At 40.8% G+C, this 117,331-nt stretch overlaps 3 protein-coding genes and 1 long non-coding RNA gene across 14 annotated transcripts; 1 reads left to right on the forward strand and 3 right to left on the reverse strand.

Annotated features, from left to right (window-relative positions):
* Positions 1 to 2,691: 2,691 nt before the first annotated feature.
* Positions 2,692 to 70,806, forward strand: LOC104605090 (protein FAR1-RELATED SEQUENCE 5-like). 9 transcript variants are annotated; one of them, XR_016085266.1, is made up of 5 exons: positions 2,692 to 3,018; positions 4,537 to 6,753; positions 22,837 to 23,001; positions 57,804 to 57,962; positions 58,275 to 70,806. XR_016085266.1 is itself a non-coding variant. In XM_010269705.3 (2 exons), exon 2 carries the CDS (start codon positions 4,540 to 4,542, stop codon positions 6,625 to 6,627), a length of 2,088 nt encoding a protein of 695 aa, XP_010268007.1. In that variant the 5' UTR covers positions 2,692 to 3,018; positions 4,537 to 4,539; the 3' UTR covers positions 6,628 to 7,870. The 9 variants fall into 9 exon arrangements, 1 of the variants encoding a protein (XP_010268007.1); XR_016085267.1 differs by lacking the exon at positions 58,275 to 70,806 and adding an exon at positions 13,652 to 13,745 and having other exon boundaries at positions 57,804 to 58,158; XR_002023108.2 differs by lacking the exon at positions 58,275 to 70,806 and adding an exon at positions 13,652 to 13,733 and having other exon boundaries at positions 57,804 to 58,158.
* A 540-nt stretch (positions 70,807 to 71,346) lies between these two features.
* On the reverse strand, positions 71,347 to 90,502 carry LOC104605091 (DNA-directed RNA polymerases II, IV and V subunit 9A). Its single transcript, XM_010269706.3, has 4 exons — positions 90,093 to 90,502; positions 89,881 to 89,956; positions 80,935 to 81,093; positions 71,347 to 71,707 (listed from the first exon to the last, which is right to left on the reverse strand). Exons 1-4 carry the CDS (start codon positions 90,119 to 90,121, stop codon positions 71,627 to 71,629), a joined length of 345 nt encoding a protein of 114 aa, XP_010268008.1. The 5' UTR covers positions 90,122 to 90,502; the 3' UTR covers positions 71,347 to 71,626.
* Positions 90,503 to 93,191: 2,689 nt separating this feature from the next.
* LOC104605092 (uncharacterized) lies at positions 93,192 to 95,267 on the reverse strand. Of its 3 annotated transcripts, none has more exons than XM_010269708.3 (2): positions 94,784 to 95,267; positions 93,192 to 94,327 (listed from the first exon to the last, which is right to left on the reverse strand). In XM_010269708.3, the coding sequence occupies exon 2, from the start codon at positions 94,245 to 94,247 to the stop codon at positions 93,459 to 93,461; it is 789 nt and encodes a 262-aa protein (XP_010268010.1). In that variant the 5' UTR covers positions 94,248 to 94,327; positions 94,784 to 95,267; the 3' UTR covers positions 93,192 to 93,458. The 3 variants fall into 3 exon arrangements, with proteins under 3 accessions (XP_010268010.1, XP_010268009.1, XP_019054581.1); XM_010269707.3 differs by having other exon boundaries at positions 95,079 to 95,266; XM_019199036.2 differs by lacking the exon at positions 94,784 to 95,267 and adding an exon at positions 94,432 to 94,696.
* Positions 95,268 to 101,926: 6,659 nt separating this feature from the next.
* LOC104605093 (uncharacterized) lies at positions 101,927 to 102,737 on the reverse strand. Its single transcript, XR_736543.2, has 2 exons — positions 102,521 to 102,737; positions 101,927 to 102,360 (listed from the first exon to the last, which is right to left on the reverse strand). It is a non-coding gene; the product is annotated as an uncharacterized LOC104605093 (long non-coding RNA).
* Between the last annotated feature and the right edge of the window lie 14,594 nt (positions 102,738 to 117,331).

Below are 117,331 nucleotides of genomic sequence, written 5' to 3' on the forward strand. Positions count from 1 at the left end.
AAACCCAATTGCGTTGTTTTATGAGACCATTTTGTCCTTTTTTTTTTTTACTCAGATTTTATATTACGCCAATTCTTACATATTTTCTAAGTGCAACTTGGAAGTTGGAATGTTCAAACTTAAAACCAGTGGTGGCAATTTCTACCCTACCCATGGGTATCCTTCTCGATTGGTGGGATTTTACATTTGAAGTATGGGTTTTGGGATTTTACAACCCGTACCGCTCCAAAACCCATAGCAAGTTGAATTTTGATATTCCAAACCCTTTTCATAAAGGAAACTACGGTATTAGGCTAAATCCAACTTATATATTGTTGGAAACCATATAAACTTTATGTATTAAATGTTAAATTTAATAATATTTTGAATTTTATGTGAAGAGTAATTGATAATTTATGTGTTTTCTACATATCTTAATCAAATAATTGAATTTTTGTTGTTTATTTGTGTTATTTTACTTATCTATTGCTTATATGTGACAAAAAATAAGAGGAAATAATATCAGATTCTAAACCCAACCCAACCCAACCCTACCCTTGAATGCGAGGAGGGTAGGTTGGGAAGGATTTTGCATTTTCATGTATGGGAATGGTTTGGATTCTCAAAATCCAACCCGTTATAGGTTTTGGGACAGATATGGGTTGGAAGGTTTAGGAAAATAAGTAGGGTCTATAATTTACAAAACCCTCCCTGTTACCATCCCTACTTAGAAGCAAGCCACATACAAAAGTTTGGATTGGTTGGAGACAAAATCATGCAACCATGTTGGGGAACCTATCTCCTATGAACACACTAGTGTTGTGTGTACATGAGGTGTGGGTCCCATATGAGCCCCGTGTGTAGCCCAGTGTGTATGATTTTATCCAGCACATCCAATTCACTTACACTATGAGAGCCATGCCCCCCCCCCCCCCCCCTATGGCATAGAAATCCCCACTTACACTATGTTCCTCCACACACACACACACACATATATATATATATTCTCCCCCCTCCAATTCACTTTAGTTTTTGGCACCCCTCATAAAAAATTCCTAATTCCACCCCTGTTGTCATCCATTCATGGAAAGAACCATGTTTAGGTTAGGTCAAACAATATAGACGCCATGGCCACTATAAGAATACCGAACTTTGTCACCACAACTAGGTTTAAGAGTATGTGAAACAAAACAACAATAAAAAAGCAAAACATCATCCACCCGCTACCAGAAAAAAATAGAATAGTATATCATCATCTTTGTCACTAACCTCAAATTCACTATGGCTACAACAAAGTGTTTGTTATTAGGTCTATATGATAGTGAAGACAACTAATGGTTGCACCATTGCCATGCTTTCTATATCTTGTAATGGTGGAACTCATTTGAAACATCATTAGTAGTTGTGTAAGTGGGAGGTGGCATCAGGCTAACATTAGGCTTGGCTGCACGTCGGCGTTGTTTTAAATGATTTAAACCTTTAGGCATGCATACATATTGAGGTGAGGTGCATTGATTTTGCCTTATGCTTCACATCTTTGTTAGAATGAGGTGTAAGCCTGAAGCCTCAATGTCTGAAGCACAAAAAAGGCACACACCTCAAGTATCAATGACTATTTAATGTTTCGATGCAAAAAAATATATTTCTTATGTATTTTTATAGTTCAGAATATATGAAAGAAACACTTCAATAACTATGAGAAAAAAAAACAGTAAAAACTAGAAAACTGAGGGCAAATCAAGTTCTATTAAATTTTTAGTGTTTAGGAGAGTTCAATGTAAAAAATAAAAGGCCAATAAAGTTCTTAGCTTCTCTTGGATAAATTAGGTGGATTTTTTATTATTCTAAATCCAACATCCCAATTTTGCTATTTTTCTCATTGCTTTTCTTAATTGATTTATTTTTCTTTTTATTGACTTTTTTTACAAAGGTCAAATCAACTAACTTGCTTCCTTTCTTCTAAACTATTGGATGACCATAAATCTAATATCAATTATATAGATGATTCTTTATATGTTTTATTTTCTTTTTCTTCTAAACTGGTCATTTCAGAATAATTTGAAAACTTTATACTTTGAAAAATAAAATGTAAAAATATTTATGATTGTTAATTAATTAGACATTTCCTTATTTAATGCTTAAAACCTAAAACTTATTGCCTATAAATTTATATTTTATGGATATTTGTACCTTTTATTATTTAAACTGGATATATTTTATGCTATATTTATCATTTATAAACTTTAAATAATTTTCTTAATTTCTGAGCCTTACACCTCACATTTTTGAGCCATTGCGCCTCAATTACACCTTTGACCTCTTGCATGGATTAGAACAATGAAATGAAGTGAGGCAAAAAAAAAAAGTACCTTATAATATTGTTGTTGTAAATGGGGGTGTTCTCGTTGTGACGTTTTGTTTGTGTTTGTTCTTGTCTAATTAATAGAAGATCTAATGAGGTTAGCAGGGTACCCTACATTCAGAAGCAAGGTGGAGAGGAAGAGGGCAATGTAGAATTTTACTTTCACCGTTAACTCTGTAAATGGGTAGGGGATAATGTGTTAGAATCATAAAGTAGGAGGTCTTTGTCGCAAATCAAAGTTCGGGGGAACAAAGTATCAGTATGGCTTAAATATAAGGTGGTAGACTGCAATTTACCCAAATTATTCAAGATGCAAAATGTAATTACAGAATCAACTCGTAGCCGTAACTCGTAACTCCTAACCTAAATCATATTCGCACCGCACTCGGTTTCTCTCTCACCTCACAACACAACTCTCACCGCACCACCGCCGGATTTGAAACGGGGAATCAGTCGCCGCCGCTCCCTCTCATTTTTCATCTCATTCACGTTCATCTATTATTGGAGCCCTAATAGAATCCGCCGGTTCTTTGAGCTCTCCCGTCCATTAGCGATGAGTAGAGAAGGAATCGCCGTTTTTTCTTAAAGGTATCTCGTTCATCACCGAACAGAAAAGGAGTTGCTGGTTTCTTCCTTTCTCTCTCATCACCGCAGGTTCACTACTCGCGGCTCTCAAGGTTAGTCTATTGAAACCCTAGTTTGATTGAATAGCTCCATTTCATTGTAAAAATTTCTTAGTCTGGACAGAAAAATTTATTGAAATTTTCTTATTTGGTGTAAATGTAGTGTTTTACCTAGTATGCAATTGTGGATTAAATAATTCAATTAATCATATCGACCTCCTCTTGCTAAGCTGGTTCTCCCATAGATTCACGTTTCGTGCAGTGGCGACGTTTGACTAAAATAATCAAACCCTAGTTGAAGTGTTTATTCCGTCCTACATTGACCATGATAATCAAACCAAGTTTGACTACAGTGGATCTCATTACTAGACCGATGCTTAAAGCCGGACAAGAAATCTCGTTACTAGACTGGAAATCTCATTATCATGGGAACAACAGTTTTTAAGAGCAACGGTGTTTAAGAAATTCTCATTACCATAGGAACAGTTTCAGAAGCTCCACTCTGTTTACTCCCATTCATTCAGTGGACTTAAAGATACTTGAGAGCTGAATGGTTCCCTTTATAACATTCTTGGTAGATCAAATTGTTAATTCCAATTTAAATTGAGGTGATCAGATCCTTGATAAGTTCTTAATTCTTTTTTTTTTTCCTTTTCTATATAAATTACTCCACTCAGGTGTTAGTAAAGAAATTGATTATCCAACAGTACCATCTCTGATTATATGTAGGTTTAGCTATAAAATATTTTATCCTACATTTCCTTTGCATCCTGAAATCCCCATCATTTGATTCTTTTGAAGGATTTCTTTAATCCTCCAAATATCCTGGGCCAAAGTCACTTTATTTATGGTCCAATGTGATTTTTTTTTTCAATATACCCAGATGACTCCTTTACAAAAAGAAAAAAATACCATCCTAATTTAGCCACTTAATTTATCAGAGGTTAGTGATTTACAGGTCACCAAATGATTTGAATGAAAACATACCCAACTAGCCTAAATGTACTCTGCTGTCATTAAGGCTCTCTTTTTTTTGGGTTCTACTGTGGTGCTGACACCAGACTATTCATCCTATTTGTAATTTGGATGATGTCCTTGTCCACAACATCCCCTCCCTTAGCTTATTTTTTTGAATTTTTTAGTAAATAAGGATGAAAATAATGAATTCTTTGACACGTGGTAGGCATTTGGTGGATTCCTTTGTTATCATTAAAATCAAAGTGGTATGTGTCCAACTATCCATTCTTTTATCAAAACGTCATTTTCACCCAGTTGCCATGTTGAAACTTGGAACTCCATCACAAAACCTTACTGGTTTGTTTACTGAAGATCTGAAATCTGATTTCCTATTTATTTTGATTTTAAGAGTATTAGGTACCATTCGATAACAGCTGAAGTGAATGAACTGAATGGCTTATTGCTTTGTCTTTTTGATTAAGTTATTAAAGAGGTTGTGGGCTCCTTAATGGCTGAAATTGAAGTTGGGTCGACTACTATAAAGTTCTGTAGTGAAGAGTGTAATTGTTGAACATGTGGTAGTTATTGTGTTTAATTATTTGTTTTTTTTTTCAGGAAATGGAGGAACTTCCTAATCAAGCAAGTAGTGAAGATTGTACCATGTGGAATAGAGAAATTAATGAGATTACAGAGGAACGTAGGGTCGATTTTAATAAGGAAGGGATTTGTGGCAGCCCCACTAATGCTAGTTTTTCACAGCAAAATATGGACTCAGAAGTAAGCGAAAAACAGGGGGTACCTGAAGTTGGAATGGTGTTTCAAACATTGGAAGATGCATATTCTTTCTATAATGGATATGCTAAAAATGCAGGTTTCAGTGTTAGAATATTTAAGGGATACAAAACGAAATCTGGTGTTTGGAAATCTAGGGCATTTGTTTGTTCTTATGAAGGTTTTCGTGGTATTGATAAAAGGCGAATTCATGCAAAATTTCGTCGTGACATTAGAAGAACTGGTTGTGCAGCAAGAATCAGGCTTATGTTGCAAGAAAATGGAAAATATCGCGTGACTGAATTTGAAGGAACTCATAATCATCAACTTCTTAATCCAAGAAGTTCATACATGCTAAGGTCACATAAGAATATAACAATAGCTCATGATGCTCAAGCAGATCTTATAACTGATTCTTGTACACATCCAAAGGCTACATTGGAATTTATGGATAGACCAGTTGATAGAATTGAAAGCATTGGTTTTACTAGTTTTGACTATAGCAATCATTCACATGCAGAGAATAAGAAGGACATGGAAAATGGAGGTGCAAGAGCTATTATGAAGTACTTTGATAAATTGCAAGAAGAGAACATATCATCCTTCCATTCAATAAAGTTTGATGAAGAGAATCAAATAACAAACATCTTTTGGGCTGATGTGAAGATGTTGGTTGATTATAGTTATTTTGGAGATGTTATTTGTTTTGATACTACCTTCAAAACTAATGAGGAGAGGCAACCATTTGCACCTTTTGTTGGAGTTAACCATCATAAGCAAACCATCTTTTTTGGAGCTGCATTGATGTATGATCAAAGTGTTGAGTCTTTTAAGTGGGTGTTTCACTCTTTTTTAAAAGCAATGTCTGGGAAACAACCAAAAACGATTCTTACAGACCACGACCCAAGAATTGCAAATGCAATAAAGCAAGTATTTCCAGACACATGCCATCGCCTATGTATATGGCATATATATCAGAATGCAACCAAACATTTTAGTAGTATATTTGCTGCTTCTTCATCCTTTGAGAAAGACTTTAGTAGCCTTATATATGACCATGAGGATGAAGACGAATTTCTTAAAGCATGGCATGAGATGCTTGAAAAATATGAGTTAAAAGAAAATACGTGGCTTCAAGAATTATTTGAAGTAAAGGAGAAGTGGTCTTTGGTATATGGGCGAAATCAATTTTGTGCCGACATGAAAAGTACACAAAGGAGTAAGAGCGTAAATAGTATATTGAGAGGGTACTTGAAATCATCTCCTGATTTAGCTCAATTTTTTAATCATTTTGAAAAGGTTGTAGCAGATTGTCGTCAAAGAGAAATGGAGATGGAAGTAAAGATGAGCCAGGGCACACCTTATTTGTCTTTTCCGATAAGGATTTTGAAGTGGGCCGCATCTATATATACCCCTACAGTATTTAGGGAGTTTGAAAAAGAATATTCAAGGGCCCTTGATTGTGATATTGTAAGTAAAGCTGAAGTTGGAACAACGATGGAGTATAGAATAAAAGATTGTAGTAGACCTAATGTGCATGTTGTTACATTTGACCCCTTAAATGTAGCGGTTGTATGCAGTTGCAAGAAGTTTGAGTCTGTTGGATTGTTGTGTGCCCATGCACTTTGTGTTCTTTTTGAAAGGCAATTGAAACAAGTCCCACAACAATACCTCTTAAAAAGATGGACAAGAGATGCAAAGGATGGAGCCACAATTGATCATCGTGGACATGCAATTAAACTTGATCCTAATGCGGGGTTCTCTACAATGTTCACAGAGTTACAAAGAGTAGCTAGAGAGACATCAGCACGTGCTGCAGAAGACAGAAGGGCGTTCGCATATTTATTAGATGTATATAACAATGCACGCAAAGGGGTAGAAGAAATTTTGAAGAAAAAGGGTTCTTTGGATTTTTCATCTCCTGGTTTGATCTAGTAGATTTCTTGGATAGAATTGGGACAGGTAGAATTGTACAAGCTACTTATACACAGCTCAGCCTTTTTGAATAGATAGCATCCTACATGGAGTGTACAAAAGGCTGCTTGATTGCACAGTAATGGGGTACTCTTGTTTCTTTACTTGTATTTCTGTTGCTGTACCTCTTGTTACTAATTTTCAATGAAATATCAACTCAGTTTATTACCAAGCCATAAAAAATAAAAAAAAAACTGTTGGAAACAACTAAATCTATGATACTTTTTTAATTGTCACCCATGAAACCTTTTTTTTTGGTAATTTCACAGGCAGGATGTAAGTTAATGAAAACAAAAATATGGGAAAATCAGAGATTTCACAATCAGAAAACAAAATAGGAGAGTTCCTATAAAGCTCCTTTGTTTGGCTATAGGAGAAAGAGTGAATGTCGAGCCGCAGTTCCAACTTCCAACTAAATAAGCTTACATTTCTCTACTCAGCTGTGATCAAAGAGAAAGTTGCAATTTCCTTCTTCTTTGTTGTCCGGTGATAGAAGGGAGAGTTGTTCTGTTAGGGCTTGAGTGAGAGATGAATGTAAGAGAGGTGAGAGATGAGAGACAATGGTGGCAACCGGTTTCTGTTTCGCAACCAATAGTGGTGAGAGAGGTGAGAAAGATATTGAGTGAGAATATGATTTTAGTTAGGAACTGGTTCTGCCATTCTGTTAGGGTTTGTAAAATAATTACTTCTAAAGATTAAAATTGCCAATTTGATCTCTGCTCTTTCTCCTTTCTTATTAGTAGGGGAAGGGCAGAGTATTTGTGTCACTTGCAAATCTGGTGTGATCAGAGGTTCACCATACTGGACAGGAAAAAAATTCATTGCCTAACAAAGAGAGAAGTGACTAATGAATGGATGTATTTTGATACCTAAGATCATACCATAGTTTTCAAGGCCAAGGTGAGGCTAGGGGACCACAGGGCGCCCAGGCACCTAGGTGTAGGAATTTTAAAATGTTAATTTTCTTGAGTTTTTTACTTTATTTATGCTTTTCTAAGCTATTTTATTGGTTTTGTGTGCTAACTAGCAAGCATGTACACTAACTATTAACTCTATAAATCATTAAAATGAGTATAAATTTCATATAACTAGCAAGCATGTACACTAACTATACACTAACTAGCAAGCATGTACACTAACTATTAACTGAAAAAAAAAAGTGCAGGAACTAGGAAGGGATGAGAGGAGTATAGGGGCGGAAGAAGAAGAGGAAGAAGAAGTATAGGGGATTAGGGACAGGGAGGAGTATAGGCCCCTGCTTTTTCAAAAAAAAAAAGGGACTGAGACTATCGACTGAGAACAGTCAGGGGCGGAGCCCCTGTTTTTTTTTTAAAAAAAGGGACTGAGACTAGGACTAGCGATTGAGAACAATCAGGGGCAGAAGAAGAAGAAGAAGAAGAGTGAGTGGAGCTGTGGAGGAAGGGAGGAGTATAGGGGCGGAGCCCCTGTTTTTTCGAAAAAAAAGAAAAAAAAATGACTGAAGCTGGTCTGGAAGAAGCAGAAGCAGAAAAACTTACCTGCTGAAGCTGAGGTGTGATGGAGTTGGGCTGGGGCATGAAGTCTTCGGTTTTCCTCCCTCTCCAATCAAACCGAAAAAGCCCTTATGTTATGCATAAATAAAAGAAAAAGGCTTTGTATTGTTGTCTTAATAATAAAATGATAGCATGTAACCAGTTTTATTTTAAAAGAGTAAAATATATAATAAAATATCAAAATAATAAATTAAAAAATATTTTATTAGATGTATGTAGGCACCCACCTTGTATGTAGGCGCCCGCTTAAGTCTCTGGGCGGGCGCCTAGTATACAAAATCCAGGGCATTTGGGTGAGGCGACCATTGAAAACCACCTAGTCGCTTAGGTGCCTAGACAACTATGGATCATACTTTAGATTTATTTTGATTCAGAAAGTTTCTTTGAAGTTTTATCTCTCTCTACTGGTTTCAATTGAAACATAACCCTGTACCACAAAAGAGGAACTTGATCGAAACTTTGTTTTCTATGATCTGAACTCAAATCATTGGAGATCCATCTTGCCAATCGGCTTGACTGTGACACTAATGGTGTAATTGTCACAACTAAGTCAAATAATAACAGGAAAGCTTGTGAAGGCATTTGGTGATGCATTATGCATTGGAGCCACTAACAAGTCTATGCTGCATCAGATGTTGGTCAGAAACTATCAGGTGGTTCTGTGGTAGACATGGTAAAACCCATTTGAGGTTTTTATTAGTAAATGGGGAATGGAATTCAAAGAGCCAAGTTGCCAACCGACTTTGGTACTTGTGAAGAAGAATTCCAACTTGTTAAGAGTTGTAAGTTAAAGAAACCGTGACAAGGACAAGATCTTGTTAAGGGCATATAGTGAAAGCACCAGAATAGACCATGTTTTTCACTTGAAGCATTTCTCATTAGATAACCTTTTACTGGTCTTCCAATCAAAATCAAGGCACATCTGACTTCATGGATAAACTAGGCATTTAAACCAGTCTGACTTGGAAATAGAAAAATATCAATTCTATTTTGATTCTACCAATAGTTTTCAAGGCACCAAAGTGAAGCTAGGAAACAGGGGAGTGCAATGCCATTGTCACCTAGGCAATGGGTTTTTTTTAGATAGAAGTCCTAATTCCTAGGGTAATTCCCTAGGTTATATAGCAACTAGCAATTATCTTTCACTAATAATTACAAATAACCTTCATCAAATAAATGTAAACTTCATATTGGAAATATACATTTCATCAAATAATTATCATTACTTGATGTAGTGGTAAAATCTCAGGCTGACAAGATGAGAATGTGGGTTCAATTCTGACTGTCTGAGAACAGCCACTTTGTGCCCCCAAAAAAGTCTGTATCCAGTCCACCCCTTCCAAGACCCCAAATGGTTGGGAACAACGTTGGGTAATGGCCTTTGATAAAGTTCAGATCTGTAAACTTGTAGCCTTCAGATTAATCAAGGAAGAAAAAGAAAAAGAAGGAATAAGAGAAAAGAGAGGAAAGAAAGAGGAAGAATGAGGGGAGAAAACCTGGTTTGAACTGAAGAGAAAAAAACTGTTCTCCTCATTCGGCCAGGGTGTATTAGCCTTTCTAATTTACATACAAATGACCCATTCTACCCTTACTTAGTCGACACTAACACTCCCCCTCAAGCTGGAGAGTATATATCATATAGTCACAGCTTGTTATATATGTAATCCACTCTTGCCCGATTCAACCCTTTGGTGAATAGATCTGCCCATTGGCTTCCTGTGTTAACATAAGTTGTACTTATTACTCCACCAAGAACTTTCTTTCTCACAAAGTGACAATTAACTTCTATATGTTTTGTTCTCTTATGAAAGACTGGATTGGAGGAAATGTGGACAGTAGCTTGGTTGTCACAATAAAGCTTCATCGGTATACCAATTGAGTACTCCATCTCCTGTAGAAGGTTCTTCAACCACACCAGTTCACAGGTTGTATGTGCAATGGCTCTATATTCAGCTTCTGCACTGCTTCTTGCCACCACTGTTTGTTTCTTACTCTTCCATGTCACCAAGTTACCCCCAAGAAAGGTACAATAACTTGTAGTTGACTTCCTGTCAGATACAGAACCAGCCCAATCAGCATCGATGTACCCTTCTATCTCAAGTTTTCCTATACTCTTGTATAACAAACCACGACTCGGAGCACCTTTCAAGTACCTTACAATCATTAGAATTGCATCCCAATGAGGGATCCGAGGATTCTTCATAAACCGACTCACCACACCAACTGCAAATGAAATATTTGGTCGAGTGATAGTTAGGTAGTTTAGCTTACCCACTAACCTTCTGTACCTTCCTGGATCTTACTCCTCACCCGTATCACTACTCAACTTAACATTCAATTCCATATGTGTTTCAGCTGGTTTGGCACCCAACAACCCTGTCTTCTCCAGTAGATCAAGGACATACTTTCTTTGGCACAAATTAATACCATATTTGGACCTTGCAACCTCTATCCCTAAGAAATATTTTAGTTTGCCAAGATCCTTTTCCTGAAAGTGATCATGCAAAAAGATCTTCAACCTATCAATCCCGAACCTGTCACTGCCGGTAATAACAATATCATCCACATATACCACCAACAAAATCTTCCCAGTATCAGAATCATTTATTTTTTTGATCAGAAACGGTAACTTTCATTAGACATTTTAAGAGAATACATTGTCACCACCCAGTCAAGGGTGTTTACCCCAAGAAAAAGTATTTTCTGATTACAGAACAGTCCAAAACAAGTTTTCTTTGAAAGTTCCTTGCTTTGCAAGGGTGTCGGCTAGTCCATTCGCTGGAGAATCTATCTTTGTGGGAGACATCCCCAAACCATACATCTTCCCAGAATCGAACTTTATTCCCTGCACAAGCATCAAGTCTGATAAACGGAAGAAATGAGGGTAAAACACCATGGATAGCTTTCCAAGGAGATGACCGGGATGCCCTAGGGTCAAGACCAGTATCCCACCTGTTTTCTGCTACCCCGTGTATACTCACTATCACTTTGTGCCACAAGTTGTCCTGTTCCAGAGGTAGTCTCCATAGCCACTTTTCCAACAAGGCTATATTCCTTAGCTTTATGTTTCCTATACCCAACCCTCCACTATCTCTACTTCTAGAGACCACCTCCCACTTCACCAAGTGATCTTTCTTTGTATCCCCTGGTTCCCATAAGAAATCCCTCATTAATTTCTCTAGTTTAAAAGCCACACTAGTAGGGATCTTGAATGTAGAAAGGAAGTAAATTGGTAGGTTTGCCAAAGTTGATTTTATTAGGGTAATTCTTCCTCCCAGAGATATGTAATTTCTCTTCCATCCTGCTAGCCTCTTTGAGAATCTTTCCAAAACTGGGTACCAGAAGCTTTCTGACTTTGGATTCCCTCCTAAAGGTAATCCTAGATACTCTAACAGCCAATCACCAGCTTCACATCCCAACACTCTAGCAAGAATTCCTACATCTTCTTCCGATTTATTAACCACTACCACACAGCTCTTTCCCCAATTAATTTTGAGATTAGAGGCCTTTTCAAACTGATTTACCAACCTCTTTAAATTGATTAACTACTCTTGCTCCCCTCCACAAAAAACAATAATATCGTCTGCAAATTGAAGATGAGTAACCACCACTGCGTCCCTCTCAATTCTCCAACCTCTGATCAAATTATTAGAATCAGCCCTAGCAATTAGAACACTTAAGACATCATCTACTAGGGTGAAAAGGAAGGGGGAAAGGGGATCCCCTTGTCTAATACCCCTCTTAGCTGGGAAAAAGTCCCTAGCTACCCCATTAACCAAGATGGAATAATGACAAGAGGAGATACATCCCTTTATCCATTTACACCACCTCACCCCAAAGCCTCTACGCTCAAAACTTATAGAAGAAATTCCCAATCCACCAAATCATAGGCTTTCTCAAGATCAAGCTTACAGACCATGCCTTTCTCCTTTTTCTGGCCCTTATACTCCACACATTCATTTGCAATGAGGATTTGATCTATTATTTGTCTTCCAAAAACTGAAGGCACCTTGGTTTGGAGAGATCAAGCAAGGGAGGACTTTCTTAATCCTTTCGGCCAAAACCTTGGAGATGATTTTATACAAGCTTCCCACCAAGCTTATAGGTCGATAGTCTTTCGGGTGGGACACTTCTGGCTTCTTGGGGATTAAAGCAACAAAGGTTGCATTGGCTCCAGAGTTGAACTTACCTCTCTCAAAAAATTCAGCAAACACTTCCAAAAGATCAACACTAATAATCTCCCAACAATCTTGACAGAAGGCCATTGTGAAATCGTTTGGACCGGGTGCTTTAGACCTTTACATCGAGAAAATTGCTATTTTTATTTCCTGGGTCTCTAAAGGTTTTTCTAGATCCACCAAAATGAGGGGAGAAAACCTGGTTCGAACTGAAGAGAAAAAAACTGTTCTCCTCATTCGGCCAGGGTGTATTAGCCTTTCTAATTTACATACAAATGACCATTCTACCCTTATTTAGTTGACACTAACAACCTTCTTATATATATATATATATATATATATATATATATATAATCAAATATTCATGAGCAAGAAAGTAAAGAATCTTGTGTGTTGATCAGATAAAAAATCTTCAAGTTCTCCCTTGTTTATTGGTTCATGTTTTGAAGTCTTCGAGAGTTCAAGACAGTGTCAACTAACTTGTATGCCAATCAAACCCACATGAACAAGAAAATAATAAAAAGAAATTAGTGTATGAATTATTAAAATATTGTGAACCCACAAAATGACTAATTTAATCCAATTATGTCTATTGTAATATTATAATATCATAAAATAAAAAGATAAAATTATTATATTGTACCTTGTAGAAAATAGTTAGGTGCTTGGACAAGGCAATCCTCCATGGCTGCCTTGTTGGGATTCGGATGAGGTAGGCACGAAGTTGTAAGCATGTTCAATGAGCACTTGAAAATTTTTTTGACACCTGTCCCTTAAAATGCCCTCATCCCACCTTTGGAAAATATTAATACCCACTTTTGACAGTTGTCAAAATATTTATCAAGTGCTCATTTAATGTGCTTACTTTGATGTGCCTACTAAATCCAGTCCCGCCTTGTTGCCTAGGCGTCGCCTTGACAACTATAATTCTAGCCACTAGATAAATTTGTCCATGTCCATACCAGTAGTTTACTGGTCTTGGAAGTAAAACTTGCTGCTAAATATTATGAATTCAAGATTGTTCAAGTGAAATATAATTTTCAAGATATTAACTATCTTCCATCCAATTAGTAATAAACTGATCCTATGAGCCACAACTGATTCAAAGTTCGAAGATCTTTGATGCTTCTGGTGGGGGTTTTCTGTTTTTACACTACTGTTGGAAAACCCTTTGCATATGGCAGGTGAGAGTCATGTTACAAAACAAGAAGTTTTGAAATTTGGCTCTTGATTGTACCTTCATTATAGCTTGACCTTGTTTTTGTTGTTCTCCAGGGGGGGAAATGTTCAAATGGTTATGCAATGAAGGCTATAGTTGCTGATTGGGAAAAAACGAAGGCCAGGTTCAAGGAAGCTGGTAGGTTGGTGGGTAGGTCTTTCTCATGGAAGTTGTTACTTTCAACCAGGTGGCTTGCACTTGCAGTCTTCATTTCTTAATTAGGCAACCTCTTAGGTTTGCTGATAGTAGTACTTTGACACTTCTATCTAATAAATTAAAGCATCTTATTCATAGTAAATATCTCCTTTTGCATTTATAATCAAAGGAACCAGGTTTTCTCAAGTAATGGAATATGACTTGTAAGGTGTTCTCTATATTACTAATTTTGTTCAATTTTCAATTCCTGCAGTTGTTTGAACTACTCAGTAAAACACATCTGAAAAGTATCTCAAATGAGTATATAGTTGAAGATCAGGATGCACAACGAAGTTAGGTTAAGGGAAAACTCCTGAATTCCAAAATATCAAAAAATATCAGAAGTATTGAACCAGACAAGCAGTTCCACCTAAGTCTCCATGAGATATATTTGGAAGATACTATAATGGTGGTTTTGGAAGGGGTAAAGAGAGCCCAACAACTGAATATCAGAAAACTGATGGTGGGAGGTGATTCTAGGCTGGCTATTAGTTGGCTGCAGAAGGAAGATATCAGATTTTGGAAGTTCTTAAATGAGAAAAAGAAATTTAAACAGATATCCCAGAACATGGAAATTAAATTTTAGTGGATTAAGAGGAATACCAATTCCTTTTCTATCTTATTCTCTTATTATTAATAAGAGTCTCTATTAATTATCAAAAAAATGGCAGATACTATCCAGATAGATACAGAAGTCTTGCAAGATTGTTAAGGAAGAATATCTTTCTCTCTCTCTCTCAAAGACATCAAGAACTTGATGACAAACTACTGGCCCAAAAATTAGGAAGGCAGTGGCTAGTTCCGATTGCCACAAACCCAATATAAGCCCTGCTTGGTCTCCTCCAATGGTTGACTACATCAAGTTGACCTTTGATGGGAGTAGTGTAGGGAATCCAGGCCCATCTGGTATTGGAGGAGTGTTTAGGGACAGTGAAGGCAAGACCATTGGTCTATATTCAGGCCCAATTGGAATAGGTAACTCCCTAAGGGCTGATGTTATGGCTGGAAGGATTGCAAAAGGCAAAAGATCTGAATGTGAGAAAGCTGATTGTAGAAGGTGATTTAAAACTTGTATTGGAGTGGTTGCAAAAAGGAAGAAAAAGGTTTCTGGACTTTTAATAATGAAAAAAAGAGATTCAAGTGGATGACTCAAGATATGGAAGTGCAGTTCAGTTGGGTTAAAAGGGCAGAAAATGGTCTTGCTGATGTCTTAGCAAAACAAGGGGTGGGAAGGAACCAGTTGTTTTGGGCTCAATTGTAATAGCTTTTTGTCTGTGGAGAGTTAAGAAAGTTTACCTCTCCCTGTCTTGTAATTTTTAAATATTTCTAATGAATTTATTTTATTGTTCAAAAAAAAAGGAAATCAATTGCATATAACTTGTTCAAGAAATTAATGATAGGAGTTTGTTAACAGATAAACAGGATGATTTGTTGCAAACTCTGAATGGTGGGAGTATATATGTAATGTAAATTGTGAATCAACAGTCAATGATCAACGGTAAAAATCTGAACAATAAAAAAAGTAACAGTAAAATCTGTTATCTTCTGATTATAGGCTTTCTATGAATCCATGGATGCAGGATATTTTGGAGCCTCAAGCACATTCTTTTTGGGAAAATGCAATTGGGGCTTCTTCACTAAACCCAATTTCCATTTTGGATCCATAACTTTTAAGGTCATTGTGCCTCTTTCACTAAACCACATGCACAATCCACTCTTGTACGTCCAAGTTGAGCTAGAAAGAGAATGCTTCAATAAGATGCTAGAACATCTTTTATGCTTTCTTTATGTAGCAAGTTAGGTTTTAGGTTTCTTTCTTGCAAAGTTAAGAATGAATTAATTGATTAAGTTTTTTGTTTGTCTGCAACTCTTGATTTTGTTTGTGGAAATGTGTTTCTCTCCTGTTGAAATATCATTAGCTCTTGGATTTGCAATTTTTCTTCCTTTGTTTTCCTTATCATCTTTTTTCTATTGCTTTTGTAATCTGAAGAGCTATACTCGAAGTAGCAAGGAGGAGAAGAGAACCACAGAACTGAAGAGAATGTCGAACTGTACTAGGCAGTTGACCAGTCTTTTATTTATAGATGAATATAGTACAAGGTACAAGAAATTACTGGGATGCCCCTGATTAGTGATGGGACACCCAGATGACTTAAATCACTAAACAGGATTAGGCCCATTAACACAGACCCAGTTACAAGATAAGTTAAACATAAGACTGGGCTAATAAGAACTCTTATCAGCCGAACATCACTCTAACATTCTAACACTCCCCCTCAAGCTAAGCATGGATATCAATCATGTTTAGCTTGCCAAGTATGTCCCTGAACTTTGTTGATGCCAGCCCTTTTGTTAATACATCTGCAATCTGCATCTCTGATGGAGTATAAGGTACATAGAGTTCTCCTGAAATAATTCTCTCTCTGACAAAGTGTCGATCAATTTCAATATGTTTTGTCCTGTCGTGCTGTACGGGATTGTTGGCAATGTTGATAGCAACTTCATTAAGGAGAGTTCTGAGCCATAAGAGTTCAGCAACCCCGTGTGCCATAGCCCGGTATTCTGCTTCTGCACTTGATCTAGCTACAACATTTTGCTTCTTACTGCGCCATGTGACTAGGTTTCCTCCCAAGAATGTATAGTAACCTGAGGTTGATTTTTTGTCTCCAACAGACCCAGCCCAATCAGCATCAGTGTAGGCTTCAATTTCAAGTCTGCTGTTTTTTTTGAATAGAATTCCTTTCCCTGGGCAAGTCTTCAAGTATCTGAGGATTCTTTCCACTGCTCTCATATGAGGGGCCTTTGGTGAGTGCATGAATTGATTGACAACATGCATTGCATAGGAAATGTCTGGCCGAGTAAGGGATAAGTATATCAGTTTTCCTACCAATTTTTTGTACCTTTCCTTATCACAGTATTCCTCACCCATTGATTCTTGTAATCCATGGCTTGGTTCTATTGGAGTGTCTGCTGGCCTGCACCCCATCATGCCTGTTTCCTCTAGGAGATCTAGCACATACTTTCTTTGACATATGTAGATTCCTTCTCTTGATCTAGCAACTTCAATCCCAAGAAAGTATCTCAGATTTCCCAGGTCTTTGATCTCAAATTCTGAAGCTAAGAACTCCTTCAGCCTCTTCATCTCTTTGATCACAAAGGAGTGATACATACAGAGGAAAGAGCAGACACAAAGGAGTAATAGGCAGGGGATAAGTGTGAGTAAGAAACATAATCAGCTATGGGATGCCGAGTGGTACAAGAGCGAACAGGCTTATGGAGAGCAATAGGAAGATCCAAATCTGAATTGAGTGAGTCGGAATTACCTTGGATTGCAGAGACAGATTGATCTGAGTTCAACTGGTTGCAATCATGAGGTTGAGGGGCCTTATTCCTTCTACTGTATGTAAGTATCTCTTTCTCTTGTTCATTGGAACCTCAGAAGCATCAGCCAAATCTGGAGAAGTAACTGTCACAGTGGGAGTCTCACTAGGTTGACCCAGAATGTTACAACTAGTAGTAGTGGAAGGTGATGAAATGGGAACAAAAAAGAAGGGAGAATGAGAATCCTCTTCCATCCCACTACTCTCCCTCTGAAGAGGATTCTGAGAAGACTGGAAATAGGGTTGAGACTCAAAAAAGACTACATCTCTGGTGACATATTTTTTCTTGGAGATAGAATCATAACACTTATACCCCTTTTGTATAGGAGAGTACCCCAAAAATATTCCCTTTGTAGCCTTAGGATCCAGTTTGGTTTTCTTTGGATCCTTCACATGTATGAAGCATGTACAGCCAAAAACCCGTGGGGGAAGAGGAAATTCTGGAAGAGTGGGACACAAAACAGAGAAAGGGGTTTTCATACCCAGTACCTTAGATGGCATCCGATTTATCAGGTATGATGCAGTGAGAACAGCTTGAGACCAATATTGCTTGGGCACATTGTGCTGGAAAAGAAAGGCTCGAGCTGTCTCCAATAGGTGCCTGTTCTTGCGCTCAGCAACCCCATTTTGCTGAGGGGTGTAAGCACATGATGATTGATGTAACATGCCTGCATCTTCCATGAATGAGTTCAGGGATCTTTCAAAGTATTCAACTGCATTGTCTGAACGGAATTGCTTGATCTTTTTATCAAATTGTGTTTCAACCATCTTGCAGAACATCATAGTTATCCGGGGAACTTCATCACATCCTTTCAACAGATAAATCCAAGTGCACCAAGAATTATGGTCAATAAAACTGATAAAGTAACGGAAACCATCAATGGAAACAATGGGAGAAGGACCCCAAACATCAGAATGAACCAAATCAAAGGGGCTTGAATTTCATTTCTAGAAATTGGATACATTGATCTGCATTGTTTTGACATTTGACACACATCACAAATTAATGCCCTTACATAATTCGGGAAACAACATTGCTAAAGAAGAAAAAGACAAATGACCTAGCCTAGCATGCCACAAGTGCAGCCTAGCTATTGACTCCACACATTCCGGACTAGTAGTAGAAGCTTGCAAGGCTGAGCTGACATCTTCATCAAAATAGTAGAGGCCCCCATATTCATGACCACTCCCAATCGTTCTCCTCGTCAATCTGTCCTGGAAGACACAATGAGAAGGAAAGAAAGTTATACTGTAGTTCAAATTTTTTGTAATCTTTGAAACAGACAACAAATTTGAGGTAAGACTAGGAACATGTAGGACTGATTTAAGAGAGAGATCCTTGCTTAGGTCAACCACCCCCTTTCTAGAGATGGTGGAGAGGGACCCATCAGCTACTCTCATCTTATCCTGGCCAAACAACAAATGATATGTAGAGAATAAGGAGGACATATGTGTCATATGGTCAGTGGCTCCGGAATCAATCACCCAAGAGGTAGAATTAATGGAACTAGTTGCACTAAATGCAGAGGCTGTACCTGATTTGGCAAGAGAGGTGGAAGCTAAAGAATTGTTCTTCAGACGGGCTAATGCCCGGCTGAGAACCTCTACCTCACTAGTTGTGAAGCCCGAAGTACTTGGTCCAGAGGAGTCAGCAACCTGCCTTGCGGTGGAAGAGGACACTGTCTGAGTACTCTGTGAGTTGTCACTACTGTTGTTGGTGGCAAGATTCCCACTTGTTGTGTGGCCCTTATGTTGCCTTTTGTCCTTTCTCAGAGCAGCTGGCTTCAGATGAGGGTACAAGACCCAACATTTCTCCTTTGTGTGTTTCTCACCACCACAATGGGTACACTTGAGGGACTTCTTGTCTGAAAATCTTTTCCCCTTAGTGGAGACTAAGGCTGAATGTTCTCCAGGTAGTTCTGTTGAATGTGTCTGGGAGTCAACTTGCATCTCCTTTCTCCTTACTTCTTCATTCCTCACCAAGTAGTAGACATGGTGAAGCTTAGGTAATTCATCTCTCCCTAGAATCTGTGACCTTATACTTTCATATACAGGGTCAAGACCCGCCAGAAACTTGAAGGCTCTGCCCTCCTCAATCTGCTTGTCATGCCTCCCCTTATCATTGGCATTTTCCCAATCCAAAATCAAGTGGTGGTCAAGCCCTTCTTAGAGGCCTTCTAGTGTTGCAAAGTAGGTTGCCACAGACATGTCTCCTTGCCTTAGGGCTGCAATGTCTTGGTTCAGCCTGTAGATTCTAGCATTGTTCTTTTTCTGGCCATATGTCTTAGATACTTTCTCCCAAATTTTAGCAGCTGTAGGGAAGTGATGAACAGTTCTGGCCACCCTAGGAGTCATAGAGGCCAGCAACCAAGACATGACTGTGGCATTTTCCTTGCGCCACACGGTGTATTCAGGACTGCCAATTTCTGGTTGTTTCTTATCTCCATCCAAATAGCCAGTGAGTTCATGAGAGGTAATGAAAAACATTGCAGAGACGGACCACTCTCTGAAGTTGTACTCATCCAGTAGCACACTTGTAATCTGCAAGCTGTGCAGATTAGGGTTTTCCAGGTTTGAGGACCTTGTGACAGGTCTGTTATCTCTAGAGGAAACTTCACCGGATAGTGAGGACATCCTGACTTCAGTCTAAGAGTTGTTCACAGTACTATAGGTGATTCTGTTAAGGACTGGCCAAATTGGTCACTGTGTTCACAGTACTGGTAGAAGTGTTCACAGTTCGGGTACAGTAGCAAGTAGAGGTCTGTAACTGAACCAGTTCACGGTGCTGGTAAAAGTTTAAGGCTGCAACTGTGTGGTGCAAAAGTTGCCGCAGTTCTGGTAAAAAGTAAAGGTCTGTAACTGAACCAGTTCAGTCCAAGAGTAGGGCTGATAACCGACCTGAAGAAAATCTGTAACTGAAGTTGCCGCAGTTCTGTAAGAGTCTTGCTAATGCACTGAGACTGCAACTGTAGAAGCTGATGCACCGAAACTGCAACTGTAGAAGAAGCTAAGTCTTTACCACTTGTTCTGCACAAGTCTTGCTGAAGCACGAAGCTGCAACTGTAGAGGAAGTTCTCCCCCTCTCGGCTAGTGCTAGGACTGCTGAATCAGCCCTCAACCAGGTCTGTCCTATACAGACCTCTCTTAGTAGCCCAATAGCTACTACTTGCTGGAAATAATCTAGTAGGACATCTACTTCTGGGTCTTACTTCCCTTGAGTCCTACAACCAAGAGAAACCCTAGGTTCGAACTTGCTTTACTCTCTTACACTCCTAGGTCTTTACTGCAGCAACCCAGAAAAAAAAGAGAGAAGATGAAAGGACAGCAAGAGAAGAGAGTGCACCTGCTGAAACCAGGAAGGAGCTAATGCTCTGATACCATGTAATCTGAAGAGCTATACCCGAAGTAGCAAGGAGGAGAAGAGAACCACAGAACTGAAGAGAATGTCGAACTGTACTAGGCAGTCGACCAGTTTTTTATTTATAGATGAATATAGTACAAGGTACAAGAAATTACTGGGATGCCCCTGATTAGTGATGGGACACTCAGATGACTTAAATCACTAAACAGGATTAGACCCAGTTACAAGATAAGTTAAACATAAGACTGGGCTAATAAGAACTCTTATCAGCCGAACATCACTCTAACATTCTAACAGCTTTCTCCTTATTGTTGTGTCCTTAAGTTTCTTTGTAAAATTCATTAAATGTAGTTGTCCAACTGGACAATGTTTATCCAGGAAAAAAAAGAAATTCACCAAATTAATTAGTTACTTCAGAACATCCATAGGAATTATTTCATGGAGTTTTTTCTCTCTTTTTTTCTGACCAGAAAAAAAAAATATTAATGGGAGGTAGAAGTTATCACACGAGAGGGATTTCCATTTTCAAAGTAAAAAAAGGACCCCCCTCTTCCCATTATTATTGTTTTTTTTATCAATAATAAAACCTTTTTATTAAAAAAGAAACAAGAGTTTAAAAGGAAGCAGAGGGGAGAGATAAAATCTCTTAACCCTCCCTAAGAAAAACAGAAAAACAATTACAACACTGCCCAAAACAATTGTTCCCTTCCCACCCCTTGTTTAGCCAGAGTATCTGCAAAGGAATTAGCAGTTCTCTTCACCCAATGAAGCTGAATTTCTATTCCCCGAGTTACCCATTCAAACTCTCATTTTTCATTAGCAAATTGCCAAAGGTTACTATTCTCCTTTTCAGCCATCCTATCATCAGTTTCAAGTCACCTTCTACAATTAGCTTCTGAATGTTCATTTCCTTTGCCTTCTTTACCCCTTCCAACACCGCCATGACCTCGGCTCTAAGAGAATCAGCAACCCCAATAGGACCAGAGTACATCACAATTACTTTCCCCTCTTCTCACCCTATCTTTTCAGTTTTCACAGGGGTACCCAAGGTTCAAAATATCACAACGTATCGGACCGTATTGGTCGATAAGCATCGCTCCGACAAGAACCTGATACGTGGAACTTGTAGAAATTATTTGTGCCGTCTCTTTTTGTATGTATCGTGCAGATACGGGCCCGTATTGGGTTGTTTCGGGTCTGTATCAGCCGGTATGGGCCTGAAACAGTCTGATACAGCCCGATACACTTGATTGTTTCCGGCCCCCTTCTCAATCTATATTTAATACTGAATTCTCCCTCATTATTTTTGTTAATTACTCCTATATTTAAGTCTAATTTCTCTGTCATTAATTAGTTAATTACTTCTATGACAAATTTAAATTTTAAATTTGAATTTTAGCGCCTAAGTCAAATTCTCTCATTAATTCCGTTAATTAATGATCCTCTCTCATTAATTTAGTTTTTCTTTTTTACTTCATTAATTTCATTTTGTTATTATAAAAACTACAAACTTTAGACAATGGCAAGACTTGAACCTTGGTTACTAGACTTTAACGACCATAAGTTCGCCACCGGGCCACACCCACTTGTTTGTTATGGGTATATGCATTTTTATTTTTAAGTAAATATTCTCTTTTCTTAGTGGGTCTTTATTAATAAATGCTAGGATTAATTATTAAGTTTTATATACTAATGAATATTAAGATAAATAATATTGGTTATTATAAAAATTGGTGTATATACATTCATATTTTTGTTTTTTTTTTGTTTTTTTATTCACATTTTAGTTATTCCATAATTTTTCAATGGCTACTAATTGGGTCCTGATATCTCACTTTATATAAATTATTAAATTATGGTTTTTTACATTTAAATTACTTATTTAGAATCATATAAAACTTGTAATTATTGTTATATATATTTCTAGAGTTTATTTGAATTTCCTAATATATTTATGTGTATCTTGATTTTTCGTCCATATCCATTCGTATCCAAAGCGTATCCCGATGTCTCTTAAAATTTTCTTTCCGATACACCTTGCGTTTCCAATACTTTAAACCTTGGGTTTATGGGTACCTCCATTTCGTTTGGAGGACCTACTATGGATTTGCTTCTTTTGCAATGGTGATCGACCTTTATTTTATTTTATTTTTTCATTTTTAACATTATGCATTGTTTGACAATGTTTGTACTCTTTTTCTTTGTCTAAATTGCAACTATTTACTAACATTGTGCTTTGTTTTCCCCTTGTTGCAAATATTGTTTGCAGGTGTCTTCTAACATTTTGCTTTGTTTCCCTTCGCAGTGGTATTTCATAACAAGTGAATTGTCCCCAAAATGTCTCTCACAACACCACAAGGATGGGCCCACCAGTGACCATGGGTGGCTCCAATCCGTAGGGTTGTAGCATTTGGCCTCTTCTATGGCTTCAACAAGCATCAATCAATGCCTCCCAAACATCCTCATGTAGGTAAAAAATGCTGCCCCCTATCATTTCCTTGCAAGTTTTTATTTCATTTTAGAATAGGTCAGGATTGGAGCAATAAGCATCTGCATTTCTGTTCTCTATGAAAATAGTATGCCAAGATTGGATTAAAACAAGAAGATTATAACTTAGGTTGGCTTCTAATCTTACTATGAGTTGTTAGTATGCTAATTATTATTGGGATGTGTTGAGTTGTGAGCCGATTTTATTTGTTTTTATTTATATAACTTAGGTAGTTGTTGGGCCTTAGGCCCATTTGTTTATGTTTAAGTTAAGTGTGACATTTCATCTTCCTACAAGTAGCCGACTTACTAAGGGCATACTTCTACTTGTATGCTCTTTATTTATGAGTATATAATCTAATGAAAGGGGCGGCCAGATTAGATTTTTGGCTTCTCCTCCATTCTCTTCTATCTCTCTTCTCTTTCGTTCTAGCAGAAACCTTTTCTTCTCTTCTTTCTCTTCTTTCTTTTACAGATTTTATATCAAAACAGGTTATCAAAACTTTTCTACTTGATGTCAGAGCAAGGTTAAAGGTTTCTTGAGCTGCTCCATCATGCAACCCTAGATCGGCCGACTACATGATGAGGTAAAGGGCTGATCAAAAACTTCAGGTAAGCCCAGTTCTTGGATTTTTAGGTGGATTTGCAATCCCTTGTAGCTAGTTTAGGGTTTAACACCAAAACTAGGAAGAACTGGAGAAAGGGGGAGAGTCTTGATTTAGTAGAACTCTTTAGTTTTGACCTAGGAAGTGGCACTCTAGTTTTCTAGGGTTCCTTGAATTTTTCTGAAGGGGCCAGTTCAAGTCCTAGCTTTTTTGGAGGCCTTTGGAGGGAGCGACAACCTCTTCTCTCACTCCCACGGAAAAGGGAATCTTTGGAGGGAGGGGCTTCTAGGGTACCAGAAAGGTGTTTGAGGTTTTCGAAGGAGATAATTACCTCTCTTTTCATCTCAAATTGATTTTCTAATCCTTTTTGGGAGTTATGGAGGGTTGTGGAGTTGAAAACAAACTTGGAAGTGAAATGAGACAAGGGGGAGGAGGTGCTGGAGACCTCTTCAGGGTTGGGACCATCACTACAGTCAAGTTAGATGGTATAAACTACTTAGAGTGGTCCCAATCTGCAAAGATGGCCATTGGTGCTCATGGGAAATTGGGGTATGTCACCGGTGAGGAAAAGAAACCTGAAACTAACTACTCCCGATGGGTATAGGAGAACTACATGGTGATGACTTGGCTGTACAATTCCATGCTGCCCCATATAAGTAAAAACTTTATAGTCTAACATAGCTAAGGAGATTTGGGATGGAGTTGTAGAAAATTATTCACAGAATGAGAATGTTGCTAGAGCCTACTAGTTGAGAAACCAGGTGATTGCTACCAGGCAGGGAGATAAATTTGTTGCTATTTACTTTTCAGCCCTCAAAACCTTACGGTTGGATATAGATCATTTGGAGATTGTGGTTTAGGAAAGTAGCAAGGATGCAACAACTTATAAGAAGCTGGTAGAGAAGAATAGGGTTTTTGAGTTTCTTATCGGAAGTGTTAGGATCTATCATATGGATGGTTGAACCGTGCTAGATGGCTGGGTGAAATTTTAAAAATTTCCTAATCTTTTTGGAAATCGAATTCCCTATGTTTTGAAAAACTACAATTTTCAGGATCGGTCTTGCATTGAACTGGACTAGATATGAAACCAAACAAAGAGGGAGATGTATACCTGATACAGATACCACAAACACAGATCCCAAGGTGGAAGTTCATGACCAAATCAGTCCTAAAACCAGCCTCCACTAAAGATGTCATAGTGTATAGGTAAAGCTGATTCAATAACATAGTTTTTTAGCAAAACTGAGATCCAACTACTTGAATTGAATTGAGGATGATGAGCCTGATATTCCCTAAATTTTTCTTGCAAAAATCAGAGGAAAACTAATCTAAATCAGTCCCAGATAGCTAACGTTGAACTGAGAAAAAACTAGGAAACAAAAGGGTGCAAAGAGAACTAGAAACTGCAAAAAAATATGAAGCTGTCTTGGACTGGTCCGCCCCCTCCTCTTTTATAATCTCTTATGGAGTTATCTCCTAATCTAATTAGGAGATAATCCATATCTAAATCAGATCTGGACTCTAATTAGAAATATACTTTATCTTCTTATAAGATTAGGTGCTCCATACCTAGATCCAAACCCAAATTTGCCCCATGGCACATGACAAGTTGTCATGTGACAGCTTAATTAATTTATTAATTATAGGCCTTAGGCCCATCGACTATAAGGCTCACGATTCCAGAGTGTTGCCTTTCCCACTTAGGCCTGATTTGTATGGCGCGGGACCCCACAATGACTTCACATAAGTCCATATGGGTTTAGTCTAGCCTTTGTGAAAAGGCTTGGCTGAATTCACTATTAAATGCAGTGAACCCCTGAGCACATCACTATGGACTCAATATGGACCCAACATTTACACTTAAATGATCATTGAATTCAGCCATCCTATGAAGACCCAAGGATAATGGACTTAAGTAAGATAAAGCCCATCAGGTAATAAGCCCTTAATAGTCTTTTACACTTAACCTTTCAGCCCATAATGATCAAACACTGCCCAATAGGGAATGACCTCTCCCTTTGCTGCAAGGTGTAGTATCACACTCTCTACTCGGATGGATCCCGAGAATTAAAACCTTTTGCAAACATTTTTCATAAAACATTAATATATATATATATATATATATCATATAAGTATATTTTGCAAAACCAAATCTCAATCATAGTTGAAATACACTATCGACAGTTTAGGTTTCCATCAGAGAGAGTGAAAATCTATCATTTACTTTGTCAGACAATGGGACCAATCCTATCACTATGATCACCCACTTAAGTGAATTCTCAGACTGTCCCAAAATACCCAGGTTATGACCCTTGATGGATCTCACTGATTGGCATATCAAAAACAATTCAATCCAACACCTAGTGCAATACCATAATCAAGTCTAGGGGTTGTGTGTAACTTTCCAGTTTTGCTTATCAATCTGCAAGGTCCAGGGCATAACTAGAAAATGGTCTGGGTTTAGTGTTTCATCCAAACACACACTACATGTGCTTCGGGTCTAACCCTAGTAGTTGAGACAAGTTGCCCCAACTTCTTTGGTAGCACATCAGTGTTAGCCTTGTCAAGATAAACTCTTCAAGTCTATCCAACGACTGAGAACATTATAAACTAACATGAGCCTCATATGTGTCTAGTTTAAGGGGTAATTACACAAAAACATACCAATATCAACATGAAACAATAATGTACTTTTATTCATTTACAATAAATGTATATGTATATCAATCTGATTGGAGCTAAGGGCATACACTATCTAACATTTCTAATTGGACTTAACCCTGAGTATGACATTGCATGACAACATATTCTTTATAGAGACAGTGTAACTCTCTCTCAGGCATATGCCTTTATGTCTGGAGAGGAGAGTAGGAGGAATGTGATGATGAGGAACCAGGCCTTGAGCAATCAGCTATGGTTAGTACAGTGAAGCCTAAGCCGAGTGGAGACAATGGTGGAAATGAACCTGGGAAGGAGGATGAGAAGGATTTGATCTGTGACTACTATAAGAAGTCTAAACATACCAGAGATACCTGCTGGAAGCTTTACCCACACCTTGTACCTAGTTGATTCAGAAACAAGAAGGGAAATGTGAATATGGCAGTAATTGGTGATTTATCAGGACCCCCTACTACAGTTTCTCCAGAGTTTGTTACAACAACTTTAGTAAGGGCCGAATTGGAGAGATATGGACAATTTTTTAACCTGAGGGATACAGTCAGTTCCAACCCATTATCAGGCGAACAACAGGGTACAGGTGGATTAGGAGGTGGCCATTCTATTTCTTTTGCACATATAGGTAGTTCACATGCCACTGCAAACTATGTTTCCACTATAGGTAAGGAGGGACCTCCTTGGATCGGGAGCCTCAAAACATATAACCAACATTTCCACTATTTTCTCCACATACCACCTCTGTTCTGGCAGAGATAAAGTCTCCACAGCTGATGGATCACATGTTCCCATTGCTGGGAAAGGGTTTGTCAAGATAACCGATACCATTGCCTTACCCTCTGTCCTTTATGTCCCTAGACTGAGTACTAACCTTTATCTGTTAGTAGTTTGACAAAGAATTTGAATTGTTTAGTGATTTTTTCTCTTGGTCATTGTGTTTTGCAAGATTTGGAATCAAAGAGGATGATTGGGAGTGGTCGTGAGGTGAATGGAATCTATCTTCTTGATGCGCTTCCTAGTCATCAGATTCATCATGTCAGCAGGGGTATTGAGTCAGAGTCAGTGGGTCAAATTATGCTTTGGCATAATCAGTTAGGGCATTTGTCTTTTGCTTCTTTGCGTTTCTTGTTTTCGAAGATGTTTGAGTTTGTCAGTTTGTCTAGTTTAGAGTGTGAAGGTTGTCAGCTTGGAAAGCATTGTAGACATTCCTTTAAAGCAAGCAATAAAATATGTTCTTCTGTTTTTTATATTGTTCATACTACCTCCAACAAGAGTGCAAACTCCTGATGTAGATTTCCTGTCATCTAGACATCCTACCCAATCAGCATCTGTGTAAGCCTCTAACTTCAACTGTCCATGGTCAGCAAACAATATGCCTCTTCCTGGGTGTCCCTTCAAATAGGCAAGTATCCTGTCAATAGCCTTCCAATGCTGAACTCGTGGTGCATGCATGTATTGACTCACCACACTCACTACATAAGAGATGTCTGATTGTGTCATACATAGGTATAGCAACCACCCCACTAATCTCTAATACCTCCCAACATCCTTCACTAGTTCACCTTCTGAGGCATTTATCCGTGGTTCTGATCAATAGGTGTATCAACTGCCTTTGCCCTAAGTTTCCCCGTCTCTTGTAGTAGATCCAGAACATACTTTCTCTGTGAGATGAAGATCCCATGCTTGGACCTTGCCACCTCAATGCCCAAAAAGTACTTCAACACCCCAAGATCCTTAATTTCAAACTCTTTGTGCAGATTCTTCTTCAAGGTATCAATCTCACTTAGATCATTTCCTGTAACTACAATGTCATCCACATACACTCAAAACTGACACCAATGACCCCCTCCTCTTCACAAATAGTGTGTTATCAGATTGAGTTTGAGTATAACCAAATACAACCAATGCACTTCTAAACCTGTCAAGCCAAGCTATGGGTGATTGCTTCAAACCATATAGAGACTTCTTCAACCTGCATACCTTTCATTTTTCCACATATTGTAGAAACCAACTAGAAGAGAGATCAGCTTCTATCAGGGCAAATCTGTGCCCACATCATTCTAACAACCTTTTGTAACCTTGCATTGGGAATATCTCCCCATGAAATAAAGCACAAACATACGAAGATATTCTCAATGCAAGGCAGTAAAAGCTACCCGAATGGGCTTTGCCCTGACTGAAGCCGAACTCGCTAGAAGATCCATATACACCTCCACTTGCAAATCGCCATTGAGAAAATAACTTTTTACATCAAGTTGGAAGACTGGCCAGGAGTATGTAGCTACTAGTGATAGAATGATCCGTATTGAGCTCATCTTTGCCACTGGTGCAAAAGTTTCCAAGTAATCTATGCCATAAGTCCGAGTGTACCCTTTTGCAACCAGCCCCGCCTTATACCTTTCTATACTCCCATCAGCCTTGTATTTCACTATATAAATCCATCTGCATCCAATTGTCTCCTTGCCTTCTGGTAGATCTACAATCCCCCATGTCCGGTTCTTAATCAAAGCTTTCATTTCTTCTTGCTTTGCAGCCTTTCACTTGGGTTTGGAGAGAGCCTCACTAACACCCTTGGGTATAGACATGGAGTCGAGGGAGGAAAGGCTCGATAGGAAGGAGATAATCCACTGTAGGAAAGTGTGAGATGCAATGAGCAGTACCTTTCTCTTCCCTTTTCTGAGTGCAATAGGAAAATCAAGGTCATTTGCAATGGGGTTAGGAGCAAGGGTAGTAGTATCAATAGGACCTAAACCATCAAAGGAAATAAGGGGCATACATGGGTCAGTGTCAGTTGAACCTAGAATCTCCGATGAGATGATAGGGAGTGACGTGGGTTCCTCTGCTATGGAATCAACCTCCCTGTGCAGTCGTAGGCGTTGTCATGTAAAACATCGAGAAACAGAACGCAAGGGAGGTGGTAAAGTGGGTGAAATAGGTGGGTTAGACACTAGAGTGGACAAAAGGGCTGGAACCGGAAGTGGTATAGATTGCTCACTTCCTTCCCCAAAACACTCTCCATGAGAAGAACCCTTTGCGAAAAAAGATGTGGACTTCGAAAAGGTGACATCCATGGTAACATACCCACTTTTGGAGACTGGGTCATAGCAACAATACCCCTTCTGATTTCCTACATACCCAAGGAAGACACTTTTTTGCCTTAGGGTCCAGTTTTGAGCGATGAGGACTAAGAACATGGACAAAGCATACACATCCAAACACCCTTAGAGGAATATGGAGCATCTCCCCCTCAGGAAAAAGAAGGCTAAATGGAGTGCTATATCCAAGAACACGATAAGGCACCCAATGAATCAAGAAAACTATTGTAAGAATTGCATCACCCCAAAAACGAACTGGAACGGTAGAGCTCAACATCATACTTCTTGCCACCAAGGTTCAAAATATCAATACGCCCGATACGCCGGCGTATCAGGCAAATCAATACATATTTTCAAGCCCTTTTTTTATTTTTTTTTCTCGCAACCGTTTCAGGGGGGCCGATTTAGGTCTCCTCTACCCCCTAAACCGGTCAGATCTTCGATACACCCACTATAGGGGCGTATCGGAGGGGTCCTGGAACGATACGTATCAATACTTTGAACCTTGCTTGCAACTTGTACAATATGTCTATTCTTCCTTTCTGCTACACCATTCTATTTTGGAGTGTATAAACAACTGCTTTGATGGATTACTCCATGCTCCAATAGGTATAATGCCAGTTTTTTTCACAATATTCCTTGGCATTGTCTGATCTACACACTTTTACTCGTACCCCAAACTGCATCAACACCATCTGATGAAACTATCGAACCAAAGATGGTACTTCATCACGGGATCTCATCAAATATAGCCAAGAATATCGAAAATAATCATCCACAAACAGAAGAAAATACCGATTGCTGACCCAATCTATCATGCCAAAGATAGACGGTAGCACTAGACTCCTTGCATTCCCCAATGTGACGTGTTGAAGCTTGATGAGCTGAACTGATATCTTCATTGAGGTAGTAGAGACCACCAGCCTCATGATCACTCCCAAATGTTTGCCTTGTCAGTCGATCTTGGAAAACACAATGTGTGGAGAAAAAGGTCACAATACAATCCAAGTCTTGGGTGATTTTAGAAACTAGAAGCAAATTTGCAGTAAAGTTTGGAACATGCAAAACAGATTTAAGAGGAAGATCCTTTCCAAGTTGGATATCCCCTTTTCCATGAATAAGGGAAAGAGAACCATCAACAACTCTTACTTTATCTTGCCTAGAACCAAGATGATAAGATGAGAAATAGGAGGAATTGTTTGTCATATGTTCAGAGGCACCCGAGTCAATCACCCAAGGGTCATTCGGATGAGGCTGAATAGCACTAAGGGCAGAAAACATACCTGTCTTGGCAAAGGATGAGGAAGGAATAGTGGATTGTTTCAATCGAGCGATAACCCAATTTAGAATGTCTACCTTTGCTGCTGTAAATTCAGGGAAGCTACTTGGGGAAGTAGTGGTCTGTCCCACACAAGAAGAAGCACTTGAGGTGATAGGCTTTTGCACTCCATCCACCAGATTTGAATTTGCCACATGTCCATAATGTCAGCTCGAGAAAGAGTGAGAGAGCAATGAGAAAGACAAAAGTCCAGATCTATTAGTGTTGATCAATCTAATTGAACCAACCCAGAAAAGATGTATATAAAAAAGGAGTTGTACACTAAAGTACACGCCTATTATAGTACAAGAAAGAAAAAATAAAGTACAGTACAGTAGAATTACAAAACTATCCTTCAGTAGTTCTTCTACACTCCCCCTCAAACTGATGTTGGGGTAGAAGCATCGGTTTGTCAACAAGGAAATTATGTCGGGCTTTGGTCATGGCTTTGGTGAAGAGATCTGCAAGCTGTAGACCCGATGAAACATGTGGGAGAGAGATGTGACTCGCATGGAGAAGGTTACGAATGAAGTGACACCTCAATATGTTTAGTCCGCTCATGAAATACAGGACTGGTTGCAATCTTGATTGCACTCATGTTGTCCGCAAACAGAGGAATAGCAGATGAGTGATCAATATTCAAGTCATGAAGTGCCTTAAGCCAGATTATTTCACTGCATACTGAAGACATGGCCCTGTACTCGACTTCAGTAGATGACTTGGAAACCGTTTGTTGTTTCTTGCATTACCAAGAAACCAGAGAATCACCAAGGAATATACACCAACCAGTAGTAGAGCGACGAGTGTCAGGACAATTGGCCCAGTCAGCATCTGCATAAGCTCGGAGTTGTGTGGCTAAAGAGGATGAGAAAAATAAGCCATATGATAGTGTACTCCATACATAACGAATAATTCGGAGAACTGCAGAATAGTGAGGCTGACGTGGAGCTAAAAAAACTGACTCACAATCTAAACCGCATAGGAGATGTCAGGTCTAGTCATGGTTAGGTAGATAAGACTACCTACAAGTTGTCTATATAGGGTAGCATTAGGAAGAAGATCACCCTCATCTTTACTCAACTTACAATTAAGCTCTAGAGGTGTATCAACATGTTTAGAGTCAGTCAAGCAAGCAAGAGACACCAAATCTGAAGCATATTTCTGTTGGTTGACAAAGTAACCCCGATGACATCTTTTTCGAGTCCAAGAAAGTATGTTACTGGCCCAAGATCTTTCATTTTGAAGGAGTTACTAAGCAAAAGTTTGAGATTGGTAATACCATCCACATCATCTCCAGTAATAAGGATGTCATCAACATAGACCAAAAGAAGAGTCAACCCCTGAGCATGCTTGAGAGTGAAGAGAGAGTAGTTCGAAGCACTCTGCTGAAAACCAGCTTCCAACACTACTGTACGGAAGCGATCAAACCAAGCTCGTGGAGCTTGTTTAAGGCCTATAAAGATTTCTTTAGTTTACACACCAACTGAGGATTGTCACAGTAGCCGGGAGGTGGTTTCATATAAATTGTCTCCTGTAACTCTCCATGGAGGAAGGCATTCTTGACGTCCATCTGATGAACTATCCACTGTTTGAGAGCAGTAATGGCTAGTAGCAAACGGACTGTTGTCATTTTGGCCACAGGTGCAAAAGTTTTACCATAGTCAATTCCATACTCTTGCTTGTAGCCTTGAGCAACTAGACGAGCCTTATATCTGTCCAGAGTACCATCGAATTTGAGTTTTACAGTGTAAACCCACCGGCTACCAATTATGGAGGCATCTGGAGGAGGAGAGACAAGATCCCATGTGTCATTTTCCAATAAAGCCTGAACCTCTGAATCCATAGCTTCTTTCCAATGCTCAACTGCTACGGCTTGGGTGTAAGACTTAGGAATATCTGTGGATGACAAAACAGCTAAGAAGGAGCTATGTCATTTTCCAATAAAGCCTGAACCTCTGAATCCATAGCTTCTTTCCAATGCTCAACTGCTACGGCCTGGATGTAAGACTTAGGAATATCTGTGGATGACAAAATAGCTGAGAAGGAGCTATGACTCTAAAAGAAGCCATAGCGATCAAGTGGACGAGAAATACGAGATGACCGACACAAAGGAATAGATGAAGGTAAATCCTCAGGAGGAGAATCTGCACTTACAGTAATGGTGGATGGAGAGGAATGACTAGACACTGTTGCTTGAGATGGAGGAGGCATAGGCAATGGGCGAACTGGATGCTTCCTGAAGTACGTCTGAAGAGGCTGAAGAGAAGGAGAATCACTTGTAGATCCAAAGTCATGCAGAACATTAATGGATGGTGTAGGTAATTTACAAATATGTTCAAAGAATGAGAGATTCTGAAGAAATATGACATTGCGAGAAATGCGCAACCAAAGGACTTTGGGATCATAACAGAGAAACCCCTTGTGTTCCGTACTATATCCCATGAAAGCACACATAGTTGATTGAGCTATTAGTTTTGTGCATTCATGGAGAGGGAGATGGACAAAGCAAACACATCCGAAGACACGAAGAATGGATAGGTTTGGTGGACGATGAAATAAGGACTGATGAGGAGAAGAATTTTCAAGAATAGGTATAGGAAGACTATTGATGAGATGAACGGCAGTGCGGGTCGCCTCCACCCAGAAGGTAAGGGGAGCATGTGAATCTTGTATCAAGGACCTCACCATACTAGCAATATGATGGTTCTTGCACTCCGATACTCCATTCTGTTGAGGAGTACCAGGACAAGATCTCTGGGACTGATTGCCATGTTGTTTAAGATAGGTTTGAAACTCACCATCCTCACCATCCTCACCATCATAATACTCTCCCCCTGAGTCTGACATCAAAATATTTATGGTGCTTTTAAACTAGGTAATTACCATAGCATGAAAGTTCTTTAACATGCAAAAGACTTCTGATTTCTTTCGAAGAAAGTAAACCCATGTGTAACGAGTATAATCATCAATGAATAATACAAAGTACTTATAGCCCAAGCGTGAAATGACTGGAGATGACTACACATCACTATGAATGAGATAAAAAGGTGTAGATGCATGTTCAGTAGAAAATGGAAAAGGTAAAACATGACTTTTACTATAGCAGCAAGTTAAACAAGATTTATCAATATTCTTGACTGAAGAAGTATTCAAAGGCAAACAACCAGAGGAAAACAAATAATCCAAATTCTTAGCATGAGTGTGACCCAAACGTCTATACCATAAATGCCACGCATTATTACATGAAGAAATAGAAGAACTAGGAGAAACAGATAGCAAACAAGAGTCCGACGAAGATCTCTTAGTCTTGAATTCCAAAGCAAATAGCCTCCCAAGCCTATGCCCCTTCCCCTTCAGCTCCCTAGTGTGCTGGTCTTGAATGAAACAACCATCACGAGTAAATAAGACATTATTACCATCATCAACAAGTTGTCTAATAGATATTAAACTACTAGTCAATTTAGGGACAAAGAAAGTCTTGGAAAGATGTAAGGGTTTGGTCTTAGTGGTGGATAAGAACAAATCATTACAACCATATACAGGTAAAGAATCACCATTGGTAGTAATAATATGGTTGTCGAAGGATCTAGGTTTAGGAGACTGACCAAAGGAGGCCCCAGTCAGGTGATTTGAGGCCCCTGAATCAATAATCCACATGTGACATGGAGATGAACACAAAAAAACAGACTTACCAGCCAGTCCAAAAGTAGAAAAAGCAGAAGAAATAGCTGAAGACATGAGCTCACGGATCTTTTCTTCAGTCAGATTTCCCTGGGCATCTGATTTGTGGGCTGATGATGAGGTGGCAGCATCAGTAGAAACAGATTCGGTTGAGGCCTGATAAGCCTTATGCTGTCCTTTCTTAGGAGGCCTAGTCGGACATTCCACAATGATGTCTCCTTGCTGCTTGTAGCAAGTACAAAAGTTTTTTTTTCTTGCAGTGGGATGCCATGTAACCAAATTCTTTGCATTCATAACACTGCAACTTTGAAAGTCTTTCTTACCCTTCTGTTTGGTGGCTAAGAACACAGTATCAATTCCATGTTCCTTCTTCTGATCAAGTGCAGATAAAGTAAGAAGACGTGTTTCCTCCCTTAACAACTCTCTCTCCAAGGATTGCATCTAGTTCAGGGACTGGTTCTCTTCTGAGAATGCTGGAGCATAGAGTTTCATAGTCAGGCCTGAGATGCATCAAGAAATGCATGGTCTTTTTCTTAGTGAGATGCTTCTCCATAGTCTTCACACAACAATCTGTAGAAAGATCCCCAAAGTGAGCCAGTTCATATTCAGTCCAAAGATTTATAAATCCTGCATAGTATTCCTGAATCCGCTTTTCCCCTTGAACATAGGAAAAGATATCGATTTCAATCTGATATTGCCTAGACATATTCGATTGCTGATATACCTTTTCTAGGTATTCGAACATGTCATGGGCAGATTTGAGACCTTTCATCGGGATACTGACATCCATTGAGATAGACCCAAGTATCCATGATGTAACTTGAGCATTTCCGGTTCTCCACTGTTTCAGCCCTTTGACATCACTTGCGTCAGGCATGGGAGTGGAATCGTCAATGTAACTCCACATGCCTTTCCCTTCAACAAAGTACTAAAAATGAAATTTCCAGAGAGCATAGTTGCTCCCATCAAGCTTGACGGAAATAAATTCACTCTTTTCCAAAGCCATAATGAACAGGAAATAAGTAAAGACTGATCTAGTCGAGCAGTAAGGAAGTAATAAAGCTGTGAGAATCAAGGAAACTGATAATAGAAGCCTCTTACAGTCACTAGAAATCGTCCAAGTTTCAGCAGAAGAAGAAAACTTGAAACACAGTCTAGAAAAGGAAAGTCTGGGTGCAGCCGCCCAGAAGAGATGTATAGATCTCTCTCAAATCTTCTCAGATCTCGATGAAAGTTTCAGAATATGATGAGAAGGCCTAGGCGACACTTCCTTTCAAATCTCACTGCAAACTGAAGTCGTATGAGAGAGATCTAATAAAATCTTTCTTCTTGGATGCGCAAAACATAGAGAACAGATCTCTGGATAGATCAAAACAATCCAGATTCAATCGGCAGTGACAACAGATGTCACACTGATCAAAAAGAGAAGAAAAGGATCAGAGAGCAGCTTGCTCTAATACCATGTCAGTTCGAGAAAGAGTGAGAGAGCAATGAGAAAGACAAAATTCCATAACTGTTAGGGTTGATCAATCTGATCGAACCAACCCAGAAAAGATGTATTTATATTAATCTTATGTGAATGGACAAGATTGTCCTTACAAAGAGAATAAAAAAGGAGCTGTACACTAAAGTACATGCCTATTATAGTACAAGAAAGAAAAAATAAAGTACAGTACAGTAGAATTACAAAACTACCCTTCAGTAGTTCTTCTACACATAAGGTTCTGGGCCTTTATTCACCTTTTTCTCGTTCCTAAGAGCTGCTGGTTTAAGGTGAGGATGCAAGATCCAACATGTATCCTTTGGTATGTCTCTCTCCCCCACAGCGAGAGCACTTCAGATTTCTTTTATCTCCATTCTCCCCCTTTCCCTCCTTTTTGTGTGGCTGAAACAAGTGTTGAATGTTCACCCAGCTGTGGAGGGGCTTCTACCTTCATTTCTTTTCTCCGGATCTCCTCATTTCTAATTAAGTAGTAAACATGCTGCAAAGAGGGAACTTCATCCCTCCCCAAGATCTGAGAACTGATGCTCTCATAAGAAGAGTTGCGTCCAACAAGAAATTTGAATACTCTCATTTCCTCAGTTTGCTTTTGGTGCATTTCTTGGTCCTCAGAATTCTTCCAATCAAGAACAAGATGATGATCAAGCTCTTCCCAAAGCCCCTCAAGAGTAGCAAAGTAAGTTGCAACTGATAAACTTCCTTGAGTCAAGGCTGCAATGTCTTGTGTCAGTCTAAAAATTCTTGCATTATTTTTCCTTTGTCCATAGGTGGTAAATAATTTCTCCCAAATCATATGAGCTGTAGGATAGTGTTGGACTGTCCTAGCAGTCTTTGGTGTCATGGAAGATAACAACCATGTCATAACAAGTGCATTTTTTTTCTGTCCAAGTTCCATATGTAGGTTCTTCCTTCTTAGGTTCTTTGACTTGTCCATCTATGTACCCTAGTAAACCACGACTTGTGATGTGAAGTTTTGCAGAAATGGACCACTCCTTGAAGTTGTATGCATCTAGTTTCACATTAGTGATCTGAAGATTTGGGAAGCTAGTGTTCTCCATGTTGAATAAGCTTTCACTTGGCTGACTTTCATTGGAGGTTACCTCACTAGAGTTTGAGGACATAATGAACTGTTTCTGATGTGAAATTTCACCCAAAAAACAGAAGAGAATAATCAGTACTAGCAGCCTGTAGATTGGAGAATACTCCAACACAAAACAGCAGGACAAAAATAGAACTTGGGCTGCAACACAAAACAAACACCTGGTCTGCAACCAGACACTATTCAACTTCTAAAAACTTGAAGTAGAGGGCAAATGGAAGCCTCTAACCGAACATAAAAAGTCTTCCACAATGATATCTGAAAACCTTCTTGGACTGCACCACCTGCAGTTCAAAATCTTAACTTGCTTACTGCAGGTTACTACTCTAGTAGTCCAAAGACTACTCAGAGCTTGTCTTGCCCTATTGGAGCATTACCAAACCTCTTCTAGGTTCCCTTGGATCTTCTCCCAAGGGAAAACCCAAGAATGCAACTAGGTTTAGAGCACCACGAGCAGAACTAGGGTTTTTTTAACACCCTAAGTAAAGAAAACGAAAAAGAATAGAGGAACAGTATATAAGATTTTGAATCAGTGAAGAGGATAGTATCAATGCTCTGATACCATGTCTGTGTTTGTCTATATTCAGTTCTATAGAAGAAGAAGAAGAGAATAGAAGAAAAAAAGGTTTAGAAGAAATGGGCGGCCCTTCTCTCCAGCCCTCCAAAACAACTTTTATACTAGGGGAATAAGAAAGAGATATAATGACAAATCTGCCCCTGATTAGTAGGCAATAAGAAAACACAAAAACAAAGTAGGCCCAGGCCCATTTAGCCCAAGAAGGAAGTTACACAAGTAAATTTTATGACATAACATAAATAGGCCCAAGCCCACAATGCTAGGCTACACAACAACTATCTACTACTAGTTTTTCTCCTACATCTTGTAATAATTTGTGGCACTTATGGCATCTTCTGGTTGTTTGCCTATGACTGTTACTTCTTTTAAGAATGTTAATAAATCTTGTTTAACTTGCTGCTATAGTAAAAGCCATGTTTTGCCTTTTCCATCTTCTACTAAACATGCTTCTACACCTTTTTATCTTATTCACAATGATGTGTTGTCGTCTCCAGTTATTTCATGTTTGGGTTATAAATAATTTGTATTGTTTATTAATGACTGTACTCGATATGCGTGGGTTTTGTTTCTTCGAAAGAAATCAGAGGTCTTTCCCATTTTTAAGAACTTCCATGCTATGATTATGACCCAATTTAAAAGCACTATAAACATTTTAAGGTCAGATTCAAGGAGGTACTTTGATGGAGAGAATGGTAAGTTTAAAACCTACCTCAAACAACATGGCATTCAGTCACAAAGATCTTGCCCAGGTACACCTCAATAAAATGGGGTATCTGAAAGAAAGAACCATCACATTGCTAGTATGGTGAGATCTTTATTACAAGACTCCATGTTCCTATTACCTTCTGAGTGGAGGCAGCCTGCACTATTGTTCATCTCATCAACATTCTTCCTATTGCTATCATTAAAAATTCTTCCCCCCATCAATCATTGTTTCATTGTCCCCTTAATCTATCCATGGTTCGTGTCTTTGGTTGTATCTGTTTTGTGCATCTTCCTCATGAACGCACTAAACTAATAGCTCAATCAGTTATGTGCACATTCATGGGATATAGTATGGAACACAAGGAATTTCTTTGTTATGATCCTGAAGTTTGAAGACTGCGCATTTCTTGTAATGTCATTTTTCTTGAGAACCTTTCATTCTTTGCACATATTAGTAAATTTCTTGCACCATCTTTTTCTGTTCTACAACATTTTGGCTCTGCAGGTGATCCTCCTCCTACATCTCTACCACTTTAGGTTTATTTTAGGAAGCATCCAGCTCGCCCACTGCCTATGCCTCCTCCACCTCCAGCACCATTGACTGGTGATTCCTCTCCACCCATCATTGTTGTAAGTTCCTCTTCCCATATTGTTGATTTGCCTTCATCCGTTCCTTTGTGTAGATCATCTCATGTTTCTCATCCACCTGGACGCTATAGCTTCTTTTCTAGCCATAGCTCCTTCTTAGTTGTTCTGTCATCTACTGATATTCCTAAGTCTTACAACCAGGTTGTAGCAGTTAAGCATTGGAAAGATGCTATGGACTCTGAGGTTCAAGCTTTATTGGAGAGTGATACCTAGGAGCTGGTCACTCCTCCTCCAAATGCCTCCATCATTGGTTGCCGATGGATTTACATAGTGAAACTTAAATCAAATGGTACTCTAGACAAATATAAAGCTCGGTTGTTGCTCAAGGCTACAAGCAAGAATATGGAATTAACTATGATGAGACCTTTGCTCAAGCGGCCAAAATGACAATAGTCCATTTACTCTTGGCCATGACTGCTATTAGACAATGGACAATTCATCAAATGGATGTCAATAATGCCTTTCTCCATGGGAATTTACAAGAAATAATTTACATAAAACCACCTCCCAGCTACTGTGATGATCCTCATATGGTGTGTAAACTGAAGAAATCTTTATATGGTCATAAACAAGCTCCACGAGCTTGGTTTGATCGCTTCCATACAGTGGTGTTGGAGGTTGGCTTTTAGCAAAGTGCTTTGGATTACTCTCTTTTCACTCTCAAGCGAGCATAGGGGTTGACTCTTCTCTTGGTATATGTTGATGATATACTTATCATCGGAGATGATGTGAACGACATTAACAATTTGAAGCTCCTTCTCAGCAACTCCTTCAAAATGAAGGATCTTGGACCTGTCATCTATTTTCTTGGGCTTGAAATTCAGCGATGTTCACAAGGTTATTTTGTTAACCAACAAAAATATGCCTCTGATTTGGTGACACTTGCTTGCTTGACTGATTCTAAACAAGTGAATACACTTTGGAGCTTAAGCGTAAGTTAAGCAAGGATGAAGGTGAGCTTCTCCCTAATGCTACTCTATATCAGCAGCTTGTAGGTAGTCTTATCCTAACAATGACTAGATCAAACATTTCCTATGCAGTCCAGCTTGTCAGTTAGTTTGTATATGCTCCACGTCAGCCCCACTTCTCTACTGTTCTCCAAATCATCCATTATGTCAAGGGCACCCTATCTCATGGCTTGTTTTTCTCATCTTCATCCTCCACCTAGCTTTAAGCTTATGTAGATGTGGATTGGGCAGGTTGTCCTGACACTCGTCGTTCCACTATTGGCTGGTGTATACTTCTTGGTGACTCTGATTTCTGGGAAATGCAAGAAACAGCAAACCGTTTTCAAGTCATCTACAAAAGTAGAGTATAGAGCAATGTCCTCAGTATGTAGTGAAATAGTCTGGCTCAAAGCTCTACTTCATGACTTGGACATTGATCACTCATTTGCCATCCCCCTGTTTGCTGATAACATGAGTGCGATCAATATTGCATCCAACCCAGTATTTCATGAGCGCACTAAACATATTGAGGTTGATTGCCGTTTCATTTGTGATATTCTCCTTGCAGGTCATATCTCTCTCCCACATCTCCTCGAGCTTACAACTTGCAGACCTCTTCACCAAAGCCATGACCAAATCTCAACATAATTTTCATATAGACAAACTGATGCATATCCCCCAACATCAGTTTGAGGGGAAGTGTAGAGAAGATGGAGGGTAGTTATGTAATTTTATCTTTCTTTCTTGTTAACACTATTTAGCCCCTCTACTTTAAGTAGCATGAAAAAAAGAGGTAGGATTTTGTGGAGATATACAAGGGCAATGGTTTGTTGGATAGTGTGGGACGAAAGAAACGCAAGAATCTTCAAGGAAAAGGAGAGAAACTTGGAGGTGCTAATTGATTGTATTACTCTTAAAGTTGCTTATTGGGTAAGAACCTTGAAACTTTTTTCAATCTTTGGAGTGGAGGATACTTTTAGAATTGGGGGGCAGTTGTGAGCTCATCCTCTAGGAAACAAAAACCTCTAGAGGTATAGTCTCCCCCAATGGTTGGTTGGAAGAAGCTGAACTTTGATGGTAGTAGTATGGGTAACCTAGGTCTCTCAGGTATTGATGGGTTATTAGGGATGAGGGAAGCAACATGCATGCCTTATTTTCAAGCCCAATTGAGCAAGGTAATTCAGTGAAAGCAGAACTCTTGACAGCATTTTATGGGGTAGAGAAGGCTAAAGAACTGGGAATTGATAGATTGATTAACGAAGGGGATTCGGAGGTTGTTGAAAGAGAGAAGAGGAAGGGATGGTTTGAATGGTCTCGCTTAGAGAAAATCTCTCAGCCGACCATAATATATATTATACTATTATAAAAAGTACGAATGGGGGTGTGGAACTTTTCTTGACTAAAATGGCCATAGTGTATTTAGTCCATTTTTGATTATGAGGATTGAAAATGTAATTTCAATTAATGATTTTCATCTCATTTAATCCCCTCTCATTAAGTCTTATGTTTAAGGTATTAACTCCCATTCTCTCTTATTAAATCCTATATTTAAGTTATTTTTTTCACTAATAAATGCTACTAATTAGATCTATGCCCAATAATTTTAACAATATAAACCTATATATTTTAAAACTTATTCAAAAACAAAACCATTCTTTATCCAAGTAAGCAATTCAACCATTAGTATCAAATTGATCAAGCTATGAAGTCATAGTCAAATAATAAAATTTTTAAATAGAAATAAATATAGAAAATTACAAAAATGTATAAAAAATTAGACACATTTATGATATTTTTATTAATCAAATTGAAAAAAGTGTAATAAACAATAATTATTTTTAATGATGATGAAAATGAAATACATAATCAAAACTAACCAAAACGAAATTATTTTCTGGTTTGGCAAAGATCAATAGTTCAACTTATGGGTCAAATGTGTCAACCTTTATGTCATAATTAAATAATAAAAATTAATAAAATATAAAAACATAAAATTGAAAAAAAAACATAAATTTTACAGAAAAAACATTGGGAACATGTATAATAACATATATTTATCATATTAAACAAAAAATAAGTGTACATAACAGAATTATTTTTACACACATAGAAACAAAAAGAATTATAGAAAAATTGAACACATCTATAATTTATATTTACACTACTATTAAGAATACAAATAAGATTGTAAAACTTTCTTTTGACTAAAATACCCATTTTTTTTTAATTTAATTCTTATTTAGTTGTGAGGTTTAAAATGTAATTTGAATTATTACTTTTCACCTCATTGAATTCTCTCTCTTTAAATCTTTCATTTTTTTTGATAAATGAACATGTTTGCTAGAGAACAACAGCCGAAGAAGAAGAAGAAGAAGAAGAAGAAGAAGAAGAAGAAGAAGAAGAAAAAAGGAGATCTGAGAATGGCGGCTTAGTCACTTCAGTCGGCCCTAGAATCTTATATAAGTATTCACAATGTAATGTTACAAGAAAGGACTAGAATGCCCCTGATTAGTGATGGGACACTTAGACATAAAAGGAATAAAAACAAGTTTAGGCCCAATAACTAAGGCCCATAATAAGCTCAAGAAAATAAGACTAACATAAACACCAAACCAATTGAACCAACACTCCCCCTCAAGCTAAGCATGGATGTCAGTCATGTTTAGCTTGCCAAGTAAGTCTAAGAATTTCATTGAAGCTAGTCCTTTTGTTAGCACATCTGCAATCTACATCTCAGAAGGAGTATAAGGAATGCAGAGTTCCCCTGAGACTATCCTTTCTCTAACGAAGTGTCGGTCAATCTCAATATGCTTCGTCCTATCATGTTGCACTGGGTTATTTGCAATGTTGATGGCAGCCTTATTGTTACAATACAACCTAAGAGGACACTCGACCCTTATCCCGAGCTCACCAAGAAGGGTCCTAAGCCACAACAATTCAGCAACACCATGAGCCATAGCTCGATATTCAGCCTTTGCACTTGATCGAGCAACCACATTCTGGTTTTTACTTCGCCATGTAACCAAATTCCCTCCAATGAACGTGCAATACCCAGAAGTAGACTTCCTGTCTCCAACAGAACCAGCCCAATCTGCATCAGTATACGCTTCAATTTCAATCTTTAGAGAGTGCATGAACTGGCTGACAACATGTACGACATAAGCAATATCTGGTCGAGTGAGACAGATATATCAATTTCCCTACCAGTTTTTGGTATCCCTCTTTATCAGGGTAGTCCTCTCCAACTAATTCCTGTAGACAATGATTCTGTTCTATTGGAGTATTTGCTGGTCTACTCCCCATAATACCTGTCTCCTCTAGAAGATCAAGGATGTACTTCCGTTGACATATATAAATGCCCTCTTGTGACCTAGCAACTTAAATTCCAAGGAAGTATCTCAGATGGCCCAAGTCTTTGATCTCAAACTCAGATGCCAAGAACTCCTTCAATCGTTGTATCTCTTCTAGATCATTCCCTGTAATCACCATATCATCCACATAGACGATGAGTGTCGTAAGTCTGCTATCTTGTTTCCTTATGAACAAAGTATGATCTGCACCACTTTGAGTGTATCCCACTTTCTTCATGACCCTACAGAGCTTCTCAAACCAAGTTCAAGGGGACTGCTTAAGACCATATAATGCTTTCCTCAGCCTACACACTTTCCCATCAAAACTATAACCTGGTGGAGGATTCATGAATACCTCTTCATGTAGATCGCCATTTAGGAAAGCGTTCTTCACATCCAACTAATATAGCTCCCATGAGAAGTTTGCAGCTAATGACAATAGAACCCGGATTGTGTTGAGCTTTGCAACTGGAGCAAAAGTCTCTTTGTAGTCAATCCCTTCCTTTTGAGTAAACCCCTTCGGCATTAGTCTGGCCTTGTATCTTTCAATGGACCCGTCCTCCCTATGCTTCACAGTGAACACCCACTTGCATCCCACAATGCTCTTCCCTTCTAGTAGATCCACTAATTCCCAAGTCCTGACTTTCATTTCTTCATTCATAGCCTCTCTCCATCTTGGGTCAGACACTGCCTCTGAGTACCTAGTAGGGACATGCATGAAAGAGAGAGCAGACACAAAGGAATAATAATGAGGAGATAAACGTGAATAAGAAACATATTCAGCAATGGGGTGTCGGATAGTACAAGAACGGGTAGGCTTACGAAGAGCAATAGGGAGATCCAAATCAGAAGTATGAGTGATAAGATTACTTGGAGTTGTTGAGACAGATTGATCCGAGTCCAATTGGTTGCTTCCATGAGTTGGAGGGTCTTTTTTCCTTCTGTTGTAGGTGATTCTCATATCTTTTTGTTGCTTATTAGTATCCTCAGTTACATCCGCGGCATCAAGAGTGGTAACAGGTTCAATGGGAGCCTCACTAGATTCACCTGGGGTGCTACAACTAGGAGGATCAGGAGGAGGAGATGGAAGGCCTGAGGCTGAAAGAGGCACAAAAAAGAGGGAGAAGAATCCTCTTCCATCCCACTAGTCTCCCCCTGAAGAGGATTTTGGGAAGAATGAAAATAGGATTGAGACTCAAAAAATACCACATCCTTTGTGACATATTTCTTCTTGGTAATTGGATCATAACACTTGTAACCCTTTTGTGTAGGAGAGTACCCTAGAAAGATTCCTTTCATTGCCCTAGGATCCAACTTGGTCTTCTTTGGATCCTTTACATGAATAAAACATACACAGCCAAAAACTCTAGGTGGAAGAGGAAAGTCTAGAAGATTAGGGCAAAGGACAGAGAAAGGAGTTTTCATACCCAACACCTTAGATGGCATCCGATTTATCAGATATGATGCGGTAAGGACTGCTTGAGACCAATAGTGCTTGGGAACCTTGTGCTGAAATAGTAAAGCTCGAGCTGTCTCCAATAAGTGTCTATTTTTGCGCTCAGCAACCCCATTCTGTTGAGGGGTACTAGCATAAGATGACTAGTGTAGCATTCCTGCATCCTCCATGAACAGGTTCAAGGAACTTTCAAAATATTCAACAGCATTGTCTAAACAGAATTGCTTAATCTTCTTGTCGAATTGAGTTTCAATCATTTTACAAAATGCCATGGTTATCCGTGGTGTAGCCTGAATGTTCAACAGGCTATATTTGAGTGTCAACTTGCATCTCTTTCCTCCTAACCTCTTCATTCCTTACTAGATAGTAGACATGGTGTAAATCTGGCATTTCATCCCTTCCCAAAATTGAGACCTTTTGCTCTCATACATTGGGTTTAAGCCAACCAAGAACTTAAAGGCTCGACCTTCTTCAATTTGTTTATCATGCCTCTCCTTGTCTCTTATATTCTCCCAACCAAGAATAAGATGATGATCAAGTTCTTCCCATAGTCCTTCTAGGGTTGCAAAATAAGTTACAACTGTCATATCTCCTTGTCTCAATGCAGCAATGTCTTGGTTTAGCCTGTAGATTCTTGCATTGTCCTTTCTCTGTCCATAAGTTTTAGACACTTTCTCCCAAATCTTAGCAGCAGTGGGAAAGTGTTGAATAGTTCTGGCCACTCTTAGAGTCATCGAAGCAAGCAGCCAGGACATAACAATAGCATTTTCCTTACGCCATATTGCGTACTCCACACCACCCTCTTTAGGTTCCTGCTTCTGTCCATCTAAATAACCCGTAAGTTCCCGGGAAGTAATGAAAAGCATGGCTGAAACAGACCATTCTCTGAGGTTATATTCGTCCAACAATACACTGGTGATCTGCAAGCTGTGCAGATTTGGGTTTTCCAGATTAGAAGACTTCCCACCAGTTCTATTATCCTTAGAAGACACTTCTCTTGATATTGAAGACATTTCCTTCCTCTTATAGTGATCACAATTGAAATCTCAGTACAAAGAACACGATTCCAGACTTACCGAAGTTGTTACAAGTCTGAGAACCCCCCATAACAGGTCTGAAGCACCTCTGTAACAGTTCTGAAACCAAGAACAATCCACCCCTGTACTGTACTGAACACTTCTGGGCTGGGCTTTGACTTCTGTTGTCGTAGCTGTAGCCGAGGGCAATACCTCTTTGGCACCTCTAGTGGTCGAACCTAGATTGTGACCACCCTTACGATCTGTACTAGGACTGTCTAACTCAGTCCTTCCACCTAGATCTGTTCCACACAAATCTCTCTTAGCAGCCGAATGGCTACTACCTGCTGCAGGATTTCTAGTAGGGCATCAGCTTCTGGAACAAACTCCCCTTGGGCCCTACAACCAAGAGAAACCCTAGATACAAACCTTGTTGTGTTCTACAGTCAGCCCTAGGGTTTCTTCACAGTGGCCGAGATAGGAGAGAGAAAAAAGGAAGGAATAGAGAAGTGGAGAAAAGAGGCGGCTGTAACCAGTCAGACCGATTAGTGCTTTGATACCATGTTTGCTGGAGAACAATAGCCGAAGAAGAAGAAGAAGAAGAAGAAGAAGAAGAAGAAGAAGAAGAAGAAGAAGAAGAAGAAGAAAGGAGATCTGAGAATGGCGGCTTAGTCACTTCAACCGGCCCTAGAATCTTATATAAGTATTCACAATGTAATGTTACAAGAAAGGACTAGAATGCCCTTGATTAGTGATGGGACACCTAGACATAAAAGGAATAATAATAAGTTTAGGCCCAATAACTAAGGCCCATAATAAGCTCAAGAACTTAAAACATAAATAAGACTAACATAAACACTAAACCAATTGAACCAACAGAACAAAAAAAGATACACTAAGAAGATAAAATATTACAAAAAGAAGAGTCCAACCAAGTAGGTAGGCCTATCAATGATACAAAAAGAAGAGAACCAAGTAGGTATTTATGTGATCGGATTCGGACTTTGCAATTTGCATTCGATTAGTAATAAAAACAAAAAATATAAAAAAAATATGAATTTTATGGAAAATTTTAGATACATTATTACTATCTTTATCATCATCTATAACTGCCACATGCAAAGCATGTGCATACTTACTAGTATATACATATATATATTCGTAACATTAAGTTCAATGACCTTTGTGCCCCTCTTTATGTATGGGGCACTCTACTTAACTTCAGATATAGTAGACAAAAGACCTTTAAGTAAAGCACTATGAAATGACTCAAATACCCCTGGACTATCGACTACACTTCCCCTCAAGCAGGTGAGTATATGTCATATAATCCTAGCTTGTTACATATATAATCCACTTTTCCCTGACTCAATCCTTTTGTAAACAAATCAGCCCATTGACTCCTTGTGTTCACATGTACTGTATTTATCACTCCACCGAGCACTTTTTCTCGTATAAAGTGATGGTCAATTTCTATGTGTTTTGTTCTCTCGTGGAAGACTAGATTAGATGCGATGTGAATTGTAGCTTGGTTGTCGTAGTACAACTTCATAGGATTGTTGAGTGTATACCCAATCTCCAGGAGGAGGTTCTTTAACCACACTAACTCACAAGCCGTGTGTACCATAGCTCTATATTTAGCTTCAACATCGCTTCTCACTACCATTGTTTGTTTCTTGCTCTTTCATGTTACCAAATTTCCTCCAAGAAAAGTATAGTACCCTATAGTGGACATTCTATTGGACAATGAGCCTGTCCAATCTGCATCTGTATAACCCTCTATTTCAAGATTTCCTCTTGATTTGTATAATAATCCATGACCTGGAGCTCCTTTCAAATATTGTACAATTCTCAGTATTGCATCCCAATGGGGAACTCGGGGCTTTTGCATAAACTGGCTGACTACACTCACTGTAGAGGAAATGTTAGGCCAGGTAATAGTCAAATAATTTAACTTACCCACTAACCTCCGAGTTGAAATCAGCCCCCCACAAGATAGTTTCCCACAACGGCCCACAGCACATCCCCGCCATGTATTGGGAACATCTCTCGATGATACCTCATCATTTCTGGTATTATCATCGGGAGATGTTCCCAATACACAGCAGGGATGTGTTGTGAGATGTTGTGGGAACCTATCTTGTGGGGAGCTGATTTGAACTCCTAACCTCCTGTACCTTCTAAGATCATCAAATTCTTCACCCTCATCAGTGCTTAGTTTGATGTTGGGCTCCATGGGTGTTTCAGCTGGTTTAACACCCAACAATCATGTCTCTTCTATCAAGTCAATCACATACTTTCTCTGACATAAATTGATGCCATGTTTCGGCCTTGCAACTTTTATTCCCAGAAAGTATTTCAATTTGCCAAGATCTTTTGTTTGAAAGTGATCATGCAGAAAAGCCTTCAATTTATCAATCCCCAACTTGTCACTACCTATAATGACAATGTCATCTACATAAACCACCAACAAAAACTTCCTAGCTAAAACACAGAATGATCAACCTAACATTGCTTCATATTGAAATCCTTAACTACCTCACTAAAATCTTCCAAACCAAGCATGCAGAGATTGTTTCAATTTGTAAATTTTCTTCTTAAGTCTACACACCTTACTATCCTCCCCCTGAGCAACAAACCCTGGTGGTTGCTCCATATACACTTCTTCACTAAGATCACCATGCATGAAGGCATTCTTAATGTCAAGTTGAAACAAGGACTAGTCATAAATAGCTGCTAAGGATATCAACACACGAATTGAGCCAATCTTAGCAACAGGAGAGAATGTCTCTATATAATCCACTCCATACAACTGAGAGTACCCCTTGGCAATCAACCTAGCCTTTAGGCACTCTATTCTTTTTTTTTCATGAACGAATGGTATTTTATTAAATAGAGATATAAATAGTACAAGCATGAAGCATCCTAAGAGGAGGCATGAGGTGTTACCTCCCTTAAAGGTGGTTCCAAACCCAACTCTTTTCGGATTACAGTTACAAAATAGCCAAAAACAAAGAATCCCTTGAACCCCTTGTTTAGCTAAAGAATTTGCCAAAGTATTTTTCGATCTACTAACCCATTGAAAGCTAACTGGCATGGTTCTTGTAAACCATTTGACTTTTTTGATGATGTCCCTATATCCCCAAACAACAATTTCTGGGTCTAACATCCATCCCACTATCACCTTAGAGTCTCCTTCAACTATCAATTTAGTCAGTCCAAGTTGGTTGGAAATCTGTAGTCCTTGTACCACAACTAATATCTCAGCCCTTGTAGAGTCTCCATAACCCACTGGACCTGAGAATAAGTACAGAATGTTGCCATCCTTATTCCTCAAGATCCCTCCTATACCCGAAGGTCCTGGATTGCCTTAACTGCTCCCATCAAAGTTCAACTTTACAACTCCTTCCAGAGGGGGTAACCAACTTGCTTGTGTTCTATTTTTCTTGGATGAGGTGGAGGCCACTGCTACCCAACTCCTTCGAAGGTCATCACTAGAGTAATCTGCAAAGAGATCAGTAGTTTTTAGCCAAAGGATTGCCCTCGTCAGTATACAATCCTTTGTTTCAGCAATGCTTCTCTCCTCGAAAATTGTAGCATTTCTTTTCTCCCAAATGGTCCATAAGAGGGCTGCCCTAATACATTTCCACATTACTTTCACTCTCTTTGTTGGTCAACCAAAACAAGATGGATCAAAAAGCATATTTACTTCAGGAGGCAGGATCCACTTGTACCCAAACAGCATAAAAACCCAATTCCAAATATTTACTGTAAAAGAGCAAAAAATCAGTAGGTGATAACAGTCCTCATTCTGCACTTTACATAAAATGCACCAATTGGGGGACAAGCATGAATAAGGTCTCTTTTTTTGTACATTGTCCACAGTATTAATTTTACCGTAATACACTTCCCAACAAAAAACTAGCAATTTTAGGTGGAATTGGCCTTGACCAAACTTCTTTAACTGGGAACAACAAAGGGGAAGGAGTAGAGCATAGGGACTTAAAGAAGGAAGAACAAAAGGAGCCACTCAAGGTCAAAGACCAAATTCTTCTATCTGGTTTAGGGGGGGTCCTAACAAACAGAATCAAGTAAAAGTAAGAGCTCCGAGGCAGAAATCGACTCCTCATCCCTTAACCCTCTGCAGAACCCAAAATCCTAGTTAAGAGACAATGGGAGAATGGGGGGAGAAAGAAACCTTGAAACAAGCTCCTTTTTATAGAGGGAAACTGGTAAGTATTTGGCTATATAGCAAGGTGCCAATCAGCTGGTTGGTAAGGTCTCTTGTTGGTCATAGCGGAGATTTTGGATTGAATCCCACCTACAACTGGGTTGGGGGGGATTATGGGTTGGGTTGGGGGATGGGCTACCACCCATTGTGTATCCCTTCAAAAGATATAAAAAAATGTATTTGACAATATACACCAACTTACAACCTACAACATGCTTACCATGAGGAAGAGTGGTGAGCTCCTACGTGTGATTATGAGCAAGTGTAGAGAGTTCTTCCATTGTGTAGCGCCGCTCTGGGAAGGTAATAGCTTCCTAGACATTCTTAGGAATAGACATGTTTTAAAGTATTGATACACCTGATATGCATGAACAGGCGTATTAGGTGTTTTGCTACTTTAAGACTTTGTTAGTTTCAAAGTTGCATCAGGGGGTTGGTTTTAAGCATGCCTACCCCCTGAAAATTCAAAGTCCAAAACACCCCTTATTTGGTGTTTCAGACAGCTCCCGATACACCCTTGTATCGTATTGAAATTTTGAACCTTAGGAATAGAACCAATAGACAAAGGGAAACAAATTGACGATGAGAAGTAGAAAGATGAGAAACAGAAACATAGTTAGACTGTTGACGGAGAGGACATCACAGGGTTAGGAACGATTATTGGATCTATTGACAGAGAAGAAACTGGAGGAGGAGATGGTACCTGTCGATGTGTATACACTTGCCTGATTAGTGGTCGCTTAGTAGGAACCTGCAATAGAGGTGAAGACTTGGAAACAACAGGAATAAGAGGAATGGGGTCATCAATAGGAACTTGAAGTGGGAGCACAGGAGATGAAGAAGAACGCACAAAGGAATGCTGAAAAGTAGGATTTTAACACTTGTATCCCTTTTGTGTCCGAGAGTAGCCAAGAAAGATACATTTTGTAGAGCGTGCATATAACTTGTCCATTTTTTGAAGAGTAAATAAAAAGAATTTATTAAAAATGTAGGTACAAGTTGTTCAGGTGTCTAGATAACACCCCACAAATCAAAGCAAACATACATCAAAATTCAGTTCAGACTAAATTAATTTACATTACAAATTTGAACCTCTAATAAATCCCAGAAATTCTTAGCAAAGTCTGAAGGACTGATTTGCTCAATTCTTGAAAGGAGATGACCTAGCTTGTGATGAGTTTGCCAATTGATGCTACCAACTCTTCATTCTTCAATGCTCCATTCCTTTCCTTCAGAGAGCCTCCTGATCCTTTCCCTCCACAAAGACCAGTAGACTAATACCAAGAATCTCCCAGCCCACTCCCCAATCTTCTTGAACACACCTGGATCCCACAGAAAAACTACCTCCCGCCAACCCATCCGCTTTCAGCTCCACCCACTCACCCCCATCCTTCCCCCAAATCTTATTCAGCACACTTACGTTGAAAATCTCCAGCTTCGGTTCCTGCAAGAGGACTACATGAGGCATTCAGGCTTCTGCTTCCTAATTAAGTTGTATACTAGAACTCTCCTATTCTTCTCCCTTAACCCCCAGACATTCCAACTTGGCAGCTTCATCCTTCCCCACCCCCTTCTCTATTTGGGTCTCCTTCGTCCTCATTCTTCGACTACAACCTGATCCTCCTCTACCCTTTCTTCGCTCCAGCTTTTTCACTTTCTTACTTTCTTCTCTTTTTTGGCCTTCTCTTCTATCCTCCTTTCAAACTGTTTGAAGGCTCTTTTGTTAAAACCCTCTCCTCCCCAAAATAATAGCCCGAGAGGTTTTCCTATCGTGACCTCTCTGTTGACTATCTTGTTCAACTCCAAGTTCTTTTCTGTAGCAAACTTTCCACTTTCTCTCCTTATCCCCCCTTCCGACTCAGCCATCGACCCCAAATTCCTCCTTGTCGCCTTCTTCGCCAGTTCTTCTCACCTCACTGGGGATAGAGGAAGTGGGGGCAGTGATGCTTACCTCTTCCAATCTGTCTACTACTGTATTGATCAAACGACTGAGACACTACCTCTGATTGTTGTACTTGTTCTACTCTTCTGAGAGTCGTTGCAACTGTGGCTTCTAAGGGAAGAGACTGTTTGTCATGCTAGTGTTCGAACAGTTGTGTTGACATAAATCCTTGTTCTGGTCTCCTTTTACCACAGTCGTTTCTTTTCTATCCTTCCCATATTTTGGTATCATCCAAAACCACTCCTCCCTCCCTTTTTGAGCCCCTGTTTTTTCAGTCACTTTTTTCTTGTTTTGATATCATCCAAATCCTTGTTCAGGCCTATCAATGAATACAGATCCATGGCCAATGGTGTTGCAGAAGTATTATGGCTAAAATCCTTGCTCAATGAGCTGGGAATTTATTATGAGATGCCTCTGATGTTGTATTGCGATAATCAAGCTGCAATTAATATTGCCCACAACCCAATACAGCATGACAGGACTAAGCATATCGAGGTGGATAGACATTTTATCTGAGAGCGAGTTGCATCTCAAGAAGTGTGCCTTCTTTGCATTGCCTCAGACATGCAGTTAGCTGATCTCTTCACCAAAGCAGTCACAAAAATCAAGTTGGAGGCAGATTTATGCAAGTTGGGCATGACAAATATCTACTCCCAACTTGAGGGGGAGTGTAGAGATAGATAGTAGCTCCTAGTGTCTGAATGTGTGTGTGGTTCCATCCCCACACTTATTTATTTTATTTTCTCTTTAGTTGGGCTGGCTGGCCTTTTGTTTATCCTAGTTTATGTTTATCTTTATTTGTTTGTGTTCTATTTAAGTAGGGGTATTAGAGTAACTCCTACTCCTACTCTTGTAAGGAGATTAATCTATATAATATCTAAGATCTAATGGGGCGGCATATCAATTAGACCGAACCCCTTCTTTCTTTCTTCTTCTCTTTCTCTTCTTCTCTTCATAGTCTAGCTGTTTTTCTTTCTTCTTTCTTCTTGAATTATATTAGAACACAGGTCCTTTTATTCGAGTCATTTATTTCCAAAGTTGTTTAAGGGAATTAACTTGTCTAGTCTTCATTGTGCGTCATGTGAGTTATCAAAACATTGTAGAAGCACTTATCCTATAAGTAATAAGAGATCCACTTTTCCTTTTCATATTGTGCACTCTGATGTGTGGGGGGCATACCACTTGCCTTCTATGGGTGGTTATCGATATTTTATCTTGTTCATTGACGATTTTTCTCAGTATACTTGGTTATTTTTATGAGATCTCGTGACGAAGTTCCCAAGCTTGTAAGACAATTTCATGAATTTGTTCTTACCTAATTTGATACAAGAATTAAGATATTTAGGTCTGATAATGCAAAACAATACTTTGAGAAAAACCTAACCTCTTATCTCACTAACTTTGGGGTCATCCACCAAAGCTCTTGTGTTCGTACTCTAGAACAAAATGAAGTAGCTGAAAGGAAGAACATTCACATAGTTGAAGTTGTAAGAAGCATTTTGTTTGCCTCACATGTTCCTACAAAGTTTTGGGGGGATGTTGTTCTCACTACAACATACCTAATCAATCATATGCCATCCAGAGTTTTGGGCTTTAAGTTTCCTTTTAATCTTCTTTATCCAGATAAGGATTTTTTTTTCTCTTTCCCTTCATGTCTTTGGCTACACTTGTTATGTTCACATTTCTAGTACCTAGAGACATAAATTTGAACCAAAGTCCCATAAGTGCATTTTTCTTTGTTATGCCTCCACACAGAAGGGTTATTGTTGTTTTGATCCTAGTAGTGGGACTCGTTATGTCTCAATGGATGTCACTTTTGCTAAGTCCACTCCTTTCTATGGTTCATCTCAGGGGGAGCATCGTTCTCAAGGGGAGTATTTGTCACAGTTGTTTGCACTCTCCCTTCTCATTCCTATCGAGTCTTCTTTACTTGAGTTTTTTTCTGTTGAGTGATTGAGTCCAGGAGGGAACAATCATCTCCGGATGCCTTCACTATTCATGTTCCTCCTCCATTGCCTCCTCGTCCTCTTTCTACTCATAGGTGGTACCAATGGCAAAAGACTAGAAGTGAGCAGTTTGTTTCCTCTACACCACATGAACCTCCTACACTTTCAGTTGCTAAAGAAACAACAGGTATTAAGGTCACACCCTTGCAACCTCCCTTCCCAGACCTTGATGTCCCTATTGCCATAAGGAAAGGTAAATGGAGTGTACTGCATATTGCATTTCTAAGCATCTTTCCTATGACCTTTCTCTTTCATATTATTCCTTTCTTTCCTCTGTTGCTTCTAACCCTATACCTAGGTCTGTATCAGACTCTGTACAAGAATGACACATGGGAAGTGGTTGATTTGCCTAAAGGAAAGGAGCCAGTGGGCTGTAAATGGGTGTATACCATCAAATATTATGTTGATGTCTCTATTGAGAGATACAAAGCTCGATTGGTTGCAAAAGGCTATATATAGACTTATGGGATTGACTACCTAGAGATTTTTGCCCCTGTTGCGAAGATGACCTCTATGAGGGTCCTACTATCTTTGGCAATTCATTCAGATTGGCCCCTCTATCAGCTAAACGTGAAAAATGCCTTCTTGAATGGAGAATTACATGAAGAGGTTTATATGTCTCTCCCACCAGGGATGTATGGCACAAACATGGAGGGTAAGGTGTGTAAGCTGAAGAAGTCTCTATATGGGATCAAACAATCACCTAAAGATCGGTTTGAAAGGTTTAGGGCTGCTCTTGTTAAATTTGGTTATGCACAAGCTCCATCTGACCATACCCTCTTTGTAAAGAGGAGAGGTTCATTGGTGGTATATCTTATAGTCTATGTGGATGACATTGTAGTGACTGACATTGATGTGACAGGGATTGATAACCTTAAATCCTTCCTTCACGTAGAGTTTGAGATCAAAGACTTAGGGGAATTGAGGTATTTCTTAGGTATTGAAGTGGCTCGGTCTAAAGATGGAATCTTTATTTCTCAACGCAAGTATGTGCTAGACTTGCTCACTGAAACAGGTAAAACGGGTGCACGACCAGTGGCTACACCTATTGATATGAGTCACAAGTTTTCTACCTCTGATGGACAACTTTTGGAGGATAAGGGAGTGTTTCAAATGTTACTAGGGAAACTGCTATTATCTTTGTATGACTCACCCTAACATTGCATATGTTGTTAGCTGCATTAGCCAGTTCATGTATGCTCCCAGAGATACACATATGGCAGTAACAGAGAGGATTTTATGTTACTTGAAGAGCACTTTGGGGAAGGGTATCCTTTTTGCTAAACATGGTCATATGAAACTAGAGGCCTATATAGATGCTGACTAGGCAGGCAACACTGATGATAGGAGGTCAACTTCGGGATACTGTAGTATGGTGGCAGGCAATATTGTTTCTTGGAGAAGCAAGCAACAATCTATGGTTGCTAGATCTTCAGATGAGGCAGAGCACAGAGCTACGGCTCATGGAGTTACTGAGTTACTTTGGTTTCGATCCCTGATGGAGGAATTAGGTGTTTAGTATGATAGACCACTGATACTGTATTGTGACAATCAAGCTGCCATTAACATTGCCCATAATCCTATGCAACACGATAGAACTAAACACATTGGAGTTGACAGGCGTTTCATCAAAGAAAGAGTGGCTTCTGGAGAAGTTTGTCTACCTTTCATTGCATCTGAAGAACAATTAGCTGACATTCTTACCAAAGGAGTCTCCAAGGCCAAGCTACAACATGATACAGGCAAGCTGGGCATGATTGACATCTATGATCAGCTTAAGGGGGAGCGTAGAGAAGATGGGCCGAATGGCCCATACCCCGCAGTTGTTATTTCTTCTTTATTCTTCTGTTCTGTTTTGTTAATGGGCCTGTTAACATCAGTTTTATTTTGTTTAATTAGCTGGCCACCCAATTAAGGGCTTACTTGTAATTGCTGAAAATTAGTGATTAATTTTTAAGTGAAAGGATTAGGGAAGGAGGGATCGTACAAACAACTCTTCTCCTCACCCTTCTCACAACTGAACTCTTCTCTCTTCTTCTTCTTCTTCTTTCTGCTACTATCTCCTTTGTTTTTTCCCTTTTTTTAAATCAGTTTTCTTATTCTTTTGGGACTGTTTTTCTTCTTATTTCTAGGTGGTTGTCTGATGCTGTGGCTCAAGATATGGCTTTGTTAAGTTCTGATGCTCATTTCGCAGCCCCTGTTGAGCAAGGGCCTTAGTTTTAGTTTTAGCTTGTTTCTTTCTTCTATTTGGTCTTTGAATAGGTGTTTGTTGTGTTGTTCCTTAATGAATCATTTTCTACCAAAAAAAAAAAAAAAGACCTGATACGACATGGTGGTGACCTAGGTTGATTGGTTTAAGTAATTTAAGACCCTACTAGCATGTCTTGGGTCCTCTTTAATGAGCTTATCATTGTATTTTTTTCCTCCAAATTCTGCCATACTTTAAAAATACTTCTAAAAGTTAAAGGTAATCCTATATCTTCTATGAAGCAATCACTAATTTCTTGGTTTCTAGATAGATGGGCATCCATAATACATCTGCCAATTTCTTATGGGTGCTATTCCCACATGACCCATGTTTGTAACCATCTCTAACATTCATTTGAGTTAATGGCTTGTGGTGATTTTTCATTCAACATGACTTGTGCCAATTTCTTCTTTCATGATTCTTGCTTCTCTTATTACCTAGGCTTAAATCTATTCAACTAATGGTAAATTCTCATTGCTGATTTTCTCAAATTTCTTTGCACTTAAGATGATGTCACCTTGCTTCTACAAAACTACAATATCACAGGCGCTTATCTTTTCTTATTGGATAAGCTTATAACTATTTAGCCAATGGTAATTTCTTATAGCTGGTTTTCTGGTACTCCTTCCAACATGACCTATCTTTGTAACTACTGTTTGCTTGATTAATGATTACTTCACATGCCTGAAGTAGTGTAGTTATTTTCTCATTTCTACTGCTTAGCTAAATGCGATATTGCATTAGTGATTTTCTGCAATCCCTTTGTAGTTCAAGTGATTTCTCATTCTTCCCATCGAACAAAATGGTGGTAGTTGCTCATTGATTTTTTTCCAAGTAATCTTTCTCTTTTCATTTATTTACTTTGATCAGCTATCTCCTTGTCTCTTTAGTCATAACACACTTTTCTTTGATATCTCTTGACCATGTTTGTAACTAGTTATTTACTTTAGTGAAGTTTATTAGTTACACCCAAGGTTCTAAATATCGATACGCCGGTAGGGGCGTATCGGGCAGTATTGGTACTGTTTTTTTTTTGTTTGTTTTTTTTTTCAAATCCGGTTCAGGGGGCCAGTTTAAGGTTCCTCCACCCCCCTGAACCGGTCAAACCCCGATACACCCTCTGTAGGGGCGTATCAGGGTGCTCCCGATATGGCCCGATACATAAAGATTTTTTGAACCTTGGTTACACCCATAGAAAATGAACAATAGAGAAGAATCAAAATTATAAGTTTCTTTTTTTGCAAAATGTATTGACTAAACTTCATTACTGATTGTTTCAGATGCATCAAGTGATTTCTCATGTATTTCCACAAATAGAAACTATTAGCAAACAAGCTTAACAATAGGCTACCAGTTTTTTTGGTTCCATTAATCTCCTATATTTCATGTGATTCTAACTGCTTCCATATTTCTTGATCCTCTTATTGCCTAAGCTTATATTTGGTCTACTAATGTAGATATCTCAATGCTGATTTTCTCAAATTCTTTTGCACTTTCAGTGGTTTCTCATTGCTCATATTCAATTAGAAATCTCTTTGGTTCTACTCAGTTAATGGTGATTTCTAATTGGTCTCTCTTTATGATTCCTTCGCAATTGAAGTGATTTCCAATCGAGTTGGTTAACTTCTCTAAATGAATAAGCTTACATCAATTCAACTAATGGTAATTTCTCATTGATGACTTATAGTGGTCCATTCTTGATGGTCTAAGGATTGCCAATAGACTCATTAAATCCTTGGCAGTTGAAGGTAATTCTAGATTCAAGAGGTTTCCTCTCAGTTGAATTGGAGCTTCAGATGGATCCCCCATGACTTAAATCAAGCAGCAGTTGGGTTAGCAAAATTAGGTATGGGAAGGGATATTTTGTACAGATCAAATACAATGACTAATTAATTGCTTGGCCCTTGCTTTTTTGTTTCTTCAGGCCCATATGTACATTCTCTCTCTCTCTCTCTCTCTCTCTCTCTCGTGTACGAGCTATATTTTTCCAAAAAAAGTCATAAGTAACTTTCTAGAATTTCAAGACATAATATTTCGGTTTAAAATTATACAAATAATAACATCATATTCCTAATCTTACCATTTGTTTAAAATATTACATTCTAGCTGTTATTTTTCTTCAATTATATTCGTCTCATTGTCTTCTTCATATACACAGATGCTCAACAGTTATTAGCAAAGATTGAAAGGCCGGAGAGGAGACTCCACTCTCCAGCAAGATGGAAATGGAATGGAACAGATCCTGATCAAAGAAATTCAATATTTGCGTTCCTTTAGTATTAGTTGTTTTGTCCTGTATGTAAATAGAAAAGAGAAGTATATAACTTACCATGTCGCCAATATGGCGAATAGGAACTGATGTGGATTAGCCAGGCCCAGCCCACTAACGTCTGATAGTGTCAGCCACAGTAGGGGGGAAGTCCTGCCTTCGTACGGAGCCAACCGCAAGACGGTCAAACGTACCCGCTAGGGCCTGCCACCTAACCTCATATGGCCCTCATCTGGTGCGTTCATCTTCACCTACTTCCAGCCCGTTCGAGTATAAATAAGAGGTGACTCCCCCTTAATGGGGGACCAGAACTTGGGATTCTAACATATCTCCCTCATTTACTTTTCGCACCTACCTTCATTCCTTAGCATTTATTCTTGGAGACCCGTGTATCCGAGGACTGTCACTAAGAACCTTGTCTGCACCCCCTCCTACTTTACACCTCGTATTGACTTGAGCGTCGGAACCTCTGCTTTGGGTTTTGACCTGAGGCCTTCGACACTTCCTGTTTTGCAGTACCTTGGATCTCCAAGAACCTTGCCACCGGAGTGACGACTTATAGCCCTCGGCTTCTACGGTCATCGGAAGGAATACCTCGCCTCGGCTAACCTCTTCCGAGGCCTCGAAGTCTTTGGCCTATCCTCGGAATTTGGAGAGTGAATTTACCTCGTTGCCCCCGGCAAATCCGTGTGGCAATAATTGGCGTCGTCTGTGGGAAACGTTGCTAAGATGACCCCCTTTTTAAGATAAAGAACATACTTTGACTCCAAGCCCTCCTAAGCTCGAAAGCCATGGTGCGGAGAACCAGGAATAAATAGAACCTGGTCACCTATAAACAGTTTCAGGCTGTCCTCGATCGTTTGGACCACCTTACTCAACGTATGGAAGAAGTCTGCCCCTGAGCAGGGGGTCCCTCTCGAGGCGACCGCCCCACTGGGGTGTCAGAGGATCAGGGTTGACACGAGCATGTCAAGCCACCAGCCCTCGGCTAGGGGCAACAACTCGCTGGTTGAGCCATCGGAGTCAGGCAACAACAATCCCCCCAATTCACCACGAAGGAACATCTGTCCTAACCGAAGGGAAAATGTGCCCGCTCAATCCGAAGACAATCACCATCCTTTGGAGCAACACCACTGTCATCGAAGGGAGGTCCTTAGGGATGATGACAGGCATCTCAGTCGTCTCGAAGTTTGCTCCCAAGGCGAGAGCCGACGCCACACCACTCCACCTGTCTTGGAGTACTTGGGAGTCCGAGCTGATGCCCACCAAGTCCATGAAGACAAAAGCAGGGCCCACGCCCCCGCTGACCCAGGGATTGCTGAGTTGCGAGCCAAGATCGGGGCCGTCAAGGACGAGCTCCGCCAAGTTAAAGAGAGACAAGCCGACACCTCAACCAGTCACAACAACTCCACTGGCCACACGGACGCATTCACCCCGGAAATCATTTCGGAACCTCTCTCCCCACACTTCAAGGCTCCTACTTTGGAGATGCACGATTTCTTAGACCTGGACGACCACCTAAAGAGTTTCCGAGTGCTCATGATACTTTATGGGTATTCCGACGCCTTGATGTGATGCACTTTCAAGGCCACCTTAAAGGGGGCAACGCGCCGCTGGTTCTCCAACCTCCCCCCGAGGTCAATTAGTTCTTGGGAGCAGTTTGCCAATATGTTTCTCGCCCACTTCATTAGAAACAGGCGATGCCAGAAGAGTGTCGTCTCATTCATGTCCATCAAGGTTTGGGTCCGGGAGGAGTTGAGTGGCATATATTAGCTATAGGTTGTGGCTCAAGCCGACGACTTCTTGTTATCTTTGCTGTCATCAGCGCGTCGATCTTTGTTCTTCCTTTTCTTTTCGGAGGGCCCGCCGTTGCATTCGGTTTCCTTGTCCTAGTGGTCCCCAGCAGAAGCCTCCTCAGCCTTAATGCACTTTTGGGCCTTTTTCAGGAATTCTAGCTTTGTCTTCGATGGGGTCTTAGCGACTGAACACTTAAGGGCGGAGCCAGCTCAGAGTCTGCTGATGGCGTTGTGCATTGATACCATGGGGTCAAGGTCCCTGACCTCGACCCCAAGAACTAATGAAGCGAGGAGAAGTTTGTAAAGTGGCCAGAAAAGATGAAGAGAAACCCCAAGAGCGGGAACCCTAAAAAGTACTACAAGTTTCATCGCGGTGTGGGCCACGATACCGAGGACTGCTACGAGTTAAAGAACGAGATAAAGTCCCTCATCCATCATGGACACCTGAAGCAGTATGTTGGAGGCGAAGTCGGCGCTTCGTCCTCCCAGCAGCAATAGCAACACCAATAGGTCATTGGAGTCATCGACGTCATCGTCAGGGGCTCGGCCTCAGGGGGAGCCTCGTCCTCGGCCCGCAAGGGCTACGCCAGGCAGTTGAGCATCCGAGGGCCAGCCCCCAAGAGGCCAAAGCAGCACGATGACCTCTCTTTCACGAACGAGGACCTAAATGGGATGGGATCATGGTCCCCTATGATGATGTGTTGGTAATTTTGGCCGTAGTGGAAAACTTCCTAGTTAAGAGGATTATCGTCGATAGTGGCTCCTCGACAAACATCCTCTTCTATGAAGCTTTTGAAAAGATGAAAATAGAGCCAGGGCACCTTCAACCTGTCAATGTCCCGCTTGTCGGCTTTTCTGGCAATATTGTTAAACTAGAAGGAAAGATCACCCTACCAGTCACGATAGGAACCAAGCCTCAATAGGTGACGAGGATGATGAAGTTCCTTGTCATGAGGATCGGCTCCCCTACAATGCAATCATGGGGAGGCCGGCACTTCATGCACTGTGAACCGCCATGTCTTCCTACCACCTTGCCCTCAAATTCCTAAACGAGCACGGCATCGGAGTCGTTCGGGGGGATCAGTATGTTGCCTGCCAATGCTATATGGTGGCGCTGAAAGGCAAGAACAAAGAAGCCTTGCCATTGGAGGGCCTTGACCTCAGGAAAGAACCAACGAACCAAAGCCAGCCGACAAAGGACCTCGTCTCAGTTCCCCTAGACGAGGACGAGCCCGAGAAGACTGTCCGTGTCAAGTCCAACCTTCCCCCACAAAGCCTATCCGAGCTGGTAAGTTTCCTCAAAACTAATGCCGACTTCTTCGCTTGGTCCTCCAGTGACATGCTTGGAATTGACCCTTCAATCATTTCTCACAGGCTGAGCGTGGACCCGAGCTCTTGGCCAAATCGACAGAATAAGAGGAACTTTGCAATGGAGCGATGGAAGGCCATAGGAGATGAGGTTGGCAAGCTACTCAATGCCGGATTCATCCGAGAGGTATACTATCCTATCTGTCAAATGTGGTTTTGGTTAAGAAAGCTAATGGGAAATGGCGAATCTGTATTGACTTCATAGACCTTAACCGAGTCTGTCTCAATGAAAGTTTTCCCTTACCAAGGATAGACCACATTGTCGATGCCACTGCAAGATATGGACTGCTTAGATTTATGGATGCCTTCTCCGGATACAACTAGATAAAGATGCACCTCGAAGATGAAGAGAATACCTCATTCATCACCAAACATGGCACTTACAAGGTGATGCCCTTTGGACTTAAAATGCAGGAGCTACCTACCAATGCCTTGTGAACAAAGTGTTTAAGGATCAGATGGGGAGGAATGTTCAGGCCTATGTAGATGATATGGTGGTGAAGAGCCTGAAAGCCGAGGCCCACACCTCAGACCTGGCCGAGGCCTTCGACACTTTGCGAAGGTTTAATATGAAGTTGAACCCCAACAAGTGTGATTTCGGCGTCACTTTGGGCAAGTTTTTAGGCTTCATCATCACTCAACGCGGTATCGAGGCCAACCCTGAGAAAATACAGGCCATACTGGACATGGTACCTCCTTGGTCAGTGAAGGAAACCCAGAAGCTCACCGGCCATGTGGAAACGCTCAACCGCTTTATATCAAAATTAGCTAACCGTTGTCTTCCCTTCTTCTGAGTCATCAAGAAACTAAAGGACTTCCAATGGATCAGGGAATGTTAGTGAGCTTTCGATGAACTCAAGGAGTATCTCGCCTCGCCTCCCCTCCCCTCTTGGCCTGCCCGGTACCAGAGAAACTCTATACCTTTACCTGTCAGCCAGGGACGAAACGGTCAGCTTAGTCCTGATTAGATATGACAGAGCACAGAAACCGGTATACTATATGATAGGTCCCAGTCAAAGCTAGAGAGAGATAGAGTATTCTACTTAGGGTGAGAATAAGACCACAAGAGTTTATTAACTTTCAACTGCCCCATCCATGTGGTGGGGTGGTGTTTAAATACAAAAACTTCTAACTTCCTACCACTAACATAGCTACTGATTAAGGGATTAGCTTCTCTAGTAGTTAGCCTATCCCTAAGCCATAGGAACATAACTACTTAACCACTAACAACTTGACATATTCTTAAGTAATAACTACTTAACCAAATTGACTACTTCCTAAGGCCAACACATTGGCTTTATTGACCTATTCCTACGTATAAGTTACAAGGAAATAGAATAGAAATAAACTAACAAGAAAATGAAGAGAAATGGGAGGAAATTTGCTGCTCTTCTCCCTACGCCACGTCACACACCTGCATGGGCCATGCGTCTATCATTGCCCTCGTCTTTCAGAGGGACCTTGTCCTCAAGGTCCAATTTGATGTATCTGTTCCATAGCTTGTCGAAGGTTGGTTTGAGCTCCCTCTTCGTCATCTGTCTCGCTTTCGTCATAATTTCCTTCAAGCAACAGCAACTGCGGTCCTTTGCATTTGTGCCCCGGTACAAATTTCTCATTGCAATTAAAACAAAGGCCTTGAGCACGCCTCCTTTGCATCTCCATCCAAGTGAGTCGTTTCATTGGTGAAGCAAACTTCAGTTTCATTGGAGAAGAGTCGATAGTGGTCCTATTGAATGGACATGTAGCCTTCTCTTGACGGTTTAGTTGCTCGTCTCGCATCCGTGCAAGGCTGATAGCTTCTTTCAGCGACCTTGGTTTGAACATTCGGATGCCATCAACTATGTCTAGTTTGAGGCCTCTCATGAACATCCCGACTAAGGCTTTTTGCGTCCAACCTTGTACCCAGTTGCCTAGCCGCTCGAACTCTTTTTGATAGTCACGTAAGGAGCCTACCTGTTGGATTTTTGACAATGCTTCGTCAAAATCCTCACAATCGGTAGGACCAAATCTTGCCCAAAGTTCCTCCTGAAACATCTCCCATGTCACCTCCTTGCCTTCTTCCTTATAGGATCTGCGTAACCATTGCCACCATTGGTTAGCCTCTCCTTCCAAATGGAAAGAGGCCAAGGACACCTTGTGAGATTCAAGGGTGCCTTGATATTCAAAAAATTGGTTCACTCTTGTGAACCATTCGATCGGGTCATCTCCGACAAACCGAGGAAACTCCAACTTGGCTAATTTGGAAGAGAACAGTTGTCGTCCCACTTCGGAGTTGTCTCAAGATTCTTCTCTCACGTTGCGAGAACGTCCCCTAGGAGAGTTTGCCTTAAGCTCGAATCTGTTGTTGGTCGATGCAGCTTGGTTGGAGAGTAGGGCTTTCGATAATTTGTTGATGGCATCTTCCAACTGATGAAACTTTTCAGCTGCGCCCACCTCCATACGACTAAAGTTGTCTTGGAGTCCTCCAAGTCCAGCTCTAAGCTCTCAATTCTTTCCTTGTTAGTTGCCATGGTGCCTAGCTCTGATACCAATGATAGGTCCCGATCAAAGCTAGAGAGAAATAGAGTATTCTGCTTAGGGTGAGAATAAGACCACAAGAGTTAATTAACTTTCAACTGCCCCATCCATGTGGTGGGATGGTGTTTAAATACAAAAACTTCTAACTTCCTACCACTAACATAGCCACTGATTAAGGGATTATCTTCTCTAGTAGTTAGCATATCCCTAAGCCATAGGAACATAACTACTTAACCACTAACAACTTGACATATTCTTAAGTAATAACTACTTAACCAAATTGACTACTTCCTAAGGGCAACACCTTGGCTTTATTGACCTATTCCTACGTATAGGTTACAAGAAAATAGAACAGAAATAAACTAACAAGAAAATGAAGAGAAAATGGAGTAAATTTGCTGCTCTTCTCCCTACGCCACGTCACACACCTGCATGGGCCATGCATCGATCACTATGTCAGCAAAGTATTGTGCGACGCCGAAACCAGATATCCCGAAGCAGAGAAGTTGGCCTTTTCTCTCATGGTTTTAGCCCGAAATCTTAAGCCTTACTTCCAAGCTCACTCCATTATGGTGTTTACAAACCAGCCCCTCAGAGCTGTCCTCGCCAGGCCCGAGACCTCAGGGCACCTAATCAAATGAGCCATAGAACTTTTTGAATTTGACATACGATACCAATCGAGGCCCGCCATCAAAGCACAAGCCCTCACAGATTTCATGATAGAGTGCACCTTCAATCGAGCTCTCCCTCGGGCCTCGAAAGACAAATAAAGAAATGAGCACTCTGCCGGAGATGCCCCTCCTGCTTGGAAGTTTTTTGTGGACGGGTCATCCAATACCAAAGGAAGAGGCGCTGGCCTTATCCTTCTCACCCCGGATAACTCAACCATCGAATATACATTGAGATTCGACTTTCCGGCATCCAACAACAAAGTCGAGTACGAGGCCCTCCTCGCTAGACTACAACTGGCCAAGGACCTCGGCTCGTCATACATCGAAGCCTTCAACGACTCCCAACTGGTGGTCAACCAGGTGAACGATGAGTACGAAACCAGAGAACAAAACATGTCTAAGTACCTCGCCAAAGTCCAAGAACTAGCCCGCCACTTCCAGCACTTTACCATGTAGCAAGTCCCACGAACGAAAAATGCGAGGGCTGATGCCCTGTCCAAGTTGGCAAGCACCTCGGGCACGGTCCTCAACTGTACCGTTTGTGTAGAGAACCTATCTCAGTCGACCATTGAAAAAACTCAAGTACTACCAATAGGGGCTGAGACATCATGAATGGACCCTATCATCAACTTCCTCCTTACATATCGGTTGCCCGATGACAGGAACGAGGCTAGACGACTCCGACGTCAAGCAGCCCACTATACGTTGCTCGAAGGAAAGCTGTATAGAAGGTCCTTCACCCTGCCCTACCTCCGATTCCTTCGCCCCGAGGAGGGTGGGTACATGCTCAGGGAAATTCATGAAGGCATCTGCGGAAACCACCTCAGCGGTAGGGCCCTCGCCCAAAAGACATTGAGGCAGTGATATTTTTGGCCAACACTTCACAAAGACGAAGCCGAACTTGTGCGAAGATGTGATCAATGCCAAAGGCACGCCAACATATGCCATCAGCCTGCGATAACTCTCTCAGCCCTTAGCAGCCCTTAACCCTTCGCTAAATGGGGAATGGACCTCCTTAGCCCTTTCCCACAAGCGATGGGGGGCAAGAAGTACCTCGTTGTCGCTGTGGACTACTTCACGAAGTGGGCCAAAGCCGAGCCCTTAGCCACTATCACGGCTTGGGCAATACAAAACTTCTTCTAGAAAAACATCATCTATCGCTTCGCCCTCCCCCACATTCTAGTCATCGACAACAAGAAGCAGTTCGATGACGCCAAATTCTAGGAATGGTGTGCCTCCTGAAGGGATGAGAGATCCCTCATATGGATAGCCGAACCTTGTAGGTAGGTTGGGCGAAATTTTAAAAATTTCTCTCTCCCATGTGGGAATCACATTTCCTATTTTAGAAAATTACATTTTCAATGATCAATCTTGAACCCAAACCGAACTAGATCTAAAACCAAAAGGTAGGAGAGGGATATACCTAATACGGACTAGTAGTAACCCCCAACGAAAGTGTTCACGCCCAAGGAGAATACCAAAGACTGTTCCCACTGAAGATGACACAGCGTAGGGTGGAGCAGAATCAACAGGATGGTTCTTCAGCAAGAACCGAATTCTTCAGCAAGAACTCGACGGAGGGCAGGTGAGCACAGCTTCTGATTATCTTTTCTCCCAAAAGATAATATCAAGAACTCTTCTTGATCGCTCCTATAGGTGGAGATTGAACTAGCAGATGCGACAAGAGCAGGAAAGGGTAGAAATCTGAAGTAGTCGAACTGCAAGATTTCTTTCTTGTGATCTGCGAACCAGAAGATCTCTCTTCTTTTCTATGTGTCTTTGGTTCGCCCCTTGCTGCTCTATTTAAAGCCTTTAAAGGGAGCATCTCCTAATCCCATTAGGAGTTTCCTAATCCAAATCTTGTATTTGGATCTGGACTCTTTTTAAGAGATAAGGATAATCCCTTATCTTATCTGCAGATAAAGATCAGCCCTCCTAATCTGATTAGGAGTTTCCTAATCCAAATCTCTATTTGGATCTGGACTCTCTGGGTGGATAGGGACAATCCTTTATCCTATCTGTTGATCTAAATCCCAGAACCGCCCCTCTTTAATTAATCTTATTAAGCCAGTTCGAGTTAGGCTTTAGGCCCATTAAGTCAATTTGCTCACTTACCCTCCTATTTGTTGCCTAGTTGGATATCCTTATGTGGCGTGGGACCCAAACATTGATCTACACATCAACCACATGGGTTCAGCCTAGCCTCTATTACAAGGCATGGCCGAATTCACTGTAGGAAACAGTGAACCCCTGAGTCCATCACCATGGGCTCTTATTGGGCCCAACATTTACACTAAATGGTCCTTGGGTCAAACCACCTTATAAAAACCCAAGGACTGTGAGCAGATGCAAGATTAGCCCATCAGGTATTACCCTCAATGGTCTTACACTTAACCTCTCAGCCCATAATGATCAAACACTGCTCGACAAGAGAGGACCGCTCCCTCGGCTGCAAGGTACAGTGTTGCACTTCTTGTACACCTCCACCGCTCGGACGCTGCTTTCTTTGATTGCTCTGCCGAGGCCATGGATTCAGCAGCCTCCTTTGCCTCGGCAGCCTTCTTCTCGGCCTTGGCTGCCCGTCTCTCCACTTCAATGACAATTCTCTCCAGTCAGACCTACTCCATCTGCTCCTTGGAGAGTCCTTGCCACGCCTCCTTCAGTTGAATCTCGAGGCGCTCCCAAACTGATTGCTTGTCCAAGAACGCCTTTTGGAACTTCTAGTATTTGTCCTCGGCGGCGACAACTACCTTCTAGAACTTCTCCCGTTCCTTCTGGAGCTTCTCCTCGACAGAATTATTTTCTTTCTCCGCCTTGTCAATACGAGACATGGCCAGCCTCATTCGGTCCCCCAAACCGACAAAATGCAGACAGACTTGCAACAAAACCAGTTAGCAAATGAAAGGGTCGGGAGAGAAGGAAACACAAAGCCGAAAAGCATCTTACCTTAGCCAAGTGGTACAAGCCCCCGACAGGATGGCCCCGCTCACCAGCTCCTAGCTGACCCCCTCATCCTAAATGGAGTCCCCCTCTCGGAGCTGCCAATGCGGGCGGAAGATCTTTTCGGCCCCCTCGACTCTCTCGGGGAGCCCCTATACTAATGGAGGGGCTGATGAAGGCCCGGTTGGGCGCTCCTCGAGCGTGGACCTCTGCACCACCTCCTCAACTTGTCTCTCTGTATTGGCCACCTTCCACGGCAGCTCCTTTCTCGGCGTATCTACTGTGGGCCTCTTCTTACTCGCCTCGGGCCCGTTTGTGGGCTTCTTCGGCGCCTTGGTCCCGGTGGCTGGCTTCTTCAGTGCCTCTATCAGCTTTTTGGCCCCTTCCGAAGGCCTCTTCACCCCACTAGTGACTTCCTGGGGTGCCACCACTGGCTGCTTCCCCTTAGTGGGGACTTGCAGATTTCCCCCCTTCGCCGAGGTAGGGGCAACTTCATCGCCGGGCCGCTTTGGCGTTTGTCCCCCGGCTTTCTTCCTGACCTGCTTCACCCGGGCCTTCTCCAGCAAACGTTGCTTGGCGTCCATGGGCACTTCTACAAAACAGCAAAAGAAAACAGTTAGTACATTAAAGCGAAAAACGTGGAAGACGTACTAAGTAACCACAAAACCTCTCCTACTGAGGGGGGCTGGGCTAATCCCAGTGAAGACTAGGGGGACCTCCTCCACCAACGGCTTTGCCTGGAATGTCCTCATCACAAGCAGGTGAGCTACAACTGCAGCCTCTTTGTCTCGGAGTGGTGGGGGACATCTCTCGACGATGACGCAGGCCTCCCCCCAATCAGACCTGAACCACCATCCCTCGGGGCAGGAGACGTAGAAGAATTTGTCCTTCCACTCGTGGACGGACGAGGGGTTATGCACAGGCTTCCCCCTCCGAGGGTGGAAGTAATACATGTTGGCCTCGGAACTGCTTCCTCGGAACGAGCATGACACGGAACATCTTCAACGTCAACTCCACACCCCTGAGCCGAGCCCACACTATCGCTACGATGGTCCTAAGGGCGTTGGGTACGAGTTGGCTGATAGTGATACCGTACCACTCCAGCAACTTGGAGATTAAAGAAGGGAGGGGAAACCTAAGGCTAGACTCGAAAAAATGCTGGTAGACACAGATTTCCCCCTCCTCAAGGGTCCATGGCCAACTACCCACATTGGGGACCCTCAGGTCATAAGACTGGGGTATGTGGAAACTCCTCGCCAGGGATTTGACCTGGCCCACGTCCAAGGAGCTGTCAAAGTCCGAATGTGGAACACTAGCGTCAGCCACCCTTCGGGCAGCACTCCCTCTCACCAATCCGGCGACGACTTCCACGACATCCTCCTCGGAGAGAGGAGACCCTTCGGGCTCCCTCGCCGACGCCGATGTGGCGCTTTCATGGGGAGAATTATTCCCCCGGTGGCTATCCTCAGCACCCCCCGAGGCTAACCTTTCCCTCAGTACGGCCACCTCCTGCCAAAGGGAGGCTATGGCTAAGGAACCTAGAGAAGACAGAGGGGAAGGGGTTGTAGGGGAGCTCCCTTCCGAGATGTTCGGGGATTCATGGCATTCAAGGCCGGAGGCTAAAAACGACATAGTCGATTACCTAAGTGAAGACGAAATGTCCTGAAGAGTGGAGGAACTGGGAAAGTCCTAGAGGATTGAGAGTTGGGGAGCTGAGTTCACTCGATAGCAAGGGCGTCTAAATTCAAATGAAGGGGAAAGTCACCACCAGGGTCCCTATTTAAAGGAAAATGGATCGCCTGGATCTCTCTGAATCCGACGGCTAAGACATCTCCACTTCCACCATCCAACTACAATGCGCCACCCGACGCTTGTCCTTGAAAGGAGAAACGACACCCAAGCAACGGTTCAAATCAACACAGATCCGATGGTCACAGGAGCCCTCCACTTCTGCAAACCAGTTCTACCGCACCTTCTAGTGAATGCCCTCAGAAGACGAAATGACGTCGGGTGGACCGCAAGGCTGGCCATGGCAGCCCACCGAGCGAACTGTAGGGCCCGTCCATTGTGAACCACTGGGCGGACCGCTCAACCCGACAAACGCACGCCTACTGGAACCATCCCCCGCACGGTAGCCCCTTAATGGGACCTGACCGTGCGTGATATGGGACACCTCCACCAAATCGAGGCATCCACACCACACGCGCTTCCGAATCGAAGGACTACACAGTGAAAACGACACCACTGCAAGACACACCTTGGTTGACGAATCCGAAGGCATAGTGACACCTACTCCCAAAGACCGAAGCCGAAGCCTTACCTCAACTATTACCCTCATTACCAGCCAAAGCCAAGGCCTCACCTCGACCTCGAGAGTGGGGGGCAAATGATGTGGGTTAGCTAGGCCCAGCCCACTAACATTTGACAGCGTCAGGCATATCAGGGGGGAAGCCCTACTGCCTTCGTATGGAGCCAACCGTAGGATGGTCAGATGTACCCACTAGGGTCTGCCGCCTAACCTCGTACGACCCTCATCTAGTGCATTCATCTTCACCTACCTCCAGTCCGCTCAAGTATAAATAAGAGGTAACTCCCCCTTAATGGGGAATCAGAACTTGGGATTCTGACATAGCTCCCTCATTTACTTTCTGCACCTACCTTGTTTCCTTAGCATTTACTCTTGGAGACCCGGTGTATCCGAGGACTGTCACCAAGACCTCGTCTGCACCCCCTCCTACTTTACACCTCGTATTGACTTGAGCGTCGAAGCTTCCGCTTTGGGTCTCCACTTGAGGCCTCTGACACTTCTTGTTTTATAGTACCTCGGATCTCCAAGAACCTCGCCACCGGAGTGGCGACTCACAGTCCTTGGCTTCTACGGTCCTCGAAAGGAATACCTTGCCTCGGCCTAAGGTCTTCGGCCTCGTCTCACCTCTTTCGAGGCCTCTAAGTCTTCAGCCTATCCTCGGAACTTGGAGAGTGAATTTACCTCGTTGCCCCCGACTAATCCATGCGGCAACAAGAACTATTTTATTTGATCCTAAATCTCCACCCTATCGTCGTGGTTAATCTCTCAGGGGAGATTTTTTGTTGTTCTCCTGTTTGTTTTTTTTTATGAGTAATTTTCTTTTTGTTCTTTTAATGAATTGTTTATTTAAAAAAAAAAGTTCTAATGTAGTGGAGTAGAGCATGGTTCAAAGTATCGATACGATACGGGACATATCGTATCGTATCGTATCTTTTGAAAAAGATACGGTCCAAAACGCTTGTTTGCAGGTGTTTCAAACCCCCAATTTTTTTAATAATAAAAAACATGCTAAAAACTTCCCAAAAAACCAAAATGTGAAAAAAACCTAAAAAAAAAAGTTTCAGCCGTTTCTAAGTACCGATACGATACGATCTGTACTTTGAACCTGGGAGTAGAGATAGACCAGTGGCTAATTTTGTATCCCCATTTACTCGATATGACTTGAGCTGTTATTAATGATATCCCCATGTTTTTAGCGCTAATGGAACTACTAGTCAAAGAAACTGGCAAGCGGATACGACTAGTTAAATGACTCAAATCCAACATCAACCCGTACCGAGTGCTTTACTAAAGTCAATTGAAAAATGAAAACTGTGTATCTGAAAAACTGAAATAAAATTCAACCACTAAGCAACAAAATATGAATGAACTGATATTTCACATACAGTATCGTGATCGTCAAAGCTTAAGACTCTTTAGTTATAATCGGTCACAAGGACGAAATGTCAGTTACAAATTCTTTACCACAGACAGGGCTTATCCATACACAACGCCGTATGAACTGACATTTCACAGATGGTACCGTGAAAACTTAGAACTATTTTCGGTTTGAATCAGTTGTGAAGAACAAAATGCCGAACTGATACAAATACAAAATGACTGCCTACTTGAGCCCTCCAATGCCACTTGTTCATGCATAAATCAATCTCTCCAGCGATGGCCACAGTTAGGGTTGCAGCAAACAAAAAACAGTGTCATACCTTCCTCACCTCTAGATGTAGCCTGAATATACATAGAATTATAAAATTAGCAACGCAAATAGATATTTATAGGGAAAATTTCCGATTAGTACCTTGTACTTTGGGCCTAGTGCCACTTTGGTCCCCAAATTTTAAAATGCGACAATTCAGTACCCAAATTTTAAAAACATGATAATTCAGTACCTGCTGCTAACTTGCTGATAACCAGCCATTAAGTAGCATTTGAAAAAAACACAAATGCCCTTCAAGTGTCATCTAATTTTCTTTATCAACCATCCAAACATTGACAAATGATTGATTAAAAACACTTGAAGGGCATTTGTGTCTCTTTCAAATGCCATTTAACGGCTGATTAACAACTATTTAACGGCAGGTACTGGATTGTCACACTTTAAAAGTTTGGGTACTGAATTGTCTCATTTTAAAGTTTGAGAACCAAAGTGGCACTAGGCCCAAAGTACAGGGTATTAATCGGGAGTTTTCCCTAAAATATAGCATTTTAGGTGTAGTGCAGAAACATGTAAACCCACATTAAAGAACTCTTGTATTACAAAATATTTAAATAAATCTTTTATCAAGAAAAAATATTTAAATAAATCAAGTGCCAATATAAAACAAAATGGATAAAACAAGCTGTTGCATCTAAATTCTTAGGTTTAGAGAGGTCGTACAACATTTTTAGCAGATCAAATCGGCTCGCACTTGAAATTTTATGTTGGTACAGGTTTACTAATAAGGTCGTCTAGCTGAGGAGACTTTGCTAAATAATTCTTGGTGCTCCCACGATCAAAAAATGTTGCCTTTTTGCTAGTAAGGCTCAGTTTTGAAAGAGTACAAATACAAATACGTAGAGTGCAAAACCTTGTATCTGCATATATTTGTATTTGTACTCTTCCCAAACTGAGCCTAAGGTTGTCTAGCTGTGGAGACGGGCAAGTTGATAAAATTCCATGGAAACATTCCTGCTGTACTTACAAGCAAAAAATAGTTTCCTTTTTGCTCCCAGAACTAGAAACAATTCCATTAAAATGCTACCAAGCACTGCCTAAATATTATAACCTAGGTATCTTCCACATTATGATATGGTTGGCAGATGGGATCCCAACAAGACTTTCTTTGGGGGCATTTTTCAAAAAAAAAATCTATTGAAACTTTGGATGGCTGTTATAACTTAGGGAAGACGCTAATACAAGATGGCATAAGTTTGACTAGGGAAGTGAACATGAACTATTAGAAAGTCCTATGCAGTAGTAGAATGTGAGGCTGTCAATAGAGAACAGTATGCTAGTCCGGTCATTCACTGGAATCTAAACCAAGGAAACTTCCGCATGGCTAGTATGTTTAGTGCTCAAAAGGACCCCCTCAGTTCTTGACATTTTTTCCCCCACCCCCCAACACAAAACACAAAGAAAAGAAGCCTAATTCCATGAAAAGATTCAGTCCAAAAACCAACCCCATGTGTTCTAGATAAGCTCTGTTTTATGGGAAACTTTCAATTAAAAAAAAAAAAAGAAAAAGGAAAGGAAATATTAGAGGGCTGTTATTTAGGCTGTATTTGGTTTGTCCTACCTTTTCTTTCAAACCAAACACGACCTAAAAGGAAAAACTCTAATCCAAGATAATGTCCCCAAGTGGAATCCTTCTCTAGTCCCTCCTTATTGGGACCTAGACCTCTCGTAGGTTTTTTTTTTCTTTTTCCTGATAATAGCACTCATGATGAAGTTTAAATAGAGTAGCTGGCATGTGGGTGTTGCCTTAACACCTGGATAGGATGTAATATTTTTATTTTTTTAATGAAATTTTATTTTATTTTTACTATAAAAAAAGTCTAAATAGAGAAGTAGATAGCCAGACTCGGCTAAGGGGAGTACAACCGACAAGTATATCGACAAGGACTCAAGAAGCAGTCAATACTCAAGGAATGCATTCAAATAAAAGCTGTGAAGTGGATCAAAATTTTAAAGCTCTTTGAAGCTTTTTCTACTGAAGACCTGCTTAGTGGAGTGTGATAGTGAATATTCTTACACATAGGACTACAGTCTCTTCCCATTGAGTCCCACCAATAATAGGAGAGGTTAAACTAAACATTGCAAGGTGCAGCTTGGTAAAGGAAACTTGTTGTGGAGGGGGACTCGAAAGTGGTTGTGAAATGGCTGCAACACAAAACAAGGTCCATGGCATGTTGGGACTACTTGAAGGAGATGAGAGCCTTAGTGAGTTAGTGTCAGAACTAAATGCAAGTTTTATATGGACCTACAGATCAGCAAATGTGTTAGCTAATGCCATGACCAGATAAAGGGTGAACAGGGTTTAGATGTTTTGTGGTAACATGCTGTTTTGGAATGGTAGAATACTGATATGTTTCATTCTATTGCCAATGGGCATATTTATACAGTAGGCTACTGCAATAAATAGAAAGAAAAGAAAATAGAAAGAAGAAAAAATAGAAAGAAGAAAAAATAGAAATAAGAGAAAATAGAAAGTACAAAAATAGAAAGAAAGAAATAGAAAGAAAAAACTTTCTAAATCAATCATTCCACAATCCTAGGAATATATACAATTCTATTTTCATATCTGAACCAGTAACCCCATGTTTTCCAACACTCCCCCTCAAGCTGATGAATAGAGATCCTCCATTCCCAGCTTGGCTATAATTCTCCGAAAGTCTATACTATTGAGCCCTTTAGTAAGTACATCGGCCAGTTGTCCTTTTGTAAACATATAGGGAGTGCAAATCAACTTGCTGTCCAGTTTCTCTTTTATAAAGTGTCGGTCAATTTCGATGTGCTTCGTCCTGTCATGTTGAACAGGATTGTGAGCAATATTGATGGCTGACTTGTTGTCACAATATAGTTTCATAGGCTCTTCTTGTGGAATCTTCAGGTCTTCTAAAATTATCTTCAACCAGAGTAATTCACACACTCCTTGTGCCATAGCCCTGAATTTTGCCTCTGCACTTGACCGAGCCACTACATTTTGCTTCTTACTCCTCCAAGTGACTAAGTTTCCTCCTAAGAAGGTACAGTAACCAGAAGTGGACCGTCTATCTACAGAAGATCCTGCATAATCGGCATCTGTATATGCTTCAAGAGTCGGTCCTCCATTTCTTCTGAATAAAATTCCTTTTCCTGGATTGGCTTTCAAATAGTGCAGAATTCGATGAGCAGTCTGTAGATGAACTTCTTTAGGATTATGCATAAACTGACTTATTACACTTACAGCATATGCAATATCCGGTCATGTATGTGCAAGATAAATGAGTTTTCCAACTAGTCTTTGGAACATCTCCTTGTCTACACTTGCATTCTCGTTGGCTTCTCCAAGTTTATGATTGGGATCTATAGGCGTGGAAGCTGGTTTACATGCCATATTTCCTGTTTCTCTCAAAAGATCAACAACATACTTTTGTTGAGAGATAAAGATGCCTTGTTTAGAATGTGCAACTTCAATTCCGAGAAAATACTTTAGTCTCCCCAAGTCTTTTATCTCAAATTCTCTGGCAATGCAGTTTTTCAATCCTTCCTTCTCCTTTTTATCATTCCCAATAACGATTATATCATCCACATAGACTAATAGTGCAGTAACTCCCCCTGAGGCTGTGTGTTTGATAAACAATGTGTTGTCACCTTGACTTTGCTTGTAACCTGTACTCAGCATTACCTTCGTAAACCTTCCAAACCATGCTCTCGGAGATTGTTTGAGACCGTATAGTGCTTTCTTCAATCGACAAACTTTGTTCCCTTTAATGCCTTCTCCAAAATCCGGTGGAATGTCCATGTATATCTCCTCTTCTAGATCACCATGGAGAAACGCATTTTTTACATCAAACTGTTGCAAATCCCAATTATAGTTAGCAGCCAACGACAGTAACACCCTTACTGTATTCATTTTAGCTACTAGAGCAAAAGTCTCCTAATAATCTACCCCATAAGTTTGTATATATCCCTTGGCTATCAGGCGTGCTTTGTACATTTCTAATGACCCATCAGATTTCCACAACTTTCCATGTGTTGTTTTTTTCTAATGCCTCCATTTCCACTCTCATGGCTTTTCTCCACTCCTTATTAGAAAGCGCCTCGGCTAGAGTATTAGGAATTGGAATAGTGTTAAGGCTGGCTAGAAAACTTTTATGGGATTTAGAGAATCTTAGGAATGATACATATTTGGCTAAAGGGTACAATGGGTGTTTGATACATTCCCTGGTTTCTTTTCTCAGTGCAATAGGTAGGTCATACTCATACTCAGACTGTGAAGGTGTAGGTTCAGGTTCTAAGCATCCCTCAGTTCCAAGATTAGGAGTTGAATCTTGGACTTGCACAGGTTGAGGATCTGGATTTTTCCTCCTAGAGTAAACCTGCATATATCTCACATTATCATGCACATCATTTGTGGGGTTAACAGTGTCCGAATTTGGTTCAATGGTCGAGTTGTTTGACTCTTGTTGAGACTCGGGAATGTGGGGCTCAGAGGAATGTGACTCAGAGGGATGTGATTCTTGACGATTGAATGTCTGTGAGGAGGGTAATACATCTAGGGAGAGTAGATCCGATGCCTCATCTTCCATTAATGAGGGCTCCCCCTGAAGATAAGGTTGAGTGAAAAAAGATTTTCCTTCCTCAAATGTGACATCGATGGAGGTGTAGAATTTTCTAGTGGCTGGATAATAACATTTATAACCTTTCTGAGTTGGGGAATATCCCAAGAAGACACACCTGATTGCTCGTTGGTCTAATTTTCCCTTATTATGGACATGAACAAAGGCAGTGCAGCCAAAAATTCTTGGTGTGAGATTATTTGAGGCTCGAATATCAGGGTAAAATTGAGAAAGGACTTGTATTGGGCTTTGGTTGTCAAGAACTTTAGATGGTAGTCTATTTATGGTGTAGGCAGTAGTAAGGACAGCTTCCCCCCAATATTGTTTTGGCACCTGATTTTGAAAGAGAAAGGCTCGGGTGGTTTGCAAAAGATGGCCATTTTTTCTCTCAGCTACCCCATTCTGTTGGGGAGTGTTAACACAGGAGGATTCATGCACAATGCCTTCTTTCTGAAAAAATGGGGACAAACTCTGATTAAAATAATCTGTAGCATTATCCGATCGAAACCTTTTAATTCTCACACCAAACTGAGTTTGGACCATGTTATGAAAGTTGGGAAGAATCGTACCCACATCAGATTTACACTTGAGAAGAAAAATCCATGTGACCCTAGTGCATTCATCAATAAAGGTGACGAACCATCTGGAACCAGTAATGTTGGGAATTTGAGAAGGGCACCATATATCCGAATGAATCAAATAAAAAGGAGCTGAAGATCTTTTATTGCTGATTGGGAAAGAAACCCTTTTGTGCTTAGCAAGTTCACAAACATCACAATGAAATGTTTCAACATCAATTCCTTTAAACAATGAATGTTTTTAAAATAGGAAATGAAGGATGACCAAAACGGAAATGATGACGCCAAATTAAATCTTTATTGGAGGTAGATAAGAATGACTCGTGTGTGACATGCATAACAGTGTGAGATGATTTGCTAGTTGTTTCAAGGTAGAAGAGTCCATCTCTTTCCTTAGCAAGTCCAATCTTCTTCCCCGAAACCTGGTCCTGAAATACACAGTAAGAAGGGAAGAACACAACATTGTAGTTCACATCCTGGGTGAGTTTATGTATAGAGATAAGGCTAGTGGATAACTTAGGAACATGAAGCACATTTTTAAGTAATAGGGATGGAGTAATTTGAATATTCCCAATCCCTGCCACTATGGTGAAAGAACCATCAGCAACAGAATTTTTTCTATTACTAGGACAGGGTGTATAGGTGAGAAAATGTAGTGAAGAGGGTGTCATGTGGTCAGTAGCTCCAGAATCAAGAATCCATGGAAAAACACTAGCCGAGGCATGTAATCCTAGAGATAAAGACTCACCTGAGAGAGCAAGAGAGGTAGAACCACTTCCTGGTTTCAAGGATTTCAGGAAGCACCTTAGCCTTTCAATTTCTTCATCATTAAATGGTCCCTGACTTGAGTGTTTTTGCTACAGGGTTGTGGAGACATTATGGGCCTGTTGAACTCCTTTTGAAACTCCTCGATTTCCCCATTCCTTGCTGGATGTGGGAGGTTTCCCATGAAGTTTCCAGCACCGATCTTTCGTGTGTCTGGGCTTCTTGCAATAGGTGCACCAGAGGTTATCGTTAGTCACGGGTAGTTGTGTCACGAGCCAAGTTATGATTGTTCTCACCCTTTGAACCACTGTAACTTCCTCCCCTTGCCACCATGGCTGAGCCTTCGGGATCTTTAGGCTCAAGCATGATTCCACGGCGGCTTTCCTCAGCTCTGACAAGGGCTATGACTTAGCACTTCTTCTTTGCCAAGAATTTGTATTCGGACCTAATCAAATTCAGCATTCAGTCCGACCAAAAAATCATACACCCTATCTCTTTCAATAAAATTCTTCAAGATCACAGCATCATCTGCGCACTTTGTCTCAAGAACCCGATAATGATCAAGCTCATGCCATAAATTTTGCAGCAGATTTGCATACTCTGTAACACTCCCGCTCCCTTGTTTGGCCGCCACAGTCTTCACTTTGACCTCATAGACACGAGCAGCGTCATGGGCTTTGGAATAGGTTTGTCGAACAGCATCCCAATTAGCCTTTGCAGAGGGAAGAAACATACAAGTATCACTGATCTCGGGTGTCATTGAACTCCACAACCATGACATAATCATAGTCCTCTTCGTCCCAAGCATCAAAATTTGGCTCGCCCAACCTTGGTCATGTTCCAAGGAGGTGACTAATTTTTCCTTTTCCCTTCAAATAGGTATGCACTAGTTGTGACCACTTCAAGTAATTCTGGCCATTCAGTCTATATGTTGCCTGAATATTCTGCAAATCACCAGTGTGAGGATGAGAATTTGTTGCTCCTTCATCGGTTTGGACGGGAGCACTTGTTGCAGTCATGTCGGACATTGTTAATGGAGGAAAAATAAGTCCAGCAGAGAAGGAGAATAAAGGAACACTTCTGGTTACAGATCAGCACTGAAGGCCAGAAGAGAAAAACACAAAAAACTGGCAATGAAGGCCGAAAAAATCTCAAGGTTGACAAACCTAGAGCTCTGATACCATGTTTTGGAATGGTAGAATACTGATATGTTTCATTCTATTGCCAATGAGCATATTTATACAGTAGGCTGCTGCAATAAATAGAAAGAAAGAAAAATAGAAAGAAAAGAAAATAGAAAGAAGAAAAAATAGAAAGAAGAGAAAATAAAAAGTACAAAAATAGAAAGAAAGAAATAGAAAGAAAAAACTTTCTAAGTCAATCCTTCCACAATCCTAGGAATATATACAATTCTATTTTCATATCTGAACCAGTAACCCCACGTTTTCCAACACATGCTTTAAGGAACTAAATGTAAAGGGAGGAGCAATGGCCAGCCTCACTAGAAGAATGCATAGATTCTATTCTGCAGATGGTTGGCATATTGTACATATTCATTCTTTTGTTCAATTAGTAAAAGGGTTAATTACTTAAACATACCTTGTGGTTTCACTAAACCACTTGAATATATACCCTGTGGTTTCCAGAACCACTTATACTCCATGGGGTGGTCCCACTCTCACTTAACACAAATAGCCCCTCCATTTGTGAAATGTTTTGGGCCGTTTGCACTAGTCTAATAATTTTATTAAAATTCCAATTTTACCCCCCCCCTTTCTTGTTTCTTTGAGATCATTCAGTAGAGGTTACTGCAGTGATCTAAAAGGCGTGCCTAGGCACACAGGCGAGGCACATTTTGGGGTATGCACGTCGCCCAAGTCCTAGAAGCACCCCTTTCAAAAGGCACACGCCTGGTGCGCCTCAGCCCAGGCATGTGCCTTTTTAAATTTTTGCGCTTTTTTGCTGTTTTTTGAGTCTAATGCCTGGGCCGAGGGCTCTACCCCCGGACCCCCAACCACACCCCTCGAGGCAAGCCTGAACAAGTCTATGTTAGGGTCTGAAATTCTTATTTCTCACATAAAAAATAATGATTTTATAACTTTCATATCAAGTAGCTAAATTAAAAGCATACATTTAGTGAACCAAACAAGCAGAGAGCATTTCCTAAGTGGATAATTATTATCCAGGTAAAATGCCATGGCATTGCTTCTGCACTGTGCATTAAAGAAAAAATACTAGGTCTCCCACAGTAATTATTCCACACAAATAATCTGTGGGTGCTAGTTAAATATACTCTCTTACCATGTTTGCTTTATACTTCTCTAATAAAGCATTTAGTCCAATTTTAGTATTTTTAATCCTATTAATTAATTTCTTTTATATATTGACATTTTAAATAACTGAAAGGAGTTGTGATGCTTTTACACTTCAAGAGGATTATCAAAGCAACCATCCCCCTTTTCCTGTGATACACAATACCAGCATTATCATAGGACATGGGACAAGTGAGAAGTATTCATCAAGTGTTCACTAGTGTCTGGCAATGTCAACCTCTAAAAATCATGACATGGCCATCCCATAAAATGAACAAGTTAAAACAAAAGCAAAAATATGATAAAAAAGTATTTGCACATTATGGGACATGCAGATTCCCATCACACCTAGTCCCTAAATGCCAGCATCTCCCCCTACCAACCAAGAAAGGAAAAATAAAAAAAGGACTTCATCTTCGGGCACTATTTTCATAAGTTCATCTTTGGGCATATCAGCATGCTGCAATAACTTAAGTAACAAGTGTCAGCACTGCAAGATTATTTTCTAAGGTGTCCTGGTAATGCTACAAGTGTCACATAGTCACTAGACAAGAGTGAATAATGCCATGAATAATAGATTCCCAATCCAACATGGAGCAAAAAAGTTTGCTGACTGCAAGCATATAGAATCACCATACTAATACTATCTGTAGGGGAAATTCTATCGTGGCCCCAAATAGTTTCTAAGTATTACCAATTTTCAGTTAAACTCCCATATGATTTTTCTGAAGATCATCAGTTTCAGTGATAATATTTCCCTAGATATTGCACCTATAGCCTCAGTATAGGATTAATCATGGTTCCTAAAGCAATCATTTTTGCATTCAATGGATGTCTTAACAGTCTGCTTAGAATTGTTTCTAGCAATTGCTAAAGCTTTAATATCATACTAGTACTTAATTCTTTCTGTCACATCAATTTTGAACATGGCTCATTAGAGGAGAAGCCTAGTAAGAAATTTATGTGGAAGAAAAAGTATATATATATATATAAAATTTACCTGGAAGAAAACAGCTTCCCCATGATTACATTGTGCACATCGAACAGATTTTGTACGAGGAAGAGTTGGATCCGCAGCTACATCCTGCAATACCTGAGTGCGCTCACCAACAGAATGATGTATCTCGTTTCTGTAGACACAGTTGTTATCAGCAACTTCCTGCAATAAAAAAGAAAGGCTTCATCAGTTACTCCATTGTCCTCCACATATACAGGAGCTGATCCCAGGTACTCTACTTGACTGCACTCAAAACGTAGTTTCTATATGAGAATTTATTTTCTAGCATGGAAATCAATCCTGCTAGAATACTACGTAGATTTTTTAGAGAAATATTAAATTTTTCTTTAGTTGATACATATTATACATACCTAAAGACACACCTCTTCCCTAAAAACAACATAAAATCATGATGTATGGTAAGATTCTGAAAGAACTGTAATGAAAATTATCAACAAGACATCAATCATTAGCACTTTGGTGCAAAAGCTGAAAATGTAGAGCCGATTCAAGAAGAGGAACCATGGTAGTTGATAGGAAGGCAAGAAATATTGTTGGTAAAAGGCTTGAATCATGCTTGTCAAGTTGAGTTCTCTTTACATCTTTTGGCCTTACATTTAATACATTTGGTACTAACTTATAAGCCCCTATGGTTGAGCTGGAGGCAATGAACTTTGATGGTACATCAGCACATTTTGAGACTTCAGCAGCAAGGAGCAGGGGAAAATGATTCTCAAAAGTGTCAACTGACCAAAAATATCAATACTTGTAGTGTCTAAATGGGGTAACAGTCATTGGCTAACTATGTTATATATTTAGTGTTGCCACAGAACTACTTTTTTATATAGAAGATAAGCTTGGAGGTTATGGAACATTGGAACCATCACCTGACCTTGAAAATAAATTATAAAATTTACAATGATGCACATATACAGCAAAAAGAAGTTCATCACATTGAAGTGACAGGAATACGTATACAATCTTCAGAAAGAAAATGAAAACCTGCTATAAATCAACGAGTCTAGGAAGTCATCAGAGTCATGATAATAGCGTCCATCTTTAGGAGTGAAAAGGTTTTGTAGTGAGAGCTGTACAATAACCACAAGCAAAAGGAGAATGTCTTTATAGTTGGGACAAGGCATGGGTAGAAGTAAGAAAATAAGAAATGAGTTAACACTAATTATTTAATAGTGGATATGGCATTAAATAGAACAGAATGGCAAAATAGGATTCATGTAACCGACCCCATATAGTTGGGATAAGGCATGGATGTTGATGATAAAAAGGTTTCTGTGACTAAGGTTGAAACTCAGGCAATATGAAAAGAATTAAGAGGTGGCAAGAAAAACGGGTATTGAACAGAGTCTAGCTTCCTTTTTTTGGGTATTCAGTGCTATGCACCATTAACAACTTCCCCCCTGACCCCCTTTTCCCCAAAGTGCTGGTTGCAGGATTTGATTCCACATCAATGCTGGAACAAACCAGCTAACACACCAACGAGCCAGCCCTCGGTTGGTTGAGTCTAGTTCCCTTAATGCCAAAGGAGAGTGTCTTTATCGAAACACACAAGAAAATCATAGTGGAAACTGGAACATAAAGCTGAAAAAGGAATTTGGCTTCAAGCTAATGACAAAGCCTTTCTTCCTGATAGAGATACAGAGACTATTTGATTCATGGATAATGTTCAGGTCATATAAGTTGGTAAAAGTCAATCTACATAATTGAGAAAGGCAAGTAGGCGAACATTTGGTATCCATAAAACTCCGCTTTGGACATATTACATGATAACTTTTCTTGTAAGGTACCGATAGCACACCCAATTTTCTCTACCGATAGATCTATGGTTCCTAGGCCTGATGGATTCACAATGGCTTTCAATCAAGATTGTTGCGAGATAATTAAAAATGACTTGATGAAAGTGTTCAAGGAATTCTATAGAAGGGGAGTGATCAATCCAGGGATGAATTCAACATCCTTAGCATTGATCCCAAATAAGCTAGGAGACTTCAAACCTATAAGCTTAGTGACTAGTATCTATAAGGTAATTGCCAAGGTATTGTCTCTAAGGCTTAAAAAGGTGCTCCCCTCTATTATTTCCCAATACCAAGGGGCCTTTGTCCAAGACAGACAGATTATTGATCAAATTCTAAGTGCAAGTGAATGTGTAGAGGCTCTAAAGAGGCTAAAGAGGAAGGGAATGGCAATTAAATTGGATTTGGAAAAGGCCTATAATTTAGTGGACTGGGATTTGATTAACATAATGAGAAGGTGTGGGTTTGGGAATCTGTGGTGTAAACGGATCAGAGGTTGTCTGCAAACATGCCATTTTTCTATTTTAGTGAATCTGCAGTTGATTTCATTGAAGGGATCAGAGGCCTTAGACAAGGAGATCCACTCTCTCCCTTTCTCTTTACTCTGGTGGCTGAGGTCTTAGGCAAGTTAATCTCAAAAGCTAACTTGATGCAATTGATTAAAGGTTGGACAATAGGGAGAGAGAGAGTTTTGATTTCACACTTGCAGTTTGCAGACGACATCATGGTTTTTCAACATCCTTAGCATTGATCCCAAAGAAGCTAGGATACTTCAAACCTATAAGCTTAGTGACTAGTATCTATAAGGTAATTTCCAAGGTATTGTCTCTAAGGCTTAAAAAGGTGTTCCCCTCTATTATTTCCCAATACCAAGGGGCCTTTGTCCAAGACAGACAGATTATTGATCAAATTCTAATTGCAAGTGAATGTGTAGAGGCTCAAAAGAGGCTAAAGAGGAAGGGAATGGCAATTAAACTGGATTTGGAAAAGGCCTATGGTTTAGTGGACTGGGACTTTTTGATTAACATAATGAGAAGGTGTGGGTTGGGAATATGTGGTGTAAATGGATCAGAGGTTGTCTGCAAACATGCCATTTTTCTATTTTAGTGAATGGCACTGCAATTGATTTCATTGAAGGGATCAGAGGCCTTAGACAAGGAGATCCACTCTCTCCCTTTCTCTTTACTCTAGTGGCTGAGGCCTTAGGCAAGTTAATCTCAAAGGCTAACTTGATGCAATTGATTAAAGGTTGGACAATAGGGAGAGATAGAGTTTTGGTTTCACACTTGCAATTTGCAGACAACATCATGGTTTTTCAACATCCTTAGCATTGATCCCAAAGAAGCCAGGATACTTCAAACCTATAAGCTTAGTGACTAGTATCTATAAGGTAATTGCCAAGGTATTGTCTCTAAGGCTTAAAAAGGTGTTCCCCTCTATTATTTCCCAATACCAAGGGGCCTTTGTCCAAGACAGACAGATTATTGATCAAATTCTAATTGCAAGTGAATGTGTAGAGGCTCAAAAGAGGCTAAAGAGGAAGGGAATGGCAATTAAACTAGATTTGGAAAAGGCCTATGGTTTAGTGGACTGGGACTTTTTGATTAACATAATGAGAAGGTGTGAGTTTGGGAATTTGTGGTGAAAATGGATCAGAGGTTGTCTGCAAACATGCCATTTTTCTATTTTAGTGAATGGCACTGCAGTTGATTCCATTGAAGGGATCAGAGGCCTTAGACAAGGAGATCCACTCTCTCCCTTTCTCTTTACTTTAGTGGCTCTAGGCAAGTTAATCTCAAAGGCTAACTTGATGCAATTGATTAAAGGTTGGACAATAGGGAGAGGTAGTGTTTTGGTTTCACACTTGCAGTTTGCAGACGACATCATGGTTTTTCAACATCCTTAGCATTGATCCCAAAGAAGCCAGGATACTTCAAACCTATAAGCTTAGTGACTAGTATCTATAAGGTAATTTCCAAGGTATTGTCTCTAAGGCTTAAAAAGGTGTTCCCCTCTATTATTTCCTAATACCAAGGGGCCTTTGTCCAAGACAGACAGATTATTGATCAAATTCTAATTGCAAGTGAATGTGTAGAGGCTCAAAAGAGGCTAAAGAGGAAGGGAATGGCAATTAAACTGGATTTGGAAAAGGCCTATGGTTTAGTGGACTGGGACTTTTTGATTAACATAATGAGAAGGTGTGGGTTGGGAATATGTGGTGTAAATGGATCAGAGGTTGTCTGCAAACATGCCATTTTTCTATTTTAGTGAATGGCACTGCAATTGATTTCATTGAAGGGATCAGAGGCCTTAGACAAGGAGATCCACTCTCTCCCTTTCTCTTTACTCTAGTGGCTGAGGCCTTAGGCAAGTTAATCTCAAAGGCTAACTTGATGCAATTGATTAAAGGTTGGACAATAGGGAGAGATAGAGTTTTGGTTTCACACTTGCAATTTGCAGACAACATCATGGTTTTTCAACATCCTTAGCATTGATCCCAAAGAAGCCAGGATACTTCAAACCTATAAGCTTAGTGACTAGTATCTATAAGGTAATTGCCAAGGTATTGTCTCTAAGGCTTAAAAAGGTGCTCCCCTCTATTATTTCCCAATACCAAGGAGCCTTTGTCCAAGACAGACAGATTATTGATCAAATTCTAATTGCAAGTGAACGTGTAGAGGCTCAAAAGAGGAAGGGAATTGCAATTAAACTGGATTTGGAAAAGGCCTATGGTTTAGTGGACTGGGACTTTTTGATTAACATAATGAGAAAGTGTGGGTTTGGGAATATGTGGTGTAAATGGATCAGAGGTTGTCTGCAAACATGCCATTTTCTTTTGTTTTTGGAAAGCCATTCATGACCTGCTACCAGTTTTCTCCCCTAATATCAGGTATGACTTGAACTCTGGTAACTCCATAAAATTTTGGGAACAAACCTGGGTGGGGAGTGCCCCTTTAAAGGATCAGTTTCCTTTTTTATTTGCTCTTTCTGATTTGAAAAATGAGCTGATCTCGTCTTTCACCACCCTGTCCTCTTCCACTTCTGGGATTGGGTGGAACTTGGGTCTAAGAAGGGATTTGAGGGACTCAGACCTCGATAGTATTTCGAGCCTTATTGCTCTTCTTGATAACGTTGTCTTAGACCCCACTAGGGCGGATTCTAGAATTTGGACACCTACCCCCAGTGCCATCTTCTCTTGTGCTTCGTTCTTCAAAGTCTTAAGTCAGTCCACTAGTCCTACCTTCCCTACTTTCCCTGTTGGTGAGGTTTGGTGCAGAGCAATACCTCCTAGAGTTGGTAGTTTTTGTTGGGAAGCCTATCTGGAAAAAATCAACACTGGTGATCTACTCCAAAAGAAGAGACCCAATACTTGCTTGTCACCTCAGTGGTGTGTTCTGTGCAAAGCGGATGGGGAGACTGGTTTTCACCTACTGGTGTCTTGCCACTTTGCAAGGTCAATTTGGGATTGGGCTTACTCCTTATTTGGATGCAGCTGGAATCCCCCATTAGATTTACAGGGCCTTTTCTCCCCTTCCTTCTTCAGGTGGCGGATAAAAAGGGGAAGGATAATGTGGAGAGGACTAAGGGCTACAGTATGTTGGACACTGTGGGAAGAAAGAAACTCCAGGATATTCTCCGAAACCCAGAGAGGAGCAGCAGATCTGAGGGCTATCATATATATTAGGGCGATACAGTGGCTGAAATCTTTGGAACTATTCACAGATTACACTGTGGATGACATGTTGAGGAAGTGGGGTGAAATTGCAAATTGCACACAGACCAAGTCAGAAATGAATGTGGTTTGGACTCCCCCACCTGGTGGATTCTTGAAATTAAACTTTGATGGGTGTAGTAGGGGAAATCCGGGACAATCGGGGATTGGGGGTGTTTTTAGGGACGAAAATGGGGTCATCTCTACCATGTTCTCAGGCCCAATTGGAGTGGGTGACTCCCTTAGATCTGAGATCTTTGCAGTTATGGAAGGAGTCCGGAAAGCTAAGGAGTTGAACATCAAGAAACTCATAATTGAAGGGGATTCAGAGGTGGTGATAGGGTGGCTGACTAAAGATCAAAATGGTTTATGAAAGTACAATAATGAGAGGAGGAAATTCAAGTGGCTGGTGCGGGAGATGGAAGTTAAGACATGTTGGGTTAAAAGATCGGCTAATTCCCTAGCTGACGGTTTAGCTAAACAAGGGGCAGAAAGGGATTCACTGTTTTGGGCTAAGCTGTAACTTTAGTGTCCTCTTTTCTTTTTTCCTTTCATGAAGCTCTTTGTGGCTCTTGGAAGATAAGTGTGTTTGTCTTCCTCTTGTAAATTCTTTATTGATGATTTAATGAAAGTGTTATTGATCAAAAAAAAAAAAGCATGCCATTTTTCTATTTTAGTGAATGGCACTGCAGTTGATTTCATTGAAGGGATCAGAGGCCTTAGACAAGGAGATCCACTCTCTCCCTTTCTCTTTACTTTAGTGGCTGAGGTCTTAGGCAAGTTAATCTCAAAGGCTAACTTCATGCAATTGATTAAAGGTTGGACAATAGGGAGAGGTAGAGCTTTGGTTTCACACTTGCAGTTTGCAGACGACATCATGGTTTTTTGTGATGGGGGGGAGTCAAGAAAGTGTAGAAAATCTAAAATTAGTTGTGAGGCTTTTTGAGAAGATCTCCAACTTGAAAATCAATTGGTCAAAGAGTATAGTGGTTGGCATTAATGTGGAGTGCTTTGAGATCTTTGGCTAATCTGTTGAGTTGTGAAAAAGGAGATTGGCCTTTGTGTTATTTGGGATTACCCCTTGGTGGAAACCCTAAATCGGTTAGTTTTTGAAGTCCAGTAGTGGAAAGGTTTGAAAAAAGGTTGGCAAGTTGGAAAATGAATTATATTTCATTGGGAGGGAGAATCACACTGATTAAATCCACTTTGTCTAATCTTCCAGTTTATTACATGTTGGTTATTAGGATGCCTCGGTTTGTTATAAAAAGAATAGAGAAGATCATGAGGGATTTTCTGTGGGAGCCTAGGGAGGGGAAAAAGGATCATCTGGTTAAGTGGGAAAAGGTGAAACAGTTGAAAGGGGAAAGGGGTTTGGGAATTGGAAATGTAAAGTTGAAAAATGTAGCCTTGTTAAGTAAATGGCTTTGGAGGTTCCCTAAAGAAAATGAGAAGTTATGGACTAGAGTTATCTCAAGTATCCATTGGCTATCCATTGGCTGTCAAGCAATGGTAGGGATGCGAGCTGTCTACAAAACGCCACCTTGGCTGCTCCCTGGAAGGCCATCCATGATGTTCTTCCTTTGTTTATCTCCCATATAAGGTATGGTTTGGTTTTGGGTCAGAAAATCAGATTTTGGGAGGACATTTGGATAGGGGATTCTCCCTTATCTGAGGTTTTCCCTTCCCTTTTTGCTCTTTCTAGTCTCAAAGGAAAACCTATTAGTGATTTCACCGATTCCTCCTCTTCACTTTCAAATTTGAATTGGAACTTGGGCTTTATTAGAAACCTAAGAGAATCTGAATTATCTAGTGTCTCCGCTTTGATTACCTTGCTGAACTCAATGGTACTGGGGGATGGTAGTGGTTCAGATTCTAGAGTTTGGGCACTCAATCAGTCTGGATCCTTCTCTTGCAAATCTTTCTTGAATTCTCTTGTTGCCACCTCTTCCTCTCCTTTCCCTGTCAAGGAGGTTTGGTTCTGTCCCATACCACCTAAAGTCAGTGTCTTTTGTTGGGAAGTCTTCCATGGCTCCATTAATACTTGTGATCTGCTTCAAAAAAAAGACCAAATTGGTGTTTGTCCCCAAATAGGTGTCCTTATGTAAGCTGGTGAGACTGCCTTTCACCTTTTAATATCCTGTTCTTTTGTTAATCATATTTGGGAGTGGTTCTCCCTTCTGTTTGGGTGCAGTTGGATTTCTCCTGCTAATCTGGAAAGCTTCTTTAGCTCTCAAACTTTCAAGTATTCTAAAGAGGCAGAATCATGGGAAGATGCACTAGAGCTGCAGTGGTTTGGACAGTTTGGGAAGAAAGAAATCTGAGGATATTTAAAGATAAAGAAAGAAGCAAAGAAGTTGTGATTGAAATGATTACTCTAAGGGTGGTGCACTGGGTGAAGACACTAAAATTGTTTGCTGATTTTAAGATAGAAGACTTTTTCAGATCATGGGGAACAATTGCAAGTTCTGCATCTAGAAGATCTGTTATAAATGAATCATGGTCCCCTCCGAATGATGGGTGGAAGAAACTAAATTTTGATGGCAGCTGTTTGGGAAATCCGGACCCATCAGGCATTGGTGGGGTAATAAGGGAAGAGAATGGAAATGTGTTAGCCGTGTTCTCAGGTCCTAATCAGCATGGGGATGTGGAGAGTTCAGAAATGAAGGCAGCAGTACTTGGTGTTGAAAAAGCTAAAGAAATGGGGATTTACAGATTGATTATTGGAGGGGACTCAAAAATTGTGATAAAGTGGCTGAAGAAAGGGGAAGGAATAATTTGGCAGTTAAGAAATGAGCTCAGGCGATTCAAGCAGGCTTCTAAAGAAATGGTGATTCAAATAAGGTGGATTAGAAGGTCATCTAACAGCATGGCTGATGGCCTTGCTAAGCAAGGAATTCAACGACAATCTATGTTTTGGGCTATGTTGTAGTTAGTGGATCTATTTAGGGTTACCTTTGGGGCTGCGATGTAATTAGTGGGATATATTGGACTTTTTGTCCGCCCACAACTTCTTGTTGTACATAACTTTTTAAATTAATGAATCTATTGTGTTACTGATAAAAAAAAGAATGCTAGTTTAGGTCATGTTCAGCCTCCATCTGATCAGTACAAAGTATCTAAATATCGAAATTTAATATTTGCGATAGCTTTGTCTCACATCCGAGACCTTTCACTGAACTGGTCGTGCAACAGCGACAATCAATGAAAAAGAGTAAGCAACGCTTACCCGCATTAGAAATAATAAGTAGAGGGTCTCTGAGTGCCGTCTATGTAACAAGGCGAACATGAATATTAGGGCTTAACAACTAAAACCGACTTGCAAGGCAAACCACATCAAGAATAAAGAAATCAAGAAACCCTGAGTCAAAACAAGAAGAAAACCAACTATACGAGGAGAGAAGAAAAGAAGGGGGGAAAGGAAGGGACCTGATGATCGCAGTTTCGACAGGCGTAGAGGAGAATCTTCTGCTCCTTGTCTTCCTTTGGGTAGAGAATGTTGTTGCTGATATTTTTTTTTAACAAACGATGTAAACAAATAATAAATAAGAATATAAAAGATGAAATGGAAAATATTATCAACTGTAAAACAATGTAAACGTAAGAGAAGATGGAAGATGGGCGGGAGGATGGACACTAACCACTCACGACAAAACTTCATAGTACTCATTTTGGATAGATGAAGTGGAGTTCTGCTGCAAACCCTTCTTTTTCTTCTTTTTTCCCCGCTATCTCGCGAGCTTTTTTAGTTCAGTCTGTCACCTCGCTTCACCTGCTCTCTACTCTGAGAAAGGAGTAAGATGTAAGCAAAGCGAATCAATACTTCTATTTAGTCTGGGGAGACTCTGGTTTTGATTTCCAGATGTATCTTTAGCGTTGGGAAAGTTGATACACTGATACACATTTATACTGTAGGAGCGGCCCGCCTACTCACACCGACCTCACAGCATGTTAGCACATCGAGAACTCCCTATTTGCATGTAATTATTCGAATTTGGATTACTTTAACAGGCTGTGCAACGAATGATGAGATTCCGAGACCGGATTTGCTCCGTACATAGGGCGCCTCACACGCACATCTTAACTTGAAAACATCTCCCGTATTTGTAAGTAATTTCTCACGGGAGATGTTCCAGGCGCCCACAGATCCCATTCCACGCCAAAAGATGCAGGCCCATGTATTTAAATACAGGCGTGTAACCTTATCACTAGTTCTACGGTTCGTGGCACATTTAAAGTGTTCAGTTAAATCTTGCTCAATTCGATTTAGTTCAGATTGCATAAATATTTCATCTAAATTCGATTTAATATCTCTTCAGATTTAAAAGACATTTGATCAAACATGAACGCTTTTTAGAACCGATTTTTAAGAAAAAACACATGTTTTCAAAATCAGTTTTTTACAAAAAAAAATGCTTCTGTCACATAAACAATGAGCAACACTGTTGTTTGGTAAGGTCATTTTTATCACCATTTTTCATATATGTACTAATATGTAAGCACCACATAGGATACACATCAGTCAACCATTGGGGGAAATGACGATGCATGAAATGCCAAAAATGTCAAATTTAGCATTTCATACATTGGTGGAGTCCTGATTTTTGAGGCATGTCTGATTTTTTAATAATCAACTGAACCAAACAATGAGATACATGAACGTTTATTGAAACGCCTATGGATCCGACATAGCACCATTTTTTTTTTGAAAAACGGTCACGATTCCAAACATCCTCTAAATTTAAATGATATTAATCCAATCAACCTGGGTTGGATACAGACTTATTTCTTATTTATGACACTGCGGAAGCCAAAAGATGGTTGCATGGAAGATTATAATAACACCCTGTAAGGTAATATAGTAATATAAAGTGGAAAGCATGCCAATCTCAAAGTCTGTTTCATATCATATGAGAAAAAACGTTATCCCATACAGATGACAATACACATTTTTTAAAACCAAACAATAAATAAGAGGCTCTTCGGTTCAATACAAATACCTTCACCGTTTATTTTTGACCGCATAGTCATCAATCATTATTGAGTAAAAAAACAATACATAAGATGGTTCATTTGATTTGCAGTTGGAATTGAAATTAAATTGAAATCCTTTGGAATCGAAATTGAAATGATCCATTCTCATAGTCTATTAATCTATTTGATTCAGACAGGAATGAAAAACAAGAACTGAAATCAACAGGAATGGGATTTCATTCCTAAGAAAGGGACAGGGAATGGCTATTCCCTCAAATGGGGGAATGCCATTGCTAGAATGAGAATGGGATTCCGCTTCCATCTAACTAAACAGTTGAATTTGGAATAACCCATTCCAATTCTGATTCCAGATCCCTGTTCCCAGGAACCAAACGGGGCCTAAAAAGTCATTTTACTGGTTCCAGAGACAGGAAGCCCGGATTTGCCGCTTGCCACGCTGTGTAAGATGCTACATAGCCCGTGTTCCGTATGTAGTACAATACAATTGCGTTTCATTTGGGTTTAGAACGGGCCAAAGGATTTTGCTTTGCGTTCGTTAAACCTGTGGCTGTGGCCCGTCACATTCCAAAAAGTGGCTGCTGCTGTAGTAAAGGTCTTCTGGAATGGAATGAAAGGAAAAATATCATCTTAAAGGTCTTCTGGAATGAGCCCCACACACGCTACGGTTCCACTTATGCCGCATTCTAAAACCAAACGAAACATGCAACCCACGGGCAGAACATGCCTTTCATTTACAAGTTTGTTTCTTATTTATGGTAAAAGCAATGTTTTTTGTATTCTTTTTTACAGGAACAGTAGAGCCAAGAAAGCTTCATTTTTTAGATTTATGTGAGAAACAGGGAAAGTTTATTCTGCTAAGTGGGTAAATAACTTTCTCACCTAGAGGTAAAATATGGGACAAAAATGCCCCTTTCAATAATAGATTTTATGGGTAAAATGGACATTACCTTATTTAGCTAGGAAATAAAAGAACATGGATAAATACACTTAGCCAGGTAAGTGTTTCCCGGGAAAAACTTAATCAAGTAATTGTTCTTACCGGATAAGTAACTTAACGAAAAACAAACAGAGCCTAAATACTTTACACTGCATCAATCATGATTTCTTCCCCATTCCCGTCAAAATTCTCTAGGGAAGGTGAACTGGTTAGACAAACCCCCCAGCATTTTTTTTTTTTTTAACCAAGTCACCACTCTTTGACTTAACCTGCATTGTCAGACTTGAGAACCCAAGATTTTACCATTGCTCAACCAACCAAGCAAAAGCAATGGCCTCGTTAGAGAGGGCAAGAGAAAGGAAATTCAAATCGGATTGGCAACATGAAATGAAATCATACAAAGGAGTGCATCAGTGAAATAGCAGTCGATTGCAGTAATAAAGGTTATATAACTGCAGACGGAGATAATACTGATAAAAATTAGCAGATAGAAGGCCAAGAAAGACTTTCAGATCAGGAAATTAGAAGATCAGATTATAAAAATTCACTAGTGAGAAAAAAACAGATAGATAAATAGATCTTGTGCAACATACCCTCTTGGATGGCAATATCATCATGATGGATATTAACCCGTGATAGAAGTCCCAGAGAAACATTGCTCAGAATGCATGTTTGCTTAAATAAAAACATAAAAGGTAACCTCAGAGATTATTTTCCTTTTAGTGGTATCAAACTATCAATCATATATGGCATCATCCCCTATTTACGTGGCCAAGATGGGCAAAATCCAGAAAATGCACAAAGAACAAAATCTAAAAGAGCTCTGCAAGTAGTTTTTAACTGTAACATCTGGAAAACATTGGCAACCAAAATAAGCTTACTTTATGAGGCATCAAGTGAAATGGCATCCAGTTCAAGGTTCCCATTCTCATACATGAACTACGGAAATAGCAATGAAGTCAACAACAGATAACATAGAGGTAAAAAACAAAAACAAAAACAAAAGAGTGCACTAGCAGATGATACTTTTTACTAGAAATCAGCATGTACCGTCTTTCCTGTTTCTCAGTTTTTCTTAGCGCCTTTTGCTGTGCCTTCTGTTCTTCCTTCGACTGTTTTTATAATCAGAATCAGAGTCAGAAGCAGAATCTGTGTCAGAGGAATCAGAGGACGAGCTATACCTTCGATGCCTTCTCTTCCTCTGTTTCCTTGTCCTTCTCCTTCTCCTTCGCTCATCCTCTGAATCTGATGATGAGCTGTAACTTGAGCTACTCTCCCCTGAAGAATCATCCGATTCTGTCACTGAGGATGACCCACTGTCTGTCTCAAAAACAGAAGCTTCACTATCCTCACTTTCTGAGTCAGACACAGACCGATGTTTCCTCTTACTTTTCTTGCTACTCTTTTCACCCTTTTCCACCTTCTGCACATCTGGGTCATCCAGCTCATAGGAGACAGAAAGCTTCATCTTCAATTTAGGGTTTTTGAGCTGCTGTGTTCGAGAGGGTCTTGAGATGTAGACACGTTCATTCTTGCACTCATATGTCCAGTGACCAGCTTGGAAACATTTCTGACATTGGGATGAAGTGCCACCCATGGTCGACATAGAAGCTTTAAGGTCTTTCCTTTCACCCAATTTCACTGCCTTCTCAGTACTCATCAAATACATCTGGCGCTTGGCTTCCTTCCTTTCCTGCCACCGGCTGGGTCCTTCCTCCTTCTGTCCATAAGCATTTACATTTCGGGCTGCAGCAGCAGCCGCTCGTTCAGCCTGAGCACGGCTAAGACCCTTTGCAGCCGACAAAGCTGCAGCCTTGATCCTCTCGGCCGCCGCCTGAGCTTTCTCTTCTTTCTTGCTTGACATCTTCTACCTTACAAGTCAGAATAAGCAGATTTCCACCTCCAGTGGAACAAAAATCTTCAACCCCGAATCCTTCAAAAACCCTGCAATACAAACCAAAACAATTATTTTCACATGCCGATGAAACAAAGATCTTCAATTCATACAAAACAAGCCACGATCCAACTTTAAGCCAATAACTAAATACCAAACGCAGATGAAAATGGCGATAGGGTCCACAACACGATGAAGCGAGAAGCAAACTTTAGTGAATATATTCAATCCAAATACCAACTTCACAGATCAGAATCAAGACAGTTCATTCAACTTCGTAGAGAGAGGAATGAAAAGAAAGAAAACTTAAAGAACAACACCTGGAACAATATGGCAACAAGAGAAATAAAAAAAAATACCAAGGAGCACAAGAACCCTAACATCAATTGAAAAAAGAAAAACAATCTTGATAAATCAGAATCAGAAAACTGCACATCTATTCAAAAGAACAAAACGATAATCCATCATCAAAGCGAATGAAAATACATAAATAAGTAAAAACTCACGTTTCAATCCTTACAAACCGCAAAATCTAGGACACTAAGCCCTATACGGTAAATAAACTTTCAACCTAGATCTCCATAAAAACTTTCAACCTTCAGTTCGGAAACGCTAATTGGAGGCAAACTCTTAGCTATCAGGGAAAATTCATTAAACGAGAATGCGGCTTCTTGTATATAGAAAAGGTTTCGATCAAATTAGGGTTTTCTACAGCGTTGACGAATAATATAAGGCGAGTAGATAACTAGATACTGAGGTAGGCCCTAACAAGATCGAAGTATTGAAGATTGAAACAGATACCTGCGAAGCAGGAAATCTCCCTCCGATCAGATCTTAGAAATACTTGTTCCGACGATAAGGAATTTCAAATTTGAACAGCAGCCGCAGCCTCTTCAAAGATAAACAGAGTCGAGCGTATACAGATACACATCATTTTTAACAAAGTAACCCTAAATTTTTTAACAACCGACAAATCCTCCTCTATCGTTAGTATGCCGTTATAAACTTATAATCCGTTCACATGTGCTGTGATTTATATAAAAAAATGGGTACATTTTTTAAACTAATTATACCCTTGTTGTTGAGAATTAACCGAGGCTACCCCTACTGTTTCTCACAATTGACTAACTCTATTCTTACCATTAACTTCTCTCAAAACTCGTGAAAAATGCCTAAATTGTCCGGTGGCTTAAAAAAATACAAAGCTCTAAGACAACCTTGTAACTCCCGCCACTAGGTAGAGTTACAAGGCAGTGTTGCCGCCATTGCCCAGAGGAAGAAGAGAGAGAGAGATTGGAGTTCAAAGGCGAATGTTGTCGTCGTCGCCCATAGGAAGAAAAGAGAGAGAAAGAGAGATTGGACTTCAGAGGGATTGTCATCGTCGTCACCCAGAGGAAGAAATGAGAAAGAAAGAAAGGTCGGACTTTAGAGGGGTTGTTGCCGCTGTTGTCGCCCAGAGGAAGGAGAGAGAGAGAGAGAGAGATCGGACTTTAGGGGGTTATCGCCGTTGTCGCCCAGAGGAAGAAGAGAGAGAGAGAGAGAGATCGGACTTTGGGGGGGTTACCACTGTTGTCGCCTAGAGGAAGAAGAGAGAGAGAGAGAGAGAGAGAGAGAGAGAGAGAGAGGTCAGACTTTAGAGGGGTTGTTGCCGCCCTCGCTTAGAGGAAGAAGAGAAAGAAACAAATATCAAACTTTAGAGGGGTTTCCACTACTGCCACCCAGAGGAAGAAGAGAGAGAGAAAGAAAGACCGGACTTCTGCCACCGTCACCCCTGTTCAGTTCACTCATACCACTTCGATTGCCACCGTCACCGCCTCACTCATTCTTTGCTTCTTCAACAGAGCACCCCCACTATTGAAGAAGAAAGAGGATGAAGTGCTCTTTGTGTGCATGAACCCTCTTGACAACACATTGCAAGTGAAGTTTAGAGAATGATTTCAAAGATGGTTCATAAACGTAAGGATGCATTAGCTCGGAGGAATATACCATATCCTGGAATTTTCTTTCACCCTCCTTGTATTCATCCTTCAGTTTCAGATGAGCTTCCCAAATTTTGTCAGGTTTAGCACACTAGTGATTCGTCTTTCTCATCCCATGTGCAAAGTGACAACAACCATGCGACATCTCAATACATAGGACAAAGCCAATGTTTAATGTCTGAAACTCTGACTTTGTCCTATGCATATGAATACGGTGTAATTCTCTCTGGTGATCTAGTGTTGACAGAGACTATGGGAGGAAGATAGAGGGAACAGAGAGAGGTCGGAGGAGGAAGGGTGTGCCAAGTCGAGAGAAAGGGGACAAGGGGTAGCATTGGGTTTTAAAGAATTTTAAACATCACGTGATGTCACATGTGTATGGGTTTTAACGAAATATTAACAGATGTTAATAATAAAGGTAGAGTTAGTCAATTGTCAAAAACAATAAGGGTAATGTTAGTCAATTTTCAAACAGGATACACTTAGGCAATTTAGCTAAACCATAAGGGTAGTTTAAGAAATTTATCCTAAAAAAAATTGGGTTTCTAACAGAAAAGGGCGCCCCTAATAGCAACAAAACTAACACTTTTTGAAAAATTACAACTTCGAGGTTACTTTTTGTGATAAATATCATATAGGAGCATTAACATACGAGGTCTTTATATGTACGGGATATAAATTGTATTGGACAAAATTACCCTTCTCATTCAAAATGCTCTCCCTCTCTCTCTCGATCGACCAAAATGAGATGACCTTGGTTACCATTCAAAGCTCTCTCTCTCTCTCTCTGTTCTAGAGAAAAACAGAGACCTTGTTCTCTTTTGTTAACTCATCAAAGAAAGGTTTTTACTGATCGGATGGGGACGTGGAAGACTTCTCGAGAGCCCTAGCCCAGACCGAATCCTAGACGATGGGTGTCGTTGGCAGATCAGTATTCCACTTCTTCAAAGGTGTTTACAACTCCCCAAAAGGTGAGCGTCTAACCGACGGTTCTCAAGCCATTCACATGAACACTCCCCGCATCGATTGCAGCTTCCCTTACATCTTGTGAATTAGAGTTGAAAACTTTTCTCAATTTTTAAAAATCAAGAAAATTACAGAACATTTAGATACACATCATGAGGATTAGTAAACAAAATACAAAAAATGAAATGGTACCCCCACATCTTGTGGTTTATGGTTAGGAACTTTTCTCGATTTCTAAAAACCGAAAAAAAGTTACAGAATTAATATGTGGTCAAATTAAATTAAAATTTAATCAATTTGGCCTTTGGTGTGTAACTATACATCATCAGGATTAGTAATCAAAATACAAAGACTGAACTAGTCATTTGACCCCTATATCTTGTGATTTAGGATTGATATTTTTCTTAGTTTTTGATAACTAAGAAAAGTTACATAACCCATAGGTGAATAAATTAAACTAAACTTTAATCATTTGGCCATCAATCTCCAAATACACATTATTATGGTTAGTAACCCTAATACGAAGAGTGAATTGGTCATTTGACCCCTACATCTTGTGATTTAGGGGTAAAAACTTTTTTGGTTTTTGAAAACCAAGAAAAGTTACTAGACCCATATGTGGCCAAATTAGAACAAAATTTAGTCAATTTGGCCATCAATGTCTAAATATGCATCATAAGGATTAGTAATCCAAGTACAAGGAGAGAAATGATCACTTGACCTCTGCATCTTGTGAATTATAGAGTAAAACTTTTCTTGATTTTCCAAAACCAAGAAAGTTTACCAAACTCATATGTGGTCAAATTAAACTCATCCTCAATCAATTTGGCTATTATCCCAAAAATTAAGATAATCAAAGCCACTTGACTATTAATTCTAGAGATTTAAAGTTAAAAACTTTTCTCAATTTTTGAAAACTAAGAAAGGTTATTGATATCATGCAATCTGGATGCTCCCTCGTGTGCAGTGACTCGGACTCCGACTGGAGGTCTATCTGGCTGGGCCAAGCAGATGTATGCTGCAAGGAATAGAAGGTGAGAGTGGCCCGGGTGTCTTTTACCTAGGGAGGGCACTCCAATATTTAAGTCAGTAGGTATTCGAGAGATCTTAAGAGGTTGAGAGAGCTCTAGAAAATTTAGTGTGCATACCTTTTCAAGTGGGATTGGGTGCCTTTTATAGGTCCCAGGAATCAGGAACTTTTGGATAACGGGTCTAAGCTTTATGTGGAGCCGTTTCCACTTTATCTGGCGCATTAATGCATCAGTTGTGAGATCCATGTGGCGGTTACAATTTGCATGAGTAAACTCGAGGCGTGCGACACGGTGAGCTGCTCTAACGGTTGCGATGTCGACACATTGGGTAGCAAACTATCAAGAACAGTTAGCGAGCTCTCCCTTGCAGGTCGCCGTAGGTCTTCTCAGCTTGGCCGATTCTTAGGATAGCTTGTCGTAATCTTACGGGATTTGCCAACTCAGCCTTGCCGAGGTGGAGTTCGGTCTGAACGAGGTGCTCCAAGATAACTTGCCGAGCTGGTTTGCTAACTCAGTACCGAGGTGTCAACCGGAGGCCACGTGTTGTTACTTGATTGGGAGGACCAAATTACCCCTCATCAGTTACTGAACCCATTGTGGCCAAATTATGAACATCCCAAGAGTGGATAAAATACTTTGTTTGGTAATGGCCAAATTATGCCCCTCCACTACACAATATTGATTAATGGCCTTCTTGAACTCCTTGTGGTCTATAAAGTTCATGCTAATTTCAAATGAGGAGTTTACAAAATGAAACTTTACATTGGAGTGGATAAATACTTTTGGTAAATTGTCATCTTCTATGGGGCTTTCATAATCGCTTGTTGGTTCATAATCAGATAGCGGAGATAGTCCACTATCATGGTTGTATATTCCCATTTAGGTATCTTGTAATTTATAGTCATCTTATCACCATCTAGTACGTCACATAAATTTCCAAAATTTTCAAGGATATTTACATAGTCTACTAATACTCTATTTACCTTGCACACATGCTGAACGAAACCACACAACATATCCTATATTGATATCATGAACTCCAACCGTTCCCAGAATTTAAAATAAATGTAAATATTTTGGTACTCATACCTACAAAAAAATCAAAGAAAAACAACTAAACAAGATCTTAGAATGTAAATTGAGCATCTAGCTATACATTACAAGAAATGGAATTTACTAAATTAGAAGATTACAAGATGTAGGGCAATCATTAATATGGGGTAAAGAGGAGAAAAATAAAATAATTGAGAATTAGAAACACAATTTGTTTCCTATCAAATGTTGTTTTTCAAGAAAATTATTCATTATCTTTCTTTATTTTAATCCTTCTTTTGTGCACATTTGTGAAATGTCGCAAAAATAGAGCTGAAATAATTTTGGTTTACAAAATTTCCATTTATTTTTTTCTTGGTTTTCAAAAATTGAGAAAAACTAGCAACCCTAAATCACGAGATATAGGGGTCAAGTGACCATTTGTCTATTAGTACTTGGGTTACTAACACAAATGATGTATATTTGGACACTAATGCCAAAGTAAATAAATTTTATACTAATTTGGCCACACATAAGTTTACTTGGTTTTCATTAACCGAGAAAAGTTCTCTAACTCTAAATCACAAGATGTAGGGGTCAACTGACCATTTCACACTTCATACTTGGGTTACTAACCATTATAATATATATTGGGACATCGATGGCTAAATTGATTAAAGTTTAGTTTAATTTATTCACCTATGGGTGAGTAACTTTTCTTGGTTTTCAAAAATTGAGAAAAGTTGTCAACCTCAAATCACAAGATATGGGTCAAGTGACTATTTCTCTATTTGTACTTGGGTTACTTACCCAAATGGTATATATTTGACAACTTATGGCCAAATGGACTAAATTTTAGACTAATATGGCCACATATAGGTTCAGTAATTTGTCTTGATTTTCAAAAATTGAGAAAAGTTTTCAACCCTAAATCACAAGGTGCAAGGGTCAAGTGATCTTTTTTTTTTTCTTTGCACTTGGGTTACCAACTTAAATGATGCATATTTGGACACTGTTGGACAAATTGATTAAAGTTTACTTTAATGCTATCCACCTATGTCTTTAGTAACTTTTTTTGGTTTTCAAAAACTGAGAAACACTGCTAACTATAAATCACAAGATGTAGGAGCCAAGTGATCATTTCTCTCTTTTCACTTGGGTTACTATCCCAAATTATGTATTTTTTTCACTAATGGACAAATTGATAAAATTTGAGAATAATTTGGCCATGTATGAGTTTAGTAACTTTTGTTGGTTATCAAAAACTGAGAAAAGTTGTCAAACCTAAATCATAAGATATAGGAGTCAAGTGACCATTTATGACTTTGTTCTTGGGTTACTAACCATTATAATGTATATTTGGACACCTATTGGTTCAATAAATTTTCTTGTTTTTCAAAAACTGAGAAAAATTGTCAACCCTAAATTACAAGATATAGGGGTGGAGTGATCATTCCACTCTTTGTATTTGGGTTACTAATCCTTGTTGATTTATATTTTGACACTAATTGTCAAATTCTTCTATCATTAAATCACATGCTCAAATTCACAACTTTGTGTCATCTAGTAGAGAACTAATTTTTAGATTGTTAGTAGAGACCTATAAGAAGCCTTTATATTTCCTCCAAAGTTAAAAGGGGAAAGGGGAAAACATCAATTGGGACAAAAAAAAAATTGTTAAGTGAAGGGAGGAAATGGTAGTTGTTTATTTTGAAATAGTAGAAGGTAAGTAATGCAAAGAGAGGTAGCTTGACAAGGGCTTCCTTCCAAGAATGAAGATGAATCACAACACAAATTCAAAACAAAAGTTTACAACAAGACAATGATAGTTCTATGAACTTCTAATCCCTTGTTGTTGGGGTCGATGAGAGAGTCGTGCTTTGCATGGGCTTTATCATAAAGCCTAGATTAGTAACCCAAGCAATGCCTTTCCTTGAAGAGGCAATGAAATTGAGTCTTTGTCTGGTTGCAATTAAAATGAAGGAAAATAAACCATTTCTAAGAAATCATAATTTTATAGTTTTTCATGTAAAATAGTAGCAATACCAATCAACGTAACAAGCATGGAATCAAAACACACACAATCACACAGAGAAAAAGCATGGTCCATCCCTAATTCTTAGGAAAAAGGTTGGTCATCTTTGTTCATATCTTGTAACACTCATACATTTCTCAATTATTCAGTTCATTTCCTAAGTGAAACACTAGGAAATCCCTTTTTTTCCTTTATTGGGATTGTTATAAAATCCATGATCACATTTATCGGAGAAACCATCAACCCAACTTAAGACCAAATAGATTCAAATTTTCCACTATAATAACCAGAATATGGAGTCTTCTTATATAGATCAATAAATAGAGATAAAATAACAATTTTACTTATTAGAATTAGTCTAAGCATAATAGCAACAACTACACTCATGGTAAGAGTCTAGGAGACCATAAGCTACAAAAGTAGGTGGCTGCTATAATTCTAGTCATGTGCTCTTACCAAATAAAAGAGTCAAATTAAAATAAATAAAGTAAAATGAAACCTTTGCTCTAGCTTGAAATGAAAGATGAAAAAACCCCCTAACAAATATGTGTTATCACCAAGATTAAATCATGAATAATTTAATACTAGAAAAGAGAAAAAGGGAAAGAAAATTTGAAAAGAAATTCATTAATAGCTTCTCTTACTTGAGCAGTCTTCTATGATGTTGGGCATTTGATACATGGCAAACAACCTCCAACACATACACATTCGTTTGCACAACCCAAATGAAGTTTCGATGAATTCACCCTTGATTTATCCAGATAGAAGGAAAAAAGGGGAATTTCTACTTCTTTGATATACGTAATGAAACTCAAAAATTTATTTGAAAAAAAAAACAATCAAAATTAAAAATCCATGAACATATGTACTGGAAGAAATAACACGAAGGCATCTTCCAAGCCAAGTCTCTCAGCAATATTGAAACTGATCATGTCTGGAAGCAATGATGACGGCCTCCTTCCTTTGAAATCTCCTCCCTATCTTCTCTATGTTTTCTTATTGACTCCTTGTTATTGGTGGCGGAAGGTAGCACTCGCTCCCTTTGTCCAACACAAAAAAGATAAAGAGGTTTAAATGGCTGCACTAACATGAAGTTTAAGGAGAAGGGAGATAAAAAAACTAAGAGAGAGAGAGAGAGAAATTAAGTTCACAAAACCATATAAAATCAGCTAAAAAGAGGAGAAATAGAATGATTCTTACAGAGATGTGAGTGGAAGAGAAAACTTTGTTCTCCAGGTTCGGTTCCATCAAAACTACGGTAAACTTTGAAGTTCAAGTTCAAAAGAGTAAAGTGAGAGAAAAGCATTAGAAAGTTAGAAATATTGGTTGTATTTATAGGGCATTTTTGGAATAATAAATGTGTATAGCTACAGTAATCCATACCGTATATAAACAACTAGGAGTAGTGCCCCTTTTTGCAATTATTTTTAAAAAGCTGCCCATCCCAAGTAATTCCCCTCTATTGATGATCTAAATGGATATTAACCCCCAAAAATTTCCCTTATAGGCAAGAAACCCTATAAATAAATTTTCTTAATTTCAAAACTATCTCTTTTAAGATCGATTTTATCCTCCATTATTCTTCAAATTTTTAAAATAAAATCCAATGACAAGTGTTTTAGCTGTATTCCTCCCTTCCTAGATTAGCTTTCAAAAAAGGCAATTCCTATATGGAGCTAAATGAACCAGAGCTTCAAAGTTAAGCTTCAATTAATTCTTTGAAGCAACAAATGAGAAATATCGCATGGAAAAATAAAATGCTTTTTGTTAAGTTGAGATGAATAAAGTCATACAAAGGTGCTTAATTATATGTTCGTGCTCTTTTGTGATCGTCACAGAATTAAGATTCATCCAATAAACACAACTTCTCTTTGTTTCTCCTTTGAAGATAGGTTAAAAGAAAATTATCATTTCCCAACAAATTACAACATCCATGGGTTGCAAAAGTGGAGAGACTGATTTCAACTTAGGTATCGAACCCACATTCCATGGTCTTTATTGATGTTGATCTTAACTCTACAAATTTCTACTCTTTTCCTTCTTCTCATCCTTGTAACGAGGGCATTCCATCTCCTCTTTTTCCTCATGTGATCAACTGGGGTCTTGGCAATAGTTCTTCATCAGGCATGGTAAGACTGTGACTTCTGAAGTTAAATGTCCATCACAATTTAATCAGCTTTTAAAGTGAAATGCCCATCACAATCTAATCAGCTTTTGAAGTTAAATTCCCATCACAATCTGATATAGCACGATCTAGCTACTCCCAGTTGGAGGTGATCTGGCTTCTAGATGGACGGCGGACTGAACCTGCAAGGATATCAAAGAACCTGAGGATGCTAACCCGGCGAGGTTGCTCCGATGCTTAAGTTAGTAGGCTAGTAGCGAGCTAAGATTGCTTTTGAAAGTAGAGAGCTTGAGAGCAAGAAAATCACGCATACCTTGCACCCCCGGGGGGTGAAGCCTTTATATAATGGAGTCCTCGCGGGTTTCGCGGAGCGGTTCCGGGATCCTCATCACGATGAGATCCGTTTCCGCGTAAGTTGGGAGATAGTATTGCCAACAGATAGGGTTTATCGAGTCCACCCGAATCGGTCGGGGGAGATAACGCTGGCTGTTATGCGGCGTGATCCCGTGAAGTCCGGGAACCGTCAAAAGGATTTTCGGGATCCTCATAGTGGCACGTCGGTATCCCCGAGCTGATGCGTTCAAGTCCCGAACTGGACTAAGTGTCGAAGTGCCTTGGCATCGAGGTGTTCTCGTTGCGATTTGGTACCGAGGCGATCTCATTTCGAAGTGACCTTGTCGCGAGGTCATTTTATCCCGGGTAGATGGGTACCCGAAATCATTCCGCTACGGGCTAGTCATGCAGAGCTGTCATCTATTAGTCAGGCCGCGTCCACGTGTCCCCTTGTTACGAGGTCGGGCCAAATCACCCTTCATCAATTGCCCCCCACTCCCCAAGCTAGGGGTCCAGACCTGGTGCGGGGAGTTCATGATGTGACAAGTGGATTTGGCTCAAGGTGCAAGCCGCTTTGTCGGATGAATCGTTAGTCGGACCAGTTCGGCTACTCGGCTCAACCAAGGATAACCCGGGTCGCGTCTAGTTTACGTGTGAACGTCACGCGATCTACAAACTCTGCAGATATCAAAAAACGTGCTAAACCGATTTCAACCTCGGGGTCGCGCAGCCGGTTTTCTTAGGAGCCGTCGGATCGCTTTAATCTTGACCGTTGATTCTCTGGTACAGTGGCTATAAATAGGGGGACCCGAGACTCGTTTTCTTTGCCATAAGTTCATTAGCCTTCGGTCTGAGGTCGTGTTCAAACTACTTAGCTCGGGTCTTCCTGTTCGGTGTTTCTTTCCAATTCGGCATTTCTCCTTGGTGAGTCTTCCCTAGCTCTCCTCTTTAATTCAGTTTGTCTTTTTCATGTCTAGTTTCAGTTTTGATAGTCTTCTAGATGAGGCCGAGGTGGGTACCTCGGCCCAGATCAATAGTCATATTGAAACTACTTCGGGTCTGGAAATGGTCCTTTGCCCTCCTGAGGTGCAGCCACTCCGGGAGGCACGAGAGGCCTCTGGTAACCTGGCATCCACCTCACACCGAGGTCGGGTGCCAGACAACTTTGGCCCATTAATAATGACAGTGGACAGGCTCCAGGCCTTAATAGCTCAGTACAACCTCCCAAACTACCTCATTTATAGTCTTTTGCTAGGCAACTTCCCTTGGAAGCATGATTACAACGAGATCGTGATCTTCAAGGAGCAGCTCGTAGCTAGTCTTCGTCTTCCGTTGCACCCCTTGATTGTAGAAGTCTTGAAACTTTTCAACATTACCATAGACCAACTGCACCCGAACTCAATTCGCAATGTAGTAGGGACCATCTCATTTTTTCATGACTATAACCTACCCCTCGACCTCGATATCTTCTCTTTGATCCTGTCCATCAAGAAGAACGCCTTCTGTGTCCTTCCCGAGCATAGGCAGACCTATTACCTATCTCCTCGTCCGGGCTACAACCTCCCAAATAGGGTCCCGGCTTGGAAGAGGGGTTATTTCGTGGTCCGAAACACTGAGGGATGGTCCTTCCCAACCCATTGGAGGGTGGCCATTTAGGATCCCGGTGTCAGATTGGACCTGAAAACAAGGGAAGTGCTCCAATCTTGGGCGGAGCTCGGCCTCAACTTCGCGGACTACATGGTTGAAGACAAGCTTGTGCAGGCTGGCCTGAGCCCTGGTAGGTTGTCTCTTTGAGTTTTTTCTTTATTTCTGATAATGTTGCTGACGTTTTGCTTTTGTTGCAGCTCCCATGAAGTTCGCTGCAGATCAACTCCTTGGTCGGATGAAGGGGAAGAAGAAGTGAGCTGCAAAAGGGCTCGCATCAAGTCACCGCAGTCTATCGTGCCTGAGTCCGAACAGCCCTCCATTACGCAACCTCTAGTAATCAACCTGATCGAGGAGGGACCAGGGAGGGCCTCCCCGCCTCGCGCGCCCGGGGAGGCATCTTGGGAGCCCGCTCCTGCAGCCGCCGCATCGTCAGGCAGCGAGGAAGCAGTTCGGAGTATCCTGACTCCGAAATATAGCCTTCTGAAGAGCAAGAGCACGGTGTATTCCGAAGAGGTTGCTGGCTGGGCCGAGCTGTCGGTCGCTCAGCTCGGAGCTCGAGTGGATACTCACTGCATGGTGGTAAGTTCTGTCATGACTTCTTCAATTTCGCGCTTAAGACTTTTCTGGTACTAACTTTGGTTCTCTCGGCAGGTGAACTCCGCCGTGCACACTCTGATGTACCAGTCCGAGCAACATTTGAAGCGGACTCTTGCGACTGAGTCCTCGTCTCACGAAGATCACGCTGAGTTGAATCTGGCCCGTAATGAGATCAACCAGCTGAAGAACGATGCCCGGGCTCAGAAGGAGCTTATTTCATTATTAGTGTCCGAGAAGGTGGCGCTGAAGCGAGAGGTGGAGAACCTTGAGGCCCACGTCAAGGAATGAACCAAGGTACTTCTTCAAACGGTGGAAGAGTCCAAAGCCAAGGCCGTCGAAGAGTACAAGAGCTCGGAGGAGTTTTAAGGAGGGCTAATTGAAGCCGGGACGAAAGCCTACCGCAAGGGTTTCAAGCTCAACAGGTGGCTGACCAGGCGCGAGTTCCCGCAGCTTGATCTGAGTGCTATCACCACCTCGAGGGTTACGAGTGAAATGGCCATCGAAGCCGCCGAAGACCCGGACTCTGAGGCAGAGAAAAACGACAAGCTACTTGACATCGGAGAGGCCGGTGCTGATGAAAGGGTTGATCCTTCTGTTGAGGCCTCGGGCGAGGGCGAAGAGCACTAAGTCTTCCTTGTATATCGAGGGCCTGCGAGCTCAGCTTAGAGTAGAGAATTTTCTCTTTTTTTTTTGTAACGAGCTTCTCATATTAATGAAATAAACTTTTTTGCCCAAATGTTCTAAGTGCAAATAATTCTCTAATTGGCGAACTAACCAAATAGGTATAAGTTACCCTGAACTGTCGAGCTACCGAGCTGGACTGCCCGTAGGGGTAACTTTGTACGATGTACCCGAGGAGCGTGGACATTGTAGGGTATCTACCCGACCTGTCTGTGCACGGGCTACGGTGATGTTGTCCCTTTGCTGGGGTTCAACTTTTTCGTTGTATGCCAAGGTGGATTAGACATCGTAGGGTTTATGCCCGAGCTGTCTATACCTTAGGCATGAAATGAGTTGCCAATGCCGAAGAGGCGATTAGGTCGTGTCTGCCCATGCCGATGAGGCAACTGGGACTTGTGCGCCCTTGCCGAGGAGGCGACTGAGACTTATGAGGTGCTGAGGTCTTTTGTTAGCTCGGCACCTTAACCCTTAGGCTTTGGGAGCGACTCATAGTCCGCTCCCCTTACCCTTGGTTTTGCCCATGCCGAAGAGGTGACTGGGTCTTGTATGCCCATGCTGTGGAGGCGATTGGGTCTTGTATGCCCATGCCGAGGAGGCAGCTGGGACTTGTATGCCCATGTCAATGAGGCAACTGAGACTTATGAGGTGCCGAGGTCTTTTGTTATCTCGACACCTTAACCCTTAGGCTTTGGGAGTGACTCACAGTCCGTTCCCCTTACCCGTGGTTTTGCCCATGCCGAAGGGGCGACTGGTTCTTGTATGCCCATGTCGAGGAGGCGATTAGGTCTTGTATGCCCATGTCGTGGCGCCGAGGTTTTTATCAGCTCGGCACTTTAGTCCTTGGACTTCTGGGTGACTCGTAGTCCTCTCTTCAGTTCGGAAATCACAGGTAGTATCGCCTCAAGTTGATGATGTTCCATGCTCGAGGTACCTGTTTTCCTTCTAGGGTTTCAAACTCATACGTACCTTTCCCGAGTACCCGCCTTACTCGGTACGGGCATTCCCAGTTTGGTCTGAGCTTACCGACACCAGGCTCAGGTACCATGACTTTCCTGAGAACCAGATCGCCAACATGGAAGTGTCGTTTCTTGACCCGAGCGTTATAGTACCAAGCCACCCTTTGCTGGTAGGCTGTAGTCCGAATGTGTGTTAGGTCCCGTACTTCTTCCACCAGGTCAAGGTTGGTATGGAGCTCGTCGTCGTTTGCTTCTTCGTTGTAATGCTTTAGGCGTAATGTAGGCACCTCGATCTTGGCTGGGATTACCGCTTTCGTGCCATAGGTGAGGTTGAAGGGGGTTTCACCTGTGGCAGTCTTAACGGTGGTTCGGTAAGCCCATAGTACACTAGGCAACTCGTCTACCCATAGTCCCTTAGCTCGGGCAAAGTGGGCCTTTAGTCCACGGAGTATAGCTCTGTTTGTGACTTTTTCCGGCCAATTTGCCTAAGGGTGTGCCACCGAAGTGAAGTTCTGTTGTATCCTCATCTCGGTGCACCAACTCTGAAACTTGATATCTTCGAACTGTTTTCCATTGTCGGAGATAAGCACCCGAGGTAGCCTGAAGCGACAAACTATATTCCTCCAAAAGAAATTTTGTATGTTGCGGGCTGTGATTGTTGCTAAGGGTTCCGCCTCCACCCACTTTGTGAAGTAATCCACTACTACTACCAGGAATCTCCTCTGTCCTATCGCTGGGGGAATGGACCAAGAATGTCGATTCCCTACTGTGCGAAGGGCCACAGATTGGTGAGATACTTAAGGTTGGCAGCAGGTCGGTGGTGGATGTTAGCATGCCTTTGACATTTATCGCACTTCTTGACAAGCTCGAGTGCGTCTGCCTTCATTGTGGGCCAATAGTACCCCTATCGCAGTGCTTTCTGGGCAAGAGCACTACCCCCCAAGTGTCCGCCACACAAGCCTTCATGAGTGTCGTGAAGGATCTCCAGTACAGCCGTCCATCTATCATGACGTACTTGGCTGCCTGGCGCTCTACCCTTCTAGCCGCATTGTAATCTACAGGGAGGGTCCCGTGAAGCAGGTAGCTCGCGAGTGGGTCAATCCAGTTTGGCTCTGCTTGTGCAACAGGAGCAACCTCTTCTGCCCCCCCGAGAATGCTGGGTTGAGGTAGGTTCTCTATATACACGGTCCTCATGGTGTTGCTGCTTGTTCTGGCTAACCGGGACAAGGCATTGGCCTCAGCGTTCTCGGACCTTGGAATCTACCTGATGAAATAAGACTGGAAGCTGCATAGAACTTCCCTGACCTTGGCTAGATAAGCAGCCATGCTAGGGTCGCGAGCTTCATAATCATCGGTGACCTGGTTGACCACGAGCTGGGAATCACTACAATTGACGATGTGTTTAACTTGCACTTTGTTCGCTAGAGTGAGCCCGACTATTAGCGCTTCGTACTCCGCTTCATTATTAGATGCTACAAACTCAAATCGAAGTGCGTACTCCAGCTTCACCCCGCTTGGACCGTACAGAATAATGCATGCCCTGCTTCCTTGTTGGTTGGATGAGCCGTCTACGTGGAGGATCCAGGGCTCCTCGTCCCAGGTCGGCCTTGCTCTAACCGGGATTGGTGTCGCACTGGTTGAAGCTTCCTCTCTGTGCTCAAGCTCGACCAATTCAGGGATTGCAGTGCTGAAGGTACATTCTGCAACGAAATCGGCCAAGGCGTGGGCCTTAATTGCCTTCCGAGGCTCATACTGGATGTCGTACTCACTGAGTTCGATGGCCCACTTCGTCAGTCTACCAGATACCTCAGGCTTGAGCAGGATTTTCCTCAGAGGTTTGTTAGTGAGGACGACGACGGTGTGGGCTTGGAAGTATGGACGGAGCTTCCGAGCTGCTATGACCAGCGCGTACACTAGTTTCTCAATCTCTAGGTACCTTGTTTCAGCATCCTACAAAACTTTGTTGACATAGTAGATAGGTCGTTGGACCCAATCTACTTCCTTTATCAGTACCGAGTTGACTACCTCATCACTCGCGGAGAGGTACAACTTTAAAACATCTCCCTCCTCAGGTCAAGTCAGAACCGGGATGCTAGCTAGGTATTTTTTTACCTCGTCGAAGGCGAACTGGCATTATTTGGTCCACTCAAAGTCTTTACTCTTCTTAATTGCCTTGAAAAAAGGCAGGCAGCGATCTGCCGACTTGGACATGAAGCGGCTATACGACCGTTCAACCTCTGAACCTCCTTCAATTTATGAGGTGACCTCATATCTAGGATCGCCTTTTTTTCTCTGGGTTGGCTTCGATGCCACGTCGATTGACTATGTAGCCCAGGAATTTGCCTGAGGTGACACCGAAAACACACTTATTAAGATTTAGTTTCAAATTATACTTGCACAAAATCTCAAAAACACATTGTAAATCATTTATTAAACATTTTGAAAACTGGGTCTTAACGACCATATCATCTACATAGCATTCAACCTTATTACTAATCAACGGCTCAAAAATTCTGTTTACAAGTCTTTGTAAGGTTGCCCCGACTTTCTTTAGCCCAAAGGGCATCACCTTATACCAATATAGTCCTAACTCAGTTATGAATGCCGTTTTTTCCTCATTGGCAGGGTCCATCTTGATTTGGTTGTATCCTGAGTATGCATCTAGAAAACTCAGCAACTCGTGCCATGAGGTTGCGTCCACTAGACGGTCGATCTTAGGGAGTGGGAAACAATCTTTCGGGCAAGGTCGATTCAGGTCGGTATAATCGACGCACATGCGCCATTTACCGTTGGCCTTTTTTACTAGAACTAGGTTAGCTACCCAACTCGGGTAATGGACCTCCCTGATGGAATCAGCTGCAAGGAGCTTCCCGACCTCCTCATTGATTATCCTCCAGCACTCCGGGGCGAGGTTGCGTTTTTTCTGTCTAACTGCCCTGACTAAAGGATCAGTGTTCAACTTGTGAGCTATAACTCTTGGATCTATTCCGGGCATCTCTGCTGCGGACCATGCAAATACATCTAAATTTTTAAGTAAAATACTTACTAGCTGAGAACCGAGTGGTTCCTTGATCGATACGCCGATCTGGAGGTTTCTGGCTGGATCTTCTTTTGAGACCGGGATGTGGACTGTCTCTTTTGTTGGCGTAGCTCGCTCCTCGGGATACTCCACAGGTCGCTCGAGCTCGACATCAGCCGCTAGCTTTGCTTTCCCCTTGAGGGCGACAACATATCATTTGCGAGACTCGAGTTGGTCGCCTCGCAATACCCCTACTCCATAGTCCGTAAGGAACTTCATGGCTAGATAGTAGGTGGATACCACTGCGTGAAGTACGTGGGTGATTGGCCGACCTACTATGGCGTTGTACGGGGAGGGAGTCGCGACCACCAGGAATGTATGTTCGAACCTTGTAATGTTGGGCCACGTGCTGACCTCTACGGGTACTGGCACTCGCCCTAGCGGTCTGACCTCTTCGCCGCTGAAGCCCACCAAGGGTGTATCTGTCGGCTTGAGATCGCCTTCTTGGAGCTGGAGCTTATCGAAGGCGACCTTGAATAAGATGCCAGCTGAACTACCCAAATCTACCAGGACGCACTTTACCTCGAAGTCATTCAGCCTCATTTTTATTACCAGGGCATCGTCATGGGGATATTGAACCCCTGCGAGCATCATCCTCACGTTCTAGTTCGCGAACCGAGGCTTTCCCTACTGCTGAGGTGCAGCCCGCAATGATGGACCCGCCAGTAATCATATTGATTACTCCGCGGATCGGTCTCTCTTCCGGCAACTGTCTCTACGGCTACTCACTCTGCCTGCTGCTGGACTCGAGAGCATTTCTCCTTTGCTCCCCCTGTCAACATGTCTTGTTTTTATTTTCTTTTTGTACAAAATTTTTTAAATATCCACGACGGATGAGCTCTTCGATCTCATCGCGGAGATTTCTATAATTTTCGGTACTATGACCATGATCTTTATGGAAATGACAACATACATTTTTGTTTCGAGTGGCGAGATCTCCTCTTAACCGAGGTGGCCACTTCACATAGAAGGCGTCCTTGATTGCCATAAGAATTTCTCCCCGCTTCGCGTTGAGGGGCGTGTAGCTCGTCCTTTCAATCGAAGGAGTTCGGGAACGCCGATCTGACTTGTTTCCTCCCCTGGTTGGGGACTTGCTTTTTCTTCATTTGCTACCACCGTTGTTCGGGTTGTCATCTTCTCTTTTTCTCTTCTCCTCTGGGGCTTCATTCTTCTGGTTCATCTCCTCTTCGGTCTCGATGAACTGATCGGCAAGCTTGAGGAATTCGGTGATGTCTTTAGGCTTGTTCGCCACTACGTGCCATTTGAATTCCCTGTGGGTAATACCCTTCTTTGTTGCCGTGAGTCTTACAACGGGATCCAGGTTAGGGATTTGTAAACAGGTGTCGTTGAAGCGTTTGATGTAACTTCGTATCGACTCCCCTTCTCTTTGGACTATGCTGAGGAGGCTTTCTTGTGACCTCGGGCACTTCTTGCTGGTGATGAAGTGCGAGGTGAACATTTGCATGAACTGTACACAACTCTTGATCGTCCCTAGCGTGAGGTTTCTGTACCATGTGCGAGCTACTCCTTTGAAGGTCGTAGAGAAGGCAACGCACATGCAGGATTCGTCAGCCCCAGCTAGGTGCATCTGAGACTGGAACGAGTCTACATGATCATTTGGGTTGAATGACCCATCATACTTATCCAGCGAAGGCACATTGAAGTCCTTCAGCATCGGGGTTGCCAGGAGCTCGGAGGACAAAGGAGATGACCCGGAGAGGAGAGGAGCGGTCTTTGTGGCTTCCAAGCTCGCCTCCTCTTTACCTTTAGGCTGCTCAGGCTGACTAGGCCCAGCGAGCGGGCTTGGAACTACAGTTCGATGTGCCTTAGGATGCCGCCTTTGCTACTTCTTGCTTGGCTTCGCATTGGTGCTGTTGACCTCAGAGTGATCAGGTAATGTCCTAGCACGGAGTGGTTCGGACTAATAATGCTGTGGACAGAGGGGCCTCGCCTGGAGTCCGCGGCCAGAACCCCGAACCGGTTCCCTGCAAGCGATCGATCCTTCATGTTGTGAGGGCCGAGGTGAAGTAGCTCTGCCAGGCTGAGTGTCTCCCGACCTGTTCACGTTCTACAAAGCAGGAGTAATTTGCTTGTCCCTCCTGCCGCGGGATGAGACCTAGCTCCCAAGGGGATACTGAATCTAGGAAGTCTCTCCCCAGTGAGGAGGGCGAGTGTTCTGATGATGGGACTTATTCTCCTGTGCTGCTGAATGTCGAGGTGGAACCGGCTGTTGATTCTGCTACAGTGGGGGGAACTACTGCTGGTAAAAATGGTTTAAAACCTGTTGCTGGTAATGCTGAAATTGTTGGGCCTGTTGCACTTGGGCTTGAATAGCCCGCACACAATGTACCAGGTCGCCGAGCTAATCCTGTCCGACTCTAGGGGGAACTACAGATGGTTTAGCAAAGGTCGCACCCACTACGGGAGGGAGTGGGGCATTCACTGGCATAGTTGCTTGAGGCATGGTCAACGTCGGGACCCCACCCGCGGAGAGCGGTATGGTGAACTGACCAATGCACACGGTCGAGATCTGAGGTTGCCCCCTGGAGACATTCATTTCACTATTCTGTCCGACGTTGTTGGAGGATGCCATGGATTTTGGGTTTGTGATTTTTGGTGGAAAGAGGCTTCTCGTAGCGTTTCCCATAGACGGTGCCAATTGATATAGTGTGATCTAGCTGCTCCCAGATGGAGGTGATCTGACTTCCAGATGGATGACAGACTGAACCTACAAGGATATCAAAGAACCCGGGGATGCTAACCCGACGAGGTCGCTCTGATGCTTAAGTCAGTAAGCTAATAGCAAGCTAAGATTGCTTTTGAAAGAAGAGAGCTTGAGAGCAAGAAAATCACGCATACCTTGCACCCCCGGGGGGTGAAGACTTTATATAATGGAGTCCTCGCGGGTTTCGTGGAGAGGTTCCGGGATCCTCATCATGATGAGATCTGTTTCCGCGTAAGTTGGGAGATAGTGCTGCTAACTGATAGGGTTTATCGAGTCTGCCCGAATCGGTCGGGGGAGATAACGCTGGTTGTTATGCGGCGTGATCCCGTGAAGTCCGGGAACCGTTGGAAGGATTTTCGGGATCCTCACAGTGGCACGTCAGTATCCCCGAGCTAACGCCTTCAAGTCCCGACCTTGTCGCAAGGTCATTTTAGCCCGGGGTAGATGGGTACCCGAGATCGTTCTGCTGCGGGCTGGTCATGCTGAGCTGTCATCTATTAGTCAGGCCGCATCCACGTGTCCCCCTTTTACGAGGTCGGGCCAAATCACCCATCATCACAATCTAAGAGTGTTATGAAGCTTACGCCTTGAGACAAGACATATTGATTGTGCCTCAAGTAAACCTTACAACTTTGATATGAGGCTTAAGCCTTTGTTAGAATGAGGCATGACCCTTAAGCCTCAAGGTGTGGGGCGTAACTTTAGGCATAAAAAGGCGTAAGCCTCAAGTGTCAATGATTATTTAACGATTTAATGCAAAAAAATTATGCATTTTTATAGTTCAAAATATATGGAAGAAACACTTTAATAATTATGGGCTAAATAAATAAAAAAGAATAACAATGAAAAACCAATAGGGAAAATCAAATTTTATTAGTTTCTCTTAGTGTCTTAAGAGAATTCACTACAAAAAGGGCCAATTAAGTTCTTAGTTTCGATTGGATATATCATATGAGTATTTTTTTTTCTAATTATTCTAAATATAGCATCCCATGTTTGTTATTTTTCTCATTTCTTTTCCTAATGGGTTTATTTTCTTTTGATTTTTTTTTTGCATAGATCAAATTAACTAAGTTCTTTTATTTCTTCTAAACTAATGAATGACCATAAATCTAATATCCAATGATATGGATGATTCTTCATATGTTTCTTTTCTTCTAAATTGGTTATTTGAATTATTTGAGAAATTTGCATTTTGAAATTTGAAATGTAAAATGTTTATAATTATATCGATACAGGTTGGACGTATCGTCTTGTATCTTGGCTTGTTCTTATTGTTTAGGGCAATTTTCTTAAACTACCCTTATTGTTTGCGAAATTGACTAACTGTACCCTTAGTATTTATATATTGTCTTAAACTACCCTTAAGTTTTCTGACAATTACCATCATCATTAAGTCTGGACAGAAATCTTGAATTTACGTTTTTACCCTTCTAATAAGGTTTCGGACAATGTTCAAATTACTTTTTTACCCTTTTATTAGAATAGAAGATGGATCAATTAAAAGTCTATCGCCCATTTAGAAACCTTTCCTAAAAACCTCTAATGGTGTTCGAGTGCAACACAGAAGGGACATATCCTCTTCAACGACTATTCGTTGCATACTCCAGCAGATTGTATGGCGGCACAAGGCTTGTGATAGCAAACCCTAAATAGCAAACCCTATTCTCATATTTTTGTTCGATACCATCAAATCCCAAATAGTAAACCATATTCTAATCTTTTTGTTCGATGGAAGAATGACATCTGTCCTTTGCCACTCTTCTCTATGAGCTTTATCTTACTATTGATTCTCTATTTTGTAGATTCTCTACATGTTAAAAGCCTGTCTACACTGAGGTATGGTCAAGGTTTTTTCTCCTTTTCAATTCTTCTTAGCTAGGTTATGGGGGATCACACATAGAGATAGATGGTTTATGGGGGACCACACATAGAGATTTGTTAACAAACCCCCATTTGGTCCAAGTAAAATGACATTGGGGACCATTTGTGCAGCGTTGGACCCATTTGTCTACTTCAATGCACACATGGGATCCACACGTGAGTAACAGTATTTAGGTGCTCGACAAAATGCCTGAAACATTGTTCCCACTTGATTTCTGACATGGGAATATGAGTTAGCCTGAAACCTATGTGCCTACCTGAAACCCATGTCAATTTAATTAGCCTGTGTATGCTTATATGTGTAGCTTAAAATGTAGCTTTTATATTGTAGCTTATAATGTAGCTCATAGTATATCTTATAGTGTAGATTATAATGTAGCTTATAGTGTATACTGTGTATGCTTATAGCTGGGTTTTAATCTCTGATATACTATACCTTACAGCCTATGCATGCTAATAGTGTAGCTTATAATTGAATGTAGGGCCCTAGCCTATGGTGTAGCTAATTTTCAATATCTGATGTGTTATACCTTATAGCATGTGTATGCTTATAATGTAGCTTATAATTGAAAGTTGGGCTCATAGTGTAGCTTATGATGTAGCTGGTATTTGTTTGTTTCTTTGGTGTAAGCGATGGATGGTGTTAGATACATGTTCTGTTAGATAGTGTATGCCCTTAGCTCCAATCAAAATGATGTACATTATGACATTTAATGTAAATGAATAAAGTACATATTTGATTCATGTTATTATGGTGTATTTCTGTGTAATACCTTTAAACTGGACACATATGAGACTCGTGTTAGTTTAGAATATTCACAGCCGTTGGATAGATATGGGGAGATTTATCCTATCAAGGCTGACACTGATGTGCCGCCAATTTGGTTGGGGTGGCTTGTCTCAGCTGCCAGGGTTAAACCTGAGGTACATGTAGTTTGGGTTTTTTGAAACCCTAAACCGGACCAGAATTCCAGTATTGCCCTGGAGATAGTTGGGCAAAACCGGAATGTTACACCTGACCCCTAGACTCGATTATGATACTTCACTAGGTGTTGGATTGGGCTGTTTTTGATATACCAATCAGTGAGATCCTTAGAGGGGGTCAAAACCTAGGTATGTTGAGACAATCTGAGAATTCATCTGAGTGGGTGATCATAGTGACAGGATCAGCCCCTTTGTTAGACAAAGTGAATGATCGGGGATGCACTCTCTCTAATGGAAGTGAATAATAATAATTAAGATATTAAAATATTCCCAAAAACACTATTCATCTTCTTCTCCAAGAACTAAGAACCAGAGGCAGCAAAGACAACCTAATCGTTCATCCCCCCATCTTTTCAATTCCCTCCCTCCCTCTCTTCTATCTTTCTTTTTGTCTAACCACATCATCCTCCCTACTATGTAAAATATCCCCACCTCTCTCTCTCTCTCTATCTATCTATCTATCTAAACTCTACCCTACTCTTTGCCATTTCCATCATAGACCCATGGCCTTTCTTCTAAACAGCCATGGGTATGGTATAATGATAATTTACTTGTTCCTTGTGATTAGTATGATATAATGATAGCATAATTCATCCCGATTTTGGTATGCTATAAATTTCCATCACTCCATGGAAATATATACAAATATTTGGTGCTATCTTTCTCTCTGAAACATTTCCCTTAAATCTTCTACAAAATCCCATTTTTTTTACTTTTTCTCATCTTACAATGTTTGTGTCCTGCATAAATCCAAATTTCTTTTTAAGAAATCAGAACAGAGCACGCCATGAAATTATGCAAAAAAATATTGAAGTTTGCCCCCTTAAATCCTCTAGTTATGGCTTGATATTTATTCTTTGCAGAAATTGAAGTTCTTGCACATCTTTTTATTCCAGATTTTGTTGGATTTTTTTTTCTTTTTGCCTTTATCCTGCTCCTAAAGCAACAAGTGTTCAAGGACGAGACCTCCAAAACTTAAAACTTGGAGGGTTTTCATGCT

This window comes from Nelumbo nucifera, chromosome 4 (assembly GCF_055504915.1).
Source record: "Nelumbo nucifera cultivar China Antique chromosome 4, China Antique-T2T, whole genome shotgun sequence".
Classification (NCBI taxonomy): Eukaryota; Viridiplantae; Streptophyta; class Magnoliopsida; order Proteales; family Nelumbonaceae; genus Nelumbo; species Nelumbo nucifera.

What these genes read in the sequence shown, in the direction of transcription:
- LOC104605092 (XM_010269708.3), bottom strand. Translation starts at nt 94,247, where the DNA reads ATGTCAAGCAAGAAAGAAGAGAAAGCTCAGGCGGCGGCCGAGAGGATC.
- LOC104605091 (XM_010269706.3), bottom strand. Translation starts at nt 90,121, where the DNA reads ATGAGTACTATGAAGTTTTGTCGTGAGTG. An exon ending in ATGAAGTTTTGTCGTGAGTG is followed by an intron (nt 89,957 to 90,092) that starts GTTAGTGTCCAT and finishes AAAAAATATCAG; the next exon opens with CAACAACATTCTCTACCCAA. An exon ending in GTCGAAACTGCGATCATCAG is followed by an intron (nt 81,094 to 89,880) that starts GTCCCTTCCTTT and finishes TTTTTATTGCAG; the next exon opens with GAAGTTGCTGATAACAACTG.
- LOC104605090 (XM_010269705.3), top strand. Translation starts at nt 4,540, where the DNA reads ATGGAGGAACTTCCTAATCAAGCAAGTAGTGAAGATTGTACCATGTGG.